This window comes from Engystomops pustulosus, chromosome 6 (genome assembly GCF_040894005.1).
Source record: "Engystomops pustulosus chromosome 6, aEngPut4.maternal, whole genome shotgun sequence".
Classification (NCBI taxonomy): domain Eukaryota; kingdom Metazoa; phylum Chordata; class Amphibia; order Anura; family Leptodactylidae; genus Engystomops; species Engystomops pustulosus.
Genome location: NC_092416.1, coordinates 31,102,707 through 31,222,139, shown reverse-complemented (window position 1 = coordinate 31,222,139; position 119,433 = coordinate 31,102,707). Strand labels below are relative to the sequence as shown.

At 43.0% G+C, this 119,433-nt stretch overlaps 3 protein-coding genes across 4 annotated transcripts; all 3 read left to right on the top strand.

The window, feature by feature from the left end:
- The first annotated feature begins 25,155 nt into the window (after nt 1–25,155).
- LOC140134811 (serine/threonine-protein kinase SBK2-like) lies at nt 25,156–68,983 on the top strand. The gene is made up of 4 exons (XM_072155463.1): nt 25,156–25,287; nt 50,677–50,852; nt 54,081–54,283; nt 68,323–68,983. The coding sequence occupies exons 2-4, from the start codon at nt 50,687–50,689 to the stop codon at nt 68,866–68,868; spliced, it is 915 nt and encodes a 304-aa protein (XP_072011564.1). The 5' UTR covers nt 25,156–25,287; nt 50,677–50,686; the 3' UTR covers nt 68,869–68,983.
- A 9,570-nt stretch (nt 68,984–78,553) lies between these two features.
- LOC140134810 (uncharacterized) lies at nt 78,554–87,310 on the top strand. Its single transcript, XM_072155462.1, has 2 exons — nt 78,554–78,720; nt 81,277–87,310. Exon 2 carries the CDS (start codon nt 81,305–81,307, stop codon nt 82,625–82,627), a length of 1,323 nt encoding a protein of 440 aa, XP_072011563.1. The 5' UTR covers nt 78,554–78,720; nt 81,277–81,304; the 3' UTR covers nt 82,628–87,310.
- An 11,521-nt stretch (nt 87,311–98,831) lies between these two features.
- Nucleotides 98,832–108,547, top strand: LOC140134809 (uncharacterized). 2 transcript variants are annotated; one of them, XM_072155459.1, is made up of 2 exons: nt 98,832–98,988; nt 105,962–108,543. In XM_072155459.1, exon 2 carries the CDS (start codon nt 105,993–105,995, stop codon nt 108,012–108,014), a length of 2,022 nt encoding a protein of 673 aa, XP_072011560.1. In that variant the 5' UTR covers nt 98,832–98,988; nt 105,962–105,992; the 3' UTR covers nt 108,015–108,543. The 2 variants fall into 2 exon arrangements, with proteins under 2 accessions (XP_072011560.1, XP_072011561.1); XM_072155460.1 differs by lacking the exon at nt 98,832–98,988 and adding an exon at nt 99,518–99,538 and having other exon boundaries at nt 105,962–108,547.
- Nucleotides 108,548–119,433: the final 10,886 nt, after the last annotated feature.

The following is a 119,433-nucleotide window of genomic DNA, read 5'->3' as shown; positions in this document are numbered from 1 at the left end:
TGTGTCATCAATAAAATATGGAAGTGTGAATATGGCCTTGTACTAAGTACCCATCAGCCTAACCCTAGTAAAACTGACAGCTCCCTTCATGTCCAGCTCAACCACAGCAATTTACAGCATCGTGGAAGGGATTTCTCCAAATTCCCTCTCAATGCTGCGTAACAAACTTGCAGGTTTAGAGTCTGCAGCATGTCAATTATTGCTGTAGATTCTAGGTGTGGGGTTCAAAGATTGAAATCTACTTTCCACATGTGAACAATAGCTGAAAGCAATGGTAGAAACCAGACATTTCACCTGGTTTCTACCATTCTGTGGGTGTGGAAAGAGGACTCGTCAGCTCAACCTGCCAGGAAGGGTTGGGTAGGATGGTGTATTTTTCATTATTCCTTGGTGCTGTATATCTGTATTTTTTGTATTTGCAAATAAAGTGTATTTTTTAGAATAGAAATAACCATGTTGGAGCATCATTTCTCGAATTCTTTGTTAATTTTCCTATCAATAAATTGACCGCTCGGTCTCACTGGAGCCCAGAACTGCATTCACATTTCTGATGCTCTTCCTTGGAAACAACCAACAACCCTGTAGATACACGTTATCCATTAGTGGAGCCCATACAATGTAGAGAGATAATGTTGATACCTTAATACTCTTAGGAACTGGAACAGGGATCACAACATATGGACGTTTCTATTTCATGATGGACACCAACGTCCAAAAGACTTTTAAATGTTCATGCCAGTACAGGCAGTCCCCGGGTTACCTACAAGATAGGGTCTGTAGGTTTGTTCTTAAGTTGAGTTTGTATGTAAGTCGGAACTGTGTATTTTATCATTGTAATCCCAGCCAGAACTTTTTTGGTCTCTGTGACATTTGGATTTTAAAAATGTTGGATTGTCATAAGAACCAGGATTATCAATAAAGCTTCATTACAGACACCTGTGATAACTGTTACAGCTGATCATTGTAGCCTAGGACTAAAGTACAATAAATTACCAATATCCAGAGGTCCGTTTGTAACTATGGGTCGTCTGTAAGTTGAGTGTTCTTAAGTAGGGGACCGCCTGTATACGGCATGACACACGCCTTGACACACCAAAAATGTCGACGCCTTCTGAAAGTCCTTATACAAAAGATACCTGTTTACAGGCGGTCCCCTACTTAAGGACACCCGACTTACAGACAACTCATAGTTACAGACGGACCCCTCTGCCCACTGTGACCTCTGGTGAAGCTCTCTGAATGCTTTACTATAGTCCCAGGCCGCAATGATCAGCTGTTAGGTGTCTGTAATGAAGCTTTATTGATAATCCTTGGTCCAATTACAGCAACAATTTTGAAACTCCAATTGTCACTGGGGCAAAAGAAAAAAATTTGTCTAGAACTTCAATTATAAAATATACAGTTTCGACTTACATACAAATTCAACTTAAGAACAAACCTCCGGACCCTATCTTGTATGTAACCCGGGGACTGCCTGTACTTGTCCTGCCCAAATCAGGCAACCCTGTTCGTACATGTTTAAGTACATACACTGAACCAGCAAGGGATTCTAGGAGATTTTAAAGATAACACGTCAGAAGGTCAGAGACCCCTGAGCCACCAGAATGCCCTCACACAGATCGGGTTTGGTGGTTCCAAAACTATTTATCTTACTGCTTTCGGATGCTGCATTCCCAGGATTCTGGAGTGGAAAGTCAAAAAGGACTCTGGAGGCTTCCCTGCTAATACGCCTGATGTTCAGAGTATATGCAGTGAAGTGAGGTACACTGACCTGAGCTTCCCTCTGCCATTTACATTGGACCCCTTCTACCTTTCCCATCTGGATTACAGTGACCATAAAGAGCAAAGGTTAGGAGCCCTCTGAGTTAGCTCTATGTCAAATCATTCTGTAAGAACAGATTTCTGTCCCTTGAATATTATAAGGGTTCTCCCTTAAAAGAAAGTCCTCAAATTTTAACCCCCTATTTACACAGTAAGGGCGCATTCACACTGCCGTTGCCCACCGTACCGTAGCTCCGTGGGTATGGAGCAGTACGGTGCTGCACATGTGCAGCACCGTACCGCTCCCGTAGGGCGCCGTGCGCCCATTGCTGTCTATGGGGGATGTTTATACGCCGTCCGTATAAATGTCCCCCATACGGGAGTGTGAATGTAGCCTAATGATAATTTTTAATCCCTTACTTTGCAATTTTACTCCCTTATTTTGCTATTTTGGTCCTATCACTCCTTAGACAGCTTAGTGTAAGATTCCAGAGTGTGGGTGGGGACTTTCTAAGCAGACACTACATGATCCCTCTGTCCTATGAGATGCTGTGTGCTGACAATGTGCTTAGATTATCATAGTACAAGGTTTACCTACACTTTTATTGAGCTTCTAGTAGCATCTTACACATAGAAAAAGGGAGATGAGACAGATCAAAGATAAGAGACGATGAGATCCATGAGATCGATATATAACACACAATGACACTTTCAGCTCTGCTAACTACTGAAAAACACACACACAGAGTCAGCGCTGCTCCCTCACCTAATCAATAAAACACACAGTCAGCTCTGCTATAAAGACCTTATCTGTCTGTAGGTTGTAGAGTAAGTCTCTACACACTGCTGCTTGCTGGCAGGAAGTGCCTGTGTCTGAGCTGGTCTTGTAATGCAGGGGGGAGGGGCATGAGTCAAAGAGCACTGCAGTGTGCAGAGAAGAGAAGCTATTCATGAGAAGAAACCGACCCTAGTCAGACGATTTACAGTCGTATTCAGGGACAACCAACACCAGGACTGATAGAGATAGATGTTGGAATTATATCTGTGAAATGATGTATTTTTGTTAATAACAGTGAATTAGAGAATGTGTTATTTTGAATTTTAAGAATCTTGTCCTTGTGGGTATACCCCTTTATTGTTAAAAAGAAACAGTTTAAGCAGAATCATGGTCAGAATTAGTTGAACATTCAGTCCACTTGATTTAGGGATTATTTTATACGTACACATGAAATATAGTATCAGCACAACCAATAGGATGTGCCAGACCCATATTTAAATTCAATTTAAATTAAATTCTATTCAAATCAATGTCATATTTTTGAGAATGCAATTGTCTCCTTATAGTAACAATAAAATCTTCAGGAAATCTTGTGAAAATCTTTTGTTGATGTTACTACAGAAAGTCTACACATAACGTTACACCACAGGATGATGGAGTTAATTCAGTGTTTTGGCATCTATATTAATATTGGTGTGATTGCACATTCATGCCCACATTCTGGTCAAAATAATTAATGGGATAATTATTTTAAATCAATTTTTGGATACAAAAACAATGCTAAATTAAGCATCAGTTCATCTTCTAAAGTTCTTTACCAAGAACTTTACATTTGAAATGCTTACCCCAGGTATGTATCATATGAAATCACAGCAGCCTCCATGGACTTTTACTTCTCCCCAGGCTCCAAGGAGGCTGCTGTGATTTCATATAAGACATACATGGGGTAGATAATTCAAATGTAACAGGACCTGTAACATGTAACCGGACTGTCCGGGGTCAGTTGAGGTAGATGCACTGAACCCCCGCGAGCGATACCGGGGAGTAAGCCAAGTCTAAGTGGCACCTACACAGGCTCGACTTTACTCATGGTGGTGGCCAGGAGTGGCACACTGTCCCTGGAGCGTGGACGGGTGAGTATGCCTGCAGCTGGCGCACAGAGGTACATGAGGGCACACGGACAAGGACCTTAGGTAACATCACCCTGGTCACATGACATGAAGTGCCTAATGATGTTCCACACAGCAGCATGTCCTAGCAGTGAGACCTGTTGATCAGGAACAATGAGGCAGGGCAGTGCAGTGAACACTGCATATACTGGACCCCAATACTGTTGCATGTAAGTTTACAAACTGATTTTTAACATCGCAGCCATAGAAATGAATTAATTAGGGCAGAGACGGGAAACCTTTTAGACACCGAGTGCCCAAACTATAACAAAAACCTGCGTATTTTTCGCAAAGTGCCAATGCGACAATTTAAGCAGTAACTTATCACTCCCTGCTTTGTCACAGGTTTAAATTGTATAGGCACCTGAGGACACCAATACAGTAGAAAGAAGGAGAAGAATTTTGGATTATCATTGTAGCTTCCTTCTGGGGTCCTGGGCTGCCTAGGACTGCAAGAGGCCTTGAGTCCTGTTTGGCAAACTCTCCCCTGGAGTGATGGTGCGGGGACCCATAGAGAGGGCTCTGAGTGCCACCTCTGGCACCCGTGCCATAGGTTTGCCACCACTATATTAGGGCAATGCTTTTAATCATAGTTTTTAATGAAGTATTTATTTTGGGTGTATTTGGGTGGGTGTTTTTATTTTGTAATAGCAGTTGTATTTTCCAATGGTTTCATTGGTAGGGTTAAAGATAAAATTTAATTAACAGTATTCACTATACAGTATAAAAAAACATGAAAAGTTATTCTGTAGGAAAGTAACAAAAAGAAAAAGAAAAAAAAACACATTTGCAGGATGAAACGGGATAAGATACGGCAAGCTCTGTGCAGCGCTGCGTTATCTGTGTACGCTGTATACAGTAAATAAAAGAATTATTATTATTATTAAGATTATGTTATAATTGGTGCTATTTTGGGTTATTTAAGTCTTTTAAGTGCTTTTTATATCCTCTTATCCATGGTTGCTACTGCTGCCACGATACCCGTTTTGTAGTTTTTTAGAAATATTTAAGGAAAAAAGTGATTTTTAAAATATTTTTTAATTTTTATTATGTATTAAATTATTTTGTAAATTTTAATTTAACTTCTTTTTACTGTCCCTTATATGATGCACATACATACATACAGCATATATACAGTACCAATGCACACATATACAACATATACAGATCATACATCACCAATACACATAGATACAGAGCATAAATACATCATATATGTACACACTTACAGCAAAACTACCACACACTACACAAAAATAAATTACCATATACATACATACAAATACAGTATATACACACCACACACACATACCCAATACACAACCAATACCCCAGGTACCAGTGGGCCTCATATCAATTGCTATGGCTGTTACCCCTGTAATTAAGCCCTGAATGGAGACCTCAACAGCATGTCAATTTGTTATCATGAGTCACCAGGAAATTCCGATTTGTGTCAAATCAAACTTTTAAGGAAGTTTGGATGAAATCCTGGTGCAGCCATATCACTAGGCTTCATATGTTTACTGGTGAAGGGTTTCGTATGGATCACACAAGAAAACAAAGCGAACGTTTATTCTCCGTTTCACCATTTAAAGGAATTCATATCAATCGGAAAAAAATTGGTGCCTTGTTATGGCTTGAAATAAATCAGCACATAGGCATCAGACACTATTACAGTAATAAATAATGTATATAAATCTGTTGTATTACTTATAATCACAGTCTTGATTCTGGGGTATTAGTACTAACTTTCTAGATGTATAGACTAAACTTGTATATATGGACTAGACTCTGTCAGAGTCTATGATATTGTGCAGACTCTGGGAGTTGTCTGTAGTATTTGCGTCTATGTGTGACCACCCAGTGGTTTTGTTATGCATTGCATTCTGTTCAATGTGTTGAATTAGTTTCCTAAAATACCAAGATCCGAAGTGAAATATGAAGATCTGTACACACCCTTAGGTAGAGCTTGCCATGAATTTGGTGTATTGTGGAACTCTTAAAAAAAGTGAAATATTTATGCAACAAACTGCAAGATGAGGATTTATAATACACTGTAAATCGGAATCCATAAGAAATGGGTATTTCTAAATTATTTACATTTCCAAATTCCTGACTACTTGACACTCAGAGGCAGAGCACAATAGGGAAATAGCAAATGTAGGTACTACAGTACAGTAATATTGAATTGTTTGAGGAATCAGAAGGTTCAAGCGCTCTAGGAAGCGAGGAAACCTGGAAAATGTAACAAAAAAGGGGGGGAGTGCACACATAAATAAATAATTAAAATTAAAAAAAATATTGAGGTTAAATTCATAAATCTGACCTTGTCAGCCTTGCAAAACAGACTAGAACCAATGATAAATAAACCCCATTAGGTATCCTCCTGTCCAAAAATACTCTATCTAAAATTTTTTTAGGGATTTAATACATAAAATGTCCAAATTTTTTGCACCATTTTAAATAATAAAGGCCAGTGACACAGATCCAAACCAAATTCAGTAGTATTGCAGTGTATGGTAGGAGCAATCAGGCTCCCTAGGGTTAAAGTACCCTAGGGGGGTTTAACAATTGTAATAGTAATTTTCTAGAACTGATTATAAAATCATAAACATGTTAGATATCACTCTGTCCCAAAAGTTCAGATCTATCAAAATATAAAAACAGTTATTCCCAACTTTAAATCCCATTATGGAAAAAAGGTCCCAAATGTCTAAAACTGTGAAAAATTGAAAAGTGATTAAAAGGTCACATGGTCGACAAAATGGTAACAATAAAGATGTCAGCTCATCTGGCAAATAAACTACACCTTACACAGCTGTGTACATCAAAGTGTGAAATAGTTATAAGCATCAGAAGATGGTGAAATGAAGACCTTTTCCCTGTACAGAAATTTTTTTTTTAAATTAAAACACAATAAAATCTATAGAAAATTGGTATCCCCATGATCATACTGGCGCTAAGAATAAAGGAGATGTGCCATTTGAAGCACTTAGTGAAAGTCATAAAAACCAAGCCCATGGAATAACAGAAACTGACACTTAAAAGTACAATTTATAATGCATAAAACAAGCCCTAACACAGCTCTGTAAATGGAAAAATAAAACATGTTTTAAAGATGGGGAGTAAAAAATGGAAATGCAAAAACAAAGGGTTAATAAAAAGTGATCAAAAGGTCCTCAAAAAGTAGTAGTAGTGGTAGGTTATCAAAACGTCAGCTCGTCCCACAAAAAATGATACCTTACAGCTAAGTACAGCAGACTTTGAAAAAGTTATTGGTGTCAGAATATGGAGAAACAAGATAATTATTTTGTACACAAATAAAATTTGATTTTCAAATCTATTAAAACACAATAAAACCTTCATAAAATGGGTATCAATTGGTATTGTGATGATACCAAACCAAATAATGAGAAGGTGTCATTTGGAGTGTACAGTGAAAGCTGTAAAAACAGAGACCACAAGAATACGGTGCAAGTGGATTTTTTCCACATTTGTAATTTTTTTTTCCAACTTCCCAGCATGTTAGAAAAAAAAAAAAAAAAATATCGCCCTCCCATAGAGTAGTACCGGTAGGTGAAATCAAATAAGGTAGTATAGCCCACAAAGGTGGGGGTTACCTGTAATATGTAAGTATTACGCCTATTCTGGTGGTGGCTGTGATATGTCCCGTTAAATGGATAGTAACACCCAGTAAAGCTTCATAGGATTAGGATGAAAAAGAGGACTCAAAAGATGTCACTTCCAGGCAGAATAATTTATTTATGTGTAAAATGATCACACGTTTTGAGGGAGAACTTCCCTCTTCATCAGAAAAATGAAACGACATACATATACAAAATAAGGGTAGGGTAAAAATTACAATCTTAGAAGACTTCAAAAAGAATTAGAAGACTAACGTGTGCCCGCTGTACTGTAGCACCAGGGAGAGGAGGAGGGGATGAGGGCCTCCCCCTTCACCCCTCTTTATAGAGAAACATGGGGAACGGCGCTGTATTCCGGGGAAGGATAGAACATGTCCTATCTTTCTCCCTGCTACAGAACGGTAGGGTGCCACACGTGTGCTGTACCATACCGCTCCAGTACGCCGCCCATTGCAGTCTATGGGGGATATATATGCCGTATATACGTCCCCCATACGGTAGTGTGAATGTCGCTTTAGTTGAATAGGTTAAAAAGTGGATAAAAAGTACATATAATTGATCTACAATAGGGGAACCTGAATGTGGTATATAGATAAGGGGAGAGAAGGGGCAAAATTAGAGGGGATATAGGTATATACATGGAAATATTAGACAGATGGAACTATACATTTATAAGTGGAGATGGTGTACAGGCAGTCCTCGGGTTACGTACAGGATAGGTTCTGTAGGTTTGTTCTTAAGTTGAATTTGTATGTAAGTCGGAACTGTATATTTTATTATTGTAACCCCAGCCAGAATTTTTTTGGTTCCTGTGACAATCAGATTTAAAAAATTTTTGGATTGTCATAAGAACCATGACTAACAGTGTAGCTTCATTACAGACACATTTATAACTGTTACAGCCAAGTACTAAAGTACAATAATATACCAACATCAAGAGGTCCGTTTGTAACTAGGGGTCGTTTGTAAGTTGGGTGTTCTTAAGCAGGGGAAGGCCTGTATTTCATAAGAATTGATGGCATATACCGTATATACTCAAGTACAAGTCAACACAATTTCTGTGCCAAATCGGACTCGCATCTAAGTAAGTATAAAAGTTTGTTTTTATTAAAAAAAAAAATTTTTTTGACCATACAAAACTGCAGATAGTGTTAGGCATTGGCCATGTAGATGTTTGTTATCGCACTTTTGTGTTCTTTTGGCTACATCTCTAGTGAGAAGGTACGCTGAAGAGGAGCCATTTGGTCTGGATTCACTTAAAGGACAAAATTCTTATAGGGAAGTCTACAGAACTGATACGTAGGTTTTTAAAGCCTTTCAGGCCAACAATGGACTAAATCCCCTTCTAGGAATCTTTAATTAAAGGACACCTGACACATGGCTTTTAAATTCAACAATTTAGGAAAAATTAGAAAAACATTAGTTTAAAATGTTTTATTTTTTTTAGACAAAAAGTCATACCACTATTTTTTCTTTTTTTTTGTAGAAAACTTTTGCTCCTCATTTGTGCAGTTTTTTTGTAATAATAGACATTAGATATATCATTAGGTCCTGGGGATTTCCAGGCATTAAAGGATTTTACTGTGGATGTACCCTCTAAAGGCACAAGGGGCTTTGATGACACATTAATATCCGGTAAGTTGAGAAGGAAGGAAAGTTAAGGGAAACTAAGCGGGCACTTATTTCTTGAGGTGATAGTTGATGTGTTCCTGCTAGATCTGTAAGAATACACAAAGATTTATACAGGCAGTCCCTGGGTTATGTACAAGATAGGTTCTTTAGGTTTGTTCTTAAGTTGAATTTGTATGTAAGTCGGAACTGTATAGTTTATAATTGTAGTTCCAGGCAATTTTTTTTTTTGTCAATTGGATTTTTAACATTTTTTGCTGTAATGGGAACAAGGATTATCAATCAAGCTTCATTACAGACTCCGTATAGCTGATCATTGCATCCAGGGAGCTTCACCAGAGGTCACAGTGGGCAGAGAGCTCCTTCTGTAACTAGGAGTCGTCTGTAAGTCAGGTGTACTTAGGTAGGGGACTGCCTGTATTACTCTATTATTTGAGGTTAGGGTGTATTATATATTTATTATACTTACCTATCAAGAATATATCTTGGGACACTTATTGCTTCAGCTGTCTGGTCAGTATAGTTGTCTGTGTTTTGCTGTACATCTTTTTGGAGAAACAAACCTTCTATAGTTATGCAGATGCCTGATTTCACCAAAAGAGATTAATGGACCCGATGGTTAGGTTTAGGTTTGGCAGCCTGACCCGAACATATTGCTGGATTGCTGGGACACCGAGTGGGGCCGAAGAGGTAAGTAAATGCTTACTCTTTGAGGCAGCCCTCTTTCGGTCATATATCATTTGTATTAGCTCTCGGATAACCCCTTTAATTCACATTATATTTTATTAAACCGTTTTTGTACATCTTTCAAAAATGTAAGTGCCTATTTGACACATGGGGGGTCATTTACTAAGGGCCCGATTCGCGTTTTCCCGACGTGTTACCCGAATATTTCCGATTTTCCCTGTATTGCCCCGGGATTTTGGCGCACACGATCGGATTGTGGCGCATCGGCACTGGCATGCACGCAACGGAAATCGGGGGGCGTGGCTGAACGAAAATCCGACGGATTCGGAAAAACCGCTGCATTTAAAAACGGAAAATGTGTCGCTTGGGACGCGCTTGCCTTCACTTGGTCCGGGTCGGTGAATTTCAGGGCATCCGGATGCTTTTCAGCGCAGCAGCGCCACCTGGTGGAAGGCGGAGGAACTACCTTGATGAATCCCGGCCGGACCCGAATCCACCGCAGAGAACGCGCCGCTGGATCGCGAACGGACCGGGTAAGTAAATCTGCCCCACTGTGCACCATAGGGTAGTAATGTTAGGACAGAGGTTACAAGGAATGGATAAAGGGAGGTGCTCACATTGCTGGAGGCACAACTGTAGTATGGGGACAATACCCAATAGTGGCTGCTGCTGCATCTCCCGCTTGCTGATCACGCCAACCAGTGGGGAGCAGGATAAAAAAAAAATACCCCAAAACATTGGGGGGAATGGATTAAACCATTTTTTCCAGACTTCAGGTATAATTTGAACCAAAAAATGCTTTCCACCACATTTATCAAGGATTTTAGACCTATTTTCAACACTGGTCTGACTAAGGGGGCTTGGTCAGATGGAAAACAGGCCGTGTGCCAAAAAAATAAGACTGTGCGACTGTGGTGTACTGTTTAGACCAACTCAAAGAAAATGAAACGTAGAACACAACAGTTTTAAACTGCGCCAGAATTTAACATCTGGCACATCATCCCCATTATGTATATTTTATCATATATTATATTGGATAATATGATGTCAATATATATATATATATATATATATATATATATACATATAATGTCTACTTTGTACTATCACATAGACATTTTCTTGGCTCTTTTGTATTGTATACATTTTTGTATTCTTGTAATTCCCAATTTATACTCCTATATGTCAAAACAACAATCTAGATTTTAAATATATTTTTATATTTATTGATTTATTCTTTCTGTAATTTTCTGTAGCAGTTAGCACCCAAAATGTGCTGTTGGTTAACCAATAAAATAACTTTTATCATATATACGCCCCAGGTGTTGCAAACTGAAACTGCACTTTTTTTTATGCCCACCACTATGTGGCAGGTAGATGTGTAGATGTGGGATTATTTATTTCACATAGTAGGATAAGATGTCTACCTTGGAAATAGCAAAGACTAAATTATGCAAGTCTCTTGTAGCAATTTGAATTACTGTATATACTAGAGTATAATCCGACGTACCTAATATTAACACAAAAATCTGGGAAAACCTAATGACTAGAGTATAAACCAAGGGTAGGAAACACATTGGTCACAGCCTCCAGTCAGTATAAAGCCGACCAGCCCATATTCCCCAGTAAATAGCCTACCAGCCCCTGCCCCTTAGTATATAGCCTGCCAGCCCCTGCAGTATATAGCTAGCCAGCCCCCCCCAGTATATAGCCTGCCAGCCCCCCAGTAAATAGCCTACCAGCCCCCCCCAGTATATAGCCTGCCTGCCCCTGCAGTATATAGCTAGCCAGCCCCCCAGTATATAGCCTGCCAGCCCCTGCAGTCTATAGCCAGCCCCTGCCCTCATGTAGTATATAGCCTGCCAGCCCCTGTACTATATAGCCTGCCAGCCCCTGTAGTATATAGCCTGCCCATACCCCCCAGTATATAGCCAGCCCATGCCCCCCAGAATGCTAAGCCTGTAATTTTAAAAAAATAACACTTTACTAACCTTTCCGACACCCCTGCGAAGGTCCTCTTCTTGCTTCCAATGCTCCGGTGCCTCTACGGGTCCTTTTGATCCTCTTATGCTCGTTCCGTGCACGGCCGGCACTACGTTGCTGATGTCATTGTATGTGAGCCGCCGGCATCGCAAAGGGACCTAAGAGCAGCAGAACGACCGAAGAGGAGCAGAAGGAGCTGAGGAGGACCCGAAGAGGCATCTGAGCATCGGAAGCAAGAAGAGGACTGGCGGGGGGGCATCAGGAAAGGTGAGTACAGTGTTAATTTTTTTTATAGACTCGAGTATAAGTGAGTTAGGTTTTTTCAGCACAATTTTTGTGCTGAAAAACTCGGCTGATACTCGAGTATTTAAAGTAATCTGCTTTTCATATGGAGAAAAATATGGAAGTATCTAGGGTGGGTAATTTAGATGAGTTAATTGAAAAATGTTTTGTGCATGAATATTAAAGTGCTGCGAAAATGTTTCAATCCCAAAAAATATATAGTTTTACTGGTTATTCATAAACCTCACGTTTTTAGTTAAGAAGTCATACTGAGGGTAGGTGGGTGTCAGACCTAGGGTTACCCAACACACAACACTAATACAGATTTAGGCTGCATTCACACTGCCGTATGGGGGATATATATACGGCCGACGTATATACGGCCGATATACGTCCCCCATAGACGGCAATGGGCGCACAGTGCCCAACGGGAGCACATGTACCGCTCCGTACCCCGGAAAAAGATAGGACATGTCCTATCTTTCTCCGTAGTACGGCGCCGTGCGCCATGTATCCCTGTGAAGAGGGGTGGGGGTGAGCTGCGCTCTACTCCTCCTCCTCTCCCCGTGCGCTACCGTTGCCCGCTACGATATGGTACGGCGGGAAACGGCAGTGTGAATGCAGCCTTAACTCTCTAGAAGATGATAAAATCTGTAACTTAACAAAAGTGGAGAACAGGACAATTTGAAGAAGCTGGAATCTTAACCTCCTTTATATAGTTTGGGTTCCACCTATTCGCATGTCAGCGATTTCTATTTTTCCAGCAAAATATTATTGCATCTTGTCGTGTTCTCAGGCAGGTTTATAAATACTGTATTACATATGCAGTTTGGACATGGTCTCCATCAACCAGTACTTACTGGAACGGTTTCCAGAGCAGCTACTGTATCGTCAGATCCTTAAGTTGATTTATATGACATCTCCAGTGAATGTCAGAGGAGACTTCATCCGTGTAAGAAAATGGATCAGCTTGTGCCGTGATCTTTCCAGGACGCCACCTTGTTCTCCATAATTAATATTTGCCAGAACAGCTTGTACCACATCAAATTGCGATGATCTTCCATTGGTTGCAGCTGTTTTGTGGTATAGTTTTCTTGAAACAACTTTGCATTATGTTGATTTATAGTAGATGGATGATGAGCATTTCACAAAGAGCAAAGAAAAAGTGAGCAAGGTTATGATCCATCGTAACACCTGCCCATGACGGGGCATGCTTCAGACAATGGACAACTTTTTTTATTGGAAGCTTTAGTTGAAGATGACATTTGTTATCTTATCTTAAGTCTAAACAATCTTTGGACAGAAACTGAGACTTCTTCTCAACAGATAAATAGAAAAAAAAAATTTTGCAAACTTTCCCCTCAGGACTGCAGCTGTGTGCACTGCTCAGGCAGAGGTCAACAGAAATCTTGGACTATATGGACATATCTAGTAAAATCTACAAAAAATGGGAAAGTCCAGAGCAGCACTACAACAGCAGAGTTTCAAAATGGTGCAGAGCCGTATGATCCGTGGCAGAGGATCTCATAAGTATATCCAAAGAATAGGCAGCACTCGATAGTCTGAAAGTTCAGGGGTGAAGTTTATTCCATAATAGCAGCGATGTTTCAGTGGTGGCACCCACCTTTTTCAAGAATGCTTGAATTTTGATTGGGACTATCGAGTGCTGCCTATTCTTTGGATATAGTAAAATCTACATCAACTATTTGACATGATCTCCTTGATGCCAAAGTCTATCATTGCAATAATAGATGCTCAATATGTTGGTAGATACCAGGTCCCTAGCTCATGTTTTCATCTTTACCACTCAAAAATACATTTAGATCTTTGAATGCTTGAGCTCACAAAATAGATAGTAACGTAACTCAATAAAAACTAGCTAACTGGAAGACAGGGCCTCCCTGGGCATCCTGGGTCTGAGGTCATTAAAAGGTCCAAAGCCATATTTTAAAAGGCTTTTTTGCTGGAGATGTGTTAGGCAATCTATATGTTGGTAATCTCTCAAGATTGGTGTGATGAATATGTGAAGTATTGTTATATGTTTAATGAAAATGTTTTTATTTTTCATATGCTTGCTGAATGCTGAACTAAGAGGACGTTTGACTATGGCTGAAGCTGATCAAAGTCCACTCCTCTCCACCAAAGGAATGCAAGACCCCCCCTTAGCCAATGTTTACATCTATCAAGCGGGATTTATGATACTATATCCACTTCAGGGAAAACAAAGCCTTTGTGTCTCTGTCTATGTAATAATTTACCAACCAATGGACTATGGACATTACTTCTTTATCCCTAAGTAACCAAGCCCAGGTCCTGCTCCACTGAAGGTTTATGTATAATAAAGAAACACACATCTGCCTAGCCTTCATGGCATCACTTCACAGAGATTGAGATATTATACCATACTTCTGTATTGGTGCAATTTCTTCGGTGCAATTTTATTTTTTAGTCATTTGAGAACCTGAGGTTGTGTGAACAGGGCGAGAATTGACAAATACATAGAAAAATACAGCAAAGGTGGGGGAAGGGGGGGGGGTCACATGTCAGGCCACATCAGTGCATTACACATGTCAATAGTATCACCTACCTTCCCCTGAATACAAGATGGGTAGTATAATTAACTCCATGGGGGCTGCAAGCCATTTTACACTTTGAGTCGGCTCAGCAGGACCTTGAGTATTCATACAATACCATCCACAAAAACAGCAGAGCATTTGGTCAACAAATCCATATGCCTGGGTCTCAATCTAATCTGGAGGCCTCAGATGAGGAGATATACAAAACTCTCAATGAGAGCATAGTAAGTGATTCGTGTCTGATCTCGAAAGATACTGAAGATCCGGATGGGTCTGATGGTGCTGACACTGTAATCCTGCTGACTACAACTCATCCAATGTTCTGGGTCTGGTCTAGGTAGGAGGTTTTCTAGATCCCACGTAGGGGTGGGAGGAAGAATCTGAAAGTGCAAGCCATCTTTCCCTATTGGTTCAGCACAAGGTAATGGACTTTCACGTGTTTGCTTACACTTGTTGCACTCCACCTGTAACTCCATCTGTCTACTATACATTTGTTCTATGTGTGTATTGCATTGTCTGCTGTGCCCAATAGCACTGAATTTTAGTTCCCAAAAAATAGAAACAAGAGTTTATCCTAAACTCAGAATATATAAAAATCTTTTCATTATTCATGCTCCATTCACGGCTATGGCTTCCAAATACACATACAGTATGAGAAAATTTTACAGCAATTTACTAAATTGTTAAAAACATTCTTTTAATTTCACATGTTTAAAAACGGATGAACATCACAAGCTGAAGAGAAGGTTTCAAACCTAACAGATGACTCTTAAGGCTCTTTTACAATTTGAAGACTTTTTCACGTCAGAATGCTACCCGTGGGTCCTTTTTCACAGTATCGAGATTAATCTTTCACAATGGTGTGAACAGTAAATGAAGCATGATAAACCAGGGAAACCTACTCATAGATCTAGGCACCGTGACTGTGGAAATCCTTTAATTTCTGTTATCAACGTTTAAAATTATGCTAATGAGCTGAAAGGGCTATGGGCGTGTTACAGAAGTCACCTCTGTTCTGTGAATCTGCACCACAAAATAGCGATCCTGGAAACTACAGACCCGTGAGTCTAACTGCTGTGGTGGGGAAAATATTTGAGGGGTTTATTAGAGATGCTATCCTGGAGTATCTCACTGTGCACAACCTTATAACCCAGCGTCAGCATGGGTTTATGAGAGATCGCTCCTGTCAGACTAATCTGATTGGTTTCTACGAGGAGGTAAGTTCAAGACTGGATCTGGGGGACGCTGTGGATGTTGTATATCTGGACTTCTCAAAGGCATTTGACACCGTGCCACATAAAAGGTTGGTATATAAAATGAGACTGCTGGGAATAGGAGAATATCTGTGTATTTGGGTAAGTAATTGGCTTAGTGATAGAAAACAGAGGGTGGTCATTAATGACACATTCTCAGATTGGGTTGATGTTACCAGTGGAGTGCCACAGGGGTCAGTATTGGGGCCACTTCTTTTTAATATTTTTATTAATGACCTTGTAGTGGGTTTACACAGTCAAGTTTCAATATTTGCAGATGATACTAAGCTGTGTAAAGTAATAAATACTGAGGTCGATAGTTTAGCATTACAGAGGGATTTGTGGAAGCTTGAGGGATGGGCAGAGAAATGGTTGATGAGGCTTAATGTAGATAAATGTAAAGTTATGCACTTGGGCCATGGAAACAAAAAGTATAATTATGTTCTAAACGGTCAATTACTTAGTAAAACTGAAGCTGAAAAGGACTTGGGGGTATTGGTGGATGGTAAACTTAATTTTAGTGACCAGAGCCAGGCGGCTGCTGCTAAAGCAAATAAAATAATGGTATGTATCAAGAGAGGAATAGATTCTCATGATAAAGACATAGTTTTGCCCTTATACAAATCCCTGGTCAGACCACACATGGAATATTGTGTACAGTTTTGGGCACCAGTGTATAAAAAGGATATAGTAGAGCTGGAACGGGTGCAGAGGAGAGCAACCAGGATTATTAGGGGAATGGGGGAACTAGAATACACTGACAGATTAAAAAATTTTGGATTATTCAGTTTAGAAAAAAGACGACTGAGGGGAGACCTCATTACAATGTACAAATACCTGAACGGACAGTACAAGGATCTCTCCAAAGATCTTTTTATACCTCGGCCTGTGACCAGGACAAGAGGGCATCCTCTACGCCTAGAGAGGCGATTCTACCATCACCATAGACAAAGGTTCTTTACTGTAAGAGCAGTGAGACTATGGAACTCTCTGCCGCAGGAGGTTGTTATGGCGGACTCTATGTACATGTTCAAGAGAGGCCTGGATGACTTTCTGGAGAGAAAAGATATTACGGGTTATGGGGATAAAACATTTATTTAATTCTTAAAGGTTGGACTTGATGGACTTGCGTCTCCTTCCAGCCTTATATACTATGATACTATGATAACACAGATGGGCTCTCTAAACATGCCCATAGCCTTTCTACCTCATTAGCGTAATTTTAAATGTTGATTTTAGAAGGAAAGAGGCCAAGGATAACAAATATATGAAGATTACCACAGTCACAGTGCCTGAAGCTATGATTTATTTTGATGATATATTTTCTTTAAAGAGTCCTCCATCATGGTCTGGTTGTCGGGTGCAAGATTACTAGTCAGTTTGTGGTTCATATTCCCAACCACATGTTGGTAAACGTGTTATATACTTTTTGAGTTCCCCTGGATTTATCTCATTGGTTTCTCCAGTAATAATGATGGGATTCTAATAACATCAGTCCTACGAACACCCACTGTGATGCCCGAGCCGTGGTTCTCTGGTGCACTACTACTACTTTCCAGTATTTAAGAAGGACCTTTGGCCATCTTTACCAACTCTTTACATCATTAATGGATAACTACCACTTTTATGGCTTTAATATGTTCCAGTTTGCCTGTACCATTTTAAATAAAGGCGGTCCCCTACTTAAGGACACCCGACTTACAGACAACCCATAGTTACAGACAGACCCCTCTGACCTCTGGTGAAGCTTTCTGAATGCTTTACTATAGTCCCAGACTGCAATAATCAGCTGTAAAATGTCTGTAATGAATCTTTAGAGATCATCCTTTTGTCTGGATCTACAATTATAAAATATACAGTTTCGACTTACATACAAATTCAACTTAAGAACAAACCTCCGGACCCTATCTTGTATGTAACCAGGGGACTGCCTGTAGTTTTATTTATATTAATCAAAGCGTAAGCCTAGAATATATTATCTTTAACTTTATAAATTTTTGATTAATATTTTAAGTTTTTAATGTTTTATGCAAACATAAGAACAGAACACATATGGGCTCATTTACTAAGGGTAGCACTACTCACTTTCGTAGGACTTTGCACCTTTTTATGGGGATCACACGACTTGGACAGGTATTTAATTATTTAAGTGTCTGCATTTGGATTGTGTCGCACATGATCGTTTTGGGGTCATCAAGGTCATTAGAGTAGTGGGATATCGCTAGCTAGAAGAGGAACAGAAGTTGATCTAGGGGGTCCTAGTGCAGTGAGAACAGTCAGCAACAGTCGGGTCAGAATGGATTAAGCTCTCCTTAACCAATAGACCACTGATGAATGTGTGTGCCACGTTAATTTAGTTTAGTCTTTAGTCAGTGACTTATATTTGGACAATTGATCCATTAGAAGAAAGACAAAAGGAAGTGTGTACAAAGGCCAAAAACTATATACAAAAAAATGTTTATTTCATTGCAAAGTACAAAACAAGACGCAGTTTAAAAACATCTAAAAAGTACACCATGATATCAGACCATGATAAGTCGATACATCAAATTGCATAAATAAAGACAAACCTAGTAATTATTGTCAAATGCCCCATAAATCAAAAACGGGTGTGCAGAGAAGTATTAAAAAGTCACCACACATGAATGTATGTAATACATGGAAATGATGACACAACCTCCAGGAATCTGACACTCCGTATCTATGTATAGTTACCAAACAATGGTTGTTAACGAGGCACAATCTGGCTAAACATATGAAAGGCAATGTGTAGGAATGCCCCACGCGTTCCGTCGCAAGCAGCAACTTCCTCATTGGACAATGACATATCAGTGTAGTGCAAAAGGGCTAATGCAGGGTTATCAGTCAAGTGTTGGCCAGTCAAGGCATGTACCTATTTTCCCCCAAAAAACATGGAGAAGGGTACCATTCATCAGAGCCACAATGCCAACATAGCAAGGAAACATCAGTGAACATTTTATGAGGCCAGTGGGGCATGCTATACCACCTTTATAGTATTTTTTCATGTGTTCCTTCATAGGTGCTTTGTGTGAAAAAGTCAGGGCTTGTTCCCAATGTTCAGTTGTGAAAACGAGACCAAGGTCTCTTTCTCATTTCAGAAGAGAAGGGGTGGGATTGCTGATAGAAAGAGGACAGAATCCCCCTAGAGCAGTGGTGGCAAACTTATGGCACGGGTGCCAGAGGTGGCACTCAGAGCCCTTTTTGTGGGCACCCAGGCCATCACCAGAGAGGACTCAGGTATCTTCCAGCAGTCCCAGATACCCCACGACTTGCTGTGCACAGAGCTATTTTAAAGTGACAGGACTACCTGGGACTACTGGAGGAGTGGGAAGATGTGGACAGATCTGGATTATCACTGTAGCTCCTGCTCAGGCCCTGACAATTCTTCCAGTTTATGGGACCCTGGAGGGAAGCTACAATGATCATCCAAATTTCTCCTATTTTCTGCTTTATCGCTGTTCTCAGGTGCTGGTATGAATGAAAGCTGTGACAGAGCACGGAGTATAAATCACAAATTAAATTTCTGTGTTGGCACTTTCGAAAAATAAGTGGGTCTTGGTTTTAGTTTGGGCACTCTGTCTCTAAAAGGTTCACCATCGCTGCCCTAGAGTATCTACTGCAAGCATCTGAACGGGAGAGAGAAGAATGGTAATCTGTCAGTTGGAGGAGCTGGCTCCTGTCTAGAGGAGGGAGAGGAGAGGTTGGGACCTCACAACCATTTGTATCTTGCTGTGAGAAAATGTGTTGCCCAGTTTGAGACCGAAAGTAGTCTCCACGCATCCTGTTATAAAGTCAGGGTTCCCGAAAATGTGTTAAAGAGGGGAGGAAGCAAAGGATATCTGAGAGGATAGTGAGCACTGCCAAAACATTTTAAAGGACATCTAGCTCTAGGATCAAGGAATGTAGACCAAGCACACTGACATACTGGTGTGTGCCCACTCTGACAGGATCCACTCTCCTTTAGTCTTCCTATGCCCTTGTTTTTAAGCAAAAAAGGCCTTACAATTATCCAAATGAGCCTGAGCCTAACATCAATGGAGCCTTTTTGTAAAAACCAGGGCATAAGAAGTTAAAAGAAGAGTATATCCTTCTTTTAGTAAACCAAGCACACACCAGTATGTCAGTGTGCTTGGTTTACAATGCTTGATCCTGGTGGTAGATGTCCTTTGGCCTGGTAGTACAACTCAATATCCACAATATTTCTTGTAGGGGAGGAGTTAGAGTTGCTTTGCCAGACAATGGACATGAAGAGTGTTTGTATTTGTCTAAAAAAGGAATGAGGTATTCGGTTGGATAGAGTACGCATAGAATAAAGCACATGACATTCATTTTCAGAATGCTACAAAGCAACATTCTGCATGGGAAACTGTCCAGATTGCGCCGTGGTAGGTGGCTGCCTGTGCACCTCATTCCAGCATTCTTTACCTTTTTCCCTCTCCCTCCCCCCATTTTTACTAACATTCTTTTGGCAGCCTGCTGCCCCATGCCCCACTAATCTCGCCCGGTAGAAGGCTGGTACAGGAGCTGAACAACCTGTGAGCAACGACGACTGAACACGAGACCAAGAGCCAGCAGCCACATGGCAGGATCCAAAAAGGATTGTAGCACCAGACCCACAGTGCCAAATCCTAAGGCGTCATAACCAGTACTCAGTCATGCTCCACTCGTTTTTGCCTTCAAGAAGGAAGGTCACCAAGCCAGAGGATTCCCTCAGCAGCGCTCCACCAGCGGCGCCCAAGTTGTGTCAAGGCCAGTGATTATCCACCAACAGACTGCTTTAGTTGGCGATACGATCAAGGGATTACCCCCACTGCTGGAAGCTGCTCCATGGCTCCTGCGTCTGGGGACGTTCGGCTGCATCTGGATCCGGCCATCTCTGGCCTCATGCGTGGGCATGCCCCTGCCTTAGCCACAGCACTCGATTCTGCTTACAGCCACGGAGGCTGCATCCAAATGTCTGCTGTAAACTGACCAACTCATATGTTGCGCCGCTCCTAAGAACCCTCCGACACCTCCTAGTTCTTAGCACTAGTAGTAGCAAAACAGCACGCCATGCGAGGAGGCCGATGAAAACCTTACCGTCCCACGTGGCGTGGCACCCTATTGGCACTAACACCAGAGGAGGCGATCGCAACCACCAGCCCACAGTGTCTTGCCAACATGACACTGCCCCCCCTCCCAAAGAGGTACCCATGAGAAAACCAGCACCCGAAGTACCAGTTTACATCAGAGCGCTAGTCAGGTGCGCTAGAGAACCGGTACCTAGCTGCACACTGCACCTGAACCAGCCACTGAGATGTAAGTTCTGGTACCAGCAAAAAATAGCCAACAGTAACCCTCCCCTTTCCCAAATACCCCAATTCTAGGACCCCAGCCCCATGTACCTGTAAATTGTTAAGGTCATGTCTCTCGTGTATTAGTGCTGGAATCGGGAAAAGCACTGTTCGCTGTACCTAAATGGTGGTCACACATGGCTGCTTAAAGCACCGGCACCACTGGAACAGTGGGCAGTGCTATGTATGTATTTATCTATGAAACTGTGTAATTTGTAAGATTAAGCAAGCAACAAGAGTATGTATAAATTGATTGTAACGTATTCTCTGAACACTGTGAAATCTGAGCACTGTGTACTAAGTAATTTCCCCCGCCCGGGGGATCAATAAAGTTGTATTATATTGTATAGTATTGTAACAACTGAACCATGCAAAAGTTCCCCTGGACCATTGATAGATGTCCTTGCTTGCAGTCTCTTTAGAGAGGCGTTCAAAGTTATATTTGAAGGGGCTTAGGGAGAAGTACATCTAGGTACCTGATCAAAATATTATCTTTTACCGTATAGAATAGTTACACGTATACTCTACTGTGCACTGCATACTTTATAGAATAGTTACGCGTATACTCTACTGTGCACTGCATACTTTATAGAATAGCTACATGTATACTCTACTGTATACTGTTGTAATCTTGTATGTGTCATGTTCTTTGCTCTATAAAGTGGGCAGAGTCTTCAAATGTGTCTAACTTTGCTGCAAATAGGCATATTATATTTTCATTAAGCAGATCTATAATAATCCCCACCACAGCGATAACAAGATTCATTTTTCCCTGGCACATTTTGTCCAGTTATTTCCATCAGCTTATGTACGCCCACCTTCATTCCTGACTGTAAATCCAGAACATCTCGCTTGGTTGTTTCCATTGATGTTGTTTTCTCTAATGCCCTCTTAAATGTTAAAGAGGACCTGTCGTCTCCCCTGACATATCAGTTTGATGAAATAACCCTATTCCCTATTAAATAATTCTGTTTCTTAGAACTCTGTAATGTCCTGTTCCTATGTTATTTCCTTGAAATGTAAAAATAGTTTGACAACTGGGTGCGTCCCTCCAAAATCTAATTAGTAACTAATGGTCAAAGCAATTCTTGCAATTGGAGTCCAACAGTTAGACAAATAGATGGGTCCTCCCTTATCGTTCCTCTTGGCTCTAGGTAGTCCACAATGAGTGATGCAAGATGACCAACTTTAAGATATGTACTTTGGTAATCCTATGCAGAGCATTGTGAGTGATGAAGCAAAAACGGTCATTTAGCACCACTCATCTCAAGTTATCTTGAGCTAAGGCTAGCGAAGATTGGACCCGACGTTCCCATTTGGGTTCGGCCATGTGACCCGGAAGTATTGCAGCTCCTAGAAACTAGCCCTAGCTATGATTGCCTGGGCTGTCCGAACAGCCAAACTGGCAATAAATTTGGGTCGAGTCTACAAAACCAAACCCCTAACATTAATGTTGTGTACGCTCATCTCTAGCCAAGATGAAAGATATAGGGACAGATTTACTTACCCGGTCCTGTCGCGATCCAGCGGGCGTTCTCTGACGAGGATTTGGGTCTTCCAACGATTCACTAAGTTCATGCGCCCGATGTCCACCAGGTGTCGTTGCTGCGCCGAGGTCCGCCGGAGTTCACCATCCTATTCCTGGTGCAAGTAAGTGCGTGTCAAGCGACACTTTTTTTTTTAAATAGCATGATTTTTCCGAATCTGTCGGGTTTTCTGATGGCCATGCCCCCCATTTTTCTTTGCATGCAAGCCGATCTGATCGCGTGCACCAAAAACGGTTAAATTCGGAAAATAACCGTCAGAAAAACGTGATTCGGACCCTTAGTAAATGTGCCCCATAGACTACATATGTAGTCTTTATCTGTATATTCTGGAAAATAAAGGATTACAGATCAAACAATTTCATTATTCCATGAATAAAAGTTAGGCACTATCTACAGAATATTGGATGGCCAGCTGAGACTCCTAATAGTTCCTAGCTCCTCCCCCGACATGGAGTATTGATAAATGAAGTCGTTGACATACCCCAAGGAGTGTAAAATGGACGTATTAGAAATGGCGCTGATCCAAATTATTTCCAAAATGGTGTCCGTTTATTGGGAAGACAAAAATGGTGCACAACAAAGACTACGTGTTTCTTCAGGTCTATGTATACTCTAGAGGTGAGAGTCTTTGCTAGTCTTTGGTGTGCACCATACACCACGAAGGGAAAGGGCGAGGCTGTGATCATACAGGGTTTATTTCAGAGTTGTGCCTGTTACTAAGCACAACTCGAGAAGGTTAGTATACCTTTACTCAAAGCTCCCTCAATTTACGAAAGGTAATCGTGGTAGCGCTATTTTCTCAGTTTTTTTTAATTTTTGAGCATAGCATACTTCTGACATGGAGTTTTGGTCAGACGCAGACAATGTGGCTCAATTTATCTATTTGACAATGACAAAGAGTAGCCCAGAGCATTGTTCAGCTACTTCTCACTGAGAAATATATTGCCAACCCTTATGTGCATGGTGTGGACTCAGGACACCTGTTCTTATGATGAGTTGGATCCCCACCAACCAACATCCCCATCCTGTCATTAGAAGGTATCTTTTATTTGTGTCTAACCCGTTTAACTCACAAAACGAGCCAGTGGACATCAACACTCGCTGTGTGATACATGAATTAGGAAACCAATCCAAACTCTAATGTTTACAGAGCCAATGTCGGGTTTAAGCAAGACATTATCTGATACATATCTCTTACATAACACTTCTTGTTCGATATCCTCAGTACACAGTATTAATGGGTATCCACCTGGCACACATGTATCTTTCCACACTCCAAACTTATATTGAAACAAGCTTCCTGTAGAACTAGTATTCCGTCTGTATCTCCATCAGGGATATTAAAATAACTAATTATATATATATATATATATATATATATATCCATCTATAGACAAAGTGACAGTCAGAGACAGTCACAGTCCGATATAGAGACAGGCACTGAAACAGACGGTTAGACACAGTCACTGAGATAGACTGTCAGAGACAGTCACTAAAAGAGAAAAGGTCAGAGACAGTCACTGAAAAAGACAGACAGAAACAGTCACTGAAAAAGATAGTCGGAGACAAAGAATGTCAGAGACAGAGAAGGTCAGTGACTGACAGAGATGGTCAGTGACAGAGACAGTCAGTGACAGTTAGTCAGAAACAGAGAGACACAGAGAGAGTCAGAGATAGATACATATAAAATATGTAACCCATTTTATTTTGTTATAGCTAAGAGCAGTTATTTCCTATCCTGGGCAGTGCCGGGTTCGACAGCTACTCTCTCTCTCTATATATATATATCAGCATTACTAGCATTAATAATATCTCTATTCATGCAGACTGAGTTTGTATGAATATACAAGTCCATTAATGTCTATCATCTTTCTGTGTCATCTGATCATTCCCAGGGGAAGCCAGCATGTTAGATATAAAAGGAACAGTGCTACTGGTCACTGAACTGTTATGAGAAAGACTATGGGAACGGAGAATGTAAGAAGCAATCCAGGAATTCTTTCATAACACTACATGTTAGATAATGAGGAGCTGTTTGCACACATGTCAAGTGCTAAGGTCATGTCATGAAAACTTTCCATTTATAAAGTTAAGGCACAACAACTCTTCTTTTTTTTGCACATGTTTAGCTTTTTTTTTTTTTTTTTGTTTCTTCATTTTTTTAAGCATTTTTTCCAAATTTCTGAAGTCAAATTTTTAAGGTCTCTTATGAACCGTAGTATAAAATGGCCAACATACAACTTGCCCAAGACACAAGTCTACTCTTTCTATAATTAAAAATTATAAGAAAAGTAACATAGAGCTAAAAAAATTAAAAAAAAAATATTTTTATTTCATAAGTTTCTCAACGGATTGTCATAGTTAGCTCTCCTCTGCTTAATTTTTTTTTTGTTTTTGGATAATATTAATTACAAACTGTGTAACTGGAAGCGAAATAGTTAACATGTCATGAAATCAGAACTGAGACACAACATCCCTTCAGCTCCTTGGCAAATGCAGTAGAGTTGGTCAGTACAACTGGCAGAGAACCAGAACGTACGCATAGATAGATAGATTGAAACCACTTTCAGTAGCAGACGTCCAGCAGCTACAAGTCATACAGAGGCAACTCATCAGGTGAAAAGGTGAGAAAATATTCAGGTAGCCGACGCTCGCCCTACTCAAGTCCAATAAGTAGGACTTGGTCTGTTATTCTTTGTGAAGTTGGGTGAGCATAGCTCTTATAGAGTTTATCAGACATAGAGGTTATTATACTGGATAGCTTTGCACTTTACCCTGGATTATCTTGTAATCTTAATTTAACATACTTGTTTATATTAGCTAAACGATCGATTGAAGTCTAACTCTTACTTTAGAGGTTAAGGGAACATTTTTTAAATATAAAAACATGATATAAAATTAGAAAAACTTAATAATTAGCATTTTATCTGTGATAAAGTTGACTTTGTCTACTCAATGTTATTTCCAGCCTTTCCTTTACGTCTTTTCTCTTCAGTATTTTGTATTCTGTTGCCTTTTTTTTGGATCATACTCGAATATTGTAGATGGAAAAGTGAATGCAAAAGGTGCTCAGTGTCATCCTATCACTAGTATTACTTTTTTTAATTATGAGTTTTGTCATTAGGAATTGTACGCACAAATTCATTAAGCATTTGTAGATACAAGATTTTAGCGTAATGATGCCTCCGCCAATTTTTAGAAGGATTCAAAGTTTGGCAAATTGATAATAACCAATTCCGTGCTGTAGTTTTTTGTTTTTTATCTCAATTTTGAATTTTATATACAGTCAAGTCCCCAGGATAGGTTCTGTAGGACTGTTCTTAGGATGAATTTGTATGTAAGTCGGAACTGTACATTTTATCATTGTAACCCCAGCCAAATATTTTGACAATTGGATTTTAAAAATGTTGTATTGTCATAAGAACCAGGATTAACAATAAAGCTTCATTTCAGACATCTTTATTAACTGTTATAGCTGATTATTGTATCCTGGGACCAAAGTACAGTAAATTACCAACATCCAGAGGTCAGTTTGTAACTAGGGGGCGTCTGTAAGTCAGGTGTTTTTAAATAGGGGATGTCCTGTATAGTACTTCAATTTCAATTTCAATTTTTAATGAACTATTGCAGCAGTAATTAGGAATAATCACCTGCAATATAAGGAACGTATCATATTTATAAGAAAACGGCAAAAAAAGTGATAGACACCTGCATTAAGTAACGACCTAATCGAAGAATCTGTATTTTTCTTTTGTTTTAATTCTTACTCGTAAATTTAGAATTGTAGAAAATATTTTTTAAAAACACACACTTGGACATATAAAATATGTTTTCAAATGATTAAATGTAAAATACTAATAATTGAAGCTTTTATAGTAATAAAACTCTAACATCGCTCATCGATGTTCCCTGGTAAAACCATGTTAAAAAAAAAAAAAGACACATGTATAAGAGCGCTGCCAAACAGTTTGCTCTTCAAGTTGTCACTGCATTCCATTACTTACACAGCTAATGAGATAATACTGGGACATAATGTGAAGTATGACATAATGCTGGAAATGTCTACTGAAATTCTGCTTTGGAAGTTGCCTAGTAAAGTCAAAATTCCTAAGGGGCTAATACACTCACGCACATGTTTTCTGCAGAATCCTACAAGCTTATAAAAATCTTCTATATTTCTAGGCTTTTTGTTTATTTTGTAATTTATTTTTTTTTTAAACATGATTTTAATTGCTCTTTTTTAAATTTGCACCAACGTTTCAGGGTCGGTAAGGGTCTCAATAATATGACATCCCACCTAGACTAATATTATACCAAAACATAAAAAAGGCAGCCAAAAAAACCAACTAAGTACAGACGGTCCCCTACTTAAGAACACCCGACTTACAGACCACCCCTAGTTACAAAAAGATGTCTGGATGTTGGTAATTACTGTACTTTAGTCCTAGGCTACAATAAACAGCTATAATAGTTATTAGGTGTCTGCAATGAAGCTTTATTGTTAATCCAGGTTCTTATGACAACCCAACATTTTTAAAATCCAATTGTCACAGAGACCAAAAATTCTGTCTGGGGTTACAATGATAAAATATACAGTTTCGACTTACATACAAATTCTACTTAAGAACAAACTTACTGTACGTAACCTGGGGACTTTCTGTAAATGCAAACAAAATAAAGTTACAAATATTCAATCGTTGACATGTAATAAATATTGAATATTAGTATCTTTGTTTTATTCGCATTTACCTTTTTGTGGTTTAATATTGCTCTTTTTAAAGTCATATGTAAAGGTCTATAGAAAAGTCACTAAAATTCTATGTTGTCTTTTTGAAAAACTCTTTGTATTTTATTACAATTCTTAATACAAATGAAGTTATACAAACTAAATCAGAGTTACCTGTCTGTAGACAGCCCTGTTCCAGGCTCTTATCTCTCATCAATATACAGCATGATTACTCGATGGCTGGACTCAAATGCCTAAAATGCACCAGGGGGGGAGGGTATTGTTTCTTATTGATGAAATTGATTCATGGAAAAGCCATCCTCCTTGGAAAGAATAAGAAGCTATGGATAATTGCATGAAATATAAATACAAACACTTTATAAATTCGGAATTGCACCGGTAGTAAGGTAGGTATAACGTAGTTTACATGCTTTTCTCCATTTATGCCTAAAAAATAACCCCACATCCATCAATAAATCAAGCTGTGTCACTGGGTGATCCTTCAATGTTATGGTAGAAGCCGCGTGGACATTTCCAAGGTTATCAAGAACAATAAATCTGAGACAGAATGACTGATCTATGGACACAAACTTTGCTTGGGATGGTTGTTCTCGCTAAGCATTGAGCTCCCTTTATACTCCTTCCCTTCACCACCAAAGGAAAAACATTAATTGCCACAAACAACGACGGTAGGGAGTGAAGGTGCCTGTCACGGGTGCTGCCGCGATCCATGTCGCGGATAGTGGGTACACCCGTGCTCCGTTGTGTGGCGTGTTCCAGTCCCTCAGCCCGGACTTACCTCTCCTGGCTCCTGATGCTGCCTCGGTCCCGTCCAGGCCGTACGGCGGCTTTTCCCACTAGGTTGCGCGCTCCTGCCGCTAGGGCGCGAGCGCGCCGGCTCTTTAAGGCTTAGAGGGCCAGCGTCCTCATGATTGGAGTTCGCTAATCCAGCCTCATCCTTATAATCCGGCATCTCCCTTCACTGCCGGCTGGATCTTGCTGTAACGGTCACACAGATGACAGAAGGTACTTGGGAGTACCCAGGAGCAAAGTCTCTATGGGGAGGGTCCACTGGTCCACAGACTCATCCCTCCGGACTCTCCCCATAGAGACTTTCCTCCCGGGTACTCCCAACTACCCTCTGTCATCTGTGTGACCGTTACAGTGCCCCTGTATTTTCTACATAGAACGTTTTTTCTTCACCTTGCCATAGAAGCTTTCCTATTGCTATATAGTTAATATACAGTTTGTATGCAATTTTTTTTCAATTTGGCAAGTATAAGAATTCCTTGCCTCAACTACATAAGAATATATAAGAATTCCTTGCCTCAGACCGCACATGGAATATTGTGTAAAGTTTTGGGCACCAGTGTATAAAAAGGACATAGTAGAGCTGGAACGGGTGCAGAGGAGAGCAACCAGGATTATTAGGGGAATGGGGGGACTAGAATACAATGACAGATTACAAAATTTGGAATTATTCAGTTTAGAAAAAAGACGACTGAGGGAAGACCTCATTACAATGTACAAATACCTGAACGGACAGAACAAGGATCTCTCCAAAGATCTTTTTATACCTAGGCCTGTGACCAGGACAAGAGGGCATCCTCTACGCCTAGAGGAGAGGCGATTTTACCATCAACATAGACAAAGGTTCTTTACTGTACGAGCAGTGAGACTATGGAACTCTCTGCCGCAGGAGGTTGTTATGGAGGACTCCATGTACATGTTCAAGAGAGAAAAAATTTCACGGGTTATGGGGATAAAACATTTATTTAATTCGTAAAGGTTGGACTTGATGGACTTGCGTCTTTTTCCAGCCTTATATACTATGATACTATGAACCACTCATCCTCCAAAATCTAGTATTTATAACTTCTTATAGTCCAACACATAAAAAGGCATCCAGATCCTTTCCTCTGGAGAAAGTTCTATATCCTCACTAATTTTACAGTAAAGAACCATATGGTTTGTTGGTTTAAAAACTCCAGTTTGGCAGTGAAACTATAGTCTCAGTTCCAGGGTATGAATAGATAATGAAAGAGATATGTTACCTGGTTATTAGGTCAACATTCCACCATCTTTTTTTCTAAGTTGGCTTTTGGGACCACTCAGCTTGTGCCTAAAATTGTACACAGTATTCCATGCGGCGTGACTAACGATTCACAAAGTGGTAGAGCTTATCTTTGCCCCAGTTGACCCAATCCTGCACACCGTGATGTTATTTACCTTGGCAGCAGCTGCCGCCATTGGTTGGTACAGTGCACTTTACAGCCTACTAAAATTCCCAAGTCCCATTCCATGTTAGTGTCACCCGGTGTTTTCCTATTTAGTAAGTAATCTTGGCGTGCATGGACCCTTCCCGAGTGTATAACCTTACATTTCTCAGTGTTAAACCTCATTTGTCACCCCTTCTGCTGAAGCCTCCGACTTATCCAGCTCCATTTGTAATAGTTTAGTATCATCTGCAAAAATGGATATGTTACCGTGTAATCCCTCTACAAGGTTATTAATAAATGTGTTAACCCCTTCCCGTCCTGCTCTGCAAATATATGACACAGCTGGTGGGATTGTTATCATGCATCGCCATACATTTGCTTGCAGCTGTAAAATACAGCTGCTACATAGCAATGTCATCCAGCTGCGAATACCAAGATGATAGATAACTCTATTTTATCCCTTTAGATGCCACAGTCTTCTATCCCCATTTATTCCCTTAGATGCCACTATCATCTATCCTCACTTAACCCCATATATGTGTTGGTCATGGGGAATCTAAACATTTTCCACTGGTCCGCCAACTCATCTGTTAGTTCATGTAACGGGCAATGAATTATACTAGATATACAGGCGGTCCCTTACTTAAGGACACCGACTTACAGACGACCCCTAGTTAAAGACGGACCCATAGAATCCCTGACTGCCTCCCTGAATAACCACATTTCATTGTTTGATAAAACATGGGAGCAATGGGACCACTCATGGGCGGTGGAGCTGGTTCGGGAGGGAGAGTGATATGAATACTCCTTTTGTTTCTTTCCAAGCATTACCTGTTGTTATTGTATGAATGACTTCCCCTTGTTTGTACTTTTGTTCTTTCTTAACCCCTCCAGGCTTTTTTAGATGCAGGAGAAAGGTCTTGCAGTTTACATCTACCCATAGATACAGGCAGTCCCCAGGTTACGTACAGGATAGGTTCTGCAGGTATGTTCTTAAGTTGAATTTGTATGTAAGTCGGAACTGTATATTCCGTAAACCCAGCCAAATATTTTTTGGTCTCTGTGACAATTGGATTTTAAAAATGTTGGATTGTCATAAGAACCAAAGTTAACAATAAAGCTTAATTTCAACCACCTTTGATAATGGTTATAGCTGTTTATTGTAGACTAAGGCTAAAGTACAGTAAATTACCAACATCCAGAGGTCCGTTTGTAACTAGGGGTTGTCTGTAAGTTGAGTGTTCTTAAGTAGGGTACCGCCTGTACTCAGTCTGAGACCCGTAGAAATTAACTATCTTGCGGGACTCTTGTCCACTAAGTATAGTTTCAATACTTTATTTTTTTATTGCTTTAAAAAACCATAGGAACATTTTATTACTATTTTTGAGTTTGATGCCTTCTATCATGTCAATGGAAAATGCTATTGTTGATGTTCTATTGGAAAAACCTTGTTTTGGCATTGTTTTATTATTGGAAAAATGAAATACATAATTTGTGCTTGATAATTCTTGTTATGTTTTTTGGCAAACTATAATAAAAATACAAGTATATATATATATATATATAAACGATGGACCCCTCTGCCCACTGTGACCTCTGGTGAAGCTCTCTGGATGCTTTACTATAGTCCCAGACTGCAATGATCAGCTTTTAAGGTGTCTGTAATGAAGCTTAAGAGATCATCCTTGGTCCCATTACAGCAAAAAAAGTTGAAACTCCAATTGTCACAAATTTTTGTCTGGAACTACAATAATAAAATATACAGTTTCAACTTAAAAACAAACCTATGGAACCTATCTTGTATGTAACCTGGGGACTGCCTGTAATCTACTGCAAGAAATCTGACCCACAGATTATGGTCATCTCATTTATACTCCATGCTGCAGATGACATTTTACAATAAAAGTCGAAGAATAAACCCCAGGCCCCCAATAATGTGAAAATGACTACTGAAATTGGAAAACCCCAACAACACCATAACACTACATAAAAGACAGTTCTTGCACAGCTACATTGCCATAAAATAACCTGCATTGGAGGGTAAAATTTGGTTCCTCTTTTCTAGCACCACTGAAATGACCTGGATGATTAATCCTCCCTCATTCCAAATCTAATGGCCAACCTCTTTTAAGATTCCCAAGATATTTCACAAGCCTTATGTTACTTTAGCCTGCCCTCCACAAGCCTCCACTTCCTCCTGTTTTAGTAGAAGGTCATACCGAGTTTAAAATAGAGGAAACCTTTTCTAGAAGGAAAAACTTCTAATAGTGATAGTAAAAATCATAACCTGAGAAAGAGACATATGAGGAGAATAAAATCAAATTAAGTCATCTTTTTCTAGTTTTTTATGGGCTCATTTATAATTAGCAACCTTTTTCTTGTCACCTTTGGATTCCGACGCAACTCTGCACTTATTTTGTATGAATCCAAGAAAGGACAAGGAAAATTCAGCGCTGTCTCAAAAAGTTTTTCAAGCTTTACTCTTCCAGTGTAAATGGTTACATAAGACATAGCACGTATGACTGACGCGTTTCGAGCCCTTAGTCGAAGCCTGACTGCGGTTCTTTGACTGTGTTGACTGTTTACCCAGACGAAGGCCAAATTTTAAGGAAAATAATTTTAGATAAGATTTTTTTTTAAATAAACAACAATTTATGCAAAAACGGAGTGGTGTATTATTTGTCACGGTCTTTTATAAAATTAGTACATACAATTCAGAGACATCGGTCAATGAAATAAAAAAGTGGAATAAGTTAAAATATTCAATATATGGGCTGGTGTGCACATCGTTGTATGTCTGCAAGTGGCAGGAGATCTTGCTTCTTTTAAGATTGAAGCATATAAGCTGTCCACAGGTCTCAACCTTTTTTATTGTATGGTGTCCCATGAATTTATCATATGTTCAATCTCAAACCTCAGAAAAGTTGAGGGGCCGTTTCCAGGAGGTGGAAAGGCTTCTTATTAACTTGATGGACTCTTTCAATGTCCTTGTTTGCCAGGTTCCTTGGGGTTAAATTAGTTTAGGGATATCCTTTCTCTTAAACGTGTTTAGCTTAGAGATGAGCCCGCAGAGGTGTTACCAAGTGCAATGTAGCCAGGCAATATGAGGACAATAAGGTCAGGAACAGGGACTATATATTAGCATGTTAATATTATAATTGCAAGTAACAGATCACAAAAAAAGCCACGATAGAAGTATACATCCTGAGTTCGGGGTGAAATGTGGTCTTTGTCTAGGGTGGCATTATTAGAAAAATATTCTTCAAGGATTTTCAGGTTTATGGAGACTAATAAATCATCACTATCCACCACAAAAAGGTTTGAACGTTTCTACAAGAGGATTCAAGAATATCGATGGATCATTAGATGGATCATGGAGAACTCAATTCAAAGTTCAGTTGGATAACTGGAAGAGACCTAGAATAACTGGAGAAGACCCAGAAGTTTCATATTGTTTTCAGCCAGACAACAAGGGCAAATAAACTGCTTGAGGAGGTCAAGGGCTAAAACATATAGGGGCTTATTTACTAAGGGACTTCAGATTGCATTTCCTTCGGACTTCCCAACGTTTTCGGGGATTGCATGGCTGGGACAGGTATTTAGAAGGGAATTGTGTCACACGCGATCGGATTTCGGCTTTCATGCGACAGAAATCGGGGTTGGGGGCCGTCAAAGATCCGACGGATTCGGAATGAGCACGGAATTTAACTTTAAAATTGTGTCGCAAGACTATGCACCTACATACACCAGGAAGAAGGTGAACTCTGGCGGACCGGAGCGGGGGAAGCGACAGATGCAGGGTGTCGGGCGCACAATCTTAGTGAATCGCCAGAGTGCATTATCGTCGGAACAATGCACTTCGGGTGAACTCCTGGGACCGGGTAAGTAAATGTGCCCCATAGTCTTCTTGGTGGCCCATCAGGAAAGGCATTGGTTGAGGCATGTAAACATTTTAGGTCAATGGCATTTACGAAGTACTAAAGGATCAGGACGTAGGTTTCACGATATAGCTTTGAGGAGAAGTACCTTTCATAAGAGAAGCCAGTTTTTTTGGTGAAAGGAAACTTTTTAAAAGAGAAAGCAAAATCCATGTTTATTTTTCCCCAAATCCTGAGAGAGAACTAACCATGTCCAGCTGAGGAAGTGACAACTTCTAATCCACAATCATTTATAAACATCCCTGAAGAAGAGTCAATAAAGACAACTCAAGATTTGTGAAGAATCCTGATATCAAAGTACCAGCAGTTTATAATTGGAGAAGGGAAGAGCTGGGCTGATGGTTATCTCCCTGTCATCACTGAAGCATTGATTTATTTACTTTTTGCATTGTACAGTAGGAGCAAAGATGACATTTTGCCTGCCACGGGCACGGGTGATTCTGCAACCCATATCCTGGGTCGCCGGCGCACCCGTGTTCCACCCGGTGCCTCCAGTTCCAGCCTGCAAGGTAACTTACCTCTCCCGACTCCAGTGGCGGTCTCTGCAGCTCCTGCGGTCCGGCGCGTGCTTCCACGTCTCCTATGGTGCGCACGTGCCAAATCGCTGAGATTTAAATGGCCAGGGCGCTGATAATTGGCGTTGGGCGGCCGCCTTCTCTGATAAATTCCCAGACCCTTCACGTGTCTCCTGCCGAATCTTCCTGCCTTAGAGAAAGCTTTGTCGCTGCTATTGTGATTTCCCGTTGTGACCCCAGCTCTGTTCCTGACTACGCTCTTCTGCTGCCTGCCTTGACCTATTGCTACGTCCCTGACTACTATTATTCTGCTCAACATTGCTGCACCTCGCCTTGGCTGCCACCACGGACAAAGTCACACCTGTGGAAAGACCTGGTGGTACCACGCCACAGCAATCCAACCCGCTTCAGATTCCGGTCCCAGGCTTAAGTCATCGTTCACGGCGGTCCAGTGGGTTCACTATCCCTGTAACCTGACATTGCCCACAGTTGAATCACAGTCTTTTCTTGCAGTGATAAATTACATTTTGACTTTTTCCCACCATTTTAGGAATCCCTTCCAAAACAGAGCTGCAAGTGGGTTTGTTCTTGGGTGAAGCAAGTTTTATTTTGCAATGGCTCCATTGAATGCATTGAAATTATTGTGCATTATAAATGATGTTGCCTTCATTCATATGCCGTAGCTATAGAAGGGGAAGTCCTACAAAACCAGATGTAAGAGCTCTCCTTACGGAGACTTTGCCAATTAAGGTTGTCTTGTAGGCGTGTGGAGACTTGCAGTCTTTGGTGCTGTGCTCTGGGATTCTGGGAAATATGTAAATCTGTTCTCCAGGACCGGAGAAGGAAAACATTGCCTCTTAGCTACACTACTTCCTTAAAGGTCATCTACCATCTAGGACTGTAAACCAAGCACATTGATATATACTGTCAGGATCTGCTCTTCTCTTAGCATCTTATGCCCTAGTTTTTACAAGAAAAGGCTTTAAACATTATGCAAATGAGGCTGTATAAACATTATACAGGCTCTACACATGTTAATAGAGCCTGGAGCCCCTCAGGCTCACTTGCATAGTTTTTAAGCCTTTTTTTTCCAAAAAAACAAGGGCATAAGAATCTAAAAGAAGAGTGGTTCATGACAGAGGGGGCACACATCAGCATGTAAGTGTGCTTAGTTTACAATCCTTGATCCTGGTTGTAGATGTAATAGTATGTCACACGTCAGGTGCAGGTACACAGAGAGGGCTCAGGGCTTTGCTGCATGTTAATCCGACAATCACCATCGGCAAAGCTGCCGACGGCTTCAAAAAATGGCGGTGCATGGGCCATCTTGACAAGGATCGTCGGGGGGGGGGGGGGGACGCAATCGGTCGCCATGACAGCCTTGGGTCTTCCGAAAAAAAAATCAATAAAAAGTGATCAAAAGGACGTACAGTTCTAAAAAATGGTTCAATGTCATCAAAAGTCACAAAAAATGACACCAACCACAGCTCCGTACACCTAAGCATGGAAAAGCTATTAGCATCAGAAGATGGCAAAATATTATTTTTTTTTGTACAGGAGGTTTTAATTTTTGTAAATGTATGAAAACATTATAAAACCTATAGAAAATTTGGTATCCCAGTAATCGTACCGACCCAAAGAATAAAGTAGACATGTATTTTGGGGTGCATAGTGAAATCCATAAAATCCAAGCCCACAAGAAAACGGCGCAAATGCATTTTTTCACCAATTTCACTGCATTTGGAATTTTTTTCCCGCTTCATAGTGCACGGCATGGAATATTCAATACTGCCATTTTGAACTACAATTTGTTATTCAGAAAAAAAAACATCACACAGCTCTGTAAATGAAAAAAAAAAGTTATAGATATTTGAAGGTGGAGAGTGAAAAATTGAAACCGCAAAAATGAAAAAGGGATGAGGCAGGAAGGGGTTAAATAATACTTGAAAGTTAATCATGTGATTCGGTATTCCTGATACTTACATTTTTGCTGCGTGCAGACTCTCTGTGATTCTTTGTTTAGAAGTCTGAGCACTGATGAATAGGAGGGGCCTGCTGCAGGAAATTATGACTCATCCTGCTCCCTCCCCCTCCACTATTCCTGTGTTTACGTCAGTGAGGATGTTCTATTGGAGAGAGAGACACAGTGGGGGACGCCATGAGGATGCTATAGAGCAGTGAGAGAAGAAGTTGTATGTATATGCAGAGGGCAGCAAGCTGAGAACATGGAAAGGCTGAAGCTCTCAAAGGAGGCAAAGACACAGGTACATATACATGCAGAGACATGTCTGATGGAAGAGATTTATTCAATCTGCTGCACGTCTTATACATCATTAAATCTAATGCTGTATTAGGTGAGCGGGAGTTGGATGGGAGCGCAAACACAGGCACGACACTGACCGGCAGTAGTGCAGGAGTGTAGGAGGAGGTAAAGATGTATATTTTTTGGGTTTTACACCCCCCCAGGCCAGTTCTATAATTTGTTTAAAGCCCGGACAACCCCTTTAATAAGGCCCTCTTCCCTTTTTTTCTTTGTAAAGTCTCTCAAACTGTATTATAAACTAGAAAAAAAAGCAAGGACACAAGTGCAAAACTGTAACACGTACAAGTGTCTACAACCGTCTTGAAGTGGACTCTTACCATGACGAGTTGTATAGTCCAAGCGCATACACTGATATCATGGTGTTACTTCTATGTCTCACTGAGTCCAAAACGTCTATTATCTAAAAAATATTGCTACACGGTTGGTTATTACGAGGAATGAGCTGGTGAAGATGAAAGGAATTTCAGTACAAGTTATGGGTTAGGAGACTAAACCTCCTCTCCAGGGTCATTAGTTACATCGGCTCTCACTGGGACGGAGCATTGCTGTGACTTGGAGAGGGCCAAAATTCCAACACAGCTCCATGAAAGACTCATCTCCATGTATTGCAGGGATTTGATTACGCTGCCGCTGCTAAAGGCGGCCCGAGCCCATCTTCAGATTAGAGGGAAATGACTTTTGAGATGGGTTCTACAGGGTTTCAGTAACGTTGGTTATTCACAAAATGTGTTATAACTAGAGATGAGCGAACATGCTCGTCCGAGCTTGATGCTCGGTCGAGCATTAGGGTACTCGAAACTGCTCGTTACTCGGACGAATACTTCGCCCGCTCGAGAAAATGGCAGCTCCCGCCGTTTTGCTTTTTGGCGGCCAGAAACAGAGCCAATCACAAGCCAGGAGACTCTGCACTCCACCCAGCATGACGTGGTACCCTTACACGTCGATAGCAGTGGTTGGCTGGCCAGATCAGGTGACCCTGGGATAGACTAGCCGCTGGCCGCGCTGCTCGGATCATTCTGTCTCTGGATGCCGCTAGGGAGAGAGCTGCTGCTGGTCAGGGAAAGCGTTAGGGTGTTCTATTAGCTTACTGTTAGGCAGGAGTGATTCTCAAAGAACCCAACAGCCCTTCTTAGGGCTACAATAACGTTCTACTTTTTTTATTTTAATTTGCATCTTTTACCATTTTGTGAGGAATTAGCAGGGGGACTTGCTACCGTTGTGTTTAGCTCTTAGTGGCACACATATCCATAGCAAAGACCGAAGTGGGAAAATTCAGTAGGGGTTGGATTTCTATTAGGCAATAACTCAGTGTCATCTCATCTGGCATAGTAGTGTGCTTCCTTTGATACTTGGCTAGAAAATAGCCATAGGAGAATACAAACAGCTTCTTGAAGCCTACAGTAGCGTTCTATATATTTGATTTCTGGTTGATCTGCTGGTGGCTTTAGTTTCTGCAGTGCATGTACTTGCCAATTCTGAGCAATTTGTAGTGAGACTTGCGACCGCTGTGTTCTGCGCTTAGTGGCGCACATATCCATAGCAAAGGCTGAAGTGGGAAAATTCAGTAGGGGTTGGATTTCTATTAGGCACTAACTCAGTGTCATCTCATCTGGCATAGTAGTGTGCTTCCTTTGATACTTGGCTAGAAAATAGCCATAGGAGAATACAAACAGCTTCTTGAAGCCTACAGTAGCGTTCTATATATTTGATTTCTGGTTGATCTGCTGGTGGCTTTAGTTTCTGCAGTGCATGTACTTGCCAATTCTGAGCAATTTGTAGTGAGACTTGCGACCGCTGTGTTCTGCGCTTAGTGGCGCACATATCCATAGCAAAGGCTGAAGTGGGAAAATTCAGTAGGGGTTGGATTTCTATTAGGCACTAACTCAGTGTCATCTCATCTGGCATAGTAGTGTGCTTCCTTTGATACTTGGCTAGAAAATAGCCATAGGAGAATACAAACAGCTTCTTGAAGCCTACAGTAGCGTTCTATATATTTGATTTCTGGTTGATCTGCTGGTGGCTTTAGTTTCTGCAGTGCATGTACTTGCCAATTCTGAGCAATTTGTAGTGAGACTTGCGACCGCTGTGTTCTGCGCTTAGTGGCGCACATATCCATAGCAAAGGCTGAAGTGGCAAAATTCAGTAGGGGTTGGATTTCTATTAGGCAATAACTCAGTGTCATCTCATCTGGCATAGTAGTGTGCTTCCTTTGATACTTGGCTAGAAAATAGCCATAGGAGAATACAAACAGCTTCTTGAAGCCTACAGTAGCGTTCTATATATTTGATTTCTGGTTGATCTGCTGGTGGCTTTAGTTTCTGCAGTGCATGTACTTGCCAATTCTGAGCAATTTGTAGTGAGACTTGCGACCGCTGTGTTCTGCGCTTAGTGGCGCACATATCCATAGCAAAGGCTGAAGTGGGAAAATTCAGTAGGGGTTGGATTTCTATTAGGCACTAACTCAGTGTCATCTCATCTGGCATAGTAGTGTGCTTCCTTTGATACTTGGCTAGAAAATAGCCATAGGAGAATACAAACAGCTTCTTGAAGCCTACAGTAGCGTTCTATATATTTGATTTCTGGTTGATCTGCTGGTGGCTTTAGTTTCTGCAGTGCATGTACTTGCCAATTCTGAGCAATTTGTAGTGAGACTTGCGACCGCTGTGTTCTGCGCTTAGTGGCGCACATATCCATAGCAAAGGCTGAAGTGGGAAAATTCAGTAGGGGTTGGATTTCTATTAGGCACTAACTCAGTGTCATCTCATCTGGCATAGTAGTGTGCTTCCTTTGATACTTGGCTAGAAAATAGCCATAGGAGAATACAAACAGCTTCTTGAAGCCTACAGTAGCGTTCTATATATTTGATTTCTGGTTGATCTGCTGGTGGCTTTAGTTTCTGCAGTGCATGTACTTGCCAATTCTGAGCAATTTGTAGTGAGACTTGCGACCGCTGTGTTCTGCGCTTAGTGGCGCACATATCCATAGCAAAGGCTGAAGTGGCAAAATTCAGTAGGGGTTGGATTTCTATTAGGCAATAACTCAGTGTCATCTCATCTGGCATAGTAGTGTGCTTCCTTTGATACTTGGCTAGAAAATAGCCATAGGAGAATACAAACAGCTTCTTGAAGCCTACAGTAGCGTTCTATATATTTGATTTCTGGTTGATCTGCTGGTGGCTTTAGTTTCTGCAGTGCATGTACTTGCCAATTCTGAGCAATTTGTAGTGAGACTTGCGACCGCTGTGTTCTGCGCTTAGTGGCGCACATATCCATAGCAAAGGCTGAAGTGGGAAAATTCAGTAGGGGTTGGATTTCTATTAGGCACTAACTCAGTGTCATCTCATCTGGCATAGTAGTGTGCTTCCTTTGATACTTGGCTAGAAAATAGCCATAGGAGAATACAAACAGCTTCTTGAAGCCTACAGTAGCGTTCTATATATTTGATTTCTGGTTGATCTGCTGGTGGCTTTAGTTTCTGCAGTGCATGTACTTGCCAATTCTGAGCAATTTGTAGTGAGACTTGCGACCGCTGTGTTCTGCGCTTAGTGGCGCACATATCCATAGCAAAGGCTGAAGTGGGAAAATTCAGTAGGGGTTGGATTTCTATTAGGCACTAACTCAGTGTCATCTCATCTGGCATAGTAGTGTGCTTCCTTTGATACTTGGCTAGAAAATAGCCATAGGAGAATACAAACAGCTTCTTGAAGCCTACAGTAGCGTTCTATATATTTGATTTCTGGTTGATCTGCTGGTGGCTTTAGTTTCTGCAGTGCATGTACTTGCCAATTCTGAGCAATTTGTAGTGAGACTTGCGACCGCTGTGTTCTGCGCTTAGTGGCGCACATATCCATAGCAAAGGCTGAAGTGGGAAAATTCAGTAGGGGTTGGATTTCTATTAGGCACTAACTCAGTGTCATCTCATCTGGCATAGTAGTGTGCTTCCTTTGATACTTGGCTAGAAAATAGCCATAGGAGAATACAAATAGCTTCTTGAAGCCTACAGTAGCGTTCTATATATTTGATTTCTGGTTGATCTGCTGGTGGCTGTAGTTTCTGCAGTGCATGTACTTGCCAATTCTGAGCAATTTGTAGTGAGACTTGCGACCGCTGTGTTCTGCGCTTAGTGGCGCACATATCCATAGCAAAGGCTGAAGTGGGAAAATTCAGTAGGGGTTGGATTTCTATTAGGCACTAACTCAGTGTCATCTCATCTGGCATAGTAGTGTGCTTCCTTTGATACTTGGCTAGAAAATAGCCATAGCAATAGGATAGGATTGTTTGGTTCTAAAAACTCAAAAAAAAACAAAAAACACAAAAAAAAACAAAAAACACAAAAAAACACAAAAAAAAACAAAAAAAAGTAAAAAAAAAAAAAAAGTTATAACTCTCATTTTAAAAATGTTTAACCCCAGGGCTAGGGGTAGAGGACGAGGGCGGGGACGTGGGCGTCCAACTACTGCAGGGGTCAGAGGCCGTGGTCCTGGGCGGGGTGAGACACCACCTGCTGATGAGGGAGCAGGGGAACGCCGCAGAGCTACACTCCCTAGGTTCATGTCTGAAGTTACTGGGACTCGTGGTAGAGCACTGTTGAGGCCAGAACAGTGCGAACAGGTGATGTCGTGGATTGCTGACAATGCTTCGAGCAATTTGTCCACCACCAGTCAGTCTTCCACGCAGTCCACCCATGTCACCGAAATCCCCACTCCTCCAGCTCCTGCACCTCAGCCTCCTCCCCCCCAGTCTGCCCCCTCCCAGGAAAATTTGCCATTTGAACCGGCATACTCTGAGGAACTGTTTTCTGGACCCTTCCCACAGTCACAAACCACTTGTCCGGTTGCTGCTGAGCAATTTTCCGATGCCCAGGTTTTCCACCAGTCACAGTCTGTGGGTGATGATGACCTTCTTGACGTAGTGGAAGTGTGTAAAGAGGTGTCCGACGATGAGGAGACACGGTTGTCAGACAGTGGGGAAGTTGTTGTCAGGGCAGGAAGTCCGAGGGGGGAGCAGACTGAGGGATCGGAGGATGATGAGGTGACAGACCCAAGCTGGGTTGAGAGGCCGGGTGAACACAGTGCTTCTGAGACGGAGGAGAGTCCTCGACCTGAACAGGTTGGAAGAGGCAGTGGTGGGGCCAGACGGAGAGGCAGGGCCAGAGCTGGTGCATCAGCGCCACTGTCAACTAGTGAAGCTCCCGTGGTGAGGGCTCTTGCGGCGAGGGCTAGATCTTCAGAAGTGTGGAGGTTCTTTAAGGAAACACCGGATGACCGACGGACTGTGGTGTGCAACATTTGCCAAACCAGGCTCAGCAGGGGTTCCACCACTACTAGCTTAACTACCACCAGTATGCGCAGGCATATGAATGCTAAGCACCCCACTCAGTGGCAACAAGCCCGTTCACCTCCGGCCGTGCACACCACTGCTCCTTCCCCTGTGTCAGCTGCTAGTCAGCCCCCTGCCCAGGACCCTGGCCCAAAAACCCCATCGTCGCCTCCACGATCCTCCACAGCATCCACCAGCGTTCAGCTCTCCATACCCCAGACGCTGGAGCGGAAACGCAAATATAGTGCAACCCACCCGCACGCCCAAGCCCTTAATGTGCACATCTCCAGATTGCTTAGCCTGGAGATGCTGCCCTATAGGCTAGTAGAGACCGAGGCCTTTCGCAACCTCATGGCGGCGGCCGCCCCTCGGTATTCGGTCCCCAGCCGCCACTACTTTTCCCGATGTGCCGTCCCAGCCCTGCACCAGCACGTGTCAGACAACATCATCCGTGCCCTGACCAACGCCGTTTCTGACAAGGTCCACCTGACCACGGACACGTGGACGAGTGCTGCCGGGCAGGGCCACTATATATCGCTGACGGCACATTGGGTTAACTTGGTGGAGGCTGGGACCGAGACTGACCCTGGGGCTGCTCATATACTGCCGACGCCGAGGATTGCGGGGCCTACCTCGGTCCAGGTGTTTCAGGCCTACTATGCCTCCTCCTCCTCCCACCCCTCCTCCACCTCCTCCTCCGAACTACCATCCGTGGGCACGGCGCCATCAGTCGGTAGCTCTAGGCACAGCAGCAGTGCCGTCGCTAAGCGACAGCAGGCGGTGCTCAAACTGCTGAGCCTAGGCGACAAAAGGCACACCGCCCAAGAGCTATTACAGGGCATCACGGCGCAGACTGATCTGTGGCTGGCACCGCTGAACCTCAAGCCGGGAATGGTTGTGTGTGACAACGGCCGTAACCTGGTGGCGGCTCTGCAACTCGGCAGACTGACACATGTGCCATGCCTGGCCCATGTGTTAAATCTGATAGTGCAGCGTTTCCTCAAGACATACCCCAATCTGTCTGATTTGCTCACGAAGGTGCGCCGCATCTGTGCGCATTTCAGGAAGTCCAGCCCAGATGCTGCCACTCTCAGGGCAGCGCAGCGCCGCCTCCAACTGCCCGCTCACCGACTGTTGTGCGACGTGCCCACGAGGTGGAATTCAACACTGACCATGTTATCCAGAGTTTACCAGCAGCGCAGAGCGATTGTAGACTGCCAGATGTCAACTTCCACCAGAACTGGTAGTCAGGTCAGTCAGCTTCCTCAAGTCTACAATGAGGAGTGGACGTGGATGTCTGATATCTGTCAGGTGCTGAGTAACTTTGAGGAGTCAACACAGATGGTCAGTGGCGATGCCGCCATCATCAGCCTCACCATCCCGCTGCTTGGCCTGTTGAAAAACTCTCTGGTCAGCATGAAGTCGGAAGCTTTGCGCTCGTCACAAGAGACGGGGGAAGAATATTCCCTTGTTGATAGCCAAAGCACCCTGAGGTCTGTTTCTCAGCGCATATCGGAGGAGGTGGAGGTGGAGGAGGATGAGGAGGAAGAGGAGGAGAATGTTGGCGAGACACAAGAGGGGACCATTGTTGAGTCCTTCACTGTTCAGCGTGTATGGGCAGAAGAAGAGGAGTTGGAGGAGTTGGAGGAGGAGGAAATGGACAGTCAGGCCAGTGAGGGGAGTGAATTCTTACGCGTTGGTACTCTGGCGCATATGGCAGATTTCATGCTAGGCTGCCTATCCCGTGACCCTCGCGTTCAAAGAATTTATTCCAGCACCGATTACTGGGTGTTCACTCTCCTGGACCCACGGTACAAGCAAAATCTTGCCACTCTCATCCCTGCAGAGGAAAGGAGTGTGAGAATGCATGAATACCAGCAGGCCCTGGTGCACAAGCTGAAACAGTATTTCCCTTCTGACAGCGCTAGCGGCAGAGTGCGTAGTTCTGCGGGACAAGTAGCGAGGGAGAGTAGGCGAGCAGGCAGCTTGTCCAGCACTGGCAAGGGTACGCTTTACAAGGCTTTTGCCAGCTTTATGTCACCCCAGCAAGACACTGTCACCTGTCCCCAGTCTCGGCAGAGTAGGGCTGATCTTTACAGAAAGATGGTGAGGGAGTACGTAGCTGACCATACCATCGTCCTAAATGATCACACAGCTCCCTACAACTACTGGGTTTCAAAGCTGGACATGTGGCACGAACTGGCGCTGTACGCCTTGGAGGTTCTTGCCTGCCCTGCCGCTAGCGTCTTGTCCGAGCGGGTTTTCAGTGCAGCTGGTGGCATCATCACCGATAAGCGTACACGCCTGTCGACTGACAGCGCTGACAGGCTGACGCTTATTAAAATGAATAAAGGCTGGATTTCTCAGAATTTCCAATCTCCACCAGGTGAAGGAAGCTCAACCTGAATAATTGATCCACTCCTCCTCCTCCTCCTCATTTTCCTCCTTCTCCTCCTCTTTGTACAGTAAAGCAGAGGAAAATGGCTATTTTTTGACAGGGCCCACTGGCTCTTGCTATACTTCATGCATTTAATTTTTCTGGAGGGCCACCTACCCGGTCCTCTGTTTGAAACAATTTTTGTGAGTGCCACATACAGGCACTCAATCTATTCCATTTTTCTGGAGGGCCACCTACCCGGTCCTCTGGTTTGAACAATTTTTGGGACTGCCACATACAGGCACTCAATCTATTCCATTTTACTGGAGGGCCACCTACCTGCTCCTCTGGTTTGAAGAATTTTTGGGACTGCCACATACAGGCACTCAATCTATTCCATTTTACTGGAGGGCCACCTACCTGCTCCTCTGGTTTGAAGAATTTTTGGGACTGCCACATACAGGCACTCAATCTATTCCATTTTACTGGAGGGCCACCTACCTGCTCCTCTGGTTTGAACAATTTTTGGGACTGCCACATACAGGCACTCAATCTATTCCATTTTACTGGAGGGCCACCTACCTGCTCCTCTGGTTTGAAGAATTTTTGGGACTGCCACATACAGGCACTCAATCTATTCCATTTTACTGGAGGGCCACCTACCTGCTCCTCTGGTTTGAAAAATGTTTGGGACTGCCACATACAGGCACTATCCAAATTAAATTGTCTCCATAGCAGCCTCCACACGTTGTCTCCATTGCTACCTCCAAAAGTCGTCCATATAGCTGCCTCCATACATCGTCCCTTTATCAAACGAGGTGTGTCAGGCAGAAATTTGGGTTGTTTTCATGGATTCCACATCAAAGTTGTTAACTTTGTCGCCACCCTGCTGTGTTATCCACAAAATATACTGGCAAACTTTTACCATTTAGGGATATTATTTCAGCGCTTCTTGCGCATCTGTTTACATTCCCCTCACCCGGCATATCCTAAACTTATAAGAACGCTACTACACTTGATCTTATACAAAAGGTTCTTAGAAGTGCTGTTTGGGGAGTAGCCTAGAGACAGGGGCTTGGATTGGCGAAAGCTCGCCTGGCAGCGGAACGCCAGCTCCATGCGCATCATGCGCTTCTTGCGCATCTGTTTACATTCCCCTAACCCGCCATATCCCAAACTTATAAGAACGCTACTACACTTAACTTGGTGCAGGCTGGGACCGAGTCTGACCCTGGGGCTGGTCATATACTGCCGACGCAGAGAATTGCGGGGCCTACCTCGGTCCAGGTCTCAAAGGCCTACTATACCTCCTCCCACCCCTCCTCCACCTCCTCCTCCTCCGAATTACCATCCGTGGGCATGGCGCCATCAGTCGGTAGCTCTAGGCACAGCAGCAGTGCCGTCGCTAAGCGACAGCAGGCGGTGCTGAAACTGCTGAGCCTAGGCGATAAAAGGCACACCGCCCAAGAGCTATTACAGGGCATTCCACATCAAAGTTGTTAACTTTGTCGCCACCCTGCTGTGTAATCCACAAAATATACTTGCAAACTTTTACCATTTAGGGATATTATTTCAGCGCTTCTTGCGCATCTGTTTACATTCCCCTCACCCGGCATATCCTAAACTTATAAGAACGCTACTACACTTGATCTTATACAAAAGTGCTGTTTGGGGAGTAGCCTAGAGACAGGGGCTTGGATTGGCGAAAGCTCGTCTGGCAGCGGAGCGCCAGCTCCATGCCAAGATCCAACTAACATAGTTTTAACTGCAGCACCTTTAATCTACTACTAGTTCACTGCCTCCATACATGGTCCCCTTATCAAACGAGCTGTGTCAGGCAGAATTTTGGGTTGTTTTCATGGCTTCCATGTTAACTTTGTCGCCACCCTGCTGTGTAATCCACAAAATATACTGGCAAACTTTTATCATGTACCGATATTATTTGAGCACTTCTTGCTCACCTCCTTTGGTTCCTCTCTGCCACCCATTGGTTTGAAGCCTGAGTCCATTTAGGGTATGTCGCCATGACACTCTCTAGCCTGCTGCCGCTGCCTCTGCATGCCGTCCCCTATAGTGTCAGGGTCAATTATTGCATGTTTTAGATACTATCTAGCTTCATTCTGTCACTCTGTCATGGCCATGCTGTTGCCCATAATTTTGGCATAATGGTGCGTTTAAGCAGCCTCAGAGGCATCCATGCATGCTGCCCCTGCTGTTTCCTGTCCATTTCCGTGGTGTTTCCATCCTTTTCTGAGGTTCCCAGGTGTTTGGCCAAGCTTCCCTGTGCAGAGCCTTGGTCCCCTTGAAAAATGCTCGAGTCTCCCATTGACTTCAATGGGGTTCGTTATTCGAGACGAGCACTCGAGCATCGGGAAAAGTTCGTCTCGAATAACGAGTACCCGAGCATTTTAGTGTTCGCTCATCTCTAGTTATAACATTCAACTTTTTAATGAATGTATCCAAAAATACAGAAAAATTGGATTTTGCAACTATATCCTCAAAAAAACCTCTGTCATTGCTATATACAGACGGTCCCCTACTTAAGAACACCCGACTTACAGACGACCCCTAGTTACAAACGGACCTCTGGGTGTTGGTAATTTGCTGTACTTTAGTCCTAGGTTACAATAATCAGCTGTAACAGTTATCACAGGTGTCTGTAATGAAGCTTTAGTGTTAATCCTGGTTCTCATGACAAACCAACATTTTTAAAATCCAATTGTCAGAGAGACCAAAAAAGTTCTGTCAGGGGTTACAATTATAAAATATACAGTTCTGACTTGCATGCAAACTCAACTTAAGAATAAACCTATAGAACCTATCCTGTACATAACCCGGGTACTGGTTGTATTTGTTTTCCACAAAAGTAGTTGTATATGCAGACTTGACTGTCACCAGATTTTACCCAATGAAGCTAGCGCCCCCCTCAGGTAGGGGAATGAAATGTACCTTCTTGAATTCCCTCTTATATATGATGTCTCACCCGTTTACCTACAAAAAATATCTCCTCAAAATTATCAGAGAACAGTCATATTTGCCTGAGATGAGTCAAGTTCAGAGGCTACGGGGGTCTAGTCACTTAAAACGTCCTATATTCTGTTCTATAGTACCTAGAAACAAGCTGCTAGTGTCATATTGAAGATCTTTCAGTTCACATCATACCTGTGATCTGTGATCTAGTACAGAAAGGCACCGTTTGAAATGTGACTTGCAAATAAAACTCAAACCCACACCTTTGTTTAACCGGACTGTATCACCAAACCACAAGCCTGCTGTGAAAGTCGAAATCCTTATCTTTAATATGACACTGAAAACATGTTTCTAGGTGCTGTAAAACCAAAAATAGCGGAATTTGGATTGACATTCCATCTGCAGCCTCTAAACTTGACTCATCTCGGGCAAAACATGACTCATCTTTGTTCATCTGCACATTGCATTTGGAGGAGATTTTTTTTTATAGGTAATTGGGTGAGAAAAGAGGCAATACTGGAAAGGACATTTCATACCCTACCTGTGGTGGTTGGTAGTTTAGTAGGGTAAAATCTGATGACAAGTTCCCTTTAACTAATATTAGCTAATTATTGGCTGACCAAATATTTTTTTTTAATTAAAGCAGGTGTTTTTCACCATTGAAATCTCTAGAGAGTGTTAGGTATTGGCCATGCAGTTCTATGTAACCATACTGTTTGTGTGTGTGTGGTTAGTAACAGTAGGACTGTAAAAACATGTTTATATTCTAGGATTGCACCTTGAGGCACTGGACAAGTCTCCTCTCCTTGATCTCTGCATTCAAACTGTTCCTCACTACTCTGCTGTAATATCTAACCAGCAGCCTTAGTTTGCTCTTAGAAGAGGTGAAGAAGAGCTGTGCTGTGTTCAGCAAAGAAAACTCAGTGCAGCTACAACCCTGGAATAAAAACCTATTTTCACAATCCTGTTACTACTAATTACATACACAAAGGTTTTATATGGTCAAAACTGCTGGTAAACTCCATTTAAAGGTGGCGATGTGATTTTTCTTTTAAAACAGATCAACTATTTGGTAGAGGACCTCTGTACTTTGTATAGTTATATACACTCACCGGCCACTTTATTAGGTACACCATGCTAGTAACGGGTTGGACCCCCTTTTGCCTTCAGAACTGCCTCAATTCTTCGTGGCATAGATTCAACAAGGTGCTGGAAGCATTCCTCAGAGATTTTGGTCCATATTGACATGATGGCATCACACAGTTGCCGCAGATTTGTCGGCTGCACATCCATGATGCGAATCTCCCGTTCCACCACATCCCAAAGATGCTCTATTGGATTGAGATCTGGTGACTGTGGAGGCCATTTGAGTACAGTGACCTCATTGTCATGTTCAAGAAACCAGTCTGAGATGATTCCAGCTTTATGACATGGCGCATTATCCTGCTGAAAGTAGCCATCAGATGTTGGGTACATTGAGGTCATAAAGGGATGGACATGGTCAGCAACAATACTCAGGTAGGCTGTGGCGTTGCAACGATGCTCAATTGGTGATAACCAAAAGTTTGTAAGTCAGAAAAAAAAATTACACCAAAAAGCGTAATTCAACTTTAAATCTTTATTTAGTTCACAAAACATGATTAAAATGTAGCCATTGGCAAAGAAAGCCAACAAAATTAAAAAGGTGTGTGTTATAATCAATATCACTAATTAACCCAAAGTATAAATATGGTACAAAGCATATTCCAACAGAACAGACCTAATAACTCTAAATTTAATTGTATTATATTAATAACAACAGAATTCATACATAGAAAACAATGGGATAAATCATACCAGTAAATAGGACACCACACCAGCCATCCCCGACACGTGTTTCGCAATAAGCTTCCTCTCAATTGGTACTCAATTGGTACCAAGGGGCCCAAAGAGTGCCAAGAAAATATTCCCCACACCATGACACCACCACCACCAGCCTGAACCGTTGATACAAGGCAGGATGGATCCATGCTTTCATGTTGTTGACGCCAAATTCTGACCCTACCATCCAAATGTCGCAGCAGAAATCGAGACTCATCAGACCAGGCAACGTTTTTCCAATCTTCTACTGTCCAATTTCAATGAGCTTGTGCAAATTGTAGCCTCAGTTTCCTGTTCTTAGCTGAAAGGAGTGGCACCCGGTGTGGTCTTCTGCTGCTGTAGCCCATCTGCCTCAAAGTTCGACGTACTGTGCGTTCAGAGATGCTCTTCTGCCTACCTTGGTTGTAACGGGTGGCGATTTGAGTCACTGTTGCCTTTCTATCAGCTCAAACCAGTCTGCCCATTCTCCTCTGACCTCTGGCATCAACAAGGCATTTCCGCCCACAGAACTGCCGCTCACTGGATGTTTTTTCTTTTTCGGACCATTCTCTGTAAACCCTAGAGATGGTTGTGCGTGAAAATCCCAGTAGATCAGCAGTTTCTGAAATACTCAGACCAGCCCTTCTGGCACCAACAACCATGCCACGTTCAAAGGCATCAAATCACCTTTCTTCCCCATACTGATGCTCGGTTTGAACTGCAGGAGATTGTCTTGACCATGTCTACATGCCTAAATGCACTGAGTTGCCGCCATGTGATTGGCTGATTAGAAATTAAGTGTTAACGAGCAGTTGGAAAGGTGTACCTAATAAAGTGGCCGGTGAGTGTATATCATATTACCATATATACTTGAGTATAAGCCGAGTTTTTCAGCACAAAAAAATGTGCTGAAAAACTCACACTCGGCTTATGCTCGTGTAAAAAAAAAACAAAGTTAAAATTCACCTTTCCGGCGCCCCCTGCAGGTCTTCTGTTCGATAAGTCCGGCAGCGGCAGCAGGTTGGTGCGATGTCACAGGCTCTGACGTCAGCTGCAATAGTAGGGTGTGGGCCGGCAGCCAGCTCACTCTGATGTCAGAAAGTTAGTTTCTAGGTGCTACAGAACATTTTGATTATACTTTTGTGGGGGTTTATATTTTGGATTCAGGAGTTTTCATGGAATTATTGCCCAATAGATTCCCCTAGCAACTAGCCATGGCTGTGATTGGCCAATGGAATCTTGGGGTCTGCTCATCTCTAGCAATATTCTTTTTTTTACATCTTTTTTAACTCTCAGATTCCGGATATAAATGAAGACGATCACAATATAGTGCTGTAGTATATACAGCAGAAAAGAATATGGGGGTCATTTACTAAGGGCCCGAATCGCTCTTTTCCGTCGGGTTTCCCGAAAATTACCGGTTTGCGCCGAATTGCCCCAGGTTTTTGGTGCACGCGATCGGATTGTGGCGCATCGGCATGCATGCAATGGAAATCGTCGGGCGTGGTCGTCGGAAGAAAAAAAATGTGTCGCTCGACACGCGCTTACCTGCACCCAGGATAGGATGGTGAACTCCGGCGAACTCTGACAGACTTCAGCGCAGCAGCGACACCTGGTGGACATCGGGCACACTACCTTAGTGAATCGCCGGAAGACCCGAATCCTCGACGGAGAACGCGCCGCTGGATCGCGACAGGACCAGGTAAGTAAATGTGCCCCTATGTGTTTAGTAATCAGTTTGTCCGGGGTGTTATAACATTATATTATAATATTCACTTTTTTTTTTAGGTCTACAGACATGGACCCAAACAATGGCTCAGTTGTGGATGATATGCTACAGGAAATGATGGAGATCACAGCTCAAAACCTCATCACAATAGAAGTAGACGACCATTACAAGTTCATCAAACAACTGGGAAAAGGAAAATATGGGCAAGTGACATTGGTAATCCATCGTCAAAAAGGTAAAAATATACATTTAAAAAAATTGTGTATTAAAACTATACAGTACACACAGAGCTATTGTCTAAAATGCCCCCCAAACTAACATCAATGAAGTTTATGGATCTTTAATCGGATCAGAAACAAACCTATGTGGGCACAAACAATTTAGAGATATCATGGAAAAATTGCGGGAAATTAGTGGATTTTGTGGACTTCAACTTTAAATCCAGAGGTAAAAAACTATCTAATATATCTTAGTTTTCTATAAATGTCATTCAAATTTTTAAAAATCTGTTGGGCGGCTGTTCCGAAAAAGCAGCTTCCCCCTCCCATCTCCATGACAATACAGGGCTGAAAAATAAAATACTTAAAGGGGTTTTGCAGTGACCACAAGTTAGCCCCTTTACACAGGATAGGCGCTAACTTGTTGATCGTGTGGGTCTCAGTGATGGGTGGTGGGTCTCACGAGAAGGGGGATCCATTGTACCCCAAGACGACGAAAGTGGTCATCGGCTATCTATGTCAGCGCCATAGAGATGAATAGAGCAGCTGGTGACATCTCGGAATACAACAGACCCCCATTCTCGTAATCCATGGGGGTCTCACCACTGAGTTGTCACAGGACAACCCCTTTAAGGAGTGGCCAGTTTACATCCAACAAGATTGACACAGGAATCTCTGCTGTCAACATTATTTTTCCTGGCCCCCATCATTACTGAAAAATCAGTGCTGTTATTTTCAACACCAAATATGCTAAGTAGGGCGGGACCATGATGTCCGCTCCAGTCCAGGACCGCCCACCTGACAGTAGAGAGCCTAATATGCATAGTGTGTGTTTAAGCCAATGGCACTTAGTGCCTGGGCCTATAAAAGGACTAAAAATTCAAGGTGGTAGAAGTAGTAAAGGATCCTCTTTCCAGATATAGTAAAGCACTTTTTATTTTGCGTTAATGTGGTCTCTTTTTTTAACCGCAAAAAAAAAATGATCCAAGAAAAAAAAGTAAAATTTTTTACTAAAGAAAATATCTCCCTTGTTCCTAGTTTCTTTCACTGTACAATCTGATTTTCCCGGACTGTCCTACATGAAGTCCGAGCTGGTAACCTCAGTTCTCTATAAATTAAAATAATTTTGCAAGAATATTTAATTGTAAAAATTTCCAAAAATATTTTCTTCACTAAAGCTAGAGTTTTTTTTTTTTTTTTTTTTCATTTTTCCGCTTCGGTCTCAAATAATCTTTTCCATCCATAAAGAAATGGTTAAGAGCCAACACCATTTCCTTAAGACTCTTCTCAAGAGCTGCGGGTCTTTCTTCATTAGTATTCATTTTCAAGTTGTCACCACTCTCTCTCCCGCTGATCTTATATGTCCCCGTCTCAATGTCAAAATGGATTCTTGGACATAACCCAACAGAACAAACAAATTGGAAATAGCAGCATTATAGCTATTAACCACTTTCCGAATATCCTAAAAAGATGGATTAGTACATTAGCACTCGCCTGTTCCTCAACATTCGATTTATCTGCCAAACCCGACTGCAAAGAGTTAGATGTTAATCCTTCAGCTGTGAAAGCAGATTGTGAACCCAAAAAGCTTACATCCAAATGTCCTGTAGCATTGCCTCTATAGGCTAATATCACGACTATCCGTCAAAAGACTGGAGAACAATGGTATAAAACGGGAATTCAGGAGGATAGATTCATCTGATGAATCTACTGTCCACCCTAAGTGTCACCTTTCAACCTCTTCCTTCTGTAAATGGCTGTAACCCAGGTCTGTCCGGAAAAAGCCCCTGTTAGTATATCCCTCACGGATTTAGTCACAGCCTCGACAGGATCTGCAGCTCATGTTCTCATAAGATATTGCACCCCGCAGGCGGTCCTAGTCCGTATGACAGATCCTTTGCTACACACTTCTGGGCAGGATTTTCTGGCCTGAAATTTTATGATATTTTGTTCTTAAAGTGACATTGATATGTAATTTAATTCATCTTGCCATATACTTACATTTCTTCAACTGGATGTTGTGAAAAAAAACGTCTCTTTGTGAAGATAATTTCCCAAAAATATAGTTATATGGTCCCTTAGAAACAGAGGATAGCTGTCCTTGGATACGACCACCGCTCATTGAGTGATTGCTGAAAGAAACAAATTGTTTCCGCATATGAAATGGCACAGCCATCCTGTGGTGGTCATATCTGAATCCAGGTGGTCAGGTGCCTCAATAGCACATGTGTGGCCACCGTTGCTAGAGTGCGGGGTGGTCGTATCTAAGGACATCTATCTTGTTCCTAAGGGACCGTACCACAGTGAAAGTAACCATAACCATTGCTTCCATTCTGTTTTTGAGGCAGTAAAAAAACCAAGTGTTAAGACACGTTCCAACCCTGGGAAAATTCAATAAGGTTCCTTGTTAAAAAGATTTCTAAGTAAAGGGGTGTGTTACGGTTGCACAACAAAAAACAATTTTTTATTTGCCTTTTTAACTGTTTGTGAATCTGTTCCTGCTGCCCTGAACTTGGCTCAAATTATAAGTTATGGCTGAATTCTGCACTGTCTTTTATTGGGAATTCATTTCAAGGTTACTACACTAAGGCTCGGTTCGCATCTACTTTTTTGCATACTGTTGACGGACACATTTTTCACAAAAAAAATCAACCATTCATGTCTATGGACACGGTGCATGCACAAACAGTGTACGTTTGTTGTCATGTGCGTTTGTATCCTTTTTGTTTTTGGTTGAGAAAAAAACGTGGGCTGCTGCGTTTTTCACGTCCTTTTGGAAAACTTATGCAAAACGTGGACATTTTATTTTATCACTGGTGTCTATGGATGACGTATGCATAAAGTGTTACAGCATATGCATCAATCCGTCACATACGTTTATATGCCGAAATATGGAGCATAAAATTAAATTCTTTAAAAAAAGTATACGTTTTTAATTGTAAAAACGAATGCCAACGTATGCAGTGGATATGGCGTGTATGTGAAAAAAGCAAACTTAATAATAATAATTCCTATATTTATATAGCGCACACAGATTACGCAGCGCTGCAGAGTTTGCCAAATCAGTCCCTGTCCCTAATGAGGCTCACAATCTAATTATCCTACCAGTATGTTTTGGAGTGTGGGAGGAAACCGGAGGACCCGGAGGAAACTCATGCATGTCAATTTTTAGTTGCATATGTGAACCCAGCCTAATGTCTACATCATTTTAATATGCCTTATATATTGTACTGATTTTTTTTAAGGAACTCCTATGGCGTTAAAGCTCCTGCCAAAGACCCTTACCAAACGTCAAAACTTTCTCTACGAATACTGTGTGGCGCTCTCCCTTTCATCCCACCCAAACATCATCGGGATGTTCGGCATTGCGTTTGAATCTACTGAGCACTATGGCTTCCTGTATGAAGTTGCTCTGCAGAAGGATCTGATCTCCATTATAAAGCCAACAGTAAGAACATTTTTTTTCAAAAACTCTATAAACTCTATATGATACATTGTGACAATGAGTGTGCGTAGTCGTAGTCAGACATTTTAAAAGATGCTGTGTATCTAACGATCTGCTTTCATCTGCCTTTTAGACAAAATGTTTTTTTTTTTTTTTTTTTTTTATATTATCAGTTATCCATAATATGTTACAAGACATCTTTTGCAATATCACACACTATCCAAAATACATTGAATCATTACATGTCGTGTTGTAAATAACATCATATTAAGAGCCATCGTCATATCGCAAAGAATGTCCAAAAATCAATAAGCATAATCCCCCCCCAAACCCCCCCCTCCCTCCCCACCCTCTACCGATGCTGGAGACGCTGAGTGGACACAATAGATACACAGTGGAGTACAGAGAAAACCTCTATAAACTCCACTGATTCCAAATATCCTTAAGTCTGCTGCCCTTCCTATAGCGTTTCTCGTACGCACATTCGTATGATTTTATACGATTAACTAAATTATTCCATTCATTCACTGTTGGGGACTTATCATCTAACCAATGTTTGACTAATACTAGTCTTGCGAGGAAGATAATCTTCAAGGCCAAGTCACTTTTTAATCTATCATCTAAGGGAATCGGGAGCAGGCCCAGGACCCCAAAGGTGGCGACACGCGGGAAAGAGCATTGAAGCTGATCCTCTAATCTCATGAATATCTCCTCCCAGTAAGGGTTGATCTTTGGACAGTCCCATAAAACATGTAGGATATCGGCTTGGGAGCAATTACACCTCCTGCAGTTAGAGTTTTCACTTAAACCAATTTTAAACATTAAATATGGTGAAAAATAAATTCTATATAATATGTGTAGTTGTGTGCATCTGTGATTTAAATTGATCGTTGATCTGACCACATTCTTATAAATATCTCGCCATTGTGCCACAGTGATAAAACCAACCTGGTTTGACCATTTCAATTGGGTAACATGACTAAACTTCTGGTCTATAGTAGACCTAAGTCGACAATAAATACTTGATAAATTAAGTCGTGATACGTCTAAATCTAATAATTCCGTAAATTTACCCCCTAAGTGTATCGTGAACCTATCGTGATGTAATTCTTTCCTATATGCGTGCACAATTTGACAATACCTAAAAAAATCCCTTTCCTCCAAAATATCCCTAAGGCACCAATCCTGAAAGGAGGGCAATGTCCCATCTTCTTCCAACTGCTCCAAGGACTTAATCCCCTTTCTTTCCCAGAACCCAACGTCTTCCATTTTAGCTAGCTCCGAAAAGTTAAGGTTACCCCACAGAGGAGTAAATTTAAATCCTCCCTTAATGCCGAATAAACTCCTAAGATCTCTCCAAGTATACTCCAATAACCGTGCCAAGGGGAATCTTTTGACGTTAAGGCACTTCAATTGGCCTGACTCCAATAGAGCCAAAATTGAATCAAATCTTCGCTCCAACTGCAAAGTAATCGCATGGAATATGTTAGACTGTCTGTTTTCCAAGATAAACTGGGTCTGTGCCGCCAGAAAATAATGATAGAAGGATGGGAGCGAAAGACCGCCCCTTTCCTTATTAAGCATTAAAGTTTCTTGTTTAATGCGCACCCTTTTTCTCCCCCAAAGTAATTTATTTAAAATCGCACGAATAAACCCAAACCATCTCTTACCTATCCAACAAGGAGAATTAGATAATACATATAATATTTGGGGTAGCAATACACTCTTTATAAGTATAACTCTCTCTGCACGATTTAGTGGTAGCACCTTATTTTTTATTTTTGTTAATAAGGGAACAAGATTTAGAGTAATATAATCATCAACCTTGGCCGTGATCTTTAAGCCGAGATATTCACATGAAGAGGAGACCTTCAGTTCAGAATGCAAATAATTGGGATGAGGGTCATCATCCAAAGGGACCAAAATCGACTTATGGGTATTTATCTGAAAGCCAGAAAATCTGCCATATTCCTGAATGACCTTCAGGGCTTTTGGGGCCGATATTTCGGAGTCTTTGAGGAATAGGAGAACATCATCAGCATATAGCATTATCTTATCCTCGGGCCCAGCTAATCCTCCCCCCTCTATCTCCCTATCTGCCCTAAGTTTTATTGCCAGAGGTTCTATAAAGAACGCAAATAACAACGGGGACAGGGGGCATCCCTGCCTAGTACCCCTAGAGAGTGTAAAAAAAGGGGAGAAGTCGCTATTGACCTTAATACAGACCCTCGGGGACTTATAGAAAAGTCTGACCCAATCCACGAACGGGGCACCCAACCCAAATCTATTCAGGACCTCCCAGAGGAAGTCCCACTCCACCCTATCAAAGGCCTTAGAGGCATCTAGTGACAGGATGGAGCGCGACCCCCCCCCGGCCCATCTGCAGACCCGCGAAGAGCCGTCTTATATTGGTCTTACTCTGACGACCAGTCAGAAAACCACATTGGTCTTCATGTATAAGTACTGGCGCGAACTCTTTTAATCTATTTGACATTAATTTGGCCACCAGCTTGGCATCAGCATTAATAAGCGAGATCGGTCTATAAGATTCCGCTTCCAATGGGTCTTTATTTTTTTTTTGGATCAGAACTATACTTGCCTCATACCACGAATCTGGCAACCTACCCTCCCTTTGCGCAGATTCCCAAATCTCCACCATAAGAGGTAGAAGAATAGAGCCAAATCTACTATAGATTTCTAGGGGAAGCCCATCCAGTCCCGGGGCAGAATTACGTCTGGAGGATGCGGGGGACTCCTCAAGCTCTGCACTCGTTATAGGGCGCGATAGCCCATCTGACCTTTCCCTCGAGAGAGAAGGGAATTGAATATTATCTAGAAAGTGTCTTATATCCCCTATTGACACCTCCAAATCTGAGGAGTAAATACCTTGAAAGAATTTTAAAAAAGTATCTCTAATCTCCTCGGCATTAGTAGTTATGTCCCCCAAATTATTTTTAATGGCTGTTATTCTATTTTCCTCCTGTTGTTTTTTAACTTTCTGCAAAAGCCCCTTTGAGGGTACCCCACTCTCACAATGTGCCCTCTGATCCAAAAAAAATAGTTTCTGCGTCGCCTTATCTGCCATAAGTCTATTATATTCCTCTTGTACCCTAATAAAGCTATTGTGCCGCTCTCTCGAGCCGCACTCTAGAAAGGCCCCCTCTTTTTCTTTTACCTCCTTTTTTAATAGCCTCTCCTTTCTGGCCCATTGCTTACGCAGGTATATAATTTCTGAATTTAATATCCCTCTAAGAAAGGATTTCAAAGCGTCCCACATTAACCCAAGGTTGGCCCCGATTCTATTCATCACAATAAATCTACATATCTCTTCCTTGATTTTATCCTCGTCTGTCAATAGCACTAACCAATGCGCATTGAGCTTCCAAAACTTAAGAGCAGGTTTCCCAGATCCGGACAACTCAAGAACCAACGGGGAGTGATCAGAGATGGAACGGTTATCATACCGAATTTTCCCCACCCAATCGATGGCAAGATCATTAGCCAACGCTAAGTCAATCCGGGAAAAAGTATTATGGGAGCGATTGTAACATGAAAATATCGGTTGATCCCCCTTTAAAGATCTCCACACATCTCTCCAACCCACTTCCTGGCAAAACCTAGCGAAGGGGGTGTCTCCCTTCTCTATACTTGCCGGGTTTTTTTTCCCTATACGATCTTTCTTATCCGACATAACAGCATTAAAGTCACCAAGGACCAGAACCGGGCAATCACCCACCTTTTCCATAAACCGCAGTAGACTTATCAGGACGTCATATCTAAAGGGGGGAGGTATATAGACTCCTGCCACCACACATTTAATGCCATCTAGTATTCCTAACAAAAATACAAATCTTCCGTCTGGATCACACCTTGCTTCCAATACTTGGAAGCCAACTGATCTATGCACCAGGATGGAGACTCCTCTAGAAAATGATGAGAAAACTGAGTTATACGCCTGACTGGCCCACCTCCTTTCTACAAGAGCCAAAGATTCCTTATCGAGATGTGTCTCTAATAAAATAACGATTGCTGGTAGTTGTTTAACAATATAATCAAAAATAATGCAGCGTTTCAGGCGATCTTTTAAACCTCTTATGTTCCATAATATAAACCTAGTACCCATATATTATATCTACACAAAAGACGGGGGAAGAGGAGCACGAACAGACCCAAAAGGAAAAAAAAACAGAAAAAGAGAAAAAAAAAAAAAAAAAGAAAAAAACCACACTACGACCAAACAACATCCCCAGCATCGGATCATCCCTCCCCCCCCAAATCCCCCCACCTGTTCTACCGTAGTACAACTCTACCTACTTCAGCCACTTTCCCGCCCCCCCTCACCCGCATCCCCCCCATTGCTGACCTGAAACAACATATGATGGCCAAAATATCCATATTCATAGTCCCTTAAGATCTAACCAGTCCGAGACTTGTTCTGGCGTACTAAAAAACTGGGACTGGCCTTGAAAAATGATTTTTAATTTGGCCGGAAACATTAATGAATAAATGATTCCCTTGTCTCTCAACCTTTTTTTCACCTCCAGAAAACTCTTCCTCTTCTGGAGGGTGTCCTTAGAAAAGTCTGGGTATATTGCAACTTTAGCCCCTTGGATTGATAGAACTTTTAAATCACATGCTCGTTTCAATATCACATCCCGATCTCTCGAGAGTAACGTTTTACAGATAAGGGTGCGGGGAGTATTCCCCGGAATATAGGGACCTGCCGGGATTCTGTGAGCCCGCTCAATGTCAAAATGCGGGGAGAGATGCTCCTTCCCTATTTCCTTCAAGAACCATTCTTTAATATAACTTACAGGGTTCTCCCCCTCAGCTTTTTCTGGAACCCCTATTAGTCTTAGGTTGGCTCTTCTTGAGCGGTCCTCCATATCCGCAATTTTTCCTTTAAGGGCCTTATTCTCTACCTCCAGACGGGAGGTGATTTTTTTGAGAGTGCCCACCTCCTTCTCAATATTAATAATTTTGTCTTCTGCTATTTTTTGTTTATCTCTTACCCTATTCAGCTCTTCTCTCATAAGAGAGACATCTCCTCTCAGGGCCCCAACCTGATCTGTCAGACCCAGTATTGCTGCGTTGCATGTTTTTATGGAGTCTAAGATCTCTTTTAACATTACATTTTCTCCCCCCATATTTGACTCGTCCCCGTCCTGTTCCTCCCCCTCTACCGTAACCAATCTCGAGCCTTGTGGTTTATTTTTGGGGTCTTGAGCCTCATTTTCAGGATTTTTCTGTATAGTCGAACCTGTACGTGTTTTAACTGGGGGGGATTTCCATAATTTATCCAACTTTGAGGAATTGTCTCCTTTAGCCCCTCCTTTCTCTTTCTCCTTGGGGGAGGCTGCCCCCAAGGACTTCCTTGAGGTATTTTTAGGAGGCATACCTGATATCAAAATAAATACCCTCTAAACCAAAGTATTATACCACTGGGCAAATAACCAAGAACCCAAATACAGCAACCTAACGGTAGCACATCATATACTGCACGATTGACAATGATCAGTATTAAATTGGTACGGTAGGCGAGATAAAGCCACTGAAAAAATAGCAAGCAATATAAAAAACAGAAACCAAAAGAGATTTAGATTAATCGAAAAACACAGAATGTTCTGCAAGCCAGGAAAGCGAGTCCTAAAAGGCAGGCATAACCAAAAGCAGGGTCCGTTCACCCCAATGGATTGTCCAGTTGTTAGAAAGTTTTATGTGCAGAGTTAGTATAACACAAATGCCACGTTGTGGTTATTAGTTTATCTTCTGCGATCTTGATAGCATGTTATCCCCGTGGGAAGCAGTTGCAGAGATATAGCTTGCTACTGACAATGTTAAAAAAGTTAGGTAAAGGGGTGCAAATAGCTGACGTATAGCGGACAAATAGCAAAGAGATAGCAGGCAGAAGTCATGCAGGTGTTAAGTTGGTTAGAAAAAAGTCAGAGTTAGTACCATACGCAGACAGCTTAATACATGGGAGAGGAAGGTTAGGGCCAGGTACATCTCACCCATCCAAACGAACTGCTGCGAGCGGCCGACATCTCAGGCCAGATACATCTCACCCATCTAGACGAACGGCTTCAGAATGCAGTCATCTCAGGCTTGAAGAACAGGGACCAAACACGACGAACTTTTTGCAGCCTTTGTCTCCGGTCACGCCGACACCCAGGATAGCACTCCAGCCACACCGCCTCGGCAGCGATCTCAGAACGCCCTCCTCCGGGTCAGCGTGCATCCGGCACCGGACTTCATCAGATCCCCGCTCGTCTTCTCAGTCCTCCCAGCTCAGCTCACCTAGCCGTGCAGGCGCCCAGCTGTTTCGGCGCCTAAGCGCCAAAGATGCGCCAAAGATGTGCCGCGAGCGGCCAGCCTCCTTCGATGGTGAGCGCCGTGTCTACAAAAAAAACAGCATGCCCGGCGGTGCTGCTACGGCCGCGGGGCAGGGCGGGCAAGCCCGGGTCCCCCCTTCCCGTCTCGAGCCGGATCCAAGGGCCAGGTCAGCGTGGGGGAACGGGAGATGTGGAGGGCGGCTGTGCAGCGTGACGTGCTGCGTGCTACGTCATGCCGTTACGCTCCCCTAGACAAAATGTTAACTTTTATTTCTTTTTCATATTTTTTCTTGATAAAAATGGTAATTTTTAAAATTGTATACATGAGTGTCTGGAAGTTAAAGGAAACATGTCAACATATTTTCACAAATTCAGCTAGTGGCAGGCTTCGATAGAGTCCTATTAACACAATGGCGCCCTTCTTTGAACTGAATAATGATTACAGTATTTTTTGGACTATAGGGCGCACCCGAGTATAAGGCGCACCATCAATAAATGCCTGCTAAAATGTCTAGGTTCATATATAAGGCGCACTGGACTATAAGGCGCACCTTATGAGAAAACCAAAGGATTTTTTGCGCGCCATATAGTCTGAAAAATACGGTAATGATTGCCTCACAACCCCATAAAATGAACTTTGTGCTCTTACCTGGCATACAGCCAGATCCAGCAGTGAGACGGAGGGGTGAGTGTGTGGCCAGTATTACAGAGGAGTACGCAGGTGCGAAAATTGAGCTGGCCAGCCAGATGACATGACAGGATGGGGCGGAGTTTATGGGAGTGAGAATGGGAAGGGTCACTGGACTCAACCGGGGAGGTCACTGCCCCTCTAAATCACTGCTGAATTTGGCTGTAAGCCAGGTAAGTGCACAAAGTTGAATTAATGTGGTTGTGAGGCAAACATTTTAGGTAAAAGAAGGGTGTCATTGGTTTTAATAATGTTATATGGGAACCTGTCACTAGCTGTATATGTGAAAATGCTGGTGACAGGTTCCCTTTAAACAACATGTTGGGTGTTGATAATGCGATACAATAAAGACCTAAAACTTACTGACTATATAAACTGCACATGAATAAACATGGAAGTTTCTAGATTTCCTGGTGCAGCTGCGAGAGGGAAGAACTGGACTCCCCAAAGAGAAAGCCGAGGCGGATAATTACAGCCTGTGTCTTCCTGATCACTGTATTCACAGCGCTCAATGAGCCGCGCAGCCTCCTGCTTTACTCCCTGGGATCTAGTGATTACTGGAGCCGGAGAGTCTAGATAAGCTCCACAGTGATGACTTCCCCATATAATATGTAACGTGTCAGTCCTGTTATAGCGGAAATCAGCCCTTAAAATAATTCTGTAATCAGTGAAACGTTGAATATACACCTCCTGCCTTATATGAGGTTACTAGATGGAGTAAATGTCACTATAAGATCAACTGCTACAGAGCAGAATGTCCTCTACACACATGTAATATGGAGGATTGTCCTCTACACACATGTAATATGGAGGATTGTCCTCTATACACATGTAATATGGAGGATTGTCCTCTATACACATGTAATATGGAGGATTGTCCTCTATACACATGTAATATGGAGGATTGTCCTCTATACACATGTAATATGGAGGATTGTCCTCTATACACATGTAATATGGAGGATTGTCCTCTATACACATGTAATATGGAGGATTGTCCTCTATACACATGTAATATGGAGGATTGTCCTCTATACACATGTAATATGGAGGACTGTCCTTAATACACATGTAATATGGAGGATTGTACTCTATACACATGCAATATGGAGGATTGTCCTCTATACACATGTAATATGGAGGATTGTACTCTATACACATGTAATATGGAGGATTGTCCTCTATACACCTGTAATATGGAGGATTGTCCTCTATACACATGTAATATGGAGGATTGTCCTCTATACACATGTAATATGGAGGATTGTCCTCTATACATATGTAAGATGGAGGATTGTCCTCTATACACATGTAATATGGAGGATTGTCCTCTATACACATGTAATATAAAGGATTGTCCTGTATACATATGTAATATGGAGGATTGTCCTGTATACACATGTAATATGCAGAATGTCCTCTATACACATGCAATATGGAGGATTGTCCACTATACACATGCAATATGGAGGATTGTCCTCTATACACATGTAATATGGAGGATTGTCCTCTATACACATGTAATATGGAGGATTGTCCTGTATACACATGCAATATGGAGGATTGTCCACTATACACATGTAATATGGAGGATTGTCCTCTATACACATGTAATATGCAGGATTGTCCTCTATACACATGTAATATGGAGGATTGTCCTCTATACACATGTAATATGGAGGATTGTCCTCTATACACATGTAATAAGGAGGATTGTCCTCTATACACATGTAATAAGGAGGATTGTCCTCTATACACATGTACTATGGAGGATTGTCCTCTATACACATGTACTATGGAGGATTGTCCTCTATACACATGTAATATGGAGGATTGTCCTCTATACACATGCAATATGGAGGATTGTCCTCTATACACATGTAATATGGAGGATTGTCCTCTATACAGATGTAATATGGAGGATTGTCCTCTATACACCTGTAATATGGAGGATTGTCCTCTATACACATGTAATATGGAGGATTGTACTCTATACACATGTAATATGGAGGATTGTTCTCTATACACATGTAATATGGAGGATTGTCCTCTATACACATGTAATATGGAGGATTGTCCTCTATACACATGTAATATGGAGGATTGTCCTCTATTCACATGTAATATGGAGGATTGTCCTCTATTCACATGTAATACAGAGGATTGTCCTCTATACACATGTAATATGGAGGATTGTACTCTATACACATGCAATATGGAGGATTGTCCTCTATACACATGTAATATGGAGGATTGTCCTCTATACACATGTAATATGGAGGATTGTCCTCTATACACATGTAATATGGAGGATTGTCCTCTATACACATGTAATATGGAGGATTGTACTCTATACACATGTAATATGGAGGATTGTCCTCTATACACTTGTTATATGGAGGATTGTCCTCTATACACATGCAATATAGAGGATTGTCCTCTATATACATGTAATATGGAGGATTGTCCTCTATACACATGCAATATGGCGGATTGTCCACTATACACATGTAATATGGAGGGTTGTCCTCTATACACATGTAATATGGAGGATTGTCCTCTATACACATGTAATATGGAGGATAGCCCTCTATACACATGTAATATGGAGGATTGTCCTCTATACACATGTAATATGGAGGATTGTCCTGTATACACATGTAATATGGAGGATTGTCCTGCATACACATGTAATATGGAGGATTGTCCTGTATACACATGTAATATGGAGGAATGTCCTCTATACACATGTAATATGGAGGATTGTCCTGTATACACATGTAATATGGGGGATTGTCCTCTATACACATGTAATATGGAGGATTGTCTTCTATACACATGTAATATGGAGGATTGTTCTCTATACACATGTAATATGGAGGATTGTCCTCTATACACATGCAATATGGAGGATTGTCCTGTATACACATGTAATATGGAGGATTGTCCTGTATACACATGTAATATGGAGGATAGTCGTCTATACACATGTAATATGGAGGATTGTCCTGTATACACATGTAATATGGAGGATAGTCGTCTATACACATGCAATATGGCGGATTGTCCTCTATACACATGCACTATGGAGGATTGTCCTCTATACACATGCAATATGGAGGATTGTCCTCTATACACATGTAATATGGAGGATTGTCCTCTACACACATGTAATATGGAGGACTGTCCTCTATACACATGCAATATGGAGGATTGTCCTCTATACACATGCAATATGGAGGATTGTCCTCTATACACATGCAATATGGAGGATTGTCCTCTATACACATGCAATATGGAGGATTGTCCTCTATACACATGCAATATGGAGGATTGTCCTCTATACACATGTAATATGGAGGATTGTCCTCTATACACATGTAATATGGAGGATTGTCCTCTATACACATGTAATATGGAGGATTGTCCTGTATACACATGTAATATGGAGGATAGTCCTCTATACACATGTAATATGAAGGATTGTCCTGTATACACATGTAATATGGAGGATAGTCCTCTATACACATGTAATATGGAGGATTGTCCTCTATACACATGTAATATGGAGGATAGTCCTCTATACACATGTAATATGGAGGATTGTCCTCTATACACATGTAATATGGAGGATTGTCCTCTATACACATGTAATATGGAGGATTGTCCTCTATACACATGTAATATGGAGGATTGTCCTCTATACACATGCAATATGGAGGATTGTCCTCTATACACATGTAATATGGAGGATTGTCCTCTATACACATGCAATATGGAGGATTGTCCTCTATACACATGTAATATGGAGGATTGTCCTCTATACACATGTAATATGGAGGATTGTCCTCTATACACATGTAATATGGAGGATTGTCCTCTATACACATGTAACATGGAGGATTGTCCTCTATACACATGTAACATGGAGGATTGTCCTCTATACACAGGTAACATGGAGGATTGTCCTCTATACACATGTAACATGGAGGATTGTCTTCTATACACATGTAACATGGAGGATTGTCCTCTATACACATGTAATATGGAGGATTGTCCTCTATACACATGTAATATGGAGGACTGTCCTCTACACACATGTAATATGGAGGACTGTCCTCTATACACATGTAATATGGAGGATTGTCCTCTATACACATGCAATATGGAGGATTGTCCTCTATACACATGTAATATGGAGGATTGTCCTCTATACACATGTAATATGGAGGATTGTCCTCTATACACATGTAATATGGAGGATTGTCCTCTATACACATGTAATATGGAGGATTGTACTCTATACACATGTAATATGGAGGATTGTACTCTATACACATGTAATATGGAGGATTGTCCTCTATACACATGCAATATGGAGGACTGTCCTCTACACACATGTAATATGGAGGACTGTCCTCTATACACATGTAATATGGAGGATTGTCCTCTATACACATGTAATATGGAGGATTGTCCTCTATACACATGTAATATGGAGGATTGTCCTCTATACACCTGTAATATGGAGGACTGTCCTCAATACACATGTAATATGGAGGATTGTCCTCTAGATGTCACCCAGTCACCTAAATTCATTATTTAATCACTACAGAAATCTTATCTTTTTTTTTAAAAAACCCATAAAAACTGTTTATTTTTATTGTTGTTACTCAATTGTAGATACAACCTTATTTGTTCTACACATGATTTATAGGAACAAACCTTCTACATAAATGGAAGAACAATAATAAAACATCTCCGTATGTGTAGTCATTAAATCCAGGCAGCAGATCACCACAATATCTATAGATCACGATAGCTCACACACAGGCTGAGGCTGCATCCGGGCCTAGAAGGCTTGGGGCCTACAAGTTGTCACTGTCTCCAATATAATCAGATGCTCACCCCCTACTCAAACTGACAGAATTGGGGAGATTTATCAGAACTGTTCCATGGCAAACAATCAGAGCTCAGCTTTCATTTCCCCACAGGACTTTATAAAATTAAAGCTGAGCTCTGACTGGTTTCTTTAGACAAATAGATCAATTTTACCTCAGACACTTCTAATAAATCTCCCCAAATATGTTAGTTTATTAGTAAAAGTAGACTACGCATTTCAGGAATGCACCTTTCCCTTTATCAGTACAGTTCTGGCAAAGTGTTTTAACTTCTTCGGAAGGGGGTATGTAAACTCAGAAACACCCCCCCCCCCCTCGAAGTTAAAACACAGTGCCATGACGGATGGTTTTTAGGCGACTTGTCAGCTCCCCTTTAATTCTTCTCCCCAATACCCTGTAATGTCTCCATTCACTTTTCTTTTTTCCTGATTTGGCCTCCCATGCTATTGGACCTGATGAAGGAAACGTTGCGCTCCCGAAACGCATAGTTTACATGTTACCATCATGATAAACCGGGGACACTTACTCATAGATCCAGGGACTGTGACTGTTATCCATGGCCCCCTTCCTTCTAAAATCAACTTTTAAAATTATGCTAATGAGCCTAATGGTCTTATCTGAGCCCCTCTTTGCTTTAGTTTCACAGACTGTTACACTGTGCAGCATCACTTACCCCCTCCTACTATGTGATGAAACGTCCTCTGTTTCAGTGATATTACATCAGGAAGATGGGGGGGGGGGGCGTTGAGTGAGCAGGGGTAGGGGGGGAACCGTCTAACACCCTGTGAAGCTACAGTAGGGAGGGCATCTGGTAACACCACCACAGCCCTCCAGATTCATTAGCATAATTGTCAAAGTTAATTTTATAAGGAAGGAGGCCATGGATATCAAATATAAGAAGATCACCACAGTCATGCTGCCTGGAACTGTAGGTAAGTGTCTCTGGTTTATTTGGGATTCATTTGGATGGTAGATTTCCTTTAAGGCCAGCATATTTCATTGCAGCTGCTGCAGACAGAAGGCCTAGTGATCTGGGGCTTTCCCTGGAAAAATGATAGCAGCTGTTTTCCAAAAGTGCCTGCTGCTGTATCGGCTGTGATGTCTTTGATCACACAAGTTTTTTATGGCTAGCTTTATAGGAGTGTATGCAGTAAATTTTACGGAATTAAAACTGCGGGACATGGATTCCTAGCATCATCCATGAACCTGTGAGTCCCCTACGTGCTATGGAAGTACTGTTTTACAAGGAATACTAGCGTAGACAAGGACTACTAGCGTCATAGGAGTCCATAGATAAGGCTCTGAGGACAGTCCTCCATATTACATGTGTATACAGGACAATCCTCCATATTACATGTGTATAGAGGACAATCCTCCATATTACATGTGTATACAGGACAATCCTCCATATTACATGTGTATACAGAACAATCCTCCATATTACATGTGTATAGAGAACAATCCTCCATATTACATGTGTATAGAGGACAATCCTCCATATTACATGTGTATAGAGAACAATCCTCCATATTACATGTGTATAGAGGACAATCCTCCATATTACATGTGTATAGAGAACAATCCTCCATATTACATGTGTATAGAGGACAATCCTCCATATTACATGTGTATAGAGGACAACCCTCCATATTACATGTGTATAGACGACAATCCTCCTTATTACATGTGTATAGAGGACAATCCTCCATATTACATGTGTATAGAGGACAATCCTCCATATTACATGTGTATAGATGACTATCCTCCATATTACATGTGTATAGAGGACAATCCTCCATATTACATGTGTATTGAGGACAACCCTCCATATTACATGTGTATTGAGGACAGTCCTCCATATTACATGTGTATAGAGGACAATCCTCCATATTACATGTGTATAGAGGACAATTCTCCATATTACATGTGTATACAGGACAATCCTCCATATTACATGTGTATAGAGGACGATCCAGTATTTCACAGACTATAAATATATTCATGTAAAGCCGGCCCAACACATAAAGAAGTAGAATGTGGCCATTGTCAGACAGTGTATAAGATAATTCTTATTATTTGTATGCTTTAATAGACTTTTCCATGTTTCATTCCTACTTACAGGAGGGCGTACCAGAGCCGATTGCCAAGGTCTGCACCAAACAACTGGTCAGCGCTCTTGAGTTCATTCATAGCCGAGGTCTGGTCTACCGAGACGTCAAACCTGAAAACGTTCTTCTTTTTGGTCCCAACTGTCAAAGAATCAAACTAACTGACTTTGGCTTAACACGCCCCAAGGGTACATTGCTGAAACTGGTATCGGGTGTCATCCCCTACACCGCACCGGAATTAAGCAACACCCAGAATGGGGAAGCGGTACCCATAGATTTCACTCTCGATGCATGGGCCTTTGGAGTGCTTCTCTTTTGTTTGCTAACAGGGTTCTTCCCGTGGGAAAAAACATTATCATCCGACCCATTTTTTGACGACTTTATCGTATGGCAGGAGACCGGCAGTGAGGAACAGTTGGCTTGGCACTGGAAAAAACTGACCTCAGAGGCCATGGATATGTTGAAGAATTTGATGGCCTTAAATCCACTTAATAGGAGTCCAGTGAGCAAGGCGTTATGGTATCTGGACTATCCATGGAGAGTGGACAACTGGAAATAAATTGACCACGTACAAAGTCCCCGTAGCTGTAAATTTCCTACTTATTTACGTTAATGTGATTGTGTAACATGTAATTATATATAAGCGAGCAGTAAAGCAGTGTATTCTAAAAGCAGCTTTTTTGTCTACAATTCTTGAGAAATACAGTCTTTACTGGAATTCGGGAACCCTCCAAAATAACTCCTATCTGACAGCCAGAAAGGAAGGAGATGCTGATGAGAAAAACAAAAAAAAATCCTAACTGCAAGTAATACTATACATTCATATAGAAAAGGCAGATTACGTCTTCTTCTTCCTGCTTCCTAGCCCTCTTCTTCTGTCCTCTTCTTCTGTCCTCTTCTCCTGTCCTCTTCTTCTTCCTGCTCCCTAGCCCTCTTCTTCTGTCCTCTTCTCCTGTCCTCTTCTTCTTCCTGCTTCCTAGCCCTCTTCTTCTGTCCTCTTCTTCTTCCTGCTTCCTAGCCCTCTTCTTCTGGCCTCTTCTTCTGTCCTCTTCTTCTTCCTGCTTCCTAGCCCTCTTCTTCTGTCCTCTTCTCCTGTCCTCTTCTTCTTCCTGCTTCCTAGCCCTCTTCTTCTGTCCTCTTCTTCTTCCTGCTTCCTAGCCCTCTTCTTCTGTCCTCTTCTCCTGTCCTCTTCTTCTTCCTGCTTCCTAGCCCTCTTCTTCTGGCCTCTTCTTCTTCCTGCTTCCTAGCCCTCTTCTTCTGTCCTCTTCTCCTGTCCTCTTCTTCTTCCTGCTTCCTAACCCTCTTCTTCTGTCCTCATCTCCTGTCCTCTTCTTCTTCCTGCTTCCTAGCCCTCTTCTTCTGGCCTCTTCTTCTGTCCTCTTCTTCTTCCTGCTTCCTAGCCCTCTTGTCCTGTCCTCTTCTTCTTCCTGCTTCCTAGCCCTCTTCTTCTGTCCTCTTCTCCTGTCCTCTTCTCCTGTCCTCTTCTTCTTCCTGCTTCCTAGCCCTCTTCTTCTGTCCTCATCTCCTGTCCTCTTCTTCTTCCTGCTTCCTAGCCCTCTTCTTCTGTCCTCTTCTTCTTCCTGCTTCCTAGCCCTCTTGTCCTGTCCTCTTCTTCTTCCTGCTTCCTAGCCCTCTTCTTCTGTCCTCTTCTCCTGTCCTCTTCTCCTGTCCTCTTCTTCTTCCTGCTTCCTAGCCCTCTTCTTCTGTCCTCTTCTCCTGTCCTCTTCTTCTTCCTGCTTCCAAGCCCTCTTCTTCTGTCCTCTTCTACAGTCTCTGATGTCAGGTATTTGGTGTTTTTTTTTGGTGGAGATCATCAATGTAGTAATGATATAAACATACGGAGGCACGGTTACTTAGTAAATAGCACTACAGCCTTGCAGCACTGAGGTCCTGGGTTTAAGTCCCATCCAAGTCAACATCTGCAAAGCATGTTTGCATGTTCTCTACGTTTTTGCGTGGGTTACCTCCCACACTCTAAAAACATACTGGTACGTTGATTAGATTGTGAGCCCCATTGGGGACAGGGACTGATTTGGCAAGCTCCAGGTAGTGCTGCGGAATCTGTGTGCGCTATATGAAAGAATTATTATTATCTACTGCAACTTATTGCAGTAGCTGTCTCCAATGGTTAAGTGGATAGTCATGGACGTCATCCGGAGCGGCCGGAGCGGATTACGGGGGAAAGAGGGGCACAGGTACTTTTTTGTTGTTGTCGTCGAGCAATACCCATCATTAGTTAATACTTTGTTTTTACCTTAATAAAGCATTTTCAGCTGAAGTAATTAAGAGGAAATCGCTAAGCGTCTCTTACCTACACAACCAACCATAGGCACCAACTTCATACTCATTTCAATGTGCCCAAAATGTGTGAAAGAATTGAAAAGTTTGCACAGAATAAGGTGATTCAAGCATTGGACTTTGCTTCTCCATCTGTGTCAGACCTCCTTGATGGCTTTTCCTGGTGACTGATGCTCCCTCCAAAACAAATTTGCCTCCCTTCACATATAGGATATTTTCCGAACCCCTTTCTCTGCTTTCAATCAGTCAAGGCTTACTGTGGTCTGGCTTTGGTGGGACAATAAGTGCCCCCATAGATGTTTGTGAGTCTACCAGTGATGAGCAGACCCGTCAGTATTCGCGATGGAAATTATCAGTCTGGGTTCGTTCTATACGGACACAAACCCACAATGTTCACTAAAACCCGAACATTGGGGATTGGGTCCCCTCATCATTAGTTTCTACTATACTTTCAGATGCCTAAAACTTTAGACATTTCAAACATCCATATTAAAACTAGTTCTTGTATTTCCCCCTCCATTAAGACTTCTGGAAACTCAATGATGCTTCCTATAAAGTTTCCATCCTCATCAAGGATATTCACCTTCCACTGTTTCTTTGCTGTCACTGACACATTGTTTCCACAGTCCGGATGAATAAAATACATTTCATCTATAATTTTATTTTTTAATTAATTTTTGTTAACAAATATATTAGCACATTCAGAGCTTATTGTCTTGTTTAAACAGTGAAAATAGGTTATATTGGTTTTTGCAGGTTATTTATATTAATTATCTCATAGCGAGAAAGCTTAAAGGACATCTACCCCCAGGATGAAGGATTGTAAACCATGCACACTGACATACTGGTGTGTGCCCCCTCTGGCACGATCTGCTCTTCTTTTAGCTTCTTATGCCCTGTTTTTTAAAAAAAAAAAAAAATTGTGAGAATGAGCCTAAGGGGTTCCAGGCTCCATAGATATCAATGGAGCCTGGAGTCTCTCAGGTTCATTTGCATAATTTTAAAACTCTTTTTCTTAAAAAACAGGGCATAAGGAGTTTAAAGAAGAGCAGAAACTGCCAGTAGGGGCACACACCAGTATGTCTTTATGATTGGTTTAGATTCCATGATCCTGGGGGTAGATGTCCTTTAAGCTTTCTCGTTATGAGATAATCAATTTACAGAGCTTGAAGTCCAAACCGGATTGGACTTGCTGCGGCATGGTACCACCAGGTCACTGCACAGGCGCAACTTTGTCCGCTGTGGCAGCCAAGGCGAGGTACAGAGTCGTGAGGCAGAGACGGAGTCGTGGACAGGCAGGAAGTCAGGATAGGCAGCACGGAATCGAGAGTCGGGGAGGTAGCGGAAGGCCAGGACAGGCAACAGAGGAGTGAGGTCACTAATCACTATGAACGCAGAGGACATGGGAACCAGCTTTCTCTAAGGCACAAGGCACGAAGATCCGTCAGGGGGCACAAGATGGGGCTGGGAATTTAAATGGGAAGGTGGTCAGCCAGCACCAATCATTGGTGCGCTGGACCTTTAAATCTTAGATGGCCGGCTTGCGCACACCCTAGGAGGCAGGGACGCGCGTTGGAGTGAGGAGACCATGGAACATGGGTTGCAGGGGCACTCGTGACAGTACCCCCCCTTCGGCCTCTCCTTCTTGGACTGAAGGAATCTTTGTAGGAAAGTGTGGTCCAATATGTTATCCTCAGGCTCCCAGGATCTCTCCCCTGGCCCGAACCCCATTCAGTCGACAAGGAAGAACCGCTTCCTTTTTACCATCTTCATGTCTAGGACCTCTTTGACCTCAAAGACGTTGGAGGAATAAGCTACGGGAGCAGGAGGAGGAACTTGCTGGGAAAAGCAGTTCAAGATGACTGGCTTCAGGAGAGAGACATGGAAGGAGTTGAAACGCTTCAGCACCCCAAACGATCCCAGGAAACGTGGCCCTAGTTTATAGCTGGGAATCTTCAGCTGGACATATCTGGAGGAGAGCCACACTCTATATCACCTGTAGAAAAAACTGGGGGTCTGCGTTTCTTGTCGGGGAACCAATCCGTTACTACTCAGATGATTGCATTGTAAGATGGGAGATACATAATAAAGTCCATGGCTATGTGGGTCCACAGGCAACTGGGTATCGGCAATGGCAGGAGCAGACCTGCTGGCTTGAGATGTGACGACTTGTTATGGGCACAGGAAGCACAGGAACTCACAAAATCTCAAACAGCCTTCAACAGATCTGGTCACCAGTAGTAATGAGAATATAGAGTGGTAGATCTATGCACCCCAAGGGGCTCAGTCACACGAGAGCAGAGTTAGTATCCTCTTCCGAAGAGCTGGTCGGACACAGGTCTTGCCAGGAGGAAGCTGCCATAGGTCCACAGGAACAACAACCAGTCATTCCGGAGGAACGATATGTCATGGAGTTTGTTCTTCACCAACAACATCATAGGCAAGAGAGAGGGCATCAGCTTGGACATTCTTTTCGGCCGGACAAAAGTGAATCCAGAAGTTGAACCGAGAAAAGAAGAGGGACCAGCGAGCCTGTCGCGGATTGAGATGCTGAGCAGCCTGGAGATACAGGAGATTCTTGTGGTCGGTGTAGATATAGACCAGATGACAAGCTCCTTCCAGAAGATAACGGCATTCCTTTAAAGCTAGCTTTATAGCCAGAAGTCTCCAATCACCTATGCAATAATTCCTCTCTGCAGCTGAGAAGGTCTTAGAGAAGAAGCCGCAGGTGAAGCTTTGACTTTTGGGCCCTTTCTGGGTGAGAACGGCTCCAGCACCAACAGATGAGGTGTCATCTAGCAGTAACGGTTTCTCAGTATCAGGTCGGGTGAGAATGGAAGCAGAGGCAAAGGCAGACTTCAGCTTAGAAAAAGCTTCTTCAGCCCCTGGAGGCCAGAGTTTAGTGTTGGTGTTCTTCTTCCTCAGTGCCACAATGGGAGAGAAGAGAAGGAAGAGAAGTGTGGTATGAACTACCGATAATAATTAGCAAAGCCCAGGAATCTCTGAATAGCACTGGATGTCCTACTGGATGAGGCCACTGAAGTACTGCAGACAACTTGGCAGGATCAATCTGTAGTCCCTTGTCAGAGATAATGTATTCCAGGAACAGAAGACTGTTCTGATGGAATTGGCACTTCTCGAGCTTGTCATATAGCCGATTGGCCCTTAGGTGCCTGAGAACTTGCCGTATGTGAGACTGGCGGGACTCAAGGTCCATGGAGATGACCAGGATATTATCAATATAGACCGCGACACAGGTATACTATAGGTTTCTCAAAAATGTAATTGACTAATTCCTGGAAGACTGCTGGCGCGTTACAGGGTCCAAAAGGCATAACAAGGTACTCAAAATGTCCATCTCGGGTATTGGAAGTATTGAAGTCTTCCATACATTACGTTCACAGATAAGGTTATATGCCCCCCGCAGATCCAGCTTGGTGAAAACCTTGGCACCACGTAAACTATCAAAAAGTTCTGCGATTTTTGGCCACAAAGAAAAATCCAGCAGCGGCAGGAGAAGAAGACTTGCGGATGAATCCCTTCTGCAAATTCTCCTTGATGTAGGCCGATGTAGGTTTTGGGCACAGACAATGGGTACACCCGACCTCGTGGAGGAGACATAGTCAGCAGCAGCCAATGCGGCAGTCATAGGGACGGTGAGGTGGGAGAATGTCTGCTTGCTTTTCTGAGAAGACATCAGCATAGTCCATATAAGGAGCGGGAAGACCCGCCAGAGGCTTGGAGGACTCTGCAGGAGACATAGTGGACCGGATGGAGAGCCGTGAGACAACGAAGAATCTCCCTGTTATTGGTACACAGACAACGGGACGTACTTGGGAGTATCAGGGAGGAAAGTCTCTGTGAGAAGAGTCCAGAAGGAGGAGTCTATGGACCAGTGGATCCTCTGGACCACCGCAGGAGATAAGGAGGGTACTAGCCGTCACGCGGGACCGGAGTGTAAGTGGCACCTGGTCTTCACCAGAGCCCACAGCAAAGTGGGATGGTTTTTATGCCGCGGGGTGAAACTAGGTCGTTCCGCGGATGCGACTAGGCCCACGGTGGCAGCCAGGGAAACAGGGGGTGTAGGACACAGTCAAGCCTGGGATGACAGCAGGAGTACAGAGCTGGAACTCACGGCAAACAAGCAGACAGCTGGCACACAACCCAGGCAGACAGGAACGTACAGGTCCTTGGAGGAGTGCTGGAAACACGGAGGCATCTGGAAACGCTGGAGGACACACAGGAAACACGGAGGCGTCTGGAAACGCTGGAGACACACAGGAAACACGTAAGCATCTGGAAACGCTGGAGGACAGGAAACACGAAGGTGCCTGGAAACGCTGACGGGCTTTCTTCTTCTACAGGAAACCACTATGGAAAGCGGGTTTGGAAACCTTGGAAGTTCCAACAATGCTGCTGAAGATCCGGCGAGGCAGGAAGGGAGGTGCCGAATTATAAGGGTGAGCCAGATTAGCCAGCGCTAATCAGGAGGACGCTGGCCTTTTAAGGCTAGGAGAGCCGGCGCCCAGTCGAGAAGCAGGATTGTTGGAGACGTGAGTCCGCGCCACACCGAGATGCATGGGTGTGCCTGTGATCCACGACAAGGATCGCGGGTGAATCCGTGACACTCCTCAGTCTCCCAGTCAAGTACTGGAGCATGTTGCTGCAGCCACGGAGGACGTAGGGCAGGGGAGCAAATAAAATGACAGTCTCTCCTTGTACAACGCCACAATTTGCATAGACTTGGCTTGGTATGGTACTGGACCGAGTCACTGAGGATCTGCCCACTGTCAGAAGAAATGATAAGCAGCTTTTCTAGACGAACGACGGGAAAATGATGCTGGGAGACCAGGGCAGCATCCACGAGTTTCCCCGTAGAGCCAGAGTCCAGAAAGGCTGAGCTTGAACCGAACCACTTGTTTCAAAGCTGAGTAGAACTGGAAAATTCAGGCGTGGAGAAGCTTTGTTTTCACCTAGGGGTGCTTCTCCCAGGAACCTTAGGTGTATACGTTTGCCGGACACTGATGACGGACAGGACACAATAGAGGGTAGACAGACCAGCTCTATCCACCTGCATCGGTTTCTCTGCAGCTGACAAGGAAGGTGGCTGACGTGGTCTTTGGAAGACAGGAGCCAGGCAATGCAGACATCGGGTCCTGACTTGCACTTGTTCAAGAAGCTACTCTTCAGAGCGCTCAGTAAACCGGATGTCAATCTGAGTGGCCAGAGAGATTAGCACAGTCAGAGTAGATGACAGGTCTTGTGCAGACAGAGCATCTTTAATCTGTCCAGAGAGTCCCTTCTTAAAGGTTTCGACTAAGGCTGCTTCATTCCAGGCTAGCTCAGAAGCCAGGGTACGGAACTGAACCGGATAGTCACTGACAGATAAGTCCCCTTGACACAAGTTCAGCAGGGCGGGCGCAGCAGAAGACGCCCCGGCAGTTTCCTTGAAGAGCGGGTCTTTCCTGTCCCAGAGGAGAGCAGCCTGACATCTGGTAGTGGAGTCTAAGTGGCACCCAGACCTTGTGATACCACCAGGTCGATCCACAGGCGCAACTTTGTCCGGTGGCGGGCAAGGCAAGGTACAGAGTCGTGAGGCAAAGATGGAGTCTGGGACAGGCATAAGGTCAGGACAGGCAGCACGGGATCAGGTTTGGGGATGTAGCTGAAGGTCAGGACAGGCAGCAAAGGAGTGAAGTCAGGAACGGAATCAAGGTCACAACGGGAAATCACTATAAACGCAGAGGACATCGGGAACAAGCTTTCTCTAAGGCACAAGGACAAAGATCCGGCCGTGATGGTAGACCCCTTACACACATATACAGCGCCCTGGAGTGGAGTCCTTTGCTATGCTTTTTCATATTCAGGAATTCCTGCAATTTGTAGAGGAATACGTTTTAGAAAATATGTAGTGCTCTGCCGACTTTTCATTTATTCATTCCTCCAGACTGAGGCTGGCCGCCCCTACTCTAGGCAGAAAGCCGCTGATGTCACCCAGCTCTCTGCAAATCTCCTAGTAGCATATTCCTTTCATACAGTTGGGCTCCGTTGACGCCCCCAAAGCCCCTCAGGCTTATTTACATATTTTCTAAAACACTTTTTTTCTACAAATTGTGGGCATTCCTGGATATAAAAAAACATAGGACTGGACTCCAATTCATTGGATGATCATTTGAGTGTTAGGGGTCTACTGTTGGATGGTAGATTTTCTTTAAGGGACTTAAAGGGACAATATAAAGTGAATATCAGGCTAGCCTGGTTGTTATAAGAAAATATCAGGGGACAATCTAGGGAGGGTCATAACAAAGGTACTAGTCTAAGCATGTTTAGGCTACTATTATGAGAGATCAAGGGACAATACAGAGAGGGGGTGCTACAGAGGTTAGCAGGCTACTCTCCATGCATGTCGAGAATATCGTGGATTATCAAGAAACAAAATACAATAGGGGAACAGACTGGACTGCAGTGGAATACAACGTCCAGTAGGCCCAGGCTCTTATTATTGGTTATTAGGGGGCATGGTGGGGTATATATTGAGGGGAAGCAGATTACAAGAACCTGCATTTGCAGGCTATTATTACAATATCTCAGAAGGCAAAGTAAAAAGGAGGTATACCAAGGGGAAGCCGACTACTAGTCCCAGCATGCCCAGAATGTTTGTATGGGATATGAAAAATGCAATATAAACGGAGAAAGCAGACTACAATTCCCAGCATACCCAGGCTTTTCTTATGGGATATCAATAGGGTGAATAGTATGTGGAGTTGGAACTACAAGTCCCAGCATATTAAGGCTCTTTATTATGAGATATTAGGAGGTAATACAAGCAATATAATTTCAAAAGGTAACATTAAAGCGAGGTATTGCAGACTACAAGTTGGAGCACTCTCATTCTTCTTATTTGGGATATAAAAAGTCAATATAAGGGGGGGGGGGGGTTGGACTATAAGTACCAGCATGTACCTGATGCTCTTATCTGATATCACAGGGAAATGTATGAGGGAGGAATGACATGGGGAAAACTGACCACAAGTCTCAGCATGTCCATTCTATTATTATGGGATAACAAGGAGCAATATAGAAGAAGGATATAATGAGACACAGACTATAACTCTCAGCGTGCCTAGTCTATTATAACTGTATATAAAAGTACACTGCAGGAAGGAGGTAAAACTCCAACTTACCGCACCTCCAAGTGGTTATTATGAGCTATCGGCAAAAAGAGAAAGAACTACAAGTGCCAGCATGAGCTGACATGAGCTATATGCAAGGTGTAGGAGGTGAGAACAACAACTCTCAGCATGTCCCTGGCTCCCAGCACTTTCTGTCTCCCCTATAAGGCACCCTCCTGACACGAGACATCCCTGTCTGTTCTCATATCATTGAGAAGTGCTACTCTTTCTCTTGTTTTCACTCCATTCCTGGTTTAGACAGCGAAAACTGCATCTGAAAAACTGACCGTGTGAACGCTCCCTTAAAGGGTGCCGCAATTTCCTGCGTCCAGATGTGGCATCTTGATTGAATCTGAAACGCGTCTACGTAAATGCGAGGTAAACTCAACGTTAACTCAAAGTGCGATCGTAGAAGCAGTTTCAAAACGGAATCAAAAAATCATATGTGAACGCGGCCAAAGTGAAAGTATAGAAAGTATTTGCTTTCGCTGTTCTTTATGTGTTAGAGGGGCCGGATTGTGGTCTAATATTAAGACATATTATGTAGCTCCATCTAGGAAAAGTCACTCCCATTTCTGCCGTGACCCGTCACACGCTTCTCCCTCTGGGAAGGCTGACATTTCTGGATTTGTTGGACTTCCTTTTCCAGGAATAAAGATGGCTGCTGTACTTTGCCCACAGTTCCTTTCTATTGGACCATGTGAGCTGATGATGGGATTTACATCACTGCTATCACAGTGAACCAATAGCGTCCTTAGCAGTGAAGTAGTCATGTCATGTGACACAGTGATGCTGTGGATGTCACCAGGGCTCTGTCCAATGACGTGTGACTTTCTGCACATGTGCACTGGCTTTGTTCACAAACAGCCTCCATGCACAGACATCAATGCTGTGTTATACTACCCCCGGTTATGGAGAGCGCAGCCCCTCGATGCTCCGCGGTATGAGCTGCACATGTGTCGCTCTTAACATTTGTATGTGTGTAGTGAGTTTTTGATGTTTTTGCATGTGTGTTTATATGTCCTTATACTAAAGCAGAATAGTGTATTATCAGTGTGCGGTTATAGATTGTATAACGTCCTGTACTTGTACTAGTCTGCAGTGTATTTATGTACGGAATAATCTAGTTGTGTGTATGTGTGTATATATATATATATATATATATGTGTAATGTATTGTATTGCACTGACACTCATTCTGAAGACTACTTCATAGTGGAGCAGTAGCGTATTCTTATAACATGGGTGTATAGCACAGTCTGCTTAGCTCCTACTGCTCTATAACATGCTGCCTACAGATAGGACACTATGTACAATCTGCTCAGCTCCTACTGCTCTATAACATGCTTCCTGCAGATAGGACACTATGTACAATCTGCTCAGCTCCTCCTGCTCTATAACATGCTGCCTGCATATATTACACTATACAATCAGCTCAGCTCCTCCTGCTCTATAACATGCTGCCTGCAGATAGGACACTATATACAATCTGCTCAGCTCCTCCTGCTCTATAACATGCTGCCTGCAGATAGGACACTATATACAATCTGCTCAGCTCCTCCTGCTCTATAACATGCTGCCTGCAGATAGGACACTATATACAATCTGCTCAGCTCCTCCTGCTCTATAACATGCTGCCTGCAGATAGGACACTATACAATTTGCTTAGCTCACTCTGTCAAGCTTGTCTGACAGTTGTACTGCATTTTCATAATTACAGATTTCATTTAAATCTTGGATAAAATTAGATGTTAGCATATTTTTTTAGATAATCAATGATCATAAAGCGTTTCATGTACTTTTAGGCTAAATTCTTTTCAACCAAGCCGGTTCTCTGCTATGAAAGACATCTTCCGTATTTTCACAAGCCAGTTGCATCCCTATGGAATCTGTTTTTCAGGGATCCTCCTGAACTATGGTTTATACCCTTGTACAGGGGCACCATTGTATGCTGACAAACTTAGTGCCAGCGTATGATAAATCTTTTTCTCGACTTGTATAACAATACTGCAATGCATATTACATTGATATTACAAAGATATCATAGGTATCAATGATAAACATTCCCTACCCCCACCCATACCCCCTCCCCTGTGTGCATTTCAGAGGGGGAAAAGAGAAACGGCAATGATATAAAGAGAAGCGACTCAATATCGACCTCAGGTAGTCCTTATAGGATCACACCCTGGTAATAGTTCTTGGTTGGTTCAAGTTGGTGTATTCACACTGCGCCTGCAGATCCAAAGATAAATGGTTGATCCATAGGGCCCAAGCAGTAAGAAGCGCTTTATTCTTTCCTTGTCTGTTAAAGGAAACCTACCACCAGGATCACTGATTGTAAACCTAGTACACTTAACTTGCAGATATGTGCCGTCTGGCAGGATCCACTCTTTTTTTAGCTTCTTATGCACGCATTTATTTTTTTTAAAGGCTTTAAAAATAATGCAAATGAGCCTGAGGGGCTCTGGGATCCATAGATATTAATTGATCCTGAAGCCGCTCATAATTTGTATAATTATGAAGTAATTTTTTTTTTTTTAAAAAAACCAAAGCAAAAGAAGAGTGGATACAGAGGGGGCGCACACTAGCATGTAAATGTGCTTGGTTTACAGTCCTTGATCCTGGTGGTAGAATTCCTGGTTCTCTGATTGTTTTTAAAATTCTGGGGGCGGGATGATGGTTTTTTAAAAAACAGACCTGTAATCGCCTCCTCCGTTGTTCCTGGTGTCCCTCGTTGCCTCGCCCCTGTTTGTCTACTGGGGCACAGAAACTGCGCTCTCTACAGGGGCACATCGAGACGACGGCACGGGACGCCAGGAGCAATGAAGGAGGTGAGTACAGGGGGGTTTTTTTTTTAAAGTCCCTAACCAGCCTGCCCCCAAAATTTTAAAAACAATTGGACAACCCTTTTAAGGTATTCAACCGTTCCATTTTAAACAAAAACTTCACCTTCGATTGTTTCAAAGAAATAGGCAGGACATCTGGATTTAACCAATGCTGCAAGATACTTTTCCTAGTGGCTGCTGCCAGATGCCCGTAAATTGATAAAAGGATGGGATACAATCATGTGCTGATGGGAGGATATTAAACAAAGCCCAAGCATTATCTAGGGGAAATGTAATACCATATGTACTGCATATATTATCCTGTAATTCCCTCCAGACCCATTGTATACTACGATCCCATAAATGGTGATAGATGTCCGTACCGACTTCACCACCTTTACCAGAAGAATATAAATTAGTCGGTGACATCTAATTTTGAATATAAGGTTTAATATAAAATTGACCTTGAAATTGGGTAAGGCTACAGCCCATTTAGGGGGTCCCGCAGTAACTGTATCCCATGAAAGGGAAGGTCTAAGTAATCTGTAAAATAGAATTGAGAGATGTTACTACGCTCCAAGCTTTCTCTAAAAAGAGATGTAACCCATACATGGCTTTTTTTAATTTGCAAAGTTAAAGTTTCATGTACTAACTGTGTCATATTATATTGTAGTTTTCTTATACTCTGATATAATCTGAAGATGGCAGCCACTAGCTTCAAAATCAGGAATCCCCAAAAAAGAATATTTGCCTCCAAAATGCTCCAAGTAAATCATGGAAAGTATGTATCTACAGAAATACTCAAGAATTCAAATACTATTCCACTAAAGGAAGAATCTATTGAGGTAGAAGATACTATGTACGCCAATGGATTTAGAACCAATGAGCATGGCCAACTGATAAAAGCCCGTGTCCAACAACAGAAGGCATTCTACAATAATTCTGTAGACAAATGGCCTGACTCGACGTCAAACTCTATGGACTCCAGAAAACGTTTAGCACTTACAGCTTCTGGTGTGGAGGCGAAGACCAGGTTAACCTCTGAGGTGGCAAATAAAAGGCTGCCTGTCTTGGTCCATGATGGTGGTCACACGTATATGTCACAAAGACGAGAAAGAAACTCTCTAGACTTTAGCCAAGAGAGAAAGATGAATTGTAGTGAAGGTTCAACTTACAGTACAAAGCCAAAAATCATAAAAAAAGAAGCACTCTTCCAAGACGTTGAAGATTTTCACGCTCAAGACATCGTTCTCCAACGTGGCGTTCCATTTCATGATTCCGATACGAGGCGGATATCGAAAAATAACATTCCACGTCGTATTGATACAACCGACCAATGTAAAAGAATAAAGATGAGTGATGGCGTAATGACGGTGCGAAGCGTAGGGAGAGTATGCCAAAAACCCTTCGATCAACGTCAGCTACCACACAAGAATATGCCTACTGTAAGTGGTGCCGTGACTTATAGTAATAAAGCCAGTTCTGCTACGTTTAAGACTGAACCGCATGGCATCCCGAAAGATAAATACAGAAGTCCACCACCGAATGACGTAAAACGGGGGGTGGCAAACGGTAAAGAAAAAGACAAGACGGAAGGGAGCACTACGCGCAGGAGATTTTTGCTCATCGACAGTCAAGGATTGCCTTACACTGTCGTCATCGAAGAACCTAGATCTATAGGTTTGAGTAATTCATCTAGTACATCGTGGTCCGATAGTACACCTTCAGGGGTCTCCAAATCTTTAGCACCCAGGAAGGTTTATAAATGTCCAGTGTGTTTTAGGATTTTTGAGTATCTTTCCTATCTGCAGAGGCACAGTATCGCTCACTCTCAACAAAAGCCTCACGTCTGCAAGGTGTGCGGAAAAGCCTTCAAAAGAACTTCCCATCTTACCCGCCACAAGTACACTCACTTTGGTGGAAAACCTTGCCACTGCCAAGTCTGTCATCGCAGATTTCGAGATGTTGGTGAACTTGCACGTCATCAGCAGAGTCATATCGGAGAAAAAAAATCACTGATATAAGATCACCATAGACTTCCCAGGACTGAGCACTTAACATCTCCATTTATCGTATCCTTACAAAATATAATGAAAAATTATAATGGACACGTGGTAAAATAGACATTTACATGATCTACGCGAGATGGTTCAAAATTATAGCATGTATACAGAGAGTAAGAGAAGTAACAGAGTATTGATCCTGATCCGTGGAGGTCGTTTTAAAGGGGATATCTAGTTAATCAAAACTCTATAATGTAGGCACACAAATGGGTTAAAAGTTTACTGTACTGACCCAATGCCATATACCCCATCACTGGGTCCTTACAAACCCCATATACATACATCTGAAATGCCCATTTACCAATCAATTGGCAAGTCACACTTCTGTGTGTTGAGACAAATCCAGAAGTAGAGACCGGCAGAGACAATAAAAGCATTAGGACTAGCGGTGGGGTAAGTATTGCATTTTTTTTTTTTTTTAACCCAATGTGGGCCTGTTTAACAAAATGAAATTACACTGGACCATCCCTTTTAATTCATAGTGTCACCCTGTTGAGCATTAAGGTGGACCCTCCTTTCAGAAAACAGAATTAGACTATATGTTGGGTATGAAAAGTTAAAAGAAATCTAATACGTGCAATATTTTACACCATGCACACTTACACGCTGGGGAGGGTGAGATCCCCTGAAACGGGATCTGCTTCTTCCTCTATCTTTTTAATGACCTTGTTTTGGAGAAATATGTTTTTTAATTATGTAAATGAGCCTCAGGGGCTCCTGTGTATGTGATGCAGTATGTAAAGCACGCAAATGAACCTCAGAGGCTCCCGTCTACATGATACAATGTATAACGCATGTAAATGAGCCTCAGGGGTTCCTGTCTACGTGATACAATATATAAAGCACACAAATGAGCCTCAGGGGCTCCTGTCTACGTGATACTATATAATAAAGCACGCCTTTGTTCGCGTTAGTGCCCACTCCTCAACCAGAGGGCTGGTGATTTCATAAGTAGCAGACAACGGAGTCAGAAAGGACTTGTATGATGTAGACAAGAGGCCCTAAAGCTAATATGCATCTCCGTAAAATACGATTTTCTCTAGGTCATTAATAGGTAAAGGAAGAACAGATCCTGTTTCAGGGGACACACACCAGCATGTAAGTGTGCTTGGTGTACAATGCCCCATGTAGTAGATTCCTTTAATATACCTGGTATCCTCCATTCTGCTCTGGCTGCCTCCATTGTGGAGGGGGCATGTCTGTATCTCAACTAAAACATCCCTGAAGAAGAAAGCAGCTATTTTTGGAGAGTCCTGAAGGAGTATTGGTAAAGTAGTGGGTACACCCAGAGCATAATGAAAGTCAGTGCCCAAGGTATGTCGCCTATTCAGACATAATATATGGTCAAATTGTATTTTCTGGATGGAAAGTCAATTTAATCTGGGTAGATTTTATATTACTCATCTATGTGATATACCTTTTTTCTTTCTAGAAAATGTATACCTTCTCTAGTAGTTTTATATCCTATATTCCTATTGAAAACCTAGGAGGGCAATTATGCAGCTGTCATTTTGGGGGTGTTACTTACAGTTCTCATTGTTGAGGAATTGGTAAAGAAAATCCAAATATAATGTGACCAAATTACAAATGTATAAATGTGTCCCACATAACGGTTGGTTGTAGATATGGATTTTGCTTGATCCCTGTAGAAGCTTGTTCAAAGAGAAAGCTATAGTATATATAAATATAAGCTATATGGTGAAACTGTAACCCAGTACCAAATGGGAACATCACTGTTTTGCTGAAGAGGGCTTCTCCATAATTTTCTATTGATGGCCTACCCGTACGCTATCAATACTGGCTCACGAAGGGCTGACACCCTATCCCCACACTGATCAGCTGGCATAAACGTAGAGCAAAAATTACTGGACAAACTGTTTAAAGGGTTTGGCCACTTATAGCAAGCTTTAACAAGGTAAGTAAAAAAAACCATGTGACCCAACACTACCTTTGACGTCTCATGTCCCGAGGGCTTCTGGCAGATGGAGGGGGTTGCCCCCTCCATTATCACCACTCCTATCAGTGGTCGGAGGGACATGTGGATGTAATGAGGGAAGAAAAGGGAAAACGACCCTCATGGGGATTTTTGAGAATGACCCGTGTTGCATGTAAGAGTTTTAAGTATGATCAACGCGCTTCGGCGATATTCGTCTTTGTAAGATGTATATATTGTCAAAATGCCTTGATAAGGCTGTTATCCCGTGTTGCATGTGCAACATCCCCCACCGGGGCCTATCCTGTTCGTGATGCCACTTGCAACCTGCCTCCAAGCCCCAAGAAAAGGCTAGGCCCCTGTGGGGGATGTTGCAAGCCATTGGCAGGGACGTTGCACATGTAAGAGTTATAAAGCATCATTGTTGCAAAGATTCTCCAAAGTCATCCATGAGTGCAGTTTTCCTTTTTTCTTCTATGATTGTGTCCAACGGCTATGGTCTAACTCTACGTGCACCAGAGTGATTCTGGTGGATCCATAGATCACCAGGACTCCTGGACGGAGTGGTGATCTGGCTTTTTTTCACCCTTTGTTTTTTCTCTTTGGATGTAATGAGTGCACTGCCCCCTCCATTCACTAGAATCCAGGAGGACATTGGAAATCACAGGAAGTCACGAGTCCTGCTGCCAAGGACCTGCTGCAAACATTTTAACAGGATAGGTGTAATATGAGTGACCCTATTAGGGTCTTATACTTCAGTAACATGTACATGTATTTAAGCTTCTGCAGAGTAGAGCAGATGAATGACTGGTGTAGGGGGGTAGATATAAACCTACCATGGTTAGCTTTATTCGATTCCGTATGTATGGAATTGTTCTCTCCTTGTACCATGGGTTCTGGTGCACAAATAGGAGGTTACAAGTGCAAAGGACTCCTCTATGTGCCCAAGGACCTTTTGGCTTATTTCCCACGTTGCAAATTAATGTTGCATAATTTTTGTTGTTATTATCCAGTTCACCTTGAGGTTATGATAAAAAAGCAATTTTCAGATACCACATTGGTGAATTGAGAGAGGGAATCCCTCATTTGGGGTCAAAGATGAGTGACCATAAAGCAGTCTCTCTCAAAGGACCAGCACCCTTTTAAGGGACACTGTGTAACTGTATGCTTAATTACGTTTCGAGATATTTTGTTTAGAAAAAGAAATGGACCGTAAACACCTGTCACTTTACATTTATGGGCACCTTTTATTATAATTTTGCAAAATATAACTTTAGTTGCAAAATAAATTATTTTGGGGGCTAAAAGTCTGACCCAAACGGAACCAAAGACAGACAAAAAAATTCAAGATATGGAGAGGTCATGTATATAAAACTAAGATTCACCATCGCCAGAGCTGATGAGAACATTGTCCAGCTCCACGCGGCTTCCAGGGTGTCTCATTACATCACTGGAAACACTAGGAGGGGCCGCTTAGCCTCCCTAACCCGTGATTGGCTGAAAAGTCTCTTCTAGTGCTTCCTGTGATGTCAGGCAACACCCAGGAAGTCAAGTGCATAAGCGGTTTAGTATTATGTAGAACTTTATTTTACTATCAGCTTTTTATACAGAAGATCATGTATGAAAAATCTGGGGCTAGTAGTTTGTGATCTTGCCCCTACATGATCTCATGGGTCCCTAGGCCAACATGTATCCTCTAACCAATAGAAGAGAGATGTCAGGATAACTCCTCTTGCCCGAGCATGGTATTTCTACACAATATTGTCTATAATCCTGTATTTTATACTTCTAATCCTCACTGCATTCCATGATTTGTATGTTGTATGATATATATTGTTCTTTTTAGGTTGCGCTTTTTGTTCAAGTATTGTATATGACTATAACCTCAATATAACAGTTGTCTGCAACCCAGGTGTTGGGATATTTCATTTATTTCATTGGAGAAAATATTCTTAAAGAAGACCGAGAAACCCCCCCCCCCCCCAAACCAGCAATGCCTGCTGGTAAAGGGTTAAAAGTACTACCCATATCAATTAGCTACCTTAATTGCAGCAATTTTTCTGACAGTGAACCACGCCACTTTATTATGGCTGAAAGCTCTGTCTCTCTTCAAATCTTGGGCACTGCCTCCTTATTCCTGATTGACAGGCCTCACTGTTAGGGCATGCTGTGGGACTGACGGTAGTTCAACTATGGACATATACAGCTCTGTTTGTTTTAAATTCTTTACATTGATACCTTCTCTTAAATTCATTTCAGGTGACCAGAAGGGGTCCTTTCCCCCTTAAAATTTGCCTTATCTACCACATGTATGTATTTGAGCACATGAAATCACAGCCTACATGGAGGATGTGGAGAACTTGAAGTCCATGGAGGCATGATGTGATTTCATGTGATCAGATGTATACATGACATATAGGGACCTTCAATGACATCACCCTGGCCACACGACATGAAGTACTGAATAGTGAGGAGGCATAAGGCATGGGGAGGAGTAAATGAGAGGGGCAAGCCGATCAGGACAAAGCCTGATGCCTGTTAATAACATAAAGGTGCTTTTATAGGATGTGAGAAAAATAATTTTTAGCTAAAAGAATGTTGGCATTTAATTAATCGGGCTAGATGACAACCAGTCACTAGCTGTATTTGTTACCCCCTTAACGACCCATGATGTATATATCCATTATAGCAGAACAGTTAGCTCTACGTGATGGCTTTGTATTCTTCATCTAGATTGTTTTGGCACTTTTTTTTTAATACAAATTTAGTGAAAATAAAGAAAAAATGAAAAGCCTATAGTATTTCTAGCTAAACCTTGTATCCAAAATAAACCCAAAATGTATTTCTGTGTGGCTTTAGGATAAAGTTGGACATAGACATTAATGGTTATTACATTAGAAAGTCAGTGGCACCAAGGAAGATGGCGGTCTACATGTCATATGGTTTTCAAGGGGATCTGGAGACTGGTCAGGCAGAAGAGACTTTCACAGGAAACATAATAAATCTAAAAGGGTAACACTGAAGAAAATCCTAACCTTGTGAGCTTGTGCTTGGTCTTGCATCTTTCTCCTCAGCTTTGGCAGATTTTATGAACGCCATCTGTAGGCCTCTCCTCGTGGCTTCTGGAGATTTGAGCCGAAAAGTAGGAACAACAACAATATAAAACATGCATGAAAAACAATTACAGTTCTCCTGCAATGTAACAAGCTGCATCCGATCCATACAGCTCCACTTTTCATCGCCAATCAGGCATATTTATCAACCGCTTTATGGCCAAAATGAGACAGTTTACAGCCTAAAGATGCTAAGATGCTTTTACAACTATATCTAAGGGGGCGTGGCTTTGCAAAAACTTATGCGAATGAGCCAAAAATTTGCTGCATTTTGTTTGGCATATTTTAAGGCAACAAAAAAATATGTTGTAACGTAACACTAGACGGTATTAATGTTGTTGTTCGGAATCCGGGTTATGCTCAGGGGGTAGAAAGTAACAAACAAGTTGTAGTGATCTCTCTGCTGGGCTCCGTTTCAGCTCCCGTGGCACTGCTAGCCTTTGTGTACATAAAGAGGCTCAGTGGTGACATCATGTTGACAGCAGCACACCCGCCGAAGGCTGCAGCTGCCCATACTAAAAAAAAAAAAAATCCTGCTCCTCCTTATAAATGGGCAGCTATACCAAAACCACATGCTGGCTGAGAAAGTCTGGATAAAATTTCCATTCTAGCTCCCGATGGTGTGGAAAGGAAGGAAGTTCGGGACTCTTGGATGGCCTGTAAAGACTCTCCAGAAGTTATAAGGAAAGGCGGACATGTAAAGGGAACCTAAACTTATACTTTTTTATCTTCAGTAGTTTTATTACCGTAATCTCTTTCAGCAAAACGACTAATTATTACATATTGATGGGGCGAGGAAAGTATGGAGGTAAAAGCATCAGCAGGGGGCAGGAATTTTAACATAAAGGTTAAAAATAAAAGCACACAACAAAAAAGTTCAAATCACTCCCATTTACCTAAAATAGAAATAAAAATAAACTTGAAGGTAACCTAGCACTACGGATACCTATTAAGGTAGAACCGGTGGTAGGTGCATCTAACGAATGTATGGATAGCCCTTTTTTTAGGGCTAATCCTTTACTCCCCTCTATCTTTTCTAATCTTTAATCAAGGTGATATGCAAATTTTCTAAAGAGGTTACTGGGGCATGGAGTAGATGGAGCTGAGGCTACACGGCGCGGCTACTATACTCCCCAGTAGCCTATTTGATCCTTCTACCCAGACATCTTCAGCGCGCAGCTCCTTGTAACTCGTCCACAAAACCGCAGTTCTGCACATGCGCAGAACACAGACTGTTGTCTGCACGATCTCGGCTCCAATGCAGGAGCTACTGCGCATGCGCAGAACACAGGCCGTTGTCTGCACGATCTCGGCTCCAATGCAGGAGATACTGCGCATGCGCAGAACACAGGCCGTTGTCTGCACGATCTCGGCTCCAATGCAGGAGCTACTGCACATGCGCAGAACACAGGCCGTTGTCTGCACGATCTCGGCTCCAATGCAGGAGCTACTGCGCATGCGCAGAACACAGGCCGTTGTCTGCACGATCTCGGCTCCAATGCAGGAGCTACTGCGCATGCACAGAACACAGGCCGTTGTCTACACGATCTCGGCTCCAATGCATTAGCTACTGCGCATGCGCAGAACTTCGGCTTCACTGACGGGTGCACTCAGCTCCTTGTAGCTGTGTGCTGAAGATGTCTGGGTAGGAGGATCAAAGAGGCTACAGGGGCATGGAGTAGCTGCACCGTGTAGCCTTCGCTCCAGCTACTCCACACCCCAGAAGCCTCTTTAGAAAATTTGCATATTACCCTAAAAAGTGCTATCTTTACATACGTTAGATGCACCTACCATCGGTTCCACCTTAATAGGTAGATCTGAAGTGGTAGGTTTCCTTTAAACATGCTAGGTGTCACCTAGTCCTAGTCACCCAGTCCCAAAACTGATATTTCAAAATCTTAAAAATGATTATTCCCAACAATGAGCCTTGTAAAGGAAAATAACTTCCCGGTGTCCAAATCAACACTTTTTGAACACAAGAATTTCCATTAAAAAAATATTTATTAGTCCCCAAAATGACAGAAATGAACATTTTAAAAGCTACACTTTACACAGGTCCATACACAGAAGTATGAAAAAGTTATTGGCATCAGAATATGGTAAGATTCAAGAGTTGAAGATATTTTTTATGTACAAAAGATTAAACTTTTTTTTTTTTCAATGTATTAAAACACATTAAAAACTATATAAACTTGGTAATGCAGTGATTGTACCCACCTAAAGAATTAAACGGAGGGGCCATTTGGTGCACACGGTAAACACAGAGCCCATAAGAAAATGGTGCAAATGCTCTTTTCATACAATTTCACCACATTTATAATTTATTTCTACCTTTCCTGGATCTTAAATACTGACACTAGGAAGTACAATTTGTAATGCAGAAAACAAACCCTCATTCTGCGGCATTCACAGAAAAATTTAAAAAATTGTGTTTTTTTGAAGGGGAGGAGTAATCCAGCCAAACCCCTCCTCCTTCCGTCTGGATTGCGATATGAAATACAATCCAGGTGGAACGTGTGAATGGAGCCTCAAGAGGCTCTGTCGCCCAGTGGCCTCCTGAAACCTGGAGCCGACCCTGCCAGTGTGTTACTGTGAGGAGGGTACGGATCAGTAGTAGATCTTACTTCCTGCTTTGTCTCCCTTGTACTGATAATCTGGAGGAAACCTCTCCAACCTCAGGGAGTATAATACTCCGGCCATATACGCCACAGACATCATTTACAAGTGTAGTATCAGCTTCTTCATCATATCTGAGATTCTTACCTCATAAATCATTGTTACCACATGAAAGCAGTATCACCCCACATACTGTGGACATGGCTGAGGTATTATATCTGAAATGCAATATCTTACTATCTTTCCTTGTGCAAATGCTCCATTTAGCTCACATATTGCAGATGTGGTAAAATATATATGAGGTCAGAAATATATGTGAGGGGGGAGGCAGTTTGCCGGTAATACCGACTTGTCAAAAGCTACCCGAAAATCAATTACATCAATAGATATCAGTAATGTATATGGCAATATCTTTACCTCACACACTGCAGATATTAGTGATGTATTTGGGAGCATCATAATATCGGTAAGGTGGTAGTTGCTTATAGCGTCCTCTCCTTGTCAGGAGCTGTTCACCTCTGTAGGAGGACTCTAGGTACTGGAGAAGCTAGAAATTGCAGCTGTAGCCACTTCCTGGTAAGGCAAGAGGTAACACAGTGAGATGTTACTGGCCAATGATGTTTTTGTAAAGCAAGCTAGAAACTGATTGGAGAAGTGCTACCACCTGACCAGGGGACTATATAAACCCCTGCTGGGCAGAAGCACATGAGACTCCATCTTGGAGCACACGTCAGCTCCAGTGCGATCCTTGGCCTGCTGCCGCTAACACCATGGGCCGCCCCTTCGCCATCTGCCCGAGGATCTACTATCACACATGCCGGGAGTGCCCCAGATGGATTCCTTCATTATACTGCAGCTCCCCCCTTCTTGGATGTCCCAGCTGGGTTCCTAGGTGGAGGCAGAATGAGCGACCTCGCTAACCTTCTCCATTCTGCCCCCTGCCAGCGCCTGTGTGTTATTGTGCTGTAGCTGCTGTTGGAAGGGCTGCGGGCAGCAGCAGGAGTGAGTGGGCTGCTCCCTGCACCCTCTGAAAACAGCAACAGCTTATACGGCATATGTAGCTGCTCCCTGCTCTCTCCGGTGCTGTGCTCCGCCACCTCTCACAAGCAGGGAGTTTGAACCCCTGATGAGAGCCCATCTAATAGGCAATACGCATGGGGTAATCACACTCGCCTTTCCTGGATCACCTTTTCGGTAATGTCATTGTATTATATAATCCTGTGTTCTGATTTCTATATGCACTACTAGGGACTGAGTTTATATTACCTGATTGATATAGCGGATACTTAATTGTTTACTTATCTCAGTCCCTGCACTTTTTCTAATCTATTGAATCAGCACTATCTATCTAGCACAAAGGTGGGGGCTAAGATCTGAGGAGTGAGTAACACAGACAAGTCACATGTTGTTTTTTGAAATGCATCCAAACCAAAGTCCAGCCCTTGTGACTACCCCAGGATTTTGTAAGGATGCACGAGTAAGTTATAACACACAATTACACTCACCGGCCACTTTATTAGTTACACCATGCTAGTAACGGGTTGGACCCCCTTTTGCCTTCAGAACTGCCTCAATTCTTCGTGGCATAGATTCAACAATGCTGGAAGCATTCCTCAGAGATTTTGGTCCATATTGACATGATGGCATCACACAGTTGCCGCAGATTTGTCGGCTGCACATCCATGATGCAAATCTCCCGTTCCACCACATCCCAAAGATGCTCTATTGGATTGAGATCTGGTGACTGTGGAGGCCATTTGAGTACAGTGACCTCATTGTCATGTTCAAGAAACCAGTCTGAGATGATTCCAGCTTTACGACATGGCGTATTATCCCGCTGAAAGTAGCCATCAGATGTTGGGTACATTGTGGTCATAAAGGGATGGACATGGTCAGCAACAATACTCAGGTAGGCTGTGGCGTTGCAACGATGCTCAATTGGTACCAAGGGGCCCAAAGAGTGCCAAGAAAATATTCCCCACACCATGACACCACCACCACCACCAGCCTGAACCGTTGATACAAGTCAGGATGGATCCATGCTTTCATGTTGTTGACGCCAAATTCTGACCCTACCATCCGAATGTCGCAGCAGAAATCGAGACTCATCAGACCAGGCAACGTTTTTCCAATCTTCTACTGTCCAATTTCGATGAGCTTGTGCAAATTGTAGCCTCAGTTTCCTGTTCTTAGCTGAAAGGAGTGGCACCCGGTGTGGTCTTCTGCTGCTGTAGCCCATCTGCCTCAAAGTTCGACGTGCGTTCAGAGATGCTCTTCTGCCTACCTTGGTTGTAACGGGTGGCGATTTGAGTCACTGTTGCCTTTCTATCAGCTCGAACCAGTCTGCCCATTCTCCTCTGACCTCTGGCATCAACAAGGCATTTCCGCCCACAGAACTGCCGCTCACTGGATGTTATTTCTTTTTCGGACCATTCTCTGTAAACCCTAGAGATGGTTGTGCGTGAAAATCCCAGTAGATCAGCAGTTTCTGAAATACTCAGACCAGCCCTTCTGGCACCAACAACCATGCCACGTTCAAAGGCATCAAATCACCTTTCTTCCCCATACTGATGCTCGGTTTGAACTGCAGGAGATTGTCTTGACCATGTCTACATGCCTAAATGCACTGAGTTGCTGCCATGTGATTGGCTGATTAGAAATTAAGTGTTAACGAGCAGTTGGACAGGTGTACCTAATAAAGTGGCCGGTGAGTGTATATTGTAATGCAAATGCTTAGAAAAGGCAGAGGCATTTTTGCACTGCAGGTGTCATGGGCTTTTACACTCTGTCTTTATTGAAAATGAGGTGTTTTCTCGTGAGACATTGGGGGACATTTACTTAAAGTGTCGGTGTCTGCATTGGCTTTGTTACCGACCTGCTCTGGGAAAGAAGATACACATTTAATATTGTGGAGCTGTGCAGAGACATTTCTGGCGCCGAGACCATTTTCTGTCCCCGGGACCAAAATCTGTCCCGAGCACCAGAAATGTGTCCAACAGTCCCTGCTAGACCAGTTTTCTTTTGGTCTACTTTCCGCCAGTTTACAGCGCCCAAAAAGGGCTGCGACACATATTAATTGTGTCTGAGTTTCCACTCCGCCAAAGCCACGCCCCTTTTCGGAGAAGAGTCGGAGCAGACGGAAAAAGTCATTTTTTTTGGCGCCGCCAGCTAATAAATAGGTAGGAGAGCAGAACATGTGGTGAGAGCGCCACAAAACTGGCGGAAACGCCATAGTAAATGTCCCCCGTTGTAGTTTATGTTAGTAGTGTCATTTCGGTGACATTTCTTTTTTGGGGGGTAACAATTCAATAATTTAGGAACATTTTTTTTTTTTTAAATGACATATTTTCAAAGTTTCAAATGTTCTACTTTTTGGACAAAAAGGCAAACCAGAATTTTTTTTTGTAGCAACCTTTTGCCATTCCATAATGGTCTTCTTTTTATTTCCATAATTTTATGGAAGGTTTCAAGTTTTAGTAGCAACTTCTGCGGGTTACCCCGTTTACGGCAATACCCCATAGGCAGCAATAATCTGCTGGATGAAGACACAGCAGGGCTTAGGAGGAAAGGAGCAAAATTTAGGTTTTGGAGCTACGTTTTCAATAGATACAATACAACCCCCCAAGTAGTGACCCCATTTTGGAAAGGGCACCCCTCAAAGAACGTATGTAGGGTTGTATCAGCATTTTAAACCCTAAGATGCTGGCTCAAATGTAATACAAAGTGAGTAGTGCAGAGTAAAAAATGTATTGCAATTTATCAAATATGCCATTGTAGTGACAAAAGTATTTTGCCCAAATCATGCCACTGGGGAGAAACACATCAAAAAATAATTCTGCGGATTCCCCTGTTTAGGGCATTACCCCATAGGCGGCAATAAACTGCAGGGTGGAGACATGGCATGGCTCAAAAGGGAATAACTTGCATTTTGGATCACAGGCATTGTACATTTTTTTTCTTTTTGGCATCATGAAGCATTTGTAGATGCCAATAGGGGCCAGTACAGTAGAAACCCCTAAGAACTGAACTATTTTTTAAACTACACCCTCCATGAATTAAACTAGGGGTATAGTTAGAATTTTAACCCCACAGGTGGACCCCCAAAAAATGCATAATGGATAGTGCATAGTAAAAAATATCCATTATGTCATGTGTTGAGCTCCTACAACGGGAGACAAACACCCCATGATGCGGCAATAATCTACAGGCTGGGCACACGGCAGGGCTTAGAAGGGAAGGAGCGGCATGCAGCATGATGTATAAGCTGTGCATAGTACATCAGGGTAACAACATGGTACTCTAAAAAGCCAGGGATGTATGATAAATTCGGAAGCATCTTTCATACATAACCCTGTTTTTTCTGGGCAGGTCTCAAAATGATAAATGGTGTCCTTCCAAATGCCTTTTTTGGAGCACACCCTGCACCTCTTCTGTGTTCTTCCCTTCTTGGCAGTTTGGGGAACTACTCCTGGAAAGTGCTCCCCTGGTACAATACGTGATGTGGCCACGCTTCCAGAAGTGCTGGCACTCCCCCCTTCCTGGTCTCCAAAAAGAAAGTACTTTATTACCACCTCTTGAAATTCCAGGAAAGTTCCCCTCTGGCCTGCACATCAATGTTAGCACATAAGCATTATATAGAGCTATCTTCATGATGTGCATGGCCAGATTCTTGAAGCACACCCTCGACTTCCCCATGGCGTTGTACTTATAATCTAAACGTACTTATAATCTAAAATACAGTCTGGCTTGGGGGTTTCTGTACTGGTACCTCGTACTGGTACAGGGGTGGTGGTGTGTCCATGTAGTGTGGTTAATACAGGGACCTCCCTCTTGTCCTTGTACTTAACACACAACACAGAGTCGCTGCATAGTGCCCGGCTCTCCTGTACAGAGTCGCTGCATAGTGCCCTGCTATCATGCTTTTTAAGTTTTTGCCCAAGCCTCGACTTAGGGAGACCTCTCTGATTTCTGCATACAGTGCCACATGCTGCAGTATTTTTGGAAGCGAGGCACTTAAACAGAGTAGTGCTGGTGTAGAAATTGTCCAGGTCGAGGTGGTATCCCTGGTCCAGCAGTGGGTGCACCAAATCCCACACTCAGGAAGGGGGGGGGGGGGCATTCTGGAGGTACTATACTGGAGTCCTTCCCTTCATTTACCCTGAACTTGTAGGTATACCCTGATGTACTTTCGCACAGCTTATACATCTTCATGTCATACCTTGACCTCTTACTGGGCAGGTACTGGCTTAATTGAAGTCTCCCTTTAAAGTATATGCCTGGGGAAATTTGGCACTAAAATGATCTAATATGGGCTTGACCTTAAATAAACGATCATAACTGGGGTCGTCTTCGTGGGCACTGTATGTTGTCATTGTAGTGCATAAACTTATGGATGGCTTCAGAGCGCATCCTGCTCATCGCCATGTGGAACATTGGGTGTGGTACAGAATGTCTATGCTCCAGTAGTCCCTGATTGATGGCTTCTTTACTATACCAATAAGAAGTTTTATGACCCAATACTTCTGCATCTCTGCTGCAGTGACAGGGGTCCACCTGTAGGGTTGTACATAAAATGAAGAGGGGTTTTGGGCAATATACTGTGCAGTGTAGAGATTGGTCTGGACTACAATTAAAATCAACAGCTCCTCATCAAAAAAAAACTTTAAAAAGTCCACAGCTCTGAGCCCTGCCGTGTCAAATTTAATTCCAGGTTGGCCCACAAAATCGGGGACCTGAGGGGTATAATTATCTGGGGCTACCCATGTGGGGTCAGTGGAAGCCCCAGACACTTCAATAGCAGAAGGCACAGGAACCCTACTGGCCTTCTCGGGGGTCCTTCCAGGTCACTGGAAGATGAGCAGGAGGATGAGGATGATGGATGATGATGGAGGATGATGATGGATGACGATGATTGATGATAGGTAAAAGGGGACATCATCCTCACTTGCTGACTCAGTGTCAGAGGCTGACGTGTTGTATGCCTCCAACACGGTGTACGTCTTCTGAGACATTGCACACAAAAAAGGAAGAATCTGTACCAGAAAAAAACTAGAGAACGTACACCAAAAAAATTAGATGATGTGCACCCAACTACTGTCAAGCCGGCACACAAAAAAAATGAAATAATGCGCACCAAACCACACGGACAAGCCGCACAGATGGCACACTCAAAAAATAGATAAGTGCACCCAACTACAGGTACACCTACAGCACTCTGGGAAAAAAATACTACCAGGCACAAAAAAAACCCTATGTGCACTGTACAAATGCACCTAACTTGCCCTAAGACACCCGAACTACCGCTAAAGATACTGTGCAGCGCTATTCACAGAGTGCACTGAAAAGTGTGTTTGGGTTCAGAAGGGACAGACAGGAGATGGGAAAAACGGAAGACAAGGGAACACACAGGATGCAGGAGGGAACAGTAAGGAACAGATAGGAAAATACTGTTTTGGTGCAAACAGTAACACTCTGCTCCTCTCTCCAGCGATACCAAACCAAAATGGAGCCGCTGGAGGAAGGAGAGGGAGCTAAAAACAAGTTTTCAGCCTACAAACGCTGCAGTTGGCCAGTCAGAATTGATTGGCCAATCGCAGCGACCGGTGGGCGGGACTGATCCGATTGGTCGGGTGACGTCAGCAGGAAGTGGTGGCCCAGAAGAGCCCAGTTGCCCTTGCGCTGTACTAGAACGGCGCGGAGGGGTTGAACAGTGTATGAACATGTATGTGTGGACTTCTATGTAGCTACACTACTGTTCAAAAGTTTGGGGTCAACCAAGACAATTTTGTGTTTTCCATGAAAACTCCCACTTTTATTTTTATAAATGCATAATCCTCTGTTAATGAAATAACTAAATGCACATCCATATCAATTCTTTTTGGCTCCTCGCTGATATATATATATATATAGTGGACAGTGCGATCCAGGATCTAGGACTCTGTGCCGCCTGTAGAATATTGTTACAGGCTGTTTGTGCATTTGAAACGCATATACAACAGCTGATGAGAGGTGATTTGCCTAATTACATTGCGTTTACGTTAACAAAATGCATGTGTTAACACATTTACGATGCATATGTAAACATAAATGTTAACAGTGATGTAATTATGCAAATCACCTCTCTTAGCTGTTGTATATGCATTTCAGACGCAATGAAAACGCAGGTCAAAACGCAACGTGTGAACGCGCCCTAAGGGCTCGGCCACATGGTGCGTTTTGGTTGCGTTTGTATTGCGTCTTGAAACGCATTACAACAGCTGAGATGAGGTGATTTGCCGAATTACATTACTGTTCACATTTGCGTGTACAAAACGCAGTGTAAACACGATGTTAACGCATGCATTAACAATGCATTTATGTTTGAGTTTTGTTAACACTTTGTTAATGCATGCGTTAACGTTGCGTTTACACTGTGTTTGGAAACGCAAATGTTAATATTAATGTGATTAGGCAAATCACCTCATTTCAGCTGTTGTAATGCGTATCAAAACGCGACCAAAATGCACCGTGCAGAGCTGTGTCTATATAGTATATGGTGCGGAGCTGTGTCTATATAGTATAAGGTGTGGAGCTGTGTCTATATAGTATATGGTGTGGAGCTGTGTCTATATAGTATATGGTGTGGAGCTGTGTGTATACAGTATACAGTGTGGAGCTGTGTGTATATAGTGTACAGTGCGGAGCTGTGTGTGTATAGTATACGGTGCGGAGCTGTGTGTATATAGTATACGGTGCGGAGCTGTGTGTATATAGTATACGGTGCGGAGCTGTGTGTATATTGTATGCGGTGCGGAGCTGTGTGTGTATAGTGTACGGTGCGGAGCTGTGTGTATATAGTGTACGGTGCGGAGCTGTGTGTATATACTATACGGTGCAGAGCTGTGTGTGTATAGTGTACGGTGCGGAGCTGTGTGTATATAGTGTACGGTGCGGAGCAGTGTGTATATACTATACGGTGCAGAGCTGTGTGTGTATAGTGTACGGTGCGGGGCTGTGTGTATATAGTGTACGGTGCGGAGCTGTGTGTGTGTATATAGTATACGGCGCGGAGCTGTGTGTGTGTGTATATAGTATACAGTGCGGAGCTGTGTATATAGTATACGGCGTGGAGCTGTGTGTGTGTGTATATAGTATACGGTGCGGTGCTGTGTGTGTGTATACAGTATATGGTGCGGAGCTGTGTGTGTATATAGTGTACGGTGTGGAGCTGTGTGTGTGTATACAGTATATGGTGCGGAGCTGTGTGTATATAGTGTACGGTGCGGGCTGTGTGTATATAGTTTACGGCGCGGAGCTGTGTGTGTGTATATAGTATACGGTGCAGAGCTGTGTGTGTATATAGTATACGGTGCAGAGCTGTGTGTGTATATAGTATACGGTGCAGAGCTGTGTGTGTATATAGTATACGGTGCAGAGCTGTGTGTATATAGTATATAGAGGGACATTGTCATCCAAACAACAAAGACCTCCAGCAGGACCCCTCCCCCACATGTGACTGGTCACATGGCCATGACATCATCAAAGGTCCTTGAGCCGACTAGGATTTAGCATCTCCCCGCAGCAGCTCCGGCAGGGATTTACTTGTGTTGGCTGAAAGTTTGGAGGCGCTGGCAGAGGGTCACAGGACGGGGCGGCCTCCATGCTGTGTGAGCCCCGGGAAGGTAAAGTGCTTTCTCTTGTCTGGGAGGGAGGCTGCGGGTCCTGCCGGGAGCTGTATGTGCCTGAGCGAAGACCCCAGACTGCTGTGAGAGGGGGGCGACAATGAGCTGCAGTGATTATGGCGTCCTAGGCCCCTGGCCATCCTGGGCAGTGTCTGGAGGGGGCGGTCAGGAGGTGTCACCGGGGACCAGATTTACTGCACAAAACTAAGGAAAACCTGGGATTCCTGGCGGAGATTTCCACGGATTTCATGTAATCCGTGAGGATTCTGTAATGTAGAATGTTTATATCGCTGTTTCCCATGGAGACGACACAAAAAGTTACATTTACGAATCTCCGACATAACACAAACGCCTCAACATCTTTAGCAGACAGCGCCAAAATGTCACCGGACAGATACTGCAAATTCCACTACTAAATCATGTAAAAAATTTTATTTTTTTGTGATTGATAATTCTATTTTTTTGGTTTTTAAGTTTCATTTTTTTTTTAAATATGTGGCGTAGAATCTGCAGAAAGTATGGCAGTGGAGGAGGTTGAATAAAGATGCAGGTTCGTTGAGTCCCAATTTATAATCCTGCTGTGAAAATAATTTCCTATACTGCAGTAAAAGTAAATTCCTGGAACAACCTCCCTTCTCAAGAATCTAGTTCCCATAATATGTGATATTTTTGCTCTCTATGTAAGGCATCTAGGTCCCTCTTGAACACAAAGTATCTGCCATAACAATCTCCTGAGGGAGAGAGTTCCACAGTCTCATTCAGTAAATATTCCCCGGATCTGGGAAAGCTGGGTATTTTTTGGTATGTGGAAACTCTCTGCAATAATATAGGGAGAGATAAAAGCACACTGACAGTAGAATCGCCTCTCCTCTAGGTGTAGAGGATGTCCCCTGTCTATGGTGATGGTAGAACCTCCTCTCCTCTAGGTGTAGAGGATGTCCCCTGTCTATGGTGATGGTAGAACCTCCTCTCCTCTAGGTGTAGAGGATGTCCCCTGTCTATGGTGATGGTAGAACCTCCTCTCCTCTAGGTGTAGAGGATGCCCCCTGTCTATGGTGATGGTAGAACCTCCTCTCCTCTAGGTGTAGAGGATGCCCCCTGTCTATGGCCATGGTAGAACCTCCTCTCCTCTAGGTGTAGAGGATGCCCCCTGTCTATGGTGATGGTAGAATAACCTCTCCTCTAGGTGTAGAGGATGCCCCTGTCTATGATGATGGTAGAATCTCCTCTCCTCTAGGTGTAGAGGATGTCCCCTGTCTATGGTGATGGTAGAACCTCCTCTGCTTTAGGTGTAGAGGATGCCCCCTGTCTATGGCCATGGTAGAACCGCCTCTCCTCTAGGTGTAGAGGATGCCCCCTGTCTATGGCGATGGTAGAACCGCCTCTCCTCTAGGTGTAGAGGATGTCCCCTGTCTATGGTGATGGTAGAACCTCCTCTCCTCTAGGTGTAGAGGATGCCCCTGTCTATGATGATGGTAGAATCTCCTCTCCTCTAGGTGTAGAGGATGTCCCCTGTCTATGGTGATGGTAGAACCTCCTCTCCTCTAGGTGTAGAGGATGTCCCCTGTCTATGGTGATGGTAGAACCTCCTCTGCTTTAGGTGTAGAGGATGCCCCCTGTCTATGGCCATGGTAGAACCGCCTCTCCTCTAGGTGTAGAGGATGCCCCCTGTCTATGGCGATGGTAGAACCGCCTCTCCTCTAGGTGTAGAGGATGTCCCCTGTCTATGGTGATGGTAGAACCTCCTCTCCTCTAGGTGTAGAGGATGCCCCCTGTCTATGGTGATGGTAGAACCTCCTCTCCTCTAGGTGTAGAGGATGCCCCCTGTCTATGGTGATGGTAGAACCTCCTCTCCTCAGGGGGCATCCTCTACACCTAGAGGAGAGGAGGTTCTACCATCACCATAGACAGGGGACATCCTCTACACCTAGAGGAGATGCAGTTCTACCATCACCATAGACAGGGGACATCCTCTCTCTACACCTAGAGGAGAGGAGGTTCTACCATCACCATAGACAGGGGGCATCATCTACACCTAGAGGAGAGGAGATTCTACCATCACCATAGACGGGGAGGAATCTATACACCTAGAGGAGAGGAGGTTCTACCATCACCATAGACAGGGGACATCCTCTACACCTAGAGGAGATGCAGTTCTACCACCACCATAGACAGGGGGCATCCTCTACACCTAGAGGAGAGGAGGTTCTACCATCACCATAGACAGGGGGCATCCTCTACACCTAGAGGAGAGGCGGTTCTACCATCGCCATAGACAGGGGGCATCCTCTACACCTAGAGGAGAGGAGGTTCTATCATCACCATAGACAGGGGTCTTCATCTACACCTAGTCTATGGTGATGATAGAACCTCCTCTCCTCTAGGTGTAGAGGATGCCCCCTGTCTATGGTGATGGTAGAACTGCATCTCCTCTAGGTTTAGTGGATGCCCCCTGTCTATGGTGATGGTAGAACCTCCTCTCCTCTAGGTGTAGAGGATGCCCCCTGTCTATGGTGATGGTAGAACTGCATCTCCTCTAGGTTTAGTGGATGCCCCCTGTCTATGGTGATGGTAGAACCTCCTCTCCTCTAGGTGTAGAGGATGCCCCTGTCTATGGTGATGGTAGAACTACCTCTCCTCTAGGTGTAGAGGATGTCCCCTGTCTATGGTGATGGTAGAACTACCTCTCCTCTAGGTGTAGAGGATGCCCCCTGTCTATGGTGATGGTAGAACCACCTCTCCTCTAGGTGTAGAAGATGCCCCCTGTCTATGGTGATGGTAGAATCACCTCTCCTCTAGGTGTAGAGGATGCCCCCTGTCTATGGTGATGGTAGAACTGCCTCATATATAGGTGTAGATGATGCCCCCTGTCTATGGTGATGGTAGAATAACCTCTCCTCTAGGTGTAGATGATGCCCCCTGTCTATGGTGATGGTAGAATCCCCTCTCCTCTAGGTGTAAAGGATGCCCCCTGTCTATGGTGATGGTAGAACCGCCTCTCCTCTAGGTGTAGAGGATGCCCCCTGTCTATGGTGATGGTAGAACTGCCTCATATATAGGTGTAGAGGATGCCCCCTGTCTATGGTGATGGTAGAACCTCCTCTCCTCTAGGTGTAGAGGATGTCCCCTGTCTATGGTGATGGCAGAACCTCCTCTCCTCTAGGTGTAGAGGATGCCCCCTGTCTATGGTGATGGTAGAACTGCCTCATATATAGGTGTAGAGGATGCCCCCTGTCTATGGTGATGGTAGAACCTCCTCTCCTCTAGGTGTAGAGGATGTCCCCTGTCTATGGTGATGGTAGAACCTCCTCTCCTCTAGGTGTAGAGGATGCCCCCTGTCTATGGTGATGGTAGAACCACCTCTCCTCTAGGTGTAGAGGATGCCCCCTGTCTATGGTGATGGTAGAACTGCCTCATATATAGGTGTAGAGGAGGCTTCCTTGACTTTACCACAGTCAGTCCTAGGTATTAAAATATCATTAGAAAGCTTCCTGTTCTGCCAAATCAAATATTTGTACATTGTAATGAGCTGCACCCAATATCCTAAACGGGCTATGTAGCTGAAGCAGATGAGCTGGCACCCCATCCATAGTATAGCACCTAATTGGCTTATTGGGTTTTTAAATTAGCGACTCTGGAAAGATGGGCGTTAAAGGAAATCTACCATCAAAAAATCTATGCTCCTGTTGGATCGATTCACCCCATTTTCAAATGTGCACCCCTCTAACAGCTTTTAGAAAGGTTGTTAACCATTTGAGAGCTTCAAAGCAATGAAAACTATCTGGAGGTGAATTTTAGAATTATGTTGGTTATATGTTCTTTTAGCCCTAAAATGTACACAATAAATGTATACCAGCCTTGAACAACTGTTGGAGGGTGAATATGTTTCCACTAGATGGAAGTACGTTGAGTTTTTGGAAGCCCGGGTCCTGGATCTAAATGGTCTACTAGAAAAACTGAGGGGCATTTTGCTCCTGGAGCAGGGCCTAGATCAGACACAGATGGCACTGGCTGGGGTCAGGGAGGGTGGAGGTGGACAAGCTCAGGGCTCACAGGCTGGTAGCTGGAAGACCGTCAGAAAAAGGAGTAGAAAGAGAAGTACCGGGGACGGTAGTCCTGACCAACTCTTATGAACATGCATGTATGGCTGATATTGGGTGTGAGGATCGGCATCACTACGGAAGACTGTGGCTGCTAGCCACCAGACAACTGTAGGAAGGTTGGGAATGGGAGTGCAGAGAGGGTTAGACAGATTTTGGTTGTAGGGGATTCTATAATTAAGTGTACAGATGGGGGACAGTGAATGCTGGACCTAAATACAGGTTCGCCATGTTGTGGATCGACAGATTTCTGGGTGGAACTTGAGAAGATCCAGCGGTCATGGTCCACATCGATACCAATGACGACAAAGTCAGTGGGAAATTGAAGATCCTTAAGAATGATTTTTGAAAACTAGGTAGAAAGCTCAAGTCAAGGACCTCCAAGGTAGTGTTTTCAGAAAAACTACCAGTGCCACGGGCATCGCTATAAAGAGACAGCAGGAGCTTAGGGGGTTAAATAAGTGGCCTAGAAAATGGTGCAAGAAGGAAGAGTTTGGGTTCATGGAGAATTGGGCCGACTTCTCTGTTGGCTACTGGCTCTTTCCTAGGGATGGGCTGCAACTAAATGGGGAGGGTGCAGCTGTGTTGGGTGGGGGGGAGATGGTTAGTCGGCTGGAGAATCTTTTGGATTAGGATTAGGGGGGAGGAGGGACAAGTGTACAGATGAAGGGATAAAACCGTAGAGGGGGATGGGATTAACAAGTAAAATAGGGAAGGAATTAATAAAGGTTGATCAATGGGTATTACAGGAAGTGGAGTAAGATAATTTCACTAATGCAGAAGGCCTCACAAACAAGATGGAGGAATGTGTAGTCTCAATGATGGAGATTGGTCTAGTGCAGTGGTGGCGAACCTATGGCACGGGTGCCAGAGGTGGCACTCTGAGCCCCCTCAGTGGGCACTCAGGCTGTTGCCCCAGCACAGAATTCACCAGACAGGACTTGAGGGATCCTCCTGCAGGCCCAGGTAGCCCAAAACGTGAAGCATCTTGGTCTACCTGAGACTGCAAGAAGAGAAGGTGAGGACATGCTCAGATTATCATTGGAGCCGTGAAGCTCCTGCTCTTGGCCCCACAATTATTCCTGTTCAGGGAAGCTCCAGTTGCCATCTGAATTTTCCCACCTTCTGTCAACGATATTAGTGTCCTCGAGACCCTTGAGAGCTGTGGTATAGCACGGAGCAAGAAGATTTTAATAATTTAATGCTAGAATTGCCGTGTTGGCACTTTGCAATAAATAAGTGGGTCAGGTTTGCATTTTGGGCACTCGATCTCTAAAAGGTTTGCCATCACTGGTCTAGTGGGTATCAGTGAGACATGGCTGGACGATGGCTACGACTGGGCCGTTATATAGATGGTTCTAGTCTTTTTTTTTCCCCCAGAAATGATTGTATAAATAAAGAGGGAGAGGTTTATATGTGAAAACAAACCTCATGCCCGTCCTGTGGGATAATATTGATGAGGAAAATGAGTATTTGGAGACAAGGGGAAGAAAGAAGAATAATAAACTATTACTAGGGGTTCGTTATTAGGCTCCAAATATAATGGAGGCAGCAGAAAAACTGCTGGCAAGTCAAATAGATGCGGCCTCAAAAAACAAAGTACTTGGGGGACTTTAAAGAAGACCTGTCACCAGAATTTTACACTCCTTCCTCCAAACCAGCAATGCCTGCTGGTAAAGGGTTAAATGACCCTCCCCATATCACATAAAACGATCTGCTAGTGAGACACTAAACCTTTAATTACAGCCATTTTCTGATATGCCTTCTAATTTAGAAAGTCTTCTAAAATCCATTATTATTTTGTAGATGTTTTTCAGAGGTTCAAAAGCATGGCTGATTTCTCCCAAAAACAGTGCCACACCTGCCCATGGTTTGTTCCGGTATTACAGCTCTGGACAGATGAGGTGACTGTCTTTTAAGACGTGTACTGCTAAAATTAAAATTTTAGTTGCAATTGCAACTCTGTAGGAGATAAGCGGAGCTGCAATACCAGCACAGACCATGGTCTTTAGAAGAAAGCAGCCATGTTTTTCAAACTCTGGACAACCCCCTAAAGCCTCCATTTGGTATCGAATCGCAGTTCCTGCAGAATCTTTAATGTTATCAATCATGTCACTTGAGATTTGAATACACTTCCCACCAAAGCCAATAGGAGACTTTTTCGTGAGAATTTTGGTGCAAAAATGTGCTTTAAATTCCTTTCCAAAAACTGTGGGCATAGAATTTCGAAGCAGTTTCCACACCAAATTCCTCATCGAAAACTCTATAATGTAGTCTACCTTTAAATTTGGTGTACATATCACTACCACAGACTGTTCAAACAAAAGAGGGTCTACTCACAGCAGTAGTGGATTTTAATGTAGGCAGCTTAGGCTGTAGACCGGGGCCCAAACCTTGTAGGGTATCCATGGCCACCAAATTTTATACTGAGAAAGACCTTTACCCATGAAATGCTCTTACATTTGTTTCTGCTTTTAATACACATGTAGAAAAGAGCCATATTTAGGACCTTTAAAGGTCCTTCAATGGTCCTTTTAACCAGAGATTGAAAGAAGACAAAAAGGACACCTTTTCCATTTTCCAAGAAGCTGATTCTAGAACCTTATATAGGAAGTGACTTAGACTTGAAGGGGCTATAATATTCATACAGCCCTGGGCCCATGGCAGGCTTCATTTGCCCCTGACCCACAACTTGAAGCAACATGTCAATTAGTGGTTAGGATTATACACGGCTTCCATGTGAATGCCGCACTGATGGTTCAATACCAATGGAAGGATGAAAGTTATGTGCAAAAATACCAGTACACAGAACTTTCTTATACTAACCAGAAATATTTATATTTTGTCTCTACTTTTTTTTTTTTTTTTTTTAGGTGGAAGGACATTAACTTTAACGACTGGAGTATGACAAAAAATCTCCCACCGGCTCAGGTTGCATTGCTCAACACCACAGCGGAAGAAGAAAATGGTAACACGTTAGAGCAAGGAGAATGTTTTACAGAAGACCAAGCCCATCCAGCGAACTGTGACACGATGATGAGCACATCCATACAAAGCCTTCACGACGGGATGGCCATGAAGTTGGGGAACTTTCCCAAGTTAGAAGCTCCACATAGTCGTACAACGTCCCCAGTTAAAAGTGAGTTTGAAGACCTCGAAAGTTGTCCAGAAGAAGCCGTTTCAAGGCAGGATCTCCAATGCAGTATCTGTCCGGAAACATTTCATTACGTGTCGGAGCTCATGTTTCATGAACACATGCATAATGGGGGTAGTTGTTTAGACTGTCAGGTCTGCGGGCGTCCGTTTCAGAATAGTTCTATCTTGAAAGACCACTACAATGTACACACGAATGAGCGTCCTTATAAATGTGATCTATGTGCCAAAGCTTTCACCCAGTCTTCCTCTTTATTAATTCACAAACGTACCCACGTCATGGAGAGAACCTATAAGTGTGAAATATGTGGTAAGCTCTTCAAAGATTTGTCAAATTGTCTAAAGCATAAACGCCTTCATAACCTGCCGGAAGACCTGACCAATCCAGACAAGCTAAGCGGAGCGTTACTCAACGAAAAGCCATATGCATGTTCGTACTGCGATAAAGCCTTCAAGCGCACTTCGGATTTAAAAGACCACGAGCGTGTTCACACTGGAGAACGGCCCTACCGCTGCAGAATATGTGGCAAATGTTTCACTCAATCGTCAGTGTTGACCGGACACATGCGGATTCACACCGGGGAGAAGCCATTTCATTGTAACGTCTGTGGCAAAACGTTCAACAATTCTTCCAATTTTAAGAAGCACCAGCGAACACATTCAATGCAAGATATCATTGCAAAAGTAAAAATGGAAGATCCCCTCTCTCCTTCCAAACAGCCTCTCCGAATTAAGAATAGCATGAGCTATCTGAACGGCATGGGGTCGCTATTTATCAAAAAGGATTTGGGTCAAATGGTGCTAGATGACGAAGACCTAAAATTTGTCTCCGAAAAGAAAATTCCAGAAGAAAGTGATGGAAAACTGACTATAAACGAACTGTCTCCTTCAATAACGACAAGTAACTTTAAAGAGAGGCAAAAAGTCATGGAAATGAAAGCAAAGCATATGGTGCATTTCCAGAACGACGTAGACCTGACTGCGGAGTGCTCCATTATAAATGGAGAGACTGTGTTTCATGTCAAGGAAGAGGGGAACATCAAGCCAAAGTTTTCCCGGTCTCCCTCGTATGAATGTAGCAATACTACCCCACCCGAAGCTAAAAACCTCAACTTTTACACTAAAGCGACACAAGACGAATACGTGGAAATATCCGATACTACTGATGATGAAAGCGATGACGACGAGGTGGTCGGCCTCGCGAAATTTCAATACCGCGTTCAAGATCACGAAATTGATGCGGAGGGAAATCTGAAAGAGATTGAGTCGCCATCGCTTGCCGAGGAGTTCATTCAATGTGACGACGAGAACTACCAAGAAAATTTTGAGGGCGACTTGCCCTGTAGCGTGGAATATCAAGAAGACCTGATGGAATGTTGGGAGTCTCGCCTCGACGAAGACGGGTGCCAATACTTCGAAATGGACGCGAAACCCTACATTTGTTTCGTGTGCTCTAAACGTTTCAAAAGGGCTACGGACTTAAAGGAGCACTTGAGGGTCCACACGGGCGAGAGGCCTTTTGTCTGTCAGGTTTGCGGCAAAGGGTTCACCCAATCGTCCGCTCTATCCAGTCATCAACGTATCCACACCGGCGAAAAGCCTTTCCAGTGCGACGTGTGTTACAAAAGGTTTAATAACTCTTCCAATTTTTCCAAACATAAGCGGGTGCACACCGGGGAGCGGCCGCATACCTGCCCACTGTGTGGAAAAAGCTTTCAGGAAAAACGTAGGGTGAAGAGACACTTGAGGGCCGTGCACCAGGTCCTGGAGTGAGACCTTCTTCAGTTTACATGCTCCTCTACAATAATGTGTAACCTAGAGATGTTGTATTAAGGACTGTTTTTAGCAACTTAGAAGTTTTTTTTCTGAATTGTAGCTTTAAACCTCGTACACTAAACGTGTAAAATGTGTGGACAACAAAAAAAAAAAAACTTTTAGCCCAGAGATTCCACATTCTAAGTAAAAGTTTTTGACTTGTTTCGTGTAGCTCCTCTACAAGGGACTATAGTACAACCTCCTTTTGTATCGGTCCGCCATTTCACCGAAAGATTAAATTTCTTAAAAGTAAAATGTATTAACTTTTTTTTTTATATATATAGAACTAGAAAATTTAGCATACTCGTATGCATGCGTATTATTATAGTCCCAGTGTATCTAGAAACGTGTCAAATTCCTCTAAATTCTAGTAAGTAGATGGCATTAGATATTTTTTTTTTTATCTGTGAAGCTAAAAGAATATATTTTACTTCTAACATTTTATAATAAAATATCCCTGCAAAATATTTGTTTCTTTAAATCCTATTTCGAGTTACTGTGGACTCTGTAGTAGATTTTGATTTAAAGGGCATCTACCACCAGGATTAAGGGCTGTATGCAAATGAGGTGTTAATGAAGCCTGGAGCCCCTCAGGCTCATTTGCATACAGACTTTCATCCTGGTGATAGATGTCCTGTAAAGGAAATGTACCAAAACCCAGCATGATAAACCAGGGACACTTGCGCATAGATCCACTGTGGCACTGTGACTGTGGTAATCTTCTTATATTTATCATGCAAGGCCTCCCTCCTTCTAAAATTTGAATGTTATGATGATGATTTAATTCTATAAAATGATGCTAATGAGCCTGAAGGTTTCCTAGGGGTGTTACCAGAGTCCCTCTTTACTGTAGCTTCACAGGGTGTTACAGTGTGCAGAAGCAATCACACTGTGAGTAGAACTCCCCCCTTACCCCTGTGTAACAGCCTATGAAACTACAGCACAGAAGGACTCCGGTAACAACTCTAGGAACGATTTAGACTCATTAGCATCACTTTTAAAGTTTTAGAAGGAAGGAGGCCATGGATAACAAATATAACAAGATACTACAGTCACAGTGCCTGGATCTGAGTGTCGCTCCTTTATCATGCCTTTTTGATGGTAGATTTCCTTTTAAATGGGATGTATCACCATTTAGTTGATTAAAAACCAAATTTAAAAAAAATATTTTTTTTTTGTCCAGGATCATACGGGCTGCCATTTTACCTAATTTTCTCCTCTGTTCCATTAACTGCAAAATATTGATATATTGTTTCACTGCACAAAGGTCAATGGGAGAGTTTGTTATAAGACGGGTCAGTGTTATCTATATAGAGGTCATTGTACAGGGAGGGGGAGGAGATAAGCTGTGACATCATCTATTGTCAGTAGTGATGTAATGATGGGTCAGTGTTATCTATATAGAGGTCATTGTACAGGGAGGGGAGGAGATAAGCTGTGACATCATCTATTGTCAGTAGTGATGTAATGATGGGTCAGTGTTATCTATATAGAGGTCATTGTACAGGGAGGGGGAGGAGATAAGCTGTGACATCATCTATTGTCAGTAGTGATGTAATGATGGGTCAGTGTTATCTATATAGAGGTCATTGTACAGGGAGGGGGAGGAGATAAGCTGTGACATCATCTATTGTCAGTAGTGATGTAATGATGGGTCAGTGTTATCTATATAGAGGTCATTGTACAGGGAGGGGGGGGATAAGCTGTGACATCATCTATTGTCAGTAGTGATGTAATGATGGGTCAGTGTTATCTATATAGAGGTCATTGTACAGGGAGGGGGAGGAGATGAGCTGTGACATCATCTATAGTCAGTGATGATGTAATGATGGGTCCGTGTTATCTATATAGAGGTCATTGTACAGGGAGAGGGAGGAGATAAGCTGTGACATCATCTATTGTCAGTAGTGATGTAATGATGGGTCAGTGTTATCTATATAGAGGTCATTTTACAGGGCGGGGAGGAGATAAGCTGTGACATCATCTATTGTCAGTAGTGATGTAATGATGGATCAGTGTTATCTATATAGAGGTCATTGTACAGGGAGGGGGAGGAGATAAGCTGTGACATCATCTATTGTCAGTAGTGATGTAATGAGGGGTCAGTGTTATCTATATAGAGGTCATTGTACTGGGAGGGGGAGGAGATACGCTGTGACATCATCTATTGTCAGTAGTGATGTAATGAGGGGTCAGTGTTATCTATATAGAGGTCATTGTACAGGGAGGGGGAGGAGAAAAGCTGTGACATCATCTATTGTGATGAGGTAATGCTGCAACAAAAACTCTCCCTGAAGCAGAGGCCGCACTAACATTTTTCCAGAGGGGTAAAAATACTCCTGTCACCATTTTTGAGGAGTATTTTTAGCCGTGGAGGAGTATGAAAATTTCGGTAATACACAGCGCGCGCACACACTCGCACAACACTGCACACACTCACCCGGCACTGCTCCTAGATTCCGTCAGAATCGCATAAACGCTGGCCGCTGCAGGCAGGGAGAGGTGGAGCAGCAGCTTCGCAGCCCACATGTTCCCCCCCCCCGGGGCTGGTGCTCACAATACGGGTCTTTCCTGCGCGCCCCTGACACTGATCACTTCATCACGTGTCCTGCTAAGCGGTCCGGCGCTGGCTTTGATCGCGCTACTGACATTTACCTCATTTGCAGTGCACGCCAAACCACTCAGCCTGCGCACTACAGGGAATAATTGTCAAGCGTAACTTTACGCATGCCAATTATTTGGAGGGTAATGGTGCCTCATCATGCGTCTATGACGCATGGTGAGGCGTTAATGCGACCTCTGCCCTGAAGAATTAGCTAGTATCAAATAATGGTATGAAAATTAAGTAAAATCATTACAAATTCAGCCGGCTTGCTGCATATTGCTGCTCACTGTGCATTCGTCCCGTTCCTTTGCTGTATGACTAGGCAGAGTGGAGGAAAGTAAACTTGATATTCGGTTTGCATACCTTCGCTCTGCCTAGTAACAGAGCGTAGGAATGGGGCGCATGCGCAGTGAGCAGCACTCGCTCAAGGTCACCGCGCAAGATTTTCATGTGCGGTGAGCCGAAGTCATGGGGGGGATGGCCAGAAAAAAAATGTGGGAGGAGTTGTTTTAAATATTGATGAGCGGGACGCTGATGAAATAAAATATGGTAATTATGTGGACCCCAGGACTTACAGGAAGATACTGGCAGGGAGCCAGGTAAAGTTTAAGAAGGCTTATTAAACGAACAACTAAACGCTAAGGTATTATAAAAGCAAATCTGTAATGCACTTTACCACGTGTATGGGAACCTGTACCCAGTGATATACAGACCTCTGCTGACAGGTTCCCTTGAAGCACATTACAAATAATAATTCATATTGTTTGTGTAATGAAAAGTTATTCAATTTTCCACTGTATATTCTGTATAAATTCCTCACGGCTTCCTAGATCTCTGCTTGCTGTCGTTCAACAGGAAGATTTGTTTAATTCCATTTGTGGGTAAATGATGTCACACAACTGCGTGGCTCGTTATATATCCCTGGTCATGTGGTGTCACACAGGTGCACTGCTCGTTATATATCCCTGGTCATGTGGTGTCACACAGGTGCACTGCTCGTTATATATCCCTGGTCATGTGGTGTCACACAGGTGCACTGCTCGTTATATATCCCTGGTCATGTGGTGTCACACAGGTGCACTGCTCGTTATATATCCCTGGTCATGTGGTGTCACACAGGTGCACTGCTCGTTATATATCCCTGGTCATGTGGTGTCACACAGGTGCACTGCTCGTTATATATCCCTGGTCATGTGGTGTCACACAGGTGCACTGCTCGTTATATATCCCTGGTCATGTGGTGTCACACAGGTGCACTGCTCGTTATATATCCCTGGTCATGTGGTGTCACACAGGTGCACTGCTCGTTATATATCCCTGGTCATGTGGTGTCACACAGGTGCACTGCTCGTTATATATCCCTGGTCATGTGGTGTCACACAGGTGCACTGCTCGTTATATATCCCTGGTCATGTGGTGTCACACAGGTGCACTGCTCGTTACATATCCCTGGTCATGTGGTGTCACACAGGTGCACTGCTCGTTACATATCCCTGGCCATGTGGTGTCACACAGGTGCACTGCTCGTTATATATCCCTGGTCATGTGGTGTCACACAGGTGCACAGCTCGTTATATATCCCTGGTCATGTGGTGTCACACAGGTGCACAGCTCATTACATATCCCTGGCCATGTGGTGTCACACAGGTGCACGGCTTGTTAAGATCACACTGTGTGTTATAATGAGCCATGCACCCCACCCACAACATTGGGGGACACGTATATAAAGCATCCTTGCCTCCACTTGCTGTCAGTCATGAGGTCCATTATTTTATATTTCTGTCCTGGTGACAATTTTGTGTCCCGAGCACCAATTTCTGTTCTGCTCGACAATTTTTATTTTGTTCTACTCTCCACCACTTTACAATGCCCAAAAAATGAAAAGGACAAATACTAATTGTGTCAGAGTTTCCTGCCCCTTTTTGGAGCCGAGTCGGAGGATGTGGAAAATTACAATTTTTCTGGCGGAAACCACTAATGTGTTGGAAAAGAGAAACGCCGCTGGGAGTGGCAGCCTAAAATGCCTAAAGGGGTCCTCCTGTAAAAAAAACAAAACAAAAACGTCAATGGCCTGGCGTCCTGTGCCTCGCTAACGTGTGGTCCCAGGTTTTACCCATAATTGGGGATCCTAACAGTCTTACCCCTTTAGCCCTTTAAGGTTACAGGTCCCCCCTCTGCCAGTACTTTTCCTGCTCAGGCCTTGTTCAAACCCTAAGTCAGACATTTACTTTTTGAACAAAAATTATGATAAAATTTTTTTTAAAAACTCTGGTAATCTTCTTGTATGTGTTATCCATGTTCTCCTTCCTTCTAAACTCAACTTCTATAATTATTCTAATAAGCCTAAGGGGCTACATTAGCCTCTCTGTGATCTGGCTTTACATCTTTACATACTGATGGAGCAAGGGGGAGTGTGAGACAGTGTAACAGTTTGTAAAGCCAGATCATAAAGGGGTTAGGATAGCCGCTCAGGCTTATTGGAATAATTTTAGAAGTTGCTTTTAGAAGGAAGGAGGCCATGAATAACAAATATAAGAAGATGCCACAGTCACGGTGCCTGGATCTATGATTTCCTTTACAGATTTTCTGAGGGTAGAATGTCCAAATGTGTCCTTACTGTAGGGGAGGGCAACGTCTTTCTTATCAGCCAGATTATTCTAAAAAAGCGTCTATCAGAATATGCAAATGAGCTGCAGACGTTCCCGGCTTTTTCACCAATTCCGCTATCTGATTATTTACGCGTGCCCCTCCCCTGGGCATTGCAGCCTGGTCCTTCCCATTGATGCCACCGACAAGGTTATGGGCGGCACCAGGCTGAAATGGGGACAGCGTAGCCAAGAACCGGTCCGGTGACAAAGACGGAGCACCTGCAGCTCATCTGCATATTTTTTTGTATAATTCCTTTTTTTTTTTTCTGACGAATCCGGCCGTTCTTGAAGATAAGAAAGATGTTGCCATCCCCTAGGACAGTGATGGCGAACCTTTTAGAGGCCAAGTGCCCAAACTGCAACCCCAAACCCCCCTTATTTATTGCGATGTGCCAACCAAAAATTAAAGCAGTAACTTATTGCTCCCTCTTCTTCAAAAACATTCGATCATATTGGCCTCCTGAGGACAAAATGGAAAATTTGCATAATTTTAGCTTCTTTCCAGTGTTCCTCCGTACACAGAGAATTGTGGGGCCAGGAGAAGGTCTTCCAAAGGTAATTTGTCTACACATTCTCCCTCTTCCTACAGTCCCAAGTAGCAAAGTAAGTATCAAAATATGACTGGAAGCAGCATCTTTTAAGTTGCTTGGAACTGCAGGAAGATTCTTTGAGTTTCGTCTGGTGCGCTGTGGCGATGGCCCGGGTGCCCACAGAAAGGACTCTGAGTGCCGCCTCTGGCACCCGTGCCATAGGTTCGCCACCACTGCCCTAGAATAAAGAACGAGCAGGTAAGTTTGGGCAGTTTAGCATCAGTAGTGAATCTGTAGGTTTCCTGTAGATACTGTTGTATCAAAAAATAAAAATGATAAATTTAATCAAAAATAAGAATGTTTTGGAGCACGGAGGATCTGATGAATGGGGACATAGAAATGTGACATTCTTATGTACTTAATGTACTTAAATGTACTTAAAAAATTGAACATTACATGTTTTAATGTGCTTGCATGATTTCATTTAATTTAATTTTTCTGTATCTCCTATGCTCAGGATATTATCTGACCTCTACAACAATCAGATAAAACCAGTGCACTAAGCCAGAAGTAGCTGCTTCCACTGAATGATATCAATTTCTGGGGTGGAAACAGGATAATTTATAAGTATGAGAGGTGGTGTCCTGTTATCTCCACCCAAACTGCAGAAAAAAAATCCAAAACTCAATGGAGTCCAGATGTCGGAGTATTTTCTATCCTGCCTTAATAATGTATAATACATTTTTTTTAAATTAAAGTAAACCAGTTGAAAGTCCCATCCTTGTTGTGGTGTGTACATATTTAGTTTTGCAATACATTTTGGTTCACCACTAACGGCTTTACAGACCCAGATGCTTTGGAATAAACATTGGCTGTGTTATATTTTAGAGGACACCTGTCAGCACAAGGACTAGCAGCACATACTAATGAAAGACTCCCCCCTATCCCTATCCGAAAATCATAGCTTTCGCGGATTATACCGAAAAGTTGTGCCACACTGTGGGACTTATCAGTCCAATTGATGGACTTAACTTCCAGGGGATTCAGCGTATTCATGAGGGGGTTGTATGGGTGGCTGCCTGGATGATATGTGAATAAAGTCTTGTGGAATTTAAAACTCCTCGGTGCTTGGGCTTCCTCCATCGACAATGGCCGTTGACTACAGCATCAATCTTGGCGCATGCTACAGTCACCGCCGGCACATAATAATAATTCTTTATTTATATAGTGCACACAGATTACACAGCGCTGCACAAAGCATGGCAAATCGGTCCCTGTCCCCACGGGGCTCACAATCTAAACAACCTAACAGTATGTTTTGAAGTGTGGGAGGAAACCGGAGTACCCGGAGGAAACCCACGCAAACACGGAGAGAACATACAAACTCTTTGCAGATGTTGACCTGGGTGGGATTCGAACCCAGGACCCGAGTGCTACATGGCAGAAGTGCTACTCACTCAGCCACCGTGCCACATAGTGTGGGAGTGGCGTTCTGGCGGAGCAAGCGGAAGAGGGGAGTGCCTGGATTGGCCCCCTCATAAATACTCTGTACTGTTGGAAGATAGGTCTTTCGACTGAACCGCTAAGTGTGGCACAGCTTTTCAGTATGTTCCACTAAAGCTATGATCAAAGAGGGATAGGAAGAGGCTTTCATTAGTATGTGTTGCTAGTCCTTTTTTTAATACAGGTGTCCTTCAAGCCCTACATCCAGGACCTCACCACTACCTCCAACTCATGAATGTAACTTACATTCGATCCTTCCTCAACCTGGAGTCTACAAAAGTGCAAAGTCCATGAACTCCTCATCTCCTGCCTGGACTACTTCACAATTCTTCTCTGTGGTCTCCCGGATCAAGCTCGTCTCTCCACTGGTTACCCATTGTACAAGGAATATAGATTCAAATATTAACCATGACTTACAAAGCCGTCCACAGCCTCCATCGATCTCTGATCTTCTCATCCAATAACGTTTCACATGTGGTCTCAAGTAGGTTCCTTGTTCTCTCGTGTTGTAAAACTCTTGACCGTTATGGTGAACCAGGTTGTCGTTACCACCAATTTGTGCTGCCATCCTGAACTATTGGCCAATCGTTACTCTACTAGAACTCTACCGGCCCAGATCGTTGCTTGATCATGACCATTCTTCACACTGGTATCTCTAGATTAAGCCGGGTCAGCTGCCCCTTATACTGGGACTATTGTGAATGGTCATTGTGTGGGGACCGTGTAGCAGCAAAGTCCCCAGTGTAGGAGTTATAGGGTGAAGACTGACAAGATCACTTGGACAACAACAGTAGGATCGGTCAAAATCAAAACTGGTTTGGTGGAGCACTAGGTCCACATCTACGGCCTATTGCACACGAGAGAGTTTAAAGCGTCCAACTCACATCAAACTGTATGGAACATCCGGGCCGAATGCTCAGCAATTGGAATAGAACGGACGTGCTGTGTTCAGTTCCGGTTGCTGAGCAATCGGGCTGGACGTTCCAAATTAAACTTGCATCATGTGTTTGCTGGGTTGACCACTTCAAACTCTGTCGTGGGAAATAGGCCTAAGGCTTGTAATAACCTAAATAAACCTCAAGATAATTTAAAGTCTAAATCAAGGAGGGTGTAGAAGAGCGAGCGGGCTCCACGATTACAATGCTCTATAATGTGGAAGCTGAGACTCCTTGCATCCTATCACTACGATGCAAGGAATCCCGTCCCCAGAAGTGTGGTCAGCCTGTGAAACAGCATGGTCTATTATTACGAGCTGATCACGTCTAGTGCAAAACAACCCTTAGAAGCAAGACATCAAGATTTCAATACATTACAGTGCACAAATGATGCAGTGCAAGCATCAAAAATGCTAACTAACAATTTTAAAAATGGTGGTTACCTAAAATATGCAAAAATAAAATGTGGGTGTGGTTTCCCTGCAATATATAGGTTTAAAGGGGTTGTCCACTTTCAGCAAACAATTGATATTGTTTGTTTAAAGGGGGTGTCCGAGTTTAAAAAAAAAATATATGTGGCCGGGAGCGGGGTTACTAAAACAATAAAGCTGTACTTACCTCCCGGTGCCCTCCCGTATCCAGCGCTGCTGTCGCTCCGGTCCGGGGGCCATGTAAACAAACATGGCCGCCGGAGCAGCGCTGGACTCAGCTTCCGGCCGGATGCGACAACCTTCCGGTCCCCATACACAATGCTGTGTATAGGGACGGATAGGCGTACCCGGCCACGGCCGGCCGGAAGCTGAGTCCAGCGCTGCTCCGGCGGCCATGTTTGTTTACATGGCCCCCGGACCGGAGCGACAGCAGCGATGGATACGGGAGGGCACCGGGAGGTAAGTACAGCTTTATTGTTTTAGTAACCCCGCTCCCGGCCACATATTTTTTTTTTTTTAAACTCGGACAACCCCTTTAAGGAAATGTTATACAACTTGCCAATATACTTCCTGTATCAATTCCTCACGGTTTTCTAAATCTCTGCTTGCTGTCCTTCTATAGGAAGCTTCCATGTTTACTCCTGTGGATAGAAATCTGTCCATGGTGGTGATGGACATGCAGATGCAGAAGCCTAATTATTATCACAGAGAGTAATAGGAGTTATGTGATAATAACGGCTCATGCACCTGGGTGTCCATCACAGACCATCACGTACAGATTTCTATCCACTGGAGTAAACATAGAAGATTCCTATAGAAGCACAGCAAGCAGAGATCTTGAAAGCCATGAATAATTGATACAGAAAGTGTATTGGAAAATTGTATAACTTTTCATTACACAAACAATATCAAATATTTGCTGAAAGTGGACAACCCCTTAAAATCTAATCTACCAGTTACAATTGTAAAATATTGCAAGCAATTAAAGGGGTTGTTCGATTTCATTATACTTTATACTATGAGTTCCCTTTATCTGGCCTCTTCTCACCTCCAGACTCCGCTGGTATACAACGGTGATGTAGCTTCGACATCGCTGAGCCTCTCTATACCAACAAACGCGGATGGAGAGTGGTGACGGCACACTGGACAGGAGACCAGATTTGAATCCCTTTGGAGCCCATAGTATAAATATGAATAAAACTGCACAACCCCTTTAAATATACTGTATTTTTGCATTAAATTATGCACACATGGCACAAAAAAGGTAGATGTTACATACAAACCAAAATCATTTTAACATACACATTTACATATTCAGTAAATACACGAAAGTGTGCACTATATGGACACCTTTGTAATATACAAACACACATTACACATGTACACATATCTATATTATATAAATCCATTATATTATATAAACACATGCACACTCCATATATGCACATTTACACAAGTTTACACACTCACACACACAATCACTTACTTGGTTTTAGCATATGAAAGGTGAAAGGTTTAGAGCTTGAGGCAGAACAAGACCAGCAGCAGCACATCACTCCTGCTCCTTGTTTACACAGCCCGGGACTGTGCCCCTCCCACTTCCTCTAGTTTCGACTACAAGGAGCTGCGTCATTTCTGCATAGCAGAAGGAAGCTGCTTCTGTGATAACAGTCTAGAATAGCTTCAAGTCTGAAGACAGGCAGAGGTGGGGGCTGAAGGTGGCTACACACAGGTGTTGTGCCCTCTTTATGGGTTTGCTTTGGTATTTTTTTTAAGGTGAAGTTATTATTTTGACATTATCATTCATGACATGATCTTTTCTCTGGAAATGTGCCTGAATGCAGAAATGGATGCATCTACCTCATTTAGAGGACACCTAGCTATCCTGCTGCATACACCTTGTAGAAGAGCAAGGCCATGGATTAATAGGCAAGAGAGCAATGATATTAGATTGTTCATTTACCTTTTAATTTTGCACAGTAAACATGAAACATCCCAATACTTTTATAGGAAGTGCAATTTTTCATTGACTGAATTCAACTAGCTTAAAGGGTTTAACCACTTTCTTGGATTTGCCCTCATGGCTTTCTCCAGCTCAGTTCAGATGCCTAGTACTTCTGCTTTGCGCTGAACAGGAGCAGTCACTGTTGAGCACATGTAGAGAATGTAGAGAAGTGGATGCCTGCAAGTCAAGCAACTCTCACTGTGGACACATGGACCACCTAATTCCTTTAATTTTATAATCCCTACATAGTACTGGGTACAGGTGAAAAGGAACCTTTTACCAGGGACCTTGTTTTCACTAAAGACAGGTTACATGCCCATCACACCTGCAGTGCAAATCTGTCTTTCTGCTTTCTATAAGTATTTGCATTACAATTTAATTGTGTGTTATAACTTAACCTTGCAGCCTGACAGAATCCTCTGTGTAGTCCCAGGGGTTGGGCTTTGTTTTGGATGCATTTCAAAAAATAACACATGACTTGTCTGTACTGCTCACTCCTCAGCTCTCTGTGCTCCTGTACACCTCCTCCCACCACTCATGTCCCCATTCTGTGAACTCTGTGAAGGAGCTGTACAGGAGCACAAAGATGGGGGCTGAGAGCTGAGGAGTCTGTAGCACAGACAAGTCACATGTTGTTTTTTGAAATCCATCCAAACAAAAGCCCAACCACTGGGACTACACAGGGGATTCTGTCAGGGTGCAAGGTAAGTTAAAACACAC

What these genes read in the sequence shown, in the direction of transcription:
- LOC140134811 (XM_072155463.1), top strand. Translation starts at nt 50,687, where the DNA reads ATGGACCCAAACAATGGCTCAGTTGTGGATGATATGCTACAGGAAATG. An exon ending in GGTAATCCATCGTCAAAAAG is followed by an intron (nt 50,853 to 54,080) that starts GTAAAAATATAC and finishes ATTTTTTTTAAG; the next exon opens with GAACTCCTATGGCGTTAAAG. An exon ending in TCTCCATTATAAAGCCAACA is followed by an intron (nt 54,284 to 68,322) that starts GTAAGAACATTT and finishes TCCTACTTACAG; the next exon opens with GAGGGCGTACCAGAGCCGAT.
- LOC140134810 (XM_072155462.1), top strand. Translation starts at nt 81,305, where the DNA reads ATGGCAGCCACTAGCTTCAAAATCAGGAATCCCCAAAAAAGAATATTT.
- LOC140134809 (XM_072155460.1), top strand. Translation starts at nt 105,993, where the DNA reads ATGACAAAAAATCTCCCACCGGCTCAGGTTGCATTGCTCAACACCACA.